Below are 144,179 nucleotides of genomic sequence, written 5' to 3'. Positions count from 1 at the left end.
AGTTTAGTTTTAGTTTTAGTTTTAATTTAGTTTTAGTTTTAGTTTAGTTTAGTTTAGTTTAGTTTTAGTTTAGTTTAGTTTAGTTTAGTTTTAGTTTTAGTTTTAGTTTAGTTTAGTTTTAGTTTTAGTTTTAATTTAGTTTTAGTTTTAGTTTAGTTTAGTTTAGTTTAGTTTAGTTTAGTTTTGTTTTAGTTTAGTTTAATTTAGTTTTAGTTTAGTTTAGTTTAGTGTTGTTTAGTTTTAGTTTAGTTTAGTTTAGTTTAGTTTAGTGTTGTTTAGTTTTAGTTTAGTTTAGTTTAGTTTAGTTTAGTTTAGTGTTGTTTAGTTTTAGTTTAGTTTAGTTTAGTTTAGTTTAGTTTAGTTTTGTTTTAGTTTAGTTTAATTTAGTTTTAGTTTAGTTTAGTTTAGTGTTGTTTAGTTTTAGTTTAGTTTAATTTAGTTTTAGTTTAGTTTAGTTTAGTGTTGTTTAGTTTTAGTTTAGTTTAGTTTAGTTTAGTTTAGTTTAGTTTAGTTTTGTTTTAGTTTAGTTTAGTTTAATTTAATTTAGTTTTAGTTTAGTTTAGTTTAGTGTTGTTTAGTTTTAGTGTAGTTTAGTTTAGTTTAGTTTAGTTTTAGTTTAGTTTAGTTTAATTTAGTTTTTATTTTAGTTTAGTATTATTATTATTATTATTATTATTATTATTATTATTGTTGTTGTTGTTGTTATTTATTTTGGTTTAGTTTTTACTTAAATTTAGTTTAGTTTTAGTTTAGTTTAGTTTAGTTTAGTTTAGTTTAGTTTAGTTTTAGTTTTAGTTTAGTTTAGTTTAATTTAGTTTAGTGTTGTTTAGTTTAGTTTAGTTTAGTTTTAGTTTTAGTTTTAATTTAGTTTTAGTTTTAGTTTTAGTTTTAGTTTTAGTTTAGTATTAGTTTAGTATTAGTTTAGTTTAGTTTAGTTTAGTGTTGTTTAGTTTAGTTTAGTTTTGTTTTATTTTTGTTATTTGTTTTGGTTTAGTTTTTACTTAAATTTATTTTATTTTAGTTTAGTTTTAGTTTTAGTTTTAATTTAGTTTCAGTTTTAGTTTTAGTTTTAGTTTTAATTTAGTTTTAGTTTTAGTTTAGTTTAGTTTTAGTTTAGTTTAGTTTAGTTTTAATTTAGTTTAGCGTAGATTTGTTTAGTTTAGTTGAGTTTTTATTTGTTTTTATTTTATTTTTTTTATTTATTTTTGTTTAGTTTTTACTTTCATTTATTTTAATTTAGTTTAGTTTAGTGTAGTTTAGTGTATTGTTGTTTATTTTAGTTTTTATTTAAGTTTTTATTTTATTTTTGTTATTTGTTTTGGTTTAGTTTTTATTTAAATGTATTTTATTTTAATTTAGTTTAGTTTAGTTTAGTTTTTATTTTATGTTTGATATTTATATTGGTTTAGTGTTTACTTAAATTTATTTTTAGTTTAGTTTAATATAATTTAATTTTGGAGTCATGAACAGATTCAATTTATTTATTTTTTATGTATTTTTTTATTTTATTTTAGTGTTTATTCTAGTGTTTAGTGCAGTATTGTTTAGTTTAGTTTTCATAGTTGCATAGTTTTTGTAGTTTACGAAGTTTAGTTTAGTTTAGTTTTCGTAGTTTACGTAGTTTAGTTTAGGAGTCATGAAAATGTATTTTAGTGTAGTTTTAGTTGTTTATTTTATTTTTGGTGTCATGTTTTTATCTTTAATTCAGTTTATGAAAAGGTTTAAAATTAGTTTTGGTTTTCGTTAACAATAATAATAATACTGTCGTCAGCGTGTTTGTAACAAGAGATGCAAATATACCTTGTTTGGTCTGGCGAAGGTTTGCGTCCAATCAGCATGGCCTCTGCTGCTTCAATGTGTCATCTAAATGAACCATGCCATCCAACTGGACAAACTAAGAGAAAAGAAAGATGACGCCCAACAGATGTATGTGTGTGTTGGACAAAAAAGTATGAGAGCACAGCGTGGTCACCCATCGGACAGGAAACAGACTGACAATGACCAGGTGACCTTGTGAGCATGAACCTGTATCATCTGCTTATATATCATTGGTGTTATCTGTATCTCTGTGATACAAACAGTCGTGATGCACCACTGCTTGTGTCACAAAAGCATTAGTTAGCTGCGAACTAAAGATCTCCATTTCATCACAGTTTCCTCTAGTCACAGGGGATTCGTTCTGTTGTTCATTGATTCTCCTTTGAAAGGAGATACTTTTCCTGTAAGGCCTTTAAAGTCTGATTCCTGGAGTATAGTCAACATCCCTTTTATGGGGTGTCCATATCGTCAAGGCTGCAATTTCCAGGCATGTTCCATTATTATTGTGTGTATAATTTGTACATTATATTATGTAATGTATATAGTTTGCTCATTGTACTGTTCCGTGCTTTAAATGTTTTATTACCTTTTTGCACTGCTTACCTGGTTTGCACTTTTTAAAGGCTTCACTGTTTGTATTATGCACTAATAAAGATGTTTTTATTTTACCACAAGGCTATACGTGACAATTTGTACGTTAGTCATGTGTTCATACTATCCCACGAATCACAGTTTCAAATGGCATTGTATATTGGAAGCACATAAATGAAAATTATAGCTCCTCTCTATCTGAATGATGAAAGACTGAAATCATCAAAACTGTTATTCGTCGAGATAGTTTGACTGTTTTTTTTTAAGAAACATGATATGACTCCCCCTGAAATCACAGTGAAAGGTCAGTGAGTGGAAGTGGTACAACATTTTAAATATTTAGGTATGATTATTGATAGTAACCTGACTTTTAAAAACATTTTTTGTAAAACAATCTTAATCAGTTTAAATTTATTAGGAATCAAATAAATACTGATGCAGCAAAACTATGCATGCATTCAGTGATACTGTCGCATTTCTCTTATTGTGTAACAACTTGGTCTCAGGCTAGCAATAATACTATGAAACTTCTGGATTACATTTATAAGCAGACACAAGATATAAAAAAAATCATAGATAAATTATTCCAAATGATTTCATGATGTTTTATGTGCTGTTCCGTCATTTATTTATTTATTATTATTATTTTTTAGGTATTCATGGTATATTAAATGTACTACATAACGTAGAGATGGGTATTTTTAATTTTGATTTTACCAGCAAATATACAGTATCATCAATATCAATAGTCCTCAGTAGTTTTAACTAATAGGTGAGACTTGCATTCCTATAGCTGATATATTGAGTGTTTGCAATTTTTTTCCATTTGTTTTTAATGTGTTTCACAAGACATGCAATTCATTGCATTTAGACACTGAGAATGTTGCTACAAAGTTGCCACCTGGACAAAATGTACAGTAGAACGCATATAAAAGAATGGACAAGGCCTGATTCATCATTGGAAAGTCCTCAGTTACTTCCTGAGATCTTGAAAGGTGTGTTTCTCTGTCTAACCATCCAGTCGGATGGTCTGAAGAAGACCACCAACTACATCAACACTTCAAACGCCAAGTCTCTTTCCACCTATTTCTCACTTGTTGGCAGTTGGCTTTTGTCTTCTTTTCAAGGTTTTAAACAAAGGCCTCAGGTTAAACAGTATCACAGATGTCCGGCAATGGTATAGTTTAACACACACACATGCTTTCATTTACTTCACTGCACTGTTTTAGTGTGAGTGAGAGGAAGACAGAGAGCTGGAGGTGTGTTTCATATGTGAATATTTCAGGATTAGTGATGATGCCTGGGATGACAAGAGTTGGTATGAATGTTCATCGTAATAATGAATGTATTTCTTTGATGGAGAAAGGAATGGCAATAAGGTTTTGGAACATTAAGCTTTAGTCCCTGTTCCTCAGCGGTACATGATAGGACAAATCGCACGAGAATAGGTCCAGGTCTCAAATTCATAAGAAAAATAATGTTTTCCATTCAGACATCATTACTCATATAGAATTAAGCACATTTAAAATATATCATTTATTCATTTTGCTTTACAGGGATAAGAATTGATAGGAAAAATACAGAACTCCTTAGAGGACAGTGAGGGAATTTATTTTCAGAAATACTTTTGTGTCCCTTGCAAAAGATTTGCGCTTCCTCACAATAAGTTATTAAATTTACTCTTCCTGTACGAAAATTAACCATGGTTTGACTACAGTAACTATGGGATTTGAAGTTAAACCATAACCTCTAAATTACTATGGTTTTACAATAGTACCCATATTTTAACCATGATATTCATAGTAAAACCAAATTATCACTGGAAAAACAAAACATTGGTAATAAAATAACATAATCATTATGCAAAAAATAAAATTAAAATAAAAATAAAATAAACTTTTACTAAAGCAACACCATGGTTATTTTTAAAATAACATGGAAAAGTGTTCAGCTATTGTTACTGTAGTAAAACCATGGATAATTTTCGTAAGTGATAAAGCTATTCTGAGGGAACCCTAATTGTTTTTTGCAAGGAAACAAATTATAAGGAAACACAAACTTGCTGCAAAGAATTGCAAAACGTATTACAAGGGAACACAAACGTATTGCGAGAGAATGCAAAACTTATTGTGAAAGTAAAACTTGTCGAAGAGAAAACAAAGCATGTTTCAAGGGAATGCAAAACTTATTGCGAAGGAACAAAAGACTGTGTGAGAACGCAAACTATTGTGAGAGAGCACAAACTTTGTCGGAAAGAACACAAAACTTGTTGAAGAGAACACAACACTTATTGCAAGGAAACACAACACTTATTGCGAGGGAACACAGAACTTTTTGGACAGAATGGCAAACTTGTTAAAGAGAACGCAAAAATATTTCAAGGAATGCAAAACTTTTTGTAACAGAATGGCAAACCTGTCGACGAGAACGCAAAACTTGTTGCGAGGAAATGCAAAATTTATTGCGAGGGAATGCAAAACTTGTTTCAAGGGAATGCAAAACTTGTTTCAAGGGAATGCAAAACTTTTTGTGACAGAACGGCAAACTTATTGTGAGGAAACAAAACTTATTGCGAGGGAACAAAACTTATTGTGAGGGAACACAAAACTTATTGCGAGGGAACTGAAAACTTATTGCGAGGGAACACAAAACTTATTGTGAGGGAACACAAAACTTATTGCGAGGGAACAAAACTTATTGTGAGGGAACACAAAACTTATTGTGAGGGAACACAAAACTTACTGCGAGGGAACTGAAAACTTATTGTGAGGGAACACAAAACTTATTGTGAGGGAACACAAAACTTACTGCGAGGGAACTGAAAACTTATTGTGAGGGAACACAAAACTTACTGCGAGGGAACTGAAAACTTATTGTGAGGGAACACAAAACTTATTGCGAGGGAACTGAAAACTTATTGCGAGGGAACACAAAACTTATTGAGAGGGAACACAAAACTTATTGCGAGAGAACTCAAAACTTATTGCGAGGGAACACAAAACTTATTGCGAGGGAACACAAAACGTATTGTGAGGGAACACAAAACTTATTGTTCTGCTTCGCTACTGTTTGGACACATCTGCTTACTGCTCTGTGCTTTGCTCCCTTGCTTTTGCATTTTAATCTCAAATTTTCATATCAGAAGTTCAGCACAGTGCTCAAAATGACATAATTTGGCACCAGAGTACAACCAGAGACTTTTGGGACTGATATTTTACTACAAAAAGGGAGTTTTTCTGTGAAAGTGGTCTACCAGCCTCCTACAACTGGAAGTTTACATTCCTGAAAAGGGACAACACAGCTGCCTTCACACAGACAGATGAGAAAGAAAGTGTCTCCTTTCAGATCAAACTCTACTTGCTGCACAAACTGCCATAAACTTAAAAAAAAAATAAAAATCACAGTTCTTTAAACAGAACTACATGCAGTATTACCAAACCTGACGGAACACACAGGAGAGTGTCACCGTGGACTCCCTCATCCTACAGCCGGTGAGTCCTGTGAATCAAACGTTCCTCGACAGGCTATGCTGAGCTTAGAAAACCCAGCAAAACAGATGGCAAAAGTGATTGATAAAAGTGAGAGCAAAAATCAATGGCATAAACAGGAAGCTAGACACAAAGGTACTCAAAATATCAGACAGTCACATTCATTCCATATTGAAGCATTGGCAGCTTCCACTCCAGCTGTGACTCAACTAACCAATATTGATATTCTTCCACCTCCGATACGTCTTGAAAATAGATTTGAACCATTAATGAATGGAGGCCCAAGAAACCCCAAACGTGATCAGGCTTAGATTACAACAGATAGCAGCTAACACTACAGCTGGCAGGCGCTCATGTTCGAGTAGGCAGCGGCATTCAGTTGAGACCACAGCTGAGCCCAACACTATGATAGTAGGGGACTCCATTATCAGAAACATTAGTGGCAGAACTACTACCACTTGTTGCATTCCTTAAGCAACGGTTTCTGAGGTAAATAAGGAACTTATGAACATTCTGATGAACCAAGACTGTGAATCGAGTTATTATACATGTGGGGAAAAATGATATTCAGAAAGAGCAGTCAGAACTCCTTAAGAGGGATTTCAATGAACTCTTTGAAACACTTGGGAGATTGAAAGTTCAGTTGTTCATCAGTGTACCACTCCCAGCCCGAGGAACAAATATGTTTTCTCTGTTAACCTGCAACATGAGAGGACTGAAATACATTGATAATTTCAATCTTTTCTGGAGTCAAAGAGAACTGTTTAAATCAGATGGTCTTCACCCAAACAAACTTGGTGCAAAAGTGCTAAAGGACAATATCTACTTCTCCCTCCTTCATCCATCTGCAATGTGCACAAATCCACTCAACCTGGATGGCACACAAACACCACCGCAGTGTGCACTGGATCGCACTTGAGCACCTGGAAAGACATTTGATCGACAAAACCCTCAATAACACAGTGAAGACACAACAACATGGGGCTGAGCCCCACACACAGAGCATACTACAGTCAGACTGTGATGATTTAAAACTGCTCCAAGATACAGGACCCAAGGACGATTTCCAGGAAAAAAGCCAAGGGAGCCAAGATAACAACAACATACTCTGGCGGCCAAAATTTGTAATAATGTACAGATTTTGCTCTTATGGAAAGAAATTGGTACTTTTATTCACCAAAGTGTATTTCAGCTGATCACAATGTATAGTCAGGACATTAATAATGTGGAAAATTACTATTACAATTTGAATTATTTTTTTTTTTCAGAACTTCTTAAACTTCTTCAAAGAGTTCTCATCAAAAAATCCTCCACGTGCAGCAGTGACAGCTTTACAGATCCTTGACATTCTAGCTGTCAGTTTGTCCAGATACTCATGTGACATTTCACCCCCACACTTCCTGTAGCACTTGCCATAGATGTGACTGTCTTGTCGGGCACTTCTCACGCACCTTACAGTCTAGCTGATCCCAAAAAAGCTCAATGGGGTTAAGAGCCATAACACTCTTTTCCAATTATCTATTGTCCATTGTCTGTATTTCTTTGCCCACTCTAACCTTTTCTTTTTGATTTTCTGTTTCAAAAGTTGCTTTTTCTTTGCAATTCATCCCATAAGTCTTTGAAGACTGTAGTGTACACCTTTGTATGAAATCTTCAGTTCCCTATCTGTCACTCACTCGACATTGTGTCGATGTAGTGATACTAGGGGTCACTCTTGGGAGCCCTAATCACCTCTGATCTTTGAAAAAATTCCAATGGGAATTGGCGAGTGGAATTTGCATGCCACTCCCCCGGACATTCGGGTATAAAAGGAGCTGGTCTGCAACCACTCATTCAGATTTTCTCTTCAGGGCCGAGGGGTTCTATTCATTGAAGCTGAATTCATCTGTGAGTTCATTCACCTCATCTGCTGGATTTTAAGGTGCATTTCAGCGGCTTCTCCCCCTCTGCACCCGTGGAGTGCAGAGAACACCCCTGGCCCTCTAAAAAGAGTATATTTTCATTCTAAAAGAGCGGCACACATGGAACGTCTTTTTAAAGATGCCTTTCCGTTTGTGTGTTATTCCTGGTTACGGTCGTTATCACTTCTGATGGCCACAATCGCTGTCTTACATGTCTGGGCTCTGCCCACATGGAGACATCGTTCTTGGATGGGTCTTGTCCTCATTGCGAGAACATGACCACGGCAACGTTGCAGTCATGGCTTGCATTCGTAAGAAAGCAAGCCACCCCAGCTGCTCCCCGCCTCAGTCCTTCTACCTATGGGTATGAGGCCGTGCCGGTTAGCACTGGGGGCGATTTGGGGACCTCAATGGGAGCACCTCCGCCAGGTAAACCCCCACGGACCTCCCATTCCTCAGCACGCTCGCTTGCCCTGGTCGGGCTCTCGGATGAGACTGCCGGCTCGTCTCATGGCGAGTTCAACCTTTTATTCAGAGCCCGGGAAGATGATGAGTAATCGAGCACAGCATTGGAGAGCAGGTTCGTCCACTCTGACATGGACACCTCGGTTGGGCTCCCTCCTTCGGGTGTGGTTGCCCAGTCTTAGGCCGACGCGGAGATGATGGACATGCTTTCACGGGCAGCCACGAGCGTCGGGCTAGAGTGGAACCCTCCACTCTCCCCTGAACACTCGTGGCTCAATGATTGGTTCCTGGGCCTAGAGCGCTGCTCACGGCTGTGCTCCGCCCCGGTCCCTTTCATCCCGGAAGCCCATGAGGAGCTGACAAGATCGTGGGGGGCACTTTTTACTGCCCGATCCCAATCTTTCAGCTCCCCCGCTCTCACTTCCCTCGATGTTGGGACGGCCAAGGGGTATTCGGTGATCCCCCAGGTGGATAAGGCGCTCGCAGTGCACTTGTGCCCGCAGAGCGCCGCCACCTGGCGCGGGCACCTGAAGCTCCCATCCAGGGCCTGTAGGTTTACGTCGTCCCTTATGGCTAAGGCCTACGGTGCCGCTGGACAAGCCGCCCCGTCCTGCACGCCATGGCTCTCCTGCAAGTTCACCAAGCCAAGGCGTTAAAAGAGCTGCACAAGGGTAGTTCTGACCCAGGATTGATGCAGGAACTGTGCTCGGCGACCGACCTTGCTATCCGGTCGACGAAGGTCACAGCACGGTCTCTCGGGTAGGTGATGTCCATCCTGGTGGTCCAGGAGTGCCACCTTTGGCTCAACCTGGTCGAGATGAGAGAGGCCGACAAGGCACGGTTCCTTGACGCCCCCATCTGCCAGGTTGGCCTATTCGGCGACACCATAGAGGACTTTGCCCAGCAGTTCTTGGTGGTGAAGCAGCAGAAGGAGGCCTTTCAACACATCCTGCCCCAGTGCAGCTCAAGACCCTGCACCTCATCTGCTCGTTGCCAAGGGCATCCTCCTGCAGCAAAAGCACTGGCCTGCCCCCACGGCCCGTCCCCGGCATGGAGCCCACCGCAGGAAGCAGACGCCACCTGTCTCACGGCTGGCCGCCAAGATCCCTAGGAGGGCTTCGAAGTGCCCCTGAGATGGGCAACCCAGGGACAAGGAGATCCACTTCTACGGAGCTGGTAGACAGACCACACCATCTCCTGGTGGTGGGCCGGGAGGAGAATCTTTCATTTCTCGCCGCATACCCAAGAGGGCTCCCTCTATGAGGCACCTGTATGCTTTAAAGTGGCGTCTGTTCGCTAAGTGGTGTTCTTCTTGACGCGAAGACCCCCAGAGATGCTCAGTCGGATCGGTGTTTTCCTTCCTGCAGGAGAGGCTGGACACTCTGAAGGCGTATGTAGCCACTATAGCGGCACACCACAACACAGTGGACGGTAAGTCCTTAGGGAAGCACAATCTGATCATCAGGTTCCTGAGAGGCGCTAGGAGGTTGAATCCCTCCAGACCGCGTCTCATCCCCTCATGGGACCTCTCTGTAGTCCTTCGGGGTCTATGGGGAGCCCCCTTCGAGCCCCTGGAGTCAGCTGAGCTTAAGGCACTCTCTTTGAAGACTGCCCTCCTGACTGCGCTCACTTCCATCAAGAGGGTAGGGGACCTGCAGGCATTCTCTGTCAGCGAAACGTGCCTGGAGTTCGGTTCGGGCTACTCTCACGTGATCCTGAGACCCCGACCGGGCTATGTGCCCAAGGTTCCCACGACCCCATTTAGGGATCAGGTGGTGAACCTGCAAGCGCTGCCCCAGGAGTAGGCAGACCCAGCTTTGGCATTGCTGTTTCCGGTGCATGCTTCACACATCTATTTGGATCGCACACACAGCTTTAGAAGCTCTGAGCAGCTCTTTGTCTGCTTTGGTGGACAGCAGAAAGGGAGCGCTGTCTGCAAACAGAGGATTGCAGAGTCATTGACGCCATCGTGATGGTATATCACGCTCAGGACGTGCCGCCCCCCGTGGCACTACAAGCCCACTCTACTAGGAGTGTAGTGGCCTCCTGTGCCCTGACCAGTGGCGACTCTTTGGTAGACATTTGCAGAGCAGCGGGCTGGGCGACACCCAACACCTTTGCGAGGTTCTACAATCTCCGGGTTGAGCTGGTTTCATCCCGTGTGTTGTCAGGTCTGAACAGGTAAGTTCCGGGACAGCTAGCCGGGTGTACCGCTTGCATATAATGCCTTTCCCCTCCCATGAGGTGAAGACGTGCGCCTTTGACTCCAAGTCGTGTTCACAAGTTGTGATCCCTGGATGATTTTCCTCCTAGCCCTGTGGCAGACGAGTTTGCGGAGAAACTCGCTGCCGGCCCAGTACATGTGCTAACTAAGCCCCTTATTGGGGTAGGTGCTCCACATGCGCTGGTTCCCCATAGGTGACCCCATGTGATATATCTTCAGTTAAATAGTTTCCCTGTCAGTAAACTGCATCTTCCTTGGGCAGAGGCCCCTCTGCCCCCGGTCACCATGCTTGTAGAAATTCCTCCCCCCTCTGGTAGGACCTACCAGGCGACTTCTCCACATGACATACTTCCGACAAGACTCGGTAAAACCATGTGATGCATTTCAACTCGAAATACCCCCCTCTTCTCTGGGTGGGGTGTGGTCTTCGCGGTGTCTTCCCCTTGGGAGTGACACCCCCCGATGTAGACATTTATGGCCCCCAGTCGGTTAACAAATTCCACTCTTTTTGGGGAGAAAAAGAGGAAAAGAAGCCACGGCTGGGCTAGCCTGTCCCTATTTGTTGGGCAGTCGACTTGTTCCCGAAGGACCGTTCGACGCTCATACCACACGCAATCATGGACACACTCTTGATCTGCTCATTAGTAAGGGTCTGAACATTTTGTCCACTATTATTAAGGACATCGAGCTATCTGACCTCTTCTGTATTTTCTTTGAAATATTGATTTCTCCAGCCACTGAAGTTAGATCTGTCTTTGTCAAAAAGAGGTACATAAATGAGAACACTAGTGTGCAATTTATCAAGGTTATATCTTTGAAACCCAGTATATCCACAGACTGTGTTGATGATTTCCTCGATAACTTTAACTCAAAAGTTAAAAATGCTATTGATGGCATTGCTCCTGTAAAGGTCAGGAAAATCACTGGCAGGCGTAAAGCACCTTGGAGAAACACAACAGCAGTGCAAAACATGAAAAGAAAATGCAGGAAAGCAGAACGAATGTGGTGGAAAACACAACTTGAAGTCCATTATAATATCTATAAAGACAGCCTTCATGCTTTCAATTTGGAATTAGGCACAGCTAGGCAGACCTTCTTCTCAAACATTATTAACAGCAATATAAACAACACCTGCACTCTTTTTGCTACTGCAGAGAGACTAACAGCCCGGTTGCCTGTGAAATGCTCTATGACAGTAGATGCAACGAGTTTGCATCTTTTTTCATGAAGAAGATCAATGATATTAGAATGGCAATCAGCTCGTCCTCATGTTGCACTGAGGTCAGACAGCACCCATCACAAAAACTTCAAAAACTTATTGCGAGGGAATGCAAAATTTGTTTCAAGGGAACGCAAAACTTATTGTGAGGGAACTCAAAACTTTTTGTGACAGAATGGCAAACTTGTCAAAGAGAAAGCAAACTTATTGCAACGAAACACAAAAATTATTGCAAGGCCCCGCAAAACTTGTTTCAAGGGAATGCAAAACTTTTTGTGACAGAATGGCAAACTTAACAAAAAGAATGCAAAATGTATTGCCAGCAAACACAAAACTTGTTTCAAGGAAATGCACAACTTATTGCGAGGGTACTCAAAAATTTTTGCCACAGAGCGGCAAACTTGTCAGAGAACGGCAAACTTATCGCGAGGAAAAAAAATGTATTGCGAGGGAACGCAAACTTTTTGTGACAGAACGGCAAACTTGTCGGAGAGAACGCAAAACTTATTGCGAGGAAACACAAAACTTACTGCGAGGTAACGCAAAGCTTTTTGTGACAGAACACAAACTATTGCTAGTGAACGCAAAACTTATTACTAAAACGTAGAACTTGTTTTAAAGGAACACAAAACATTTTGTGAAAATTTTAAACTTGTTTCAATGGAATGCAAAACTTTTTGCAAATGAACATAGAACTTGCTTCAAGGGAACACAAAATTATTTCAAGGAGATGCAAACTTTTGCAAGAGAACGCAAAACGTGTTGTGAGGAAATGCAAACCTTACTGTGAGGGAACTCAAAATGTATTGCAAAAGAACACAAAACTCATTGCGAGGAGACAAACTATTACAAGAAAGCAAAACTACTTTTTTGAAAATAAAGTCCTTTCCTGTGCTCTAAGGTGCTTAATCATGATGAAAACATATTACAAGAAGAAATTGTAATGGTGAATTTTTTCTGATTTTAAGGGTGAAATATGACCCCAAATGACATGTTCTTGACATGCATTTTGGATTCACACGTTTATCTGTACAACACACTGGTAACAATTGTAGTCCTGTATAGTCTTTAAAAAAGGGTTTTATAGAGGGTTATACCACAGACTGCTTTCATTTACTCATGAAAATACAAATCACATGCACATCCATCACATTTATTTTTTTTATCAAACCACTGAGTTGTCCTGCAGACAGGTGTGATGTATCACACTAAGCTCCTCTGCATATGCATAATTATTTTAATCAGTTCCAGAGAGCACTACAACACTCACAGGAAGCTAATCAGATGAAAAACGAAAGATCATCTGAATATGATTGATTATAGAACATTTATGGTCAGCAAAGCAGCTCTCTAGTGACACAAGGGGGAATTTAATTGGCCTACAGGATGTGGTAGAACTGGATACATTTGTCCTGTTAGGTCGTGACAGTAGATTTCGCTCTTATGTCTGATGGGATGGGAGCAGAAGGGTTTCCCTGAGGAAGATGGATGTTGGGGTGTCAGGTATCCATGCGGTCAAGTGAAATATGCTGGCCAGCCATTGCAAACAGAGGCACAGACATTAGGTCATACAGTCTGAGCGGTTCACTCTGAACCCTGCGGTGATGAACTGCTTGAGGAGACAAGTTTTGCCATATCTAACGCTCAGAGAACCTTTTATTGAACACATGTCCAATCCATAGGTACTGCAGACATGATGTGGACAGGAGTTCATCCAAAAAAGAAAATTCTGTTATCATTCACTCACCCTCATGTCGTTCCACCCGTATGACTTTCATACCTCCAAGAACACAAAAGGAGATGTTAAGCAGAATGTTAGCTTCAGTCACCATTCAGTTTCATTATATGGATAAAGAGCAGCATCAGCATTCTTCAAAACATGACATTTTACATCATTGACACAAAATCTGTTGCTACTTTACGTGTCTTACAGGGTTGTGTACCATTCAGAATTGAATTAACCTTGTGCGACCCCGCTTCCACATGCGTGGATGTTGTATTTTGGCTTCGGTACACAACATATAATTTTATTTCATTTAAACTGACTGATCTCAGTTCAGGAGACACTGTGCTGTCAGTAAAGGGTTAAACTATTGACGTATGTGACCAAACTACATGGTGTAGCTCACAGTGGAGTTTGTCTTTGTTTGAAACGCCAACAAAACTACATCTGGAAAGAAACCTAATTAAGTTCTTACACTGAAATCTGTTTGAGTCAAAAGATCAGAGTCTCTAGTTTCATCCGATATGCTATTTTTAAAATTTGAGCAATTTATCACGAAACAGCACGCTGTCAAACACAATGACCACATTCATGGACTATATGCTCAGCTTCAGTTTAAATATCCTATATTTACTTTATATTATCACATTGAGAATCAATAGATGCGTCCAAAAACTGGAAAAGGTTGCTTTCAGAGGCTTTATATGGAGTTAGGATGAAAATAAGATGCATTTCGAACTGCTCTGAGACCAGTGCAGACAGACAGCACACTGGAGGTTAAGTCATTCACTAAATAGGGAGCAAGGGAGCATCCTATAGCTCTCTATGCAGTTAAGTGCATTCACTCCTAAAATCTGATCAAAAGTTCAGTTTCAGGCTGCAGATGATGTTTGGATCACTCAACATGTTTGACAGACATGTGACAATGATAATCAGTACATAGATTCAGAATTTATAATGTATCATTTTATTTTAACATGGTTGACAGTGATTGGATGATGCTGGACATTACTTTGAATCAGAATTAATTATGCTAATTTATGATGTAATGTCTGTAACATCTCGAAAACATGAATAATCAACACTCCTGGAAACATAAACAATTTGATGAAAGAAATCTGACTTTCTATATCTCAGTGTTATTTAAAATTTCACAACTTAGTCCCGCTGTCCACATATGTGGACATACATTTTTAGGAAAACGATTTGTCTTTTGCATGTTTATTTGGTGCTACTAGTTACAAATCTAAAAGGGGAATGGAAAATGCACACAGCAGTCACGCTCGGGTCTCATGAGGTTAAGAATGCCAATTCAACTCTGAATGGAATTTTAGTTTTATGAAAGTTTATTTTTTAGTAATACATTTACATTTTTCAGTATAAAATTCAATATGATTTCAATCCCACAACATACAGTGTATTTCTAGAAGCATCATACGATATATTACACAATCAATATGTAGATTAATTCCACATCATATCCACATTTATCCTGAATGAGGAAGTGTTCCATGATTCATACGGAAGCCTGTTTTACTTTTCTAGTCTCCAGTGTTTTTACTCGCATCGGCGTAGTGGATAGGCCTGGGTGATATGACCAAAAGTCACGTGTCGCTTATTCTTTGTAATAGTGTGTTTTTGGATTATCGAAAATCAAGATATTGTTTTTATGTGTATAAATTAAGATACATTTCTAGTTTCAACATTATTTGTACTTCAGACCTTTGCTTTGTCAGACAAGAAAAGCTTGTTTTAAACCATGTGACCCACATTTGGTTTTTACAATTGATGGACAGAGCCACATTGAGAGCTCCATAACTCTTGGATTTAACCATATAGGGCCTTAAACATTAAAATGCAAAAAGGAAAGTTTGTTCTGAACCAGAATCCAAAAGGATGTTAAGATATCTTTAATACTTCTGGAGTTATAGACACTCAAACTTTGGAAAAACAACACAAAAATAGTGTTTTTTTCCCATTTTTGGACTCTCACCATTGACATATAATACTACAAGAGCTGTTGAAGTCAACTGCATTTAGTAATAGATCTACCAATCTCTGTGTAAAAAATAAAATAATGATGCTGACACCTTTCTAATGTTATTTTTTTGACCTGTAGTTTTGCTCCAAATTCATAGGTGAACATTTTCATTTTAACCCCCTCTACAAAATAATGGATTTCTCAGTAAATATTGATCAATGGCATTTAACAGTTTGTATTTCATCTTCATTTATGTTTATCTTTCATCAGAAAAATTATTAACAAAATAAAACATTTCAGCTGGGAATATTTCTTAAATTTGTTTGATTTGACATGGAATAACCCAACTGCTTTTTAATCCAATTAGGGAATAAACTTGAATGTTTAACCCTTTCTAAACAACTCAACTTTCTCTGTGCTACTTCAGGCAGCCGATGCCGGTTTTAACTCAGCATGGAAGAAATATTGACCAATTAGAATGTTGACCTGTCAGATCTTGCCTGGAAGGTAATTGGTGAATGCTCTCGGGTAACCCGCGGCAATGAGAGGTCAGTCCACAAAGAGGCTCTCTTAACGGATTACTGCATTAATGTCACTCTGGGCCACTGGATCTCATGTCCTGTCCTGATGGTTCATGAACGTCTGTTTGGTTGAACATACAGAGCAATTAAGACATGCACAACCAGTCAAAAGTTTTGACGTGCTTCACTGAACCGATATTTCTCATGGTCTTAAACGCTTTGATCTAAAAGCCTATGCTTAAATGCTTGAAATTAGTTTTGTAGAAAAACTTATATTGCGCTACCTACAGTATGAACTTCTTTGCAAATCTAATATTTTAATAAAAAATGCCGTTGACGAGTAGCCTTTGTGTTGCGTTTGAAGCCTGCTAGCCTTCTATGATTTAGTGTGATTCACCTCTGTGAATAAATGTTTACCGCTGTAATTCTTAATAACTCTTCAGATAGTGAAAGAAAAGCCAACAATTGGTGCCCAACATACAAGGATACTTCAATACTCTTTACAAAGCATCTCAGGATACACCTCATTGCATAATTCCCATACTTCCATATGTGTTATTTCGTAGTGTTGATGACTTTACTATTATTATAAAATGTTAAAATATAGTAATAATAAGGAATGAGACTGGAACTGTATGTAAAACACACTTTTTAATAAACGGTTCTTTAATATTTCTTTGTAGCATATCATGAACCATATTTTTGAGTTGGTTATTTCGTTATTTGAAGTTTAAAATGTTTTAAATATTAAATCATAGGTTCTTCAGATCAATGTATTAGTTTTTTGGTTCTTTAAATCACCAGCACATATGTGGTTTTCTAAAGAACCAAGAATATATATGTCATCACAGGAACTTAAACCATCATATGGATTTAGGCTGTTATCCTCTCAAACTTTCAAGGACTATTACATGTTCAATACAAGTTAAGCTCAATCGACTGCATTTGTGGCATAATGTTGATAACCACAAAAAATGAATTTCGACTCGTCCATCCTTTTCTATAAAAAAAACAACAAAAATCTGGGTTACAGTGAGGCACTTACAATGGAAGTGAATGGGGTAGATTTTTTGAGGGTTTAAAGGCAGAAATGTGAAGCTTATAATTTTATAAAAGCACTTACTTAAGCCGCGTTTCCACTGTCGGGCCAAATGAGGGCGTTCTGTGCCTGCCTTGGCCAGTTGCATTCCCACTTTCACTTCTGGGGCTTCATCGTGCCGCCTCTGGGCTTTCTTGGGGCCAGCAGCCAATGGCCTTTGGCCCGCCGATTACCCTTGGGCCAAACAAGGCCAACTGGTGAGTGAGGCAAGGTCAATGTCAAAGGCAGAGTTTCGCTGAACTTGCCATGTTGTGCCATGAAAATTCCAGGTAAATTCATTAAAATGCACAATGGCAAAGCGATGCTTATAGAAAGAACTTTCCGTGGTTTGAGGTCATGGACGGTGTACTTGGACATCGTCCCGCTGTTAGTGGAGAGACCACTCGAGACACCATGGCAGTTACAGTCCGTGACTTGTCAATGCTAACTTATCTTGCTAGCTAGCTAATGTTTACAAACGATATAAACTCGATATTCTAGATAACTAGATAACATGATACAGTACCTCAGCTTGAGCTTCCCTCTTGCTTGTGAAATGGGCAGGGTGTGTGACATTGGCACCAGGGCATGTTAAAGGCGGGTTTTAGGGCAACGCTGTGGGGCTATTTGCCTGATGGTGGGAACGCAGAACGATTTTGGTCTCGCGGCTCGAGGTTCGAGGCTATTGGCACCAGCTGGCCAGTTGATAACCCTGGCTCACACTAGCCCGATAGTGGAAAAGTGGCTATTGATTCTTCTGTTTAAACTAGTGTATTATTTGAGCTGTAAAGTTAAGTAAATCTTTGTTTTAGAGTTTACGGTGTTACATCGTCATTGCAAAGTAGTTGTAAAATTGAATATGACTTTACACGGAAAAGGTTAGTAAGTGATTTTATCATACTAAAATCATGTTAACAAGCATAGTGTCTTGTGTCTATACTTTTAAAACAGTAAGTATTTTAACGTTTACATATTGGCCCCATTCACTTCCATTGCAAGTGGCTCACTGGAACCTTGATTTTTGCTTTTTTTAAAGAAAAGGAGGGACAAGTCAAAATTATTTTGGGGGGTAATTATGCCACAAATGCTGTCAATTGAGCTTAATTTATGTTGAACCTGGAATATTCTTTAAGGTTCCAATAGCTTAGGAAGCATTTACTTCTTTTGACATGCAAACTGTTTGATGTGAAAATGGCATAGTGACTTCACATAGTAAAATCATGCATTAAACATATGCAGTACACATAAGTTATAATCAAAGCTGAGAGTTATATTGTCAGTGTAATTGCTTTCAAGGGAACTGCCTCGAGATTCTTGAGTGTGTGTTTGAGCGGTGTGTGAGCTCTCTTTCCTCTGGGTTCACTCTTCACAGGTGCATTGAGCCTAACCCACTCTGACCTCTCTTAATGAAGCACTCTGGGGCTTCCTGTGACTGCTGACCTCCCTCTTTAACCTCTCTCTCTCCACACACACATACACACACAGTGGACATTAGCATGAAGAGCCTTCGGGATACAATTGCTTAAAAGCAGCAGGATAGGAATTGTGCGTAGTCTGACCAAAGAGACGTTCCAGGAGTGGATGGAAATTCAAAGAACTGCTTGAACTTCTGGTTGCGATCCACCGACCTCATTTACATCAATTAAACAGCACATTTTCCATCAAATGCCTAAGTCACCTTTTCACAAGGTTGATGTAAAGAAAGTACGCTGACAATGGTGAATATTTGATGCATCACAGAACTGTTGCAAATACACTTTTGTAAGCTATCATTAATTCACTGCAGTGTTTTAGTGAGTCGGTTCTTTAGGACAGTTCCTGTAAATGAACTAGTTCGCATACATGATTCACTGATTCACTCAATCACCTGCGCAGCCTTAAAGGGACTTTATTTAGTTAATTATTTAGTTACTAAATTACTATCTTGTCCTAAAAACTTTTGATTGCAGAATGAAATAATAACATCTGATTGTCGTAGTATATTTGAAAATATATACAGTATTTCTTCAATGTAGTTAGCTACTTGTTTTTTGTAACTTGTAGTGTAGTAACTTGAAGTAACTACTTTTTTAAATACAGTATCTAGACCAGGGGTCGGCAACCTATGGCACGCATGCCAGCATCGGCACGTGGAGGGGTAATCACTGGCACGCCAGCAATGGCGAGAGAGGAGTAGACTATTTTATTTATATAAATTTCGCACCTGAATTACAATCTACATCTTGATGTAATCCTTCCACATGATCATGCAGAGTGTTTCCATGAGCTGACTGGGAGGCTAAACAAAAAGTCAAAATGTGACGATACTGCAGTATACCCAACAGACTTGTGCAGCGCGTGCAAGCCATTCGTGCATCATGAGCCGACAGCGCTTCACTTTTGGTTAAACGCGCCTGTTCGGCACAGCCATTGACCAGGAAAATAAACAATGGCACTCAGTGTCAAAAAGGTTGCGACCCCTGGTCTAGACTTTTGTTAACAGTGATATTTTGGGTAAATCCATGTAATTGTAGTGCCATATTATTTATAAGTGATTTATATAGCTTATGTTCCTACACTGAATACTGTATGTCCCAAAATAAAATGTACTCAATTCGACTCAACTTCATTTTCCATGTGATGATTTAAAGTAATTGCAGCTGTTATTTGGATAAAACACTTAATGTGATGAGGTCATTTTACAACAACTTAGCATATTATTATTGTTTTAATGTTTATATTTGCACAATACATGGTAATAATACTTAATTAGCTTATTTCCTAATTTAAGTGTTATGTGTGTCCCTGTTTAACCTTTAAATGCATGGTCATTTTCCCAAACACTCTTACATATTCCGGTCTTTAGAGACTCGGCACATACAGTATATCTATCAAAATAGATGTACAATATGCCCAGATAGTGTCATATTTTCAAGACAATTAGAAAATAATAGAATAAAATATATTTTTATATATTTTTGTTCACATATAAAAGACATAATTCAACAAATCAGGACAAATCTAGAAGAGGATTTATTACTTTCACACTGAAATTTCCTGAGACGCAACTGGCTGTCAAACAAATCTACACATAAGTATTTTCTCAGGCACTTTTTAAGCCTAAAAAGATGCACAACTTGCATAATTTCAGCAGTACACCCAAATGACAACAGTCAAATCATACTGTTTATGTGTTACACTTGCTATAGTTTACTTCCATGTTGTTTCTTTATCATAAATTAAGTCATATATCAAGCTCATATAGTTAAATTCAAGAATGAATCCTGAGTATTTCTTTCAACTCGATCTTAAAGGAATAGTTCACCCAAAATTGAAAAATCTGTCATTTCATTTCCATTCCAAACTCATTTGAAATTCTTGCTTTAGGCAGAATGTTAGCCTCAGCCTTTTTTTCATACAATAAATGTGATTAGTGGCTGAGAGTGAATATTCTGCCTAACATCTCCTTTTATGTTCTACGGAAGAAAGAAAGACAACTTGAGGTTTAGAGAATGATGACAGAGTTTTCATTTTTGGGTGAACTGTCCTATTAATGGCTTTTAATAAAACAAGAATCAGTGCAGTAATTCATCACATGACTGTTGCCACACACACACAGAGAGACATTGAATCTGGGTTAGTTAAAAGTACTGGTCTGATTGGTTTGTGTAGATTTACTCTGAGACTGCTGGTGCTGTTATTGGTGTCTATATGTCATTTGACTGGATGGCCCGTCTTCCCATGGTGCTTCTGTGTTTGCAGTGTTAATAATGTTCTGGGCTATTTTTGGATATCTCATATACATTCCTCCAGTGTGTGACACACACATACACATTCATTTAAACAATTTATATGTTTTCCTGCCAGCTATGGCATCAATAACAGTGGGTCAGAGAGGTCACAGCCCAGTGCAGAGGGTAGAAACTTGGATATGAAAGAGAGGAAAGTTAAAAGAGAAGAAAACAGGCCATAAATGATAATTGGCTATCAGGTTTCACAGATTTTATGCCATTATGAGCCACTCTTTTCAGTTCATGTCAGAACAATACTATGCAATATCATGAAACTTTTAATTTGGCAACTAAATTAACTGATTTCCGTCAATTAACGAGACTCTGTATATTTACAGTATGTTCTGCTTTTAATAAATTAACTTGAGGGAGCATATAACACCCTCTTTTGGCATCTTCAGTCTCGGTCACCATTCACTGTCATTGTATGGAAAAAGATGCAATGAAAGTGAATGGTGATTGAGGCTAACATTCTGCCGTAAGGGGTGGTTACACTAGATTTTGAGCATGCAGAATTATTTCGGACACTGCAATGGACATGATATGGTATCATACTCGGGGGTTTCTGGTTTTAATAAATAATAAATCACAAAATAAAAAAATTATATATTTAAAAATGTTAAAATATTCCATCCTCTCACTTTCCTGCAACAAAATGAAAACACGTAGCTTTGAAACCGTTTGTTTTAAACAATAGAAAGTCTTACTTGTATGTCATGCAAACAAAGTCATACGAACCAAGAACAATGTTATTACCATGCTATTACAATGTTATTACGATCTAGACCAAACCATTAAGTCTAACCCCTTACCTAAACCCTAAACCTAACCATGATTTAAATGGAAAAATAACTTATGCGTACATGGTTTGGAACGAGACGAGGGAAATGTATTGCAGGTTATTGACATACATCTGACATTTGTATCGCATAAATAAATATGAAATGAGTAACCAAATATGTTCACAGACGTTTCCTTTCTTAAATAAAGTGTTGGATATGAGGCTAGTGAAAATGTGATACCTGTATTGTGTTGATTTGAAATTCTGTTTGTTGATTAGTTGGTGCCTATGGGAATAAAAGTTGCACCTTTTCATATGAGCCAACTCTTACAATATCTTATGATTTTGTCATCTCGTACAAATTATTATGAGCTGTCATGAGGCTCTGTCAATCACTCACTCAGCAGAACACATGCAGTAAACTTAGAAGCGTAGCAAGAAATAAGTGAGCTGTAATGTTTTATTTGTGGTGATTAGAGCCGTGCACGTGTAGAGGAAACTTTAACAGTGGCAATATCTTTCTGTAATGAGGCTGATCACAAGGCGGCGTTTGTACCTGAGCACTGACAATACCTTCACTGTGACTTTAACGAGACAAACATGGCACCAATTTAAATCAGAGTATCTACACTGGTAAAACATTCCCAGTGATATTTCACATGACATTTCCAGGCATTGCATTTTTCAAGGATGTTGCTGTAAATGTGCTGCCCACATCACAGTACATCAATTATTCCCTTATCAAAGGTGAAAAGTGTTTTATGGATTCACTGTCCATACAGCAAACACACTTTCTGTGCCTTTAACAGCCGTAATCAGCCAGTTCTCAAACCTTACCACACCTGCCTTAATGACCTGCCTTAATGACCTCTTTGGAGACACACACACACACACACACACAAACTAAGCGTCTGCTCCCACGCTACAACTGACTTTAAATTGTTTCCTATTGTTTTTCCATTAAAGTTTAAATTTCAAATGATTGCAACCTGTGGATGGTTCCTTAGCTAAGTGTTAAATTAAATGATTAATGGAATCATTTTTATGGCACTGCTCAGATTATGGCAATTCATAAACTTTATGGAACAAAGTTTATAAAGGTCTGTATTTTGTTCTGAAAATGGTTACCACTATTTTGTATTTCTTCAGAAAAGCAGCTAAAAGCAGATCTGTCATTCGTTCTATCTATTGTTCGCTCTGATTTTTGATTTTTTTTATCATTCTATCTATTATATGTTCTGTCGTTCGTTCCATCATTCATTTTATGTATCATTCTATATATCTAAAGTTAGTTTTATCATTTGTTTATCTATCGTTCTTTCGTTCTATTGTTCATTCTATCATTCATTCAATCTATCGTATGTTCTATCATTCATTCTATCATTCGTTCTATCATTCATTCATTCATTCATTCTATCATTAGTGCTATCGGTCATTCAATCTATCATATGTTCAGCCATTCTATCGTTCATTCTGTCGTTCATTCAATCTATCATACGTTCTATCAATCATTCTGTTTTTCGTTCATTCATTTGTTTATTTAATCTATCATACGTTCTGTCATTCATTCTATCATTCGTTCATTCATTCTATCATTCGTTCTATCGTTCATTCAATCTATCATACGTTCTATCATTCATTCATTCATTATATCGCTCATTTAATTGAATATACATTTTATCATTCATTCATTTATTCATTCATTCATTATATCGCTCATTCAATCAAATGTACATTCTATCATTCATTCTGTCATTCGTTCATTCATTCTATCATTCGTTCTATCGTTCATTATATCGTTCATACCTTCTATCATTCATTATCATTCATTCATTCATTCATTCTATCGCTTGTTCTATCGTTCGTTCATTCTATCGTTCATTCAATCACTCATTCAATCTATCATGCATCTATCATTCATTCTATCATTCATTCATTCTATCGCTCATTCAATTGAATGCACGTTCTATCATTCATTCGTTCACTCATTCTATCATTCGTTCTATCGTACATTCAATTAATTATATGTTCTATCATTCATTCTATCATTCATTCATTCATTCTATCACTCATTCAATTGAATGTACGTTCTATCATTCATTCTATCATTCATTCAGCCATTCTATCGTTCATTCTATTGTTCATTCAATCTATCATACGTTCTATCATTCATTCTATCATTCATTCATTCATTCATTCATTCATTCTATCGCTCATTCAATTGAATGTACGTTCTATCATTCATTCTATCATTCATTCAGCCATTCTATCGTTCATTCTATTGTTCATTCAATCTATCATACGTTCTATCATTCATTCTATCATTCATTCATTCATTCATTCATTCTATCGCTCATTCGATTGAATATATGTTCTATCATTCATTCTATCATTCATTCAGCCATTCTATCTTTCATTCTATTGTTCATTCTATCATTCATTCATTCATTCATTCATTCTATCGCTCATTCAATCAAATGTACATTCTATCATTCATTCTATCATTCGTTCATTCATTCTATCGTTCATTCTATCGTTAATTCTATCATTCATTCAATCTATCATACCTTCTATCATTCATTATCATTCGTTCATTCATTCTATCGTTCATTCATTCAATCATTCATTCAATCTATAATACATTCTATCATTCATTCTATCATTCATTAATTTGTTCTATCATTCATTTTATCGTTCATTCAATCTATCATACATGCTTTCATTAATTTTTTTTTTGTTATATCGTTTGTTTGTTCCTTCAGTTTTCCGTTATATCGTTCATTCTATTGTTTGTTCTATCATTCATTCTATCGCTCATTCAATCTATCGTATGTTCTATCATTCATTCTATCATTCGTTCATTCATTCTATGGTTCATTCTATCGTTCATTCTATCATTCATTTGTTCATTTTATCGTACTTTCTATCTACAATATCTATGTATTGCTCATATTATCATTCTTTTGTTTGTTCTATTGTTCATTATATAGTTTGTTCTATCATTAATTCGTTTGGTCATTTGTTCTATCATTCGTTAATTCGTTCTGTCATTTGTTAGGTCTATCATTTATTAGTTCTATCATATGTTTAGTTCGTTCTATCCTTTGTTAGTTTTTTCTGTCATTCATTCGTCTGTTCTATTGATTGTTCTACTGTACCATTCACTAAATTGTTTGTTCATTCTATTGTTTGTTCTATCATTTGTTTGTTCTTTCTATGGTTTGTTCTATCCTTTGTTTATTTGTTCTGTGGTTCATTCGTCTGTTCTATGTAACGTTTGTTCTATCGTTCGTTCTATCATTCATTCAGTCGTTCGTATCATTTTGCCATGTTGCGGGGTGTTGTGCTTAAGTCATTTTGTAATTTGACATTTAAAAACAAAAAACAAAGTTCAAGTGTATAAGCTTAACCAGTGCATTTTTCTGAAAGACTGTTTTACCCCTGTATAGAAATAATTCCATAAATAACAATACAAGCTTAAAATTACTACAGTAAATATTGGAGGGGGCCCAATCATAAGAACGGGCCCCATGCATTTTATCAACGACCCTGCACCTCAATGACTAAGAGATTATACACTTTATTTACCATGCTGGATTTTGTTTGATCGTACCATAGCACACCAGAGCAGATTAGTTTTAGTCAGGATTGTGCAGGGTCAGTACCATTAGCAGTAATCAGATCAGTTACTGAAATCCCTACTGACAGAAACGTACTTCTAGGTTGTACTGTAAAGCAAAATTGTGCCAGTCGACTGTTGTACACCCCTGGACTGTGTAAACACAGCTGACGACATCTCTGAGAACATGGCCAAGCCTTCTCAAGAATCCTTGTGGGCACAAAAGCCTTACAAAGTAGGAGCATTGCATACTTTGAACATGTGCCTGGTACTACAATTTAAATTACCATCATTAAATGAAGTGTGAACAGGCTAAAATCACAAAAACAGAGGATTAGGTGAGATATAGTAGACACAGCATATTTAAGAGGTAATAATCAGTGTACGTAGTGTTAAACAACATAATTTTACTGTGCAATTTGGAGTTAATGTAGACAAATTTCATTAATGATTCTGCTAAATGACAACCTGAAGGTCTAAAGCTCAACACAAGTCACTTGGCAAACTGTCCGTCATTGTTTTGAATTTGGCTGAACTGGGGTTGTAAAAATACTATTTGGGAAATGAGTCAATGAAGCCACAGCTAAAGGATACATGTACTGTACACACACACACACACATTTATACAAGTTTTTGTTTTTACTTCGGGCACTTTAAGCACCGGATGGATTTCTAGAAAGTAAAGTCTCGTTAAAATATTATTGTTTCACACTCAATATATTTTGAAGACATCCTCACTCTGCAACATTTTTGCAACCTTTTTCACAAGTGCCTAAAACTTTTGCACAGTAATGTGTGTGTGTATATATATATATATATATATATATATATATATATATATATATATATATATACTGTATATATTTTTATATTTTTAAAAAAATTGTATATTAACAATGTCCAACAGAGTATGTACACCCTTTCAAAAATCAAGAGTTCATGGCAAATTTGCAACACCACTGATAATTTTCACATGCAAAAGAGTTTGTAGCAAAATTTGCAGTGAATTGTACATTGTTACCAAAGGTTTGCCAGAGGTTCACTACTACCGGACTGGCAAACATTTGCGGCAAATCACAAGCTCATTTGCATGTGAAAATAATGACTGGCAAATTTGTGGCTTGTTTGCCAGAACTCTAGTTTTTGTGTAAGTGCATGCATTACAGAAATTTTGTCTTTTTTTTTTTTCTGGAAAGTCGTATAAATTCCCACCATAGTGTCATTTCCTGCACATCTCAAATTCTGTATCGTGATTAATAGAATTCTGTGCTGGAAATGACACTGATGGAAATGAATTTGTATTTTTATTTTATTTTATTTATTTTTATAAAAATAAAATGGCAGAATCCTTTGTCTTGCTGCAGCCAATTTAATAGCTAATATTTTGTGTATCCTAAATACAAGCAATTAAATAATATTTTCACACATTTTGTAGAATTTGGCAAAATTACAGATTTATTGGAAATGACGGTCATCATAAAAAAAGATATATTTCCCTTGATTTTTCTTTGTTTTGTCACATATTTCATCTCAAGCATGCTCTTCTTCACTGACACTTTTGTCCAATTGGTTAACAAGTACAATAACTTTTGGAAAAACTGTATTAGGGGTAAAATTGTTTGGTGTGGTGGAAATGACGTCACAACTGTGGGACAGTCATAATTTTTGACAAATGTAGAGAAATCATTTTCACACAATAAATATTGAAACAGTTTGTTCATTTCACTTTTTGCTAAGATTATCATAGTTTTAATACAGTCACATGAATCCCCTAGGAGGAGTATTTAAAAGTTTAGAGCCTGCAATTTTCAGAAAATCCAAAATGATCAACTTCCTGTTGGGTGAAGCTAATGACTGTAATTTTGAAAGTTGTCCGGCTTTATGAGAACAATATATGTACAAAGTTTGGTGACTGTAGGTGAAAAATGGGTTACTACAGAGCCCCCGTTACACACCCATGTGTTTAAACATGCAATATTTGATTTTCATTAAAATTCTGGTTCCAAAGGCTAAAACAGTAAAAATCTAGACATAAAAGACATTTGAAAAGTACAGAAAATAAATGATAAAGGCCTGGTAAAAAGTTCTTAAAAAGTTTGTTTTAATGTGACCTTCATACAACAAAAAGACCATTTCTTATCTGTACGTTTTAATAAAAATTGTCCTGGGACATGAAAGTGAAGTTGAATAAGCGAGTAATTCCTGCACCACTAGTGCCACCAAACGGAATTGCTATAATGACTGTTTTCAGACAGGTTTTCCAAACCCTCGGTGTTCGATTGATTGTTCAGCATTGCTTAGCCATGATCCTCAAGCACCACAATGTTTGCACTTTTTGGAGAAATTAACCTGGCTTACTTCTGGTTGTCTTTGCATATTAAACTGAGATAGGAGAGAGTATTTTAACATTGAAAAAATAACACACTTCAGCTTTAAAAAATTTCTATTCAAAATTAAAATAACTGTATTTATTTCCAAGATGATAACAGTTATACCACTTGCTGAATTAATCATGCAATCTGATAAAGACATGACAACAATGGTGCATTATACTGTGAGAAATGTTCAGCCTGGAATAATAATGCCTACTGTTTCACTTGCTGTTATATCATGCAGTAATAAATAAGTAGTAAATTAGTATTCTTACCAAAACAGAGCCAGACACAAACATACTGAGATTTTCAAACTTTAATGGCATTTTCTGGTCAGACAGAATAGAAAGGGTCATCTTTAGAACAATTCCCCCTTGACCTGTTGAGTTTATTTAACCAGGGACAGACAGTTTATCGCTGAACAGTTCTCCCCACTCCACTGAGCACAATTACAAACTACCGCCATTAGAGCCTCTCTCAGGATATAGTTATGAGTCGAACTGATTCATGTGAGGAATGTGGAACACACACACACACACACACACACACACACACACACACACACACACACACACACAATGTGCAGAACCACACAATACATGCACAAACTCACATATGCAAGGCAAAGTAATTTGTGTTTATATCAAACATATGCATTATCAACAAGCATTAAAAGAAACGGAATATTGCGCGCAATGATGAAAAAAATTAGCTAAAACCAGGTTTTAAATTTGCTGGTCTTAGCTGGTTTAAGCTGGTTTAGCTGGTTTTCCAGCTTGGTCAAACTTTTGTTTAGCTGGTAAGCCAGTTTTTTCAGCCATTTACTGGTTAAAATCACTCAAAAACCAGCCAAACAGACCAGCTTAACCTAGAAAACACAGTGTCATGTCTTACATAAATAAACACTTAATATTTACCTGTGGGATCAATGACGTGTTCGATATTATTATTTCAAGAAGGTAAAACACACATAGTGGGTTATCAGACAATCTTCTTTCAGATTAATTTACAGTGTTGCGGCCTGATAGGTATTTGAATGCGTTTTACTGGCAGGCAGCAGTACGGATGGCCTGTGGGGCCCTGTGTTGAACAGTTTCCCTCTAGAGTACAGATGGCTGATAAGAGAGAAGCATGCAGCAGTTAGAATGGACCACAGGCATTGCGAACAAACCCTGAATATGCATTGCTCTCTCTGGCTCTTTTTCACATTGATGCCAATCTCTGTGGATGGAAGAATACAGTAATAAAGACACATATTCCAAGGAGAGAGAGAGACAGACAGCCTGAATGCTCTTATCTTGCTGAGTTATTAGTAAAGTTGACTCTTTAAATAAGTCTCAATGCAATATCCTGGCCAATGACAGACAAACAGCATTTGCAATGAAAAATATATATAATGTAATGTGTATTCCAAACCCTTGTCATTACAGAACCATTTGGCCTCGGTGTAGCCACGGTGTAGCTCTACTCCTGTAAATGATGGAGGATTATTAGGCAGGCAGCAGAACATGACCATAAAACCATTGTTTTCTTGATTCAAAGACATGCAACATGGTCTCATAGTAGCACGTTACTATTTTTGCAAAATGATTTTTACATGGATCTTTGTACATATCGCGGCAGTTTTCTGGTTTCTTGGCGCTACAACAACAATGACTTTTATTCACTTTCACACAAATCACAAGTAAAATGGCAGATTATCAATTCATAAACACTTTTTGCCTTGTTTCTCACATAATGTTATCTTATAACATCTAAACACTTTTACTATAGCGCATAACTTGTTTTAATGTTTGCATTACATAAAAACCTACATTTACAAGCTTGTTTGAGTATGATCAAATTGCGCAGTAGCTCAGCTGATAGAGTGTTGCACTTGTGATGTAAAGGAGCGGAATACGAGTCCTGAAGAGCACACGAGTCCACACGTGAACCCAAAGTGTCATAGAAGCAGCACAAAATGACATGATTATGTTTTTCATCTCACATTTGCTTTTTATAACACTATCGGTTAGGTTTAGGTTTAAGGTTTAGGGTAGGGAGGTCGGTGTTATTGATTGATAATGCATTAACCTTAAAAACCTCATATGTTTGAGAGAACGTTTAACTCGCTTTTAGTGCCACACAGTGGATATTTCACCCCAGAACTGCCGTGATATATGTAAGGAACCACAGAATATTTCACAAAAATGTCACCACAGCACAGTCACATAATTTGTATGGGTTTATGCTCCATTTTTGGCTTATTTGCAGAGAAAAATTGCATGGAGTTATCAAGGAATGTACAATGCATGTATTTTATGCATGTCAGCTAAAATAAGCCAAGGATACAGCAGCTGGATTCACAAAAATGTTCTTATGAAAAAAAAATTAAGCTTTTTTAGGCTATGTTATAGTTTGTTAGGTGGTATCTAGCTATACATTTTGTTTTTTTTAAAGGCAAAAGAAAAAGAGTTTTCTTAACCCTTATGTTGTGTGAGGAATTTGTATATATATATATATATATATATATATATATATATATATATATATATATATATATACATATATATTACTTAATCCAGTTGGAATAAAAATGTTGACTTTGTTCACATATGATATCTGAAAAGACAAAAAAATAAAATAAAATAAAAAAATTGACCATTTTCTGTACATGTTTTTGGTTTTATTTCACTTTGTTACACTTGTGTTCCCGGTCAAAAATGACCGGCCATTGGAAATGAATGGATTATCATTAAAATGAGCACATATGTGGACGTGTGTTTGCAAACACAAAGTCCTCAGACATGTGCAAACACACACCAACACAAACACAAACACACACACACATACACACACACACACACACACATTCACACACACACATACAGTAATGTGTGTTGAGCGCCTTTTTGTGCATCATCTTTCCACTGACACTCTTTGAGGAATATTTCAAAGTCTACTCATCATATTATGTTGTGTTTGGGCTCGTTTGAATCGGGATAGTCTGCTGTAAGTTATGATATGTCATTGTCTATGTTATATGTATGTTTCAGGAAATAATAAGGAAAAACGTGACAAAAAAGACACTCCTGTTTATTATATGTGTGTGCGTCTGTGGGAATTTCATACATTAAAACTCACTGCAGTTTGACCTAAAAAAAGTACAAAGTTGTTCATTGCATTCAACAAATTGAGTTTTACCAACTCTGATTATAATTATTGTGATAACAAATTTACAAATGATGAAATGAAACCGTTCTTATTTGTCAGTAATGTTTGTAAAAAGCATTATTTAAGAATTGGTAGGATCAGCTATTTGCATTGTAAAGCCCAGATTCCAGCTTTAAGATTACTCCTATTTTGTTCAGATCAAGCAAGTGGTTATTAATTTATTATGTAATTATTATTATTATTATTATTATTATTATTATTATTATTTACTTCTTTTTCTGCAGGGAGTGTCCCCTACTGGCCCGGTATGGGCTCAGTTCAATTAATCCTTTTATCAACAAAAAATATAGTTTAAAAAAAATATATGTTCAAAAAAGAAGTCATAATTAGTCATAATTACTAAAAAAAAGAAGTTGATAAAAATATCTATTCTTGTGTCAATATATGCAATATGAGTGATTTATGAACAGCCTTAGTGAGCCGGTCATTTTTGACCGGGAATGCAAAATGTGATAGTACAAAACAAACACAACACAAAAGTTAAATAACCTTTTCAGAATGACAAAATATTATTTTTTTCTTTAGAAAATAAGAATAAAATGGTAGTTAAGAAGAATTTTATTCTTAAGAATGTTTTATGAATCTGGCCTCAGATGTATCTCAAGGATTCAAATTCATTTTGAGCTTAAAGATAAAAACCCATCCCTGACCATTCCTCCTCAAAAAACAATCACTTTTCTTCCTCTACTGACTTGCCATGTGCCATCTTTTAATTCTAAACTTGATTTAACTCGTCTGAGCACTTGACTTCTTTATAGCACTGCAAAGGTACCAGAAATATGCTTGTACTGTAATTTTCCAGCATTTGTGCTTCAGTATTGTTCTTGGTAACAGTGGCCCTGAGTACTTGGCTTGTACCCTTTGCTTTGTTTTAGTAATTGCCATTTATTAGTAATTCACCATTCTTTTCTTGGGATTGGAATGAATATAAAAACATGAATGTATTTAGATTTGCCCATGCAAAAGTTGTCTCCTTGTTGCTAGGGTGTTCTATGTGGTTGTTTACTGGCCCAAGTCAAAAGAGTCCACCCTCAATTCTCTATGATATAGATGAAGTTACTGTTTACAAACAAAATCACAGCTCTGCCACTTTCGTTTTTTGTTGTTGTTTTGTTTTGTTTTTTGTTTTTTGTTTGGCAGTGTTCAGTCGGCGCTTCGCACAAATTCAGCTGAAAATGTCCAAAGGTTGTTTGTGGGTTTAAAACACTCCGTTTCCAACAGATTATTGGAGATTTGGGCTTCTTTTAAATTTCCATCAGGATTGTTGGATAAAAAATTACCCCTCCCAGCATTGGCACGCGTGCCATAGGTTGCCGACCTCTGCTATAGATACTATATAAAACTATTGATTTAAAGTTGTTGATTATAAGTATATAAACAATATTTAAAATTTTATTGCAAAATATTCACATGCATGTATACAAATATCTAAGTAGACTGAGATTGTAGGTTGAATGACTAGATTGCGTCATTGCGTCATATGGGAGTGTGCAGTCGCTGCAGAGCTCTTTTGCTGCACTTTGTTCTCTGTGATTCTCTTATTGGTGGATGAATGCTGCTATTAAATGCTATTTTATTTTCAAAATAAAGTTAGAAAGAAAGTGGACTCATGGCACTAACAGAAGCATATACCTTCAATGAACAACCTCAGAGCTCATGGTAAGTCTGTCTTTAAAGGTTAATAAGTAATAACGGTTAATATCATTAATAATCAGTTTCCTTATGGAAAAGAAAAAAAAAATCTATGGGATTTTTACTTCCAGAACTGCACTGTTACACTCTATTCTGGTCTCTAGATATGGCTCAGGTCCCTGCCTCAATTTACACCTATGAGATTTTTGCCTCTTTTAATATCTGCACAAGTCTGATTGGTTAGAAAAATAATAGCATACTTTTCCTCAGGCATCATCTATAGTATTTCAAAGCAATCCCAACATAGGACATTTACTGTCCAGGGACACAAAATGAAGTTTAAATTTAATCTGTCCATCATACCAACGCCCAGGCCACAGAAGGGACAGCAAACAGTAAGTACCAATGGGAGGAGGCCAAAACCCAGTGGTGTCTGTCAGTCACTAGAAAAGCAGGAAGTGCCATTCCCTTGTTTCTCACCCTTGTTTCCTCTCTGTCACAAGTTGTGGGACTTTGACCTATTGCATCTGCACAGTTGCCAGTATGGCAAGTGAACAGATGAGAGAGGAGAACAGAAAAGAGAAGTTGTCTTGTTCATCTGATTTTAAGAGGCTGGTGATATTCAAATTAATTAAAAGGTTTTAAAGACTTACAAGTATATTGAAAATATGGTGGATTTTATTTTTCAGTCCTTCATAACTGTCACTTGAACGGAGCCCCTTAGAGGATAGGGTGGGTATTTTTTTCCGAAATACTTTTGCGTGTCCTCGCAATAAATTAACCATGGTTTTACTAAAATAGCCATATTTTAACCTTGATATTCGTATAATAAATCCATAATACTAATACAGGAAAACAAAACTATGCTAATAAAAATGATAATTTTGTGGTTATTTAGATTTTTCTACAGATACCATGGTGTTTGTAATAAAACTATAATAACCGCAATAGTTAATATTTAGTAAAACCATGGTTACTATATTACTATACTATACTATATATATATATATATATATATATATATATATGGGAACTCAAATGTTATTGCGAGGCAACGCAAAACTTATTGCAAGGGAATTCAAAATATTGCGAGGGAACACAAAACATATTGAGAGGGAACGCAAAACTCATTGCAAGGGAACGCAAAACTTACAATGAGGGAACGCAACTTATTGTGAGGGAACACAAATTCACTACAAGGAAATGCAAAACTTACTATGAGGGAATGCAACTTATTGTGATGGAACGTAAACTATTGCAAGGGAATGCAAAACTTATTGAAGGGAACGCAAAACTTATTGCAAGGGAATTCAAAATATTGCGAGGGAACACAAAACATATTGAGAGGGAACGCAAAACTTACAATGAGGGAACGCAACTTATTGTGAGGGAACACAAACTCATTGCAAGGGAACTCAAAACTTACTATGAGGGAATGCAACTTATTGTGATGGAACGTAAACTATTGCAAGGGAATGCAAAACTTATTGAAGGGAACGCAAAACTTATTGCAAGGGAATTCAAAATATTGCGAGGGAACACAAAATATATTGAGAGGGAACGCAAAACTTACAATGAGGGAACGCAACTTATTGTGAGGGAACACAAAACTCATTGCAAGGGAACTCAAAACTTATTGAAGGGAACGCCAAACTTATTGCAAGGGAATGCAAACAACTGCGAGAGAATGCAAAACTTATTTTAAAGGAAAACATTCCCACCCTGTCCTCTAAGGGGCTCCATACTCTTGTTTATACGATGAAAGCATCCATTTACAGTTCACAAAATTTGTCTTAGATGCCAAAATTGTGGCCAAAATACAATGGGCAACGGGCTTCAACCAGTGAAAAACAGAGAATGTTAAGTGTTTTATTTTCAGTCAAATACCACTGCTGGCAGATCATCTCAGGCTACGCTGCACATATAATACTCTGAGTTGACTGGATAATCAAATCAGCGCACAGATGGCTTTTAATATGATTAACAGGCGAAACTGTCCTCTGGGTTTCATGGATAAACCAAAGATCAGTGCTCAATGCCCGAGGCATAGGTGGAATCAGGGATTCAGATGGAAGGAAGGATGGGAAGAAAAGGTGAACACCTTGACCTACTGCAGACTGACATCCAGAGAACATTAGGCCAAATAAAACTGCAACCTTTTTGGTTTATTCAAAGGGCTGGATGGTTTTGTGTAGAGTGACGTTGGCTTAGTTTAAAGACTTATCATATTGTGGTCCCCAAAAAGTTTTTATTTAAGTAACACTTTAAAATGTATGCATTACATTACAAAAAATAAAACCAAGCAGCTTTATTTTAAGGAAAGACAGCACAAGTACACTTTCCAAGCAAAGCATTTCACACAAAAATTATGTTTGTTCGGTTTTAAGTTAAAAGCAATAGATACTGTATACTGTTCAAAATTAAGATGATGTTTTTGGACACTGTCTGGTTGTCAAAAATGAGTGGAACATGCTGATAGTGAATTAATGTGCTGAACTCCACCTGTTGATGCCCTACTAGGGCACATGTGTGATCTTGAGGCGAGCTGACTTCATACATCCACTAAAAATAATCTCGGGAAGCTTAAGTAAGATTGCAGTGCAGATTCCACTTGGTTTGATATTGTGTTAAAAAATTTTAAGGTGTGGCTTAAAGGAATGTCCCGGTTTCAATACAAGTTAATTTCAGTTAACAGCATTTGGACTCATCCCTTGTTTATTTTATTATTATTATTATTTTATTTTTTTTCTCCCCTTTTTTCTCCCCAGTTTGGAATGCCCGATTCCCAATGCGCTCTAAGTCCTCGTGGTGGCATAGTGACACGCCTCAATCCGGGTGGCGGAGGACGAATCTCAGTTGCCTCCGTGTCTGTGACCGTCAACCCCTGCATCTTATCATGTGGCTTGTTGAGCGCGTTACCACGGAGACATAGCACGTGTGGAGGCTTCATGCTATTCTGCGGCATCCACGCACAACTCACTACGCACCCCACTGAGAGCGAGAACCACATTATAGCGACCACGAGGAGGTTACCCCATGTGACTCTACCCTCCCTAGCAACTGGGCCAATTTGGTTGCTTAGGAGATATGGCTGGAGTCACTCAGCATGCCCTGGATTCCAACTCGTGACTCCAGGTGTGATAGTCAGCGTCAATACTCGCTGAGATACCCAGGTCCCCTCGTCCCTTGTTTATTAAAAAAAACGAGGTTACAGTGAGGCACTTACAATACAAGTGAATGGGGCCATTCCACAAACGCTAAGATGTACAGTATATTATTTCTGTGTAAAGTTATATCAAATAAGAGGGTTATAGGGTTTCACTGTCACCACAACAAAGTTGTAATATTGCATATAACTTAAATAGCTCTTTGGACAGTGGTTCCACATGTTTGAAATACATTTTTTTAACTTAAAATTACTATGTAATCTTATCTTAATCTAAAAAAAACACAAGATGCTGGGAAATGGAAATCCCACGCCCAGTTCCATCAATGCTACATTAACACCAAAAAAAGTTTCCATGTAGTCCAAACTCAAATGAATTAAGTAAACTTCCATTTTATTTAATTCAGCTCGATTCAGCTCAACTGCATTTCAAAAGAGTGAAATTCCAGGACATTAAAACATGTTTGTATGTACTTCAGTGTGCTCATACTTTTGGGCACACATTCATTAGGGGTGTTTGTCTGGGTGAGAACTTCTGAAACAAAATAGACACTTTTAAATAAAGCAGGATTTTATACAAAAGAAGGATTTTAAGAAAGCTGCATGTATGAATGTGTGGAATGGTGTCTGTCAGCTCTTATTGTTGTCTTTCTAAACATCCAGAACACATCTTTAAAGTATCAAACCCAAAATCGTTCTTATATGCCTTAATACTTTCCATGTGCAATATCAAATAGTTTACATACTGTATAAAAAAATATGAAATGCAGCCTGCCTCCCTTAAAGCATGCATTCATGTGAACTTTGTTATAAATGTGAATGCATTCATTTTGTGCTTGTTACCACGAGTCTACTTCAAAGCTAAAGTACGCTTGTTTTTGATCTAAGGTATGGGGATATAGGTTATAGTGATGAGAAGCTAAACACATTTTTAACACCTGCACCAAACACCTTACAGCTTTCTCTCACATCTTTTAGTGTCTAACACACACACATGCACGCACATACACATGCTTTCTCCATCACTAAAGCACAAGTGAGAGTGTGTCCACCAGCTGGCTGACATTACACTTTAAGCACATTTCTCCTAAACTATTTCCCAAACATCCCCTGCAGGTCAGAGGCATATAATCTGCCTTCTGAAGGCTCTGCATTTTCCTTTCCGTCCTCCTCACTTCTCCCCTCACAGTCCATAATTTCCTCTACATTTTTCGCTCCTCAGGCATCCAAACATCTCACACAGGGGTATAAATAAACTCAACTGTAATGGATTGCTTTTCAGGAAAATTACTCCTGAAGTGTTGGATTCATTCAGTTGAAGTTACATTTGACATTTTTAAAGGATCCAGAAAAAACATTTTATTGCTCAGAGGTTTCTCTTTCATGGCTCAGGAGACTTAATTGAGCTCTCGGTCATGTTTCATTGAAATATCAACTTTGTCTTCAATGTTTCTTTTCTTGTAAATTCCTTACAAATAGGCACAAATGAGACTTTGTTGAAATATGGGTCAGTGGAGTGACGTTCATTTATTTATTTATTTATTTTCTGGATCTATTAAGTTATCAAAAAACATAAAAAGTGCAATTCACATAAAACACGGAAATACACCTCTACTATGATGAACATGTTTTGAACTTCTGAGTTTAAAGCAGGCCCGGTTCCAGATCAAAATCACTGAGGGTGCTTCTGAAAATAGTGGGGGTGCTCTGTATAAAGTGGAGATGTAATTACACATTTTTAAAATATATTAAATCATGTTTAAATGCTACAGTTCTTTATCTAAAAAACATGTATTGCTTCATTTTCTTCACATGATCTGTCGCTGAAAATGACAGCAAAATGCTGCACCTGCAGATTAGGACATACCGATTTGCAATCATACATGTTTATGTGTTCACAAAATGCAGGGATTTTTGTGTATTTGCTGGCAGTCCTACATAATCAATTGAGCAGAGGTGTGCAATTACTTTGGTACAGGGGCCACATCAGTTAAGTAGAACATGAAAGAGAGAAGATAAAAAGTTCTGCATAGTTTTATCTTTTAATCCCAGAAGTAGTAGAACCGGGCCTGTTCAAAGTCATTTTTCTGGGGCTTAAATTCAAATGTCAAAGTGTCGTATCTCATTGCTGGGTTGGAGAAATCACTGAGCTAATAAAAAGATCTCATTTGTGATTTGTTTATTCTTTCCTACGGGAAGATAAATCAGTTCAGCTTACAATCTACCAAGAACAAACAAACCACACACTGGCAAACACAGTAGTGTTTACATGAACAATGGCAGCCCAGTGCAAACACGTTTCCTGACAAATATCAACATGTCATCTGTCATTGCTGTGCTACTGTATGTGGATGCTAATGTATAAAACATGGTAAACAAATAAACATGGTCTGTATTTGGATTTCACATTTGCATTATAGCCAGACCCCTTTCAAAGCAGATATGCATTACATTTCTTTTGTCTGTCCTCATTAATACAAATATATTTAAGTTGTTTACCTCTTTAACATTGTGTCAACAACATTATGACACATGCCACTTCCACTTCACTCCTCATAGACAGTCTGTTTGTGTTCATGTTTGTTCATTTCTTATCTGATTCCACTCAGGACAGCAACAACCTTGGTCTGGTCTTGAAGAAAAATAATAAATAATTTAATGCATAGATTCTTGCCAATTGTGAAAAAGTGAGGGGCAAATAAACACTATAGAATGAGAGTAAACTTTGCTTGCCTGATTAGATGTTTTCAGTGCAATTGTGGCTAAATGGATTTTTCCCTGTAAGTGTTTACCTATGGCGGAATGAGACTATGTAGACAGCCACATTGTTTATTTGCAGTTCTTTCACTCAAGGCTTTTTGGAGAATGACCTGTGTTCTGTTGCAAATGTCCGAAAAACACAAAAACTTTGTTTGTTCAGTGGAAATCAAGTCATCTTTCTGCCTGCTTAATGCCAAAACATTGTTTTAAGTGCAACGCCACAGCTGAGGGGATGGCTTGTCAGGGATGTGAACCAGCAAAATTAAACAAAGTAACTTTAATGTCTTGATCAAGATTCTGATGGTTTTCAGTGAGAATTAGTGCAGGGCGTACATTTTGCTTTGAGGATGGATGGAGTGCTTTTAACGGTACAGTCATGAAGAATGCAGAAATGTGTAATTATTGTGTTTTTTTTTTTTCTTTCAGTCTCATGGGAAGTATGGCGAGGAGAGTGTACTAACATGTGGCAGCACATTTCATTGTATGTATGAAAAGAGAAGGAGTAACGCTGATGCTAAACTCAGTTTGAAATCTAAATGTCTTTGTGTACGCTTTGTGATGACCCTTTCCTCAGTCGACACATATACAGGTACATGTGCACACATGCACAAGCACGTAAACACAAAACTCGCTTGCTCACATATACATTGAGAATGATGGATGGTTGTTTTAGGAACAATTGAAGAAGAACTTTTAAACAGTCCACTTGTGAAGAAAGCAGAAATGTGAAATTATTATTATATATATATATATATATATATATATATATATATATATATATATATATATATATTTATTTATTTATTTATTTGGCAGTCTTTTAAAAATACTTTGTGTAATGTCCCCAACCTCAACCTAACCATTAGCTGCACTCTTCTCAACAATGGTAACCGACTGGGGGCCTGGGTTGCTCAGTGAGTATTGACGCTGACTATCACCCCTGGAGTCGCGAGTTTGAATCCAGAGCTTGCTGAGTGACTCCAGCCAGATCTCCTAAGCAACCAAATTGGCCCGGTTGCTAGGGAGGGTAGAGTCACATGGAGTAACCTCCTCGTGGTTGCGATTAGTGGTTCTCGCTCTCAATGGGGTGCACGGTAAGTTGTGCGTGGATCGTGGAGAGTAGCATGAGCCTCCACATGCTGTGAGTCTCTGCGGTGTCATGCACAACAAGTCACGTGATAAGATGCACAGATTGACGGTCTCAGAAGCGGAGGCAACTGAGACTTGTCCTCTGCCACCCGGATTGAGCTGAGTAAACACGCCACCATGAGTGGGAATTGGGCATTCCAAATTGGGGAGAAAATGGGATAAAAAAATAAAATAAAAAATGGTAACCTCCAGAAAAATTAAACATGACAGAAACTCCTCTAAATCCCAACATAACAAAACGTTAAACACTAACAAGTCTCCTAATTGATAATTTGCATAAAAATACATTAAAATAACACTTTATTTAAAAGTTGCAAGCAGTAAAAATCCCGTTGAGGGAACACCATCCTTTAGAAGCCTGAATCCATTTGAACATTTCAAAACAACATGATCATATCACTTTTTGATGACTGTGTTGAATATCACTTAGACTTTACACAATATAATGTACACATGTGAAACTGTTTTCACCAAATACATTCTTTGTGATTCCCCCAGATGCTTAGCTGGAAAGATTACAGATAGAAATATAGAATTTACATAAAAGAACTAGAAAAAAAAGACAATATGCAGTAGCATATATTATATAGCTAAAATATTCTATAACTACAATAAATAGGCAGATGAAACAGATGAAAATATATGGGCATCTTTATGTGCATATATGCAGATCATAAGGTAGTGTGGTAGTTAAAGCGATAAAATGATAATGCAGTCGCAGTTATGCAAAATGGAGTATGCATTCCAATCAGAGGTTGCGCTAAAAGTAAGTGGAATTGATCATATTATAATCATTATATTATTTTTATACGTTACTCTTCTATTATTTCTTCTCCTGAGTAAATTACGCATTACAAATTACAAATTATATCATTTTTTTGACACGTTGGTGCATTTAATAATTAACAAGGTCAGTTAAAAAATTAGATATTTATTTTTATAAAGCTCTTTCAATGCGATGGGTCTACCATTACTTTGGTTTAATATTTTTAAACTATAAAAATTTATTTTTTTCAAAAGTTTCTCTTTCTCTCTCTCTCGCTCTCTCTCTCTCTGTCTCTCTCTCTCTCTCTCTCTCTCTCCCTCTCTATATATATATATATATATATATACAAAACAAAAAATAAAATACTGTGAAATATATTGTTAACGACCAAAAATGTCAAAAAAATTGCAATACAGTTTTTTTTGCTTGTTTCGCCCACCCCTAGGAAGTGTATCTGTGTAGAGAATATCCATGTGTGGCATGTTTCGTCACCCATTCCCAAATCCCCAGTGGGCCTTCATGGTAGATAAAAACCTCACAATTCCATAAGTAGTTGACTGGGTGCGATTTCATTATTGATCCTTATCCTAATCATTGATAAGTCCCGGATAACATGGATAACAGTCATTGTGGTAGTGCTCAGTCAGAGGTCTGGCTCATAGACTGCACTAATAACATGATTGGCTAATCACTCGTCTCTCTTAACACTAATAAGTTGTTCTGTGTGGGGAATGGGATACTAAATGGTCTCTTGGTGTAGTGTGTTGGCTCAGGGCCCTTGGCGCTGTAGATCTCTACTACAGATTACAGCAGAAATTACTCACAGATTTCTCTCAGTATTCCGGTCTAGAGTTTAGACAGAACCAGACAGACAGAGATAAATGGAAGCTGGATTCGCTTTCTGTTGGTTAATGAAGTTTGTATTTTATCAGGATTGGGGACATTGGCGTATTTTTCAAAAAAAGAGTCACTACACTTCCTAAATTACACGTTCAAACTCACACACATAAATTTACACAGAAACAGGCACACACAAAAGGTTCTTTCCAGGGGAATGTTCCATTCCTAAATTCTTGGCAGCATGGTGGGACAGCCACTCACTTTTCACAGAAACACCCAGTTCGAGACACACTTGTTTACGCACAGACTGTCCTGCATGTTTTTATTCAAAGCATATCACAAAATCGGTCAGTGAGCATATGGTATTCCCTCTTTCTACAAGTGTTGAGGGCTGGGTATCGATACAGATTCCCTGATTTGATTCGATCCTGATTCAAAAGCTCTCGATTTGATTCTGATTCATTTTGGTATATTTCAGTTGCCCATTAATGTCCATGTAGTTTACATATGAAAGAAATTCTCTCTAAAGCTGTAAATTAGGGAACTTTCCTTTTAACTTGATTCATTATGAAAATAATCATTTTAAAAATTAACAACCAGGCCCAAATTAAGCCGTTCACTGTAAAAACTAAAACTTCAATTTTGTCAGATAAACTCAATTTTAAAAGTTGATTGAACTATATAATGTAGAAAAAGTTGAGGCTATTGAAAACAATCAATAAAGTCAGCTTTCATGCCATTTAAGTCAGAGCAACTTAACATTTTAAACAGTGAGCACATACAATGTCAAGTTTGGTGGTGAAGGTAGAATTCGTGTTTGCTTTGATGATATTTCATTAGTTATTTAGTTAACATATCTTCTAAAAGTTTTAAGTAATTGTTACCTACACAACTTTTTAAGTTGGGCCAACTACTTGGTATATTGGTGGGGCACATGATCTTATGTAGAAATGGTTAATAAAGAATATCTTTCTATATCAAGAATATTGAAAATTATGGTTAGCTGTACTCAAAAATGCAAGTTTATTGAACTTAGATCTACTTGTAAAAATCATTAATATTTCTGAGTTTGCTGAACTTATTGTATTGAGTTCATGGAACTTACAATCCAACTTGAATTGTTAAGTTGGCACAACTAATTTGCCTGAAGTTGAAAGAACTCAAAAATGCTTTGCAGCTAGTTGCTTTACTTTTTTATTTTTTTACTCAACTTTTCATTTTTTACAGTGTTGATATGTATTTAACAGATATGATAATCAACACATCCAGAACTGAAGTAAACCAGAGACTATTTGCAGAGATGTGCCACTTCTATTAAAACGAATGGGAGAATTTGTAATGCCCAACGGTCAACGGATGTAGAAAGGAAGTCCCGCCTTACAGTTATAGAGCCAATCACCTTTTAGATACAGACATCGCCTGTCAATCAACTCGAGAACGTGCATGCACATTAGCTATACAAGCCAAGAAAATTGCTCTTTTTTAATGTAAAATTAGGTAAAGAATCGCAATTTATGATACCAGTGTAGTCAGATTTTATTGCTGATTTGAAATATGTTCTTTGATCGTAATCTTGACCAATCGTTTTGGAGATTTTGGTCTTTCTCCATTCAAGTAGATAGGAGCTGCACTGGCATGACTGGAAAGTAAGCGCAGTGTAGTTCCAGCGGGAAGACTAGCAGCTGTACATCATCGCATCATTAGCTAGGTAACTCCGAGCCAATCACATGTAAGTCAGTGCTTTATAAGTCTACTCACAATCTACCACATTGCTGTTTCAGTGTGCTAACATGGCAACCTCCACCACCCCACCACCACCAGCTGAGTCCCGTCCTGCACGGGAGTAGGCTCCTCGCCCCTGCCTCCTATCTCCGGCAGGATATGACGGTTCCGAGTACAACTTCTTCGGACCGCCAGATGGGGCTTACGCCAAAGAGAGACATTACATTTCTGTTTTATATTCATCAAATAAATGTCATCTTAAATTTCACTCAAGTCTGCGAGTCTTCCCGACAGAAATAACCTCCCGAGAGCATTCCAAAGATGACCAACAGTGGACTAACTTGCTAGAAAGACTTTGAATAAACTTAAGAGAAATAAAGATCAATCATGGGATTTTAAGAATCGATACTTGTGTCTTTCAAATGAAGATTGCGATTAATTGGAAAATCAATATTTTTAAACAGCCCTGCCAGTGTTCAAGAGCTTTTATGAGTATTCCTCACCAAATTAATCAAAATATTTGTGTTGTTTGCTGGTTGTAAAATTTAAAGGAATATTTAAATCGCAAATGTAAATTCTGTCAAACATTTACTCTCCCCAAGGGTGCAGATTTGGCTTGAACATTTATACCATGATCATGTTTCCATTGATGGTATAAATAATGGGGGTGGGAGTTGTACTTGCTTGTTTTGATCCCCCCAGAATTTACACCCCTGACTCTCACTCGTATCATTCCAAATATATTAAACTATTTGTTTTGTGGAACATTAATTGGCATGTTGTAAACAATGTTCTGGCAGCTCTTTTCCATACACTGAAATTGAATAAAAAGTGAACAGGCTAAAAAAAAAAAAAAAAAACAGCAACAACAACCATAGAAGTACTAATAAAGTAACCCATATGACAAGTAAACTATATTCAGAGTCTTCTCAAGCAATGCAGTAGCTTAGAGGAGCAGACCTTAAATTCTCAAATTTCAGTCTTAATCACAGACATTCAAAAATGCAACATCAGGGTGTTTCACGCTAGAAGAAACGTCCCCATTCACTTTCATCGTACGCAAAAGAGCCGCTACGACATTCTTCAAAAAACATCTGCTTTTCTGTTCCAGGATGAAACAAAATCATATAGGTTTGAAATTAAGATGACATAATTTAGATTTTCTGGTGAAATATTCCTTGTATACAGCTAAATTTAGCCTGGCTATATAGATTATAATCCACAACAAAAAAGGCTTTAGAACCAAGACACTAATATGAAGGGTGGAACTGATTCTAAATAGTGTTTCCGTGGTTCTGTTGCCAAATGTTATGGTTAATATGTAATATATGGGAAAGTACAGCTGAGTGTGACACAACAACCCAACTTCAACCTCTTGGATATAATGGGCTCAGAATATAGAACAGAATAATCATATAAACTCTGCGAGCGATGTCATTCCTCTGTGCTCTCTCTCCCTCACTGGCAGTCCTGCATGCCAAAGCCTCACACAATGACTGAATTGTGCCCCACTTTCTGTACAGTAACGGGCTTCTGAATTTATTGTATGTGTCAGTCTTCATAAAAGACTGTGTAAATCACACTGTGCAGGCTAATGGCATTAGGGTGTAGTTAATGATGTTCACAGAATGGGAGAAATGACTTGTATTGAGACCTCGACCAAACCTTGAATATTAGATTACTCAAGAGCATTGACACTGATGACATCATCAGCAACATCTCCAACATCCTCATTATCATCAGCATCGTAACTGTAATCAGCATCACTGTTGTTTTAACTTAGGGTGGTTTCTTTGGAATCCCCTTACAAAATTGACGGTGGTGTAGTTTAGCCAAAAATAAAACACCCAAAGACAAGGAACAAATCCAAAGGAATTAAACAAACTGACAGAAAGATCCGAATAGCCTTTTCACGGAAAGTAATACATCTGAATTTATTATGATTGTACAGTAGTAGGCTAACAATAACAGTAGTAACTATGGTATTTTGGCGGAACCTGTGGTTACCATGGTGAAAATAAATAAAATGTACGAATATTAATAGCTAATTATCACGGTTAGTCAGCCTTACATTTAAATCTGATTATTATTATTATTATTATTATTATTATTTAATTTAACGCAGAATGGACACAAAAGTGTGTTCGGTGGGAACGGCCCCTCAAGCGTGCACACTATGGAGTTATATGTGTGCCACAATTATGCGTGCAAAATTATTTTGAGCACACTAAAATGTTCTGCGCGTGCAAGATGAAATTTTGAGCGCACAGAAAGTTATTTTGCACACGCAAGATGATATTCTGAGAGCAAAAAATATTTTCTGCACGTGCAAGATGATATTTTGAGCGCAAAAAACATTTTCTGCACGTGCAAGATGGTATTTTGAGCGCAAAAAACATTTTCTGCACGTGCAATATGATATTTTGAGAGCACAAACATTTATTTTGCACGTGCAAGATGATATTTTGAGCACACAAAAATGTTCTGCACATGCAATATGATATTTTGAGTGCACAAAAAAATGTTCTGCACGTGCAATATGATATTTTGAACACACAAACATTTATTTTGCATGCGCAAGATGCTATTTTGAGCACAAACATTTTTTTCTGCATGTGCAAAATTATATTTTGAGCACACAAAAAATGTTCTGCATGTGCAATATGATATTTTGAGCACACAAAAAAAAGTATGCGCTTGAACTCAGTTTTGTAAAGTAATGTATCTTCTTGCAAAGATAAAATCATTTTGAGCAAACGAAAATCAATTTTGCACAATTGTATTTGAATGTGAATTTTGCTTTCTCCTCCTAACACTCAGCATGCAAAATACCTTTTTGCTTGCTCAAAATATCATCTTGCGCACGCAGAACATTTTTTGCAGAATTGTGGCACAAATATAACCCCATACCCGCCCTCCCCTCCCTGCACGCGGCGTTAATTGTAGCTCTCAGCTCGAGCCAGCAGCAGACACGAGCGCTGGAGGGAGACGCAGATACCTCAGCCAATATCACAGTCCAGTCACACGCAAAGAGCAGTTAATTTCTCCTTTTATTGGTTTTAACCGGTTAAGTTAAAGAGAACGTATTTAGGGAACAGTGGACAGGTTTTTATTAAACTTCAAGCATGGCTTTGGATAATAACGATTCTTGAAGTGTCAAACTGCGCCTCAGACTTTCAGAAAATAACGACAGACAAGGTACTTTTTAATATTCTATTGTTTTATTTTATTGTATTGATAAACATGAGGTAGATACGTTTAACATTTAATCAAAATGTTAATTTTCAGCATTATCTCAAAAGTTTGATGACGTTATAAGGTGCATCACTGAAGATTAATAACATTTTGTGGCTCAATATTAATATTAATGAGCCCCAACGACTGTCATTGATACATATTATATTGTATTAATTATTTTATATAGCCTAGTTTCTGTCACATTCCCTCTATATATATCACATTTTGATTTTATTTTCATTACCGACTGCTTTACCGGTGCCTCATTATCATATAATCATGTTGGCCACGCCCCCAATCATTTGTTATGATGGCAAAGCTCATGAAAGGTGCTTTAATTTTTAAGATAAACATAACAAAGATGTCAAGTACAGTGAATCTGCAAACTGCTAACTCTCTGGAGGATAAATATATGCACTTATACCACAGAAAAATACTCGTACGTATTTCTTGTCCGTCTTTTTCTTTACAAATAGCGGAAATGGAGTGATTTACAGTGAGGCACTTGCAATGGAAGTCAATGGGGCCAATTTTTGGAGGTTTTAAACGCAGAAATGTGAAGCTTATAATTTTATAAATGCATGTTAATTGATTCTTCTGTTAAAACTTGTGTATTATTTGCACTGTAAACTTGTTTTAATCTTTACGGTCGTATTAGGGCATAACATCATCATGGCAACGAAGTTGTAAAATTGGCTATAATTTTACACAGAAAAGGTAAGTAACTGATTTAACACACATATTGTTTATGTCCTGTGTCTATACTTTTGAAACAGTGAGAATTTTAACGTTTACAGATTGGCCCCATTGACTTCCATTGTAAGTGTCTCACTGGAACCAAGTCGAAATTAATTTTTGTGGTAATCAATATTATGCCCTAAATGCTGTTGATACAGCTTAACTTGTATTGAACCCGGAATATTCCTTTCATTCTGCTCAAAAAGTCGTCTGTCACTCTGCAATCTTTGTGTCAACACTGATAACAGTGAACAATTCAATTAATGAAAGATTAACAAGGTTATAAAAGCAGATAAGGTTTCGTTTCAGAGGGGCTGAGGAATGTTTAACGGGAGTAAAGTGTCTCTGTGGTATCTGTCAAGGGAATGAAAGATGGGAGATCCTCCGTCTGTCCCTGGTACGCTTCACACTTCTGTGCCAAAAGCATAGAGCTGGGATTGGCATTGACTGTTGACTCTGTGGTTCACCAGAAGAGATGTAGAGCACAGACGAAGCACTTGAATGGCTGAAAGTGGGCTCTTTCCCCTTTCCCAGTGGCGTTTGCTCTGTGTTAACGGGCCGGATAATACCTTTCTGTGATGCACGCAGACTTTATGGAAACTCTCACTCACACACCCCGTGGTTTTATGGGGTGAGTCCAAAAGAAAGCTTCAGTCATAGGCCACATCTGTAGTGTACACACTCCACAGACTAGTCTGCTCTGTTTGTGTATGTGAGAGATTGTCCAACATTTCTTAATAAGTATTAAATGATTACAATAAATATTAGCAGTTCTTTAACACCACCCTTATTTTCTCTAACATACTAATATCCACTCGATTTGTACTGTTTTCATTTCATTTGCATGTACAGTCACAGCACACTCATATATGTCCAGAAAATAATGTTTTGCTTTGGTTAGTTTAGCAAGTTGGACGGCTGACATAAACTTGGAGGGAATAACATGATACCACATAGGGTGGGGTGCTGAATTTCCGAGCCTGAGCTCATAAAAAATTATGTGACTGTGGCAACATTTTTTCAAAATGATGTTATGTGGTTCATTACATGTATCGCGACAGTTCTGAAGAGAAATGTCCACTGTGTGGCGCTAAAAGCGAGTTAAATGTTCTCCCAAATAGATGAGGTTTTTAACCCTTTAAGCGCTAAAGGTGTTTTGACAGATTTCCTGTTTCAGTGGCATACCAAAATGAAAGGCTTATTACTCAACAAAACCAGGAGGGTCAAGTGTTTGGTATCATTGTAAAGAAAACTTTTCAACATTTTTAGATACATAGATTATGATGATACATTCTGAGACTCTCAGCCTAAGAAGCTGCTGAAAAAAAATTATAATAAAAAATAAATAAAAATAAAAATAAAATACAATTTAGCCATAAATGTACTTTTTTTCTTATTTTTTTCTTATTTGACATTAAATATCTCTGGGTGTAAAGGAGGTGGCTCTGGGGCTTTGTTCCCAGTCATGTCAACTGTATCTGAGAAAAATGTTGTGTTGATACGACAAAGCAATCACAAGTTATAGCATTACAAAAATAGTTTAGCATAGTGTCCAAAAGCCTCTCCAAACAAGTAAAACATAATAATTGTACATAAGAACAAATTACACATGCAAACACAACGACTAAAGGTTTGTATAGCATGCAGACATGATTTTTGTAATGAGATTTCACAGAATGAGTTTCATTCTGTGTCATTTGAGTCATCACTGAGTCTGTGTCATGTATTTGGCGCCATCTCCTGGTGGCCATATGTAACATTGTGCTTCATGTGGATTATCTAATGATCTATGCATCTGATTACCTTGTGTATGGGCTCGATTGAAAGATAATTGTCTCCTCGTATGTAATGGTATGTGATATTATATGTTTTGTTTATTTTTCTTGAAGTGATAAGTAACACCAACATAATTGTCAAAGACAAATACTTAGCTATTACTCACTATATTTTTGTCTGTGAGTAAAACACATATGACACATGGCTATTTGATCAGTTTGAGGTTTTTACTGATTGCAATAATATGTACAGTGCAAATATTTTTATAAATTATGAAAACGGAACATTTCTGATTTGTCTGCAAATTTCAAAGCACTTGTTCAGTTCTGGTCATAATGTCAACATGCATTGGAAAGTAGAAGCTTTAAAGCTTTCAAACGATACCTGTTTTGTGTTGATCAAGACTGTAGTTATTCATATTTTGACAATTATTATTTTTTCCATCTGAGTTTAAAGGGGTTTTTAAGGTTAATGCTCTATCAAATTTTAAATTAAACAAACCGACCTCCCTACCCTAAACCTAAACCAAACCGATAGTGTCATAAAAAGCAAATGTGAGATGAAAAACACAACCACGTCATTTTGTGGTGCTTCTATGACACTTTGGGTTCACGTGTCTGGACTCGTACCCCACTCCTTTACATCACAAGTGCAATGCTTTATCAGTTAAGCTACCACACAATTTGATCACACTTGAACAAGCTTGTAAATGTTGTTGATTTATGTAATGCAGACATTCAAATAAGTCTTGCGCTATAGTACAATTATTTAGATGCCATAAGATAGCATTGTGTGAGGAAAACGGTAGGGTTGCGCTCTATACCGGTACTAGCGAGATATTGCAATACCCAAAAATTGTAAACGTTCGATATCATCTTGTTGCTAATTTGGGTACCATACTACAGTGTGGTGCTATTAGCGACATTTTACGGGATGTGACATTTTTGAGATGAAATCAATGACAATTTGACAAGTAATCAAATTAAAATCTTGATATGGCCAAGTGTAATCATTAAACAGCAGAAGGATGTCATGTAATTAAATAATATGCAGTCTGCATGCGCTGCACGCTTCAATATGAATTAGAGGTGCCGCTCTGCTATCCGTCATACTTTGCACATGATGCACTTTATGCGATTGTGTTTAGTGTATGAGCAGCTGTGAATACTCACACAAACTTGTCCGGTGCTGCTGGTTTTATTATTATTTATATTAATAACAATGATTATTATTTTTACAGTTATTATTACATGTAAGCTCAATCACAAAAATAAGCACACTATGATTTAGCCGTAGCAGCCTATTGCCACAGTAATCAGATTTTTTCATTTATACTTTAAAGCTATTTTGTGCAAGATTTTATTTGTCAAAAAAATAGCTATTTAAAAAAAAAAAAATAGCATAAATAATATAGAATAATATAGAATAATAGTAATAGAAAACAAATAATTATCACATTTTAATTTGTATAATTTAAGCTTTATGTATTCATTTTATTAACCTTTTAAGTTTGGATGAAATAATCGTCAAAAAATGTATAACTACGGTCTTGACCAACACGCTTAGAAGCTCTACTTTACAAAGCATGTAGGCATTATGACCAAAACTTAAATCAAATCAAATAAAAATAATTGTATATATATATATATTTATTTATTTATTTTTTGATTTTCCGTCAGTTTCTTAGGCTGAGAGTCTCAGAATGTATCATACTCTATATAATTAAAAACATGTTAATAATTTTATTTACAATGATACCAAACATTTGACCCTCCTTGTTATTTTGTTTTTGTTTTTTGTCGAGTTATAAACCTTTAATTTTGGGTATGCCACTGAAACGGGAAATCTTTAAAACACCTTCAGAGCATGTTGGGGGGCCTGGGTAGCTCAGCGAGTAAAGACGCTGACTACCACCCCTGGAGTTCGTGAGTTTGAATCCAGGGCGTGCTGAGTGACTCCAGCCAGGTCTCCTAAGCAACCAAATTGGCCTGGTTGCTAGGGTGGGTATAGTCACATGGGGTAACCTCCTCGTGGTCGCCATAATGTGGTTCTCGCTCTCGGTGGGGCATGTGGTGAGTTGTGCATGGATGCCGCAGAGAATAGAGTGAAGCCTCCACACATGTTATGTCTCAGCGATAACGCGCTCAACAAGCCATGTGAAAAAATGCGCGGATTTACGGTCTCAGATGAGGAGGCAATTGAGATTCATCCTCCGCCACCCGGATTGAGGCGAGTCACTACGCCACCACGAGGACTTAGAGCGCATTGGGAATTGGGCATTCCAAATTGGGGAGAAAAATTAAAATTAAAAATAATTAATAAATTAAAAAAAACACCTTCAGAGCTTAAAGGGTTAAACAATGCTCTGATGATATAATTTAATTAAAACATAAAGCATGGAATCCAGAAAGATTAAAAAGGAAAATGCAGAATTTGCAACTGCAAGACTTGCAATTCTTTTAATAAAGTCCTTTTCTGTGTTATTTAATTAGTAATCTGAGGCTATTTATTTGCTGCCGAAGTATCGATTTAGTATCGATACCCAGGTACCAGGGCTGGTATCGTACCGAAGCTCAAATTTTGGTATCAGAGCAATCCTTGAACAGGACAAAAATTACATCTTACTCGTGATTTGCGTGAAAGTGAATAAAAGCCATTGTTATTGTAGCGCCTCTAGTGTTCATTTTACCAGAACACGAAACGTACAATGAGCCACGTAAAGATCATTTTGCAGAAAAGTAGGTATAGAAACATGATTCTTTGAGAACAGATTGGGATTTCCTCTGTGTATATTGGGGAAGAGTTAAGTAGGGCAGTAAGTGGCAGAGTGATGGATTCTGCTCAGTGTGTGCGATTAAGTATGTTTACTGTATGATTTTAGAGCAAAGTGCCACCTGGGAGTTAAGAGGTTCTAGCACAGAAGTGACACTAGTCTCTTAGACTTCTGTCTCTCTCCTATACATTTTCTCTCTGTCTGTCTCCCCCCACCGTCTCTCTTCACTACATCAACATTACATGAGCCAGAAGATGGATTACCCTCAATTCCTTCAGCCCCAGATTTCTTGATTCATTACACACCTGAACACCCATGATAAAACACAGAACAGTGTCAAACACCTCTTTGTCCTTCACACGCCCTAAACCAGGGCTATTCAACTTCATCGACGAATGGGCCTGATGGAAAAAAGTCTTCGGGGCACATGGGCCAAGCCAGGATATTTTGTTATCGAAAAGCTTCTATCTAAAGATATTGTGTTATAGCAGGCCTATAATTTTTGTTTACTATATAAATAAAACATCTGTTTTATAGCTTTATTTATTTCTGATCATTTTATCAAATATTTACACCTAGCAGAGAATTCTGGGGAACAAAATTCAGGTAACTTGAGACCAAAAAAAAGAAAAAGAAAAGTGCTTTCAAAATTGGTCCATTACAGAAAGAGTAAATCAGACTGATGCTAAAAACTTACATTTCTTGATCAAATGAATGAATAGAACTTTTCTGTTGCTCCGAACTCACGTTTGTCAGTCGTCCATGATTTTACGTCTTTAAACTTCCCCTTCCGTTAAAAATTATACATAATGATTATTTGTAGTGCAACTTCTAAAAGAGTTTAAAACACAGCTCACATGCATGAGACACTGTAAAAACATCAAAACAGGGCGCGATGTCTGTTTAGCACAAGTTAGCGTATGAAAACTATTGAAAAACGTGTTTAATGTAAACAGCCCCTTAGACCAGTGTTTCCCAACCTTTTTTCTACCACGGCACACTTTTTATGACTAAAAAATCTACGGCACACCACTATCCCACATAGGCTAACCATCATCAATATTTTTCCTTTTCAAGAACTTGTCCATGTTTTCTGTCCATCTTAGTAGCCTGTTTGCTTGTAATGTTTGAAATTCGGCTATGCAAAAAAAAGAAAAAAAAAAAAAAAAAAAATTAAAGCTGCAAGCAGCAATGCGGATTCCTCCTCAAAACTGCAAATTATGTAAAAATTGACATGGTAGATACATGTACTTCACACATGTACACAACATTTCATTAATTTGTTATTAAACATTGCAAGAGTCTTCATATAAACTGGTGATTGAAACAAAGTATCGGTTTTATGACTAGTGGATTTGTAAGGCATTATTTTAGTGTTAGCGATAAATAATAGTAAACTGTAATTCTGTCATCTTTTGACATATCAAGGTGAAATTTTGCACAGTACTTCAGAGTGATGTCATCTTGAAGCCTGTTCAACATTAGTCAAAATGGCATTAGATTTTTTGAACATATGGATATTGAGACAATGTGGACATTTACATAAATGCGCACCTTTCAGCCATTTTGTATTGTATTCATTTTTGCTAAATATCAAATGTATCCTACACATACATACCGAATTTCAAGTCAATTGGAGCTATGGTTTAGGAAGAGCAGATTTTTGTAGTTTTGGACAAATTTGTATTGTACAGGAAAATCCATTATGGCGGACTTTATGGGTTCTAGAGGCTTTTTTGTTCTTCATGAGAAATGAGGCATATATACCAGGTTTCAGAAATTTTGGACTTATGGGGTGGAAATGGTATCACTTTGAAAATGGACAAATTGGGACATGGCCTGTAGCACCAACTATAGGCTCACATGAGCCATTTTTGGTGTGGGAATTACTCGCGGCCTGTAGTATCACTGTGCCAAATTTCAAAACATTTTACCAAGGAGATCTTGAGTTATTGGGCAATTTAGAGCTTTAGGAATAATAATAATAATAAGAATACCAACAAAAACGTCCTGGTTACTTTAGTAACCTCCGTTCCCTGATGGAGGGAACGACACATTGTGTCAATGTAGTGACACTAGGGGTCACACTTGGTAGCCCCAAACACCTCTGCTTTTTTGAAAAAAGGCCAATGAGAATTGGCGAGTGGAATTTGCATGCCACTCCCCCGGACATACGGGTATAAAAGGAGCTGGTATGCAACCACTCATTCAGGTTTTGTGCTGAGGAGCCGAGACCAGGTCCTGGCCATTTCAGCGGGTAGTTCAGCGTCGTGGCAAGAGGGACACAATGTCTTGTTCCCTCCATCAGGGAACGGAGGTTACGAAAAAACCAGGACGTTCCCGATCTGTCACTCACGCGACGTTGTGTCGATCTAGTGACACTAGGGGTCCCTATACAAAATGCCACAACTATCTGAACTGTGTTACATGAACTGGTTGTGTGTGATGGGCAGACCGCTGTGTGCCTCGTAGCCAGCACACCAGGCCGTCACATAACCTACCCCAATGCTCTTATGAGAGTCGAACGGTCCATCAGGAACAAGTCAACTGCCCAACTATAGGGACAGGCTAGCCCAGCCGAGGCCTCTTTCCCTCTCTTTTCTCCCTAAAAAGAGTGGAATTTGTTAACTAACTGGGAGCCATAAGTGTCTGCATCGGGGGGTGTCCCTCCCAAGGGTAAGACACCACGGAGACCACACCCCGCCCAAAAAGAGGGGGGTGTATTTTGAGTGGAATATGTCACATGGTCTTACCGAGTCTTGTCGGAAATATATTATGTGGAGAGATGCCATGGTAGGTCCTACACGAAGGGGGAGGAGTTTCTATAGAGCATTGCGACCGGGGGCAGAGGGGCCTCTGCCCAAGGAAGACGCTGTTTGCTGACAGGGAAACGATTTTGCGGAAAATATCACATGGGGTCACCTTCGGGGAACCAGCACATGTGGAGCACCTACTTCAGTACAGGGGCTCATTAGTGCTCGTACTGGGCCGGTCAGTGAGTTTCTCTGCAAACTCAACTGCCAGAGGGCTAAGGAGGAAAGTCATCCAGGGATCACAGTCTGTGAACACGACTGGGAGTCAAGAGCGCACGTCTTCACCTCAAGGGAGGGGAAAGGTACTATGCACAAGCGGTACACCTGGCCAGATGTCCCGGGACTTACCTGCTTGTGCCTGCCAATACACAGGATGAGACCGGCTCAACTCGGAGATTGTAGAACCTCGCAAAGGTGTTGGGTGTTGCCCAGCCCACTGCTCTGCAGATGTCTGCCAAAGAGGCACCACTGGCCAGGGCCCAGGAGGCAGCCACACTCCTGTTAGAGTGGGCTCTTAACCCCGCAGGGGGTGGCATGTCCTGAGCCTGATATGCCATCGCGATGGCGTCAATGACCCAGTGGGCGATCCTCTGTTTGGAGACAGCGCTTCCTTTCTGCTGTCCACCAAAGCAGACAAAGAGCTGCTCGGAGCTTCTAAGGCTCTGCGTGTGATCCAAATAGATGCGTAAAGCTCGCACCGGACACAGCAACGCCAAGGCTGGGTCTGCCTCCTCCTGAGGCAGCGCTTGCAGGTTCACTACCTGATCCCTAAAAGGGGGCGTTGGAACCTTGGGCACATAGCCCGGTCATGGTCTCAGGATCACACGAGAGTAACCCGGACCGAACTCCAGGCACGATTCGCTGACAGAGAACACCTGCAGGTCCCCTACCCTTTTGATGGAAGTGAGCGCAGTCAGGAGGGCAGTCTTCAAAGAGAGTGCCTTAAGCTCAGCTGACTCCAAGGGCTCATAGGGAGCTCCCTGTAGACCACAAAGGACTACAGAGAGGTCCCACGAGGGGACGAGGCGCGGTCTGGAGGGATTCAACCTCCTAGCGCCTCTCAGGAACCTGATGATCAAGTCATGCTTCCCCAAGTACTTACCATCTACTGTATCGTGATGAGCCGAAATAGCGGCTACATACACCTTCAAGGTGGAGGGGGACAGCCGCTATCCAGGAACCAATCGTCGAGCCACGAGGGTTCAGGGGAGAGTGGAGGGTTCCACTCTAGCCCGATGCTCGCGGCCACCCGGGAAAGCATGTCCATCGTTTCCGCGTCGGCGTGAGACTGGGTGACCGTTCCTGAAGGAGGAAGCCCAGCCGAAGCCTCTGCGTCAGACTGGATGAGCCCGCTCTCTGATGCTGCGCTCTAACTCATCGTCTTCCGGAGCTCCGAACGAGAAGTCGAACTCGCGCTGAGACGAGCCGGCGGTCTCGTGCTAGAGCCCGATCGGGGCAAGCGAGTGTGCTGGGGAAAGGGAGGTCCGTGGGGGATACCTGGTGGAGGTGGTCCCATTGATGTCCCCAAATCGCCCCCAGTGCTAACCGACGTGGCCTCAAACCCGTAGATAGAAGGACTGGTGCGGGGAGCCGCTGGGGTGGCTTGCTTTCTTATGAAAGCAAGCCGCGACCGCAACGTTGCCATGGTCATGTTCTCGCAATGAGGACATGACTCATCCAAGAACGATGTCTCCACGTGGGCAGTGCCCAGACACGTAAGACAGCGATTGTGGCTATCAGAAGCAGAGAGATAACGACCGCAACCAGGAATAACTCACAAACTTTAAGGCATCTTTTAAAAAGACCTTCCGTGTGTGCCGCTCTTTTTGTGAATGAAAATATACTCTTTTAGAATATACTCTCTTATTTTCGCTCTGCCGAATCGCCCAGGGGGGTTCTCTGCACTCCACGGGTGCAGAGGGGGAGAAGCCGCTGAAATGCGGCGTAAATCCAGCAGTTTTGAGGTGCGTCTTTGGAGGGAATTGAATTCAGTGCACTGAATACAACCGCTCGGCTCCGAAGAGAAAATCTGAATGAGTGGTTGCATACCAGCTCCTTTTATACCTGTATGTCCGGGGGAGTGGAATGCAAATTCCACACTCCAATTCTCATTGGCCTTTTTTCAAAAAAGCAGAGGTGTTTGGGGCCCCCAAGAGTGACCCCTAGTGTCACTACATTGACACAACGTCGAGTGAGTGACAAAAATAAGTCACATAGGTAGGCTATGCTGTGTGAGGTCACAGGTGGCAAGAGCGCTAAATGGGTAATGCAAAAACAACAAATTTGCTTCTTTTCTAATTTGTAGATTTGTTCTTGCAATGCCACAACAAATTACAGGGATGCAAACTCATGAGGGGCGAAAAAGTTAAGACAATCACTGGTCCACGAACATTTTTTCTGGGCATATTTTTTTAAAGAATATACTAAAAGCACCAATTCCAATTCCAAGTTTACAATTGTGCAGAATTAGCTGCAAAATAAAGAGTATTTTGGTGAGGCTTGCTTCTGTTTCACAAATATGTTCAATTTTATTAACTGATTAGTTCAGTGACCCCTTCTGGAAATGTCACTAGGTGGCGACAAATGAGCGTCTTATGTGCTATGAGTGAGTCAGTGAATCATTTTGAGTCGTTCATGACCGAAATCTACCAAGAGACTTTATAGTGTTTAAGCATTAAAAGAACAAAGCAGATCTATAGTCTTCCTTCAGTCTGAGCATTCTTTTTCATCCAAAAAGACAACGATAATAGTCTAATAATAGTGAGTTTCAATAACGTTCTTACCTTCTCCTTTATTAAAACTTGCATGACTACAGATCTACTGACTTCAGTATAAGAATTATAAACACATAATTTTCCTACAGTAGCCTATTTAAACTGCTGAACATTGCTTTTATCAGAAAAGACCACAATAACAGACAAATAATAATCATTTTGAGTTTCAATAATGTGCTTTCGTCATTGTAAAGCGCATTTCACATGAGTTGAGTCGAGGCGTCAACACTCCGTTCAGTGCCAGCGTCAAGTGCCGCATTGCCCTCCACATGACAAGAGTTGCAGAAAGCGTCACAGAGGGGCGATTTTACGAGTTTGCCACATACAAAAGCAGGAGGTATGCACAATAAACATTGAAAACATGTATTTGGAAGAGAGAAAAAAGCTTGCAGTTGCTTTCATAGCAGAAAGTATTTTTCTGCAAGAAAAGTGTTTTCTTGGTGAATTTAAATTAATTCAATAACTGGGGTCTCTGATATTCATAAACGATAAGGTAATATTTAAGTAAAAGAAATTATGAGACATTCAATGTCTCCACAAATTTGGACAGTTTTTAAATATTTGTTGTTGCTTAGTAATCTCAAAGACATTATTGGTGAAGCAAAAAACAACACGTGTGAAAAACACTTTGGTGTTAAGTGGCGTCACTTCATAGACTTCAATGTATTCTACAGTGCTGACACGAGTCATGTGACCCATAACGCGTATAAATATCAGTCACTTTTGCACATTAATCATTGCTCTTCACAAAAGTGACCGATTATGGTTTCAAAACAGTGAATTTCTCCGAAAGGTGAGGATCCCTGTAATTATTTTTATCTATTTTTCATGCATTTATTTATTTTGTGGAATTTGATAATTTTCCACGGCACACCTGACAATCTTTCATGGCACAGTGGTTGGGAAACACTGCCTTAGACAACTGACAACCTCACGCAGGGCCACTGAAAATTTCACACGGACCGGATTTGGCCCGCGGGCTGCCAGTTAAAGAGGCCTGCCCTAAACCTTGCACTATATGCCCCTTTTTCACCTGTGTGTGTGTAACAGTACAGTTTTCAATCCGCTCTCTCCAAACACAGCTAATCGAGAAGAGACATTATAAGAGCACTTTGTCCGCTCTCCATTATGGCTATGGAGGTTCCTCTCAGCATGTATTAAATTACCTATAATTCCCTAAACCTGTCACTCACAGACAGACAGACTGAGTGTCAGGTAATCCGGGCACGTAATGAGGTTTGGGAATGTTGGCTGGGAGGAATTTCTTCTCCACCTCTGCACTGTGTCATTAGATATGCACCTGGCTCTCTCCGAGCTAAGTGCAGGTATGAGAGCTGAAACTTTTCCTCCTTTAAACATGAGAGGGGGGATTAAAAATGTATGATTAAACACAGACTTGGCTCAAACAAACACGACCAAAGTTTCCCCCTCGTTAATGTTTGCAGAATACATTGGAAAGCTTTTCTCAAAAATTTTGGCTTTACTTGATATGTTTTTTGTTGCCTTTTTAATAACAAGCAGAATGCAATGATCCATGGATGATGATGACCCTCATGAACAAATGTGGAAGTAGAAGAATTGCCTAAAGTCAGTTTTACAGACAGAAGGAAACCATTACTGTATGACATTGTCTATGCGTGCACTTTCATGGCATGTGATTGGGTGGAATGGACTTTCCAAAATCTCATATTAATACTATTCAATCAGTTCAAGTAAAGGTCTTCTTTCACTACATGTGTAAGCTTTCATTCAGCAATGTCCTGAGGCAAATATAGGCCTAATGTCATTTGTACTCAAAACAAATAAGGGAAATATGATTTTACATGTTTGCATTATTGATATTAAGTTAGGTTGTATACACATTACTGGGTCACAGAAGATCATTTACACACATTTTGGTAGCACAAGTGGAGACTGGAATAAGTTGTGTTGTAGGAAACAAACCAGTTTTATGTCAGTCTGAGTCAGTGATTACTGGAACTTTTGAATCTACAGCTTGAAACATAGTGCGACGAGTGCAGTCCAATTCCTGAACGAATGACTATTATGAACCAGTTGTTTTAAATATACAGTGCAAAACATATAGAGTGACCAGTGTAGTATGGTTCCCGAACAATTTACTTTTATGAGTCGGTTCTTTTAAATCTACAGTGTGACCAGTGTAGTTCAACTGTAGAGAGAATGACTCTTATCATGGGCGACATTTCATTCTTAAGCCAGGGGGGCAACACAACCTTCCCTCAATGGTCACGAGCAGCTAACCTGCAGCTTCTTTGAACCTGCATCAGCAAATAATTCACAGTGCATCCGGAAAGTATTCACAGCGCTTCACATTTCCACATTTTGTTATGTTACAGCCTTATTCCAAAATGGATTAAATTCATTATTTTTCTCAAAATTCTACAAACAATACCCCATAATGACAATGTGAAAGAAATTTGTTTGAAATCTTTGCAAATTTATTAAAAATAAAAAATGAAAAAAATCACATGTACATAAGTCTTCACAGCCTTTGCCATGACACTCAAAATTGAGCTCAGGTGCATCCTGTTTCCACTGATCATCCTTGAGTGTTTCTGATTGGAGTCCACCTGTGGTAAATTCAGTTGATTGGACATGATTTGGAAAGGCACACACCTGTCATATAAGGTCCCACAGTTAACAGTGAATGTCAGAGCACAAACCAAGCCATGAAGTCCAAGGACTTGTCTGTAGACCTCCGAGACAGGATTGTATCGAGGCACAGATCTGGGGAAGGGTACAGAAAAATTTCTGCAGCATTGAAGGTCCCAATGAGCACAGTGGCCTCCATCATCCGTAAATGGAAGAAGTTTGGAACCACCAGGACTCTTCCTAGAGCTGGCCACCTGGCCAAACTGAGCGATCAGGGGAGAAAGGCCTTAGTCAGGGAGGTGATCAAGAACCCGATGGTCACTCTGACAGAGCTCCAGCATTTCTCTGTGGAGAGAGGAGAACCTTCCAGAAGAATAACCATCTCTGCAGCACTCCACCAATCAGGCCTGTATGGTAGAGTGGCCAGACGGAAGTCTCTCCTCAGTAAAAGGCACATGACAGCCCACCTGGAGTTTGCCAAAAGGCACCTGAAGGACTCTCAGACCATGAGAAACAAAGATTGAACTCTTTGGCCTGAATGGCAAGTGTCATGTCTGGAGGAAACCAGGCACCGCTCATCACCTGGCCAATACCATCCCTACAGTGAAGCATGGTGGTGGCAGCATCATGCTGTGGGGATGTTTTTCAGCGGCAGGAACTGGGAGACTAATCAGGATCGAGGGAAAGATGAATGCAGGAATGTACAGAGACATCCTTGATGAAAACCTGCTCCAGAGCACTCTGGACCTCAGACTGGGGCGAAGGTTCATCTTCCAACAGGACAACGACCCTAAGCGCACAGCCAAGATAACAAAGGAGTGGCTCCGGGACAACTCTGTGAATGTCCTTGAGTGGCCCAGCCAGAGCCCAGACTTGAACCCGATTGAACATCTCTGGAGAGTTTCAACACATCTGAGCATAGCCAAGTCTAAGAACAATGTTCTACCTTAGTGAAGAGCTAAACGGTGTCCACTGGGTACGGCATCAAAGCGATTAACGGTTTTATCCAAATCAACTTGAATGGCCCGTTCAATGATCAGCACAACGTCTGAGAGTCTTTCCTGCTTTATGGTGTTTATCATATAGGTTTTTTATCGACACAAGCACGAAAATATCCTTTCCGATGATGCGCTGTTCATTGCCACGCTCAAGAATAACTTAGAGGTTGCCAGCGTTTACTAGACTGTGGTCTAGGTTGGACTCTTTGAGCAGTGCCAGTCGTTGATCGAAACTTGATTCTCCTGATGCCATAGTGTTGAAAAGTGACAGTTCTTCATTCGTCTCCTCTTCTAGAAATCCATAGTGATGACAAATAAACACAATTATTAGGCCTGTTGCAATTATTTTATCTAATTATTTGAGACAACCGTGATTATTAGCCATTCCAATCACATTTGAATGCCTAAATAAGAGAATTGTAAGCGAATATAGTGTATAAATGCCATGAACGGCACATTTGTGTGTCATTCAGTTGAACTCCGAGTCCGAGCTTCACTGGGCCACACCGCAGACGTCAACCAGCTCCTGTCCTGAAAGAGTGGGTGAAGTGCTCTGATGCGTGTGCTGAGGTCCGCGCCAAACTCCCACGAAAATATAAAGGAACAAGTATAAACTGTGAAAGTGAACGCAAAGCACTCCGGTTACACTTTAAATGATCGTGTAATGGCAAATGTTCCTGGTTCATATAAGCTGCCTTAATGACATGCAGTGACAATGAGGAGGAGACGCACACTAACTCTATTTTTGTGGAGTGATAAAATGATGAACAAAATCTGAAAGGTTTTGCTTCATGAGAAACAAGGGCTCGTGGGTTTAATCAAAGAGCATTAAAATAACGTGTGAAAGTGAAGAAATTAGGACAGAAGTATTTTACTATTGTATGATATAATAAAATATTATACAAATATAATAATATATTGTATATTTAAAAGATATATATTTTTATAAAAATATATAATGTAAATTGTTCAAAAAACAACAACGTAAATGTAAAATTGACCAAAACTAGGGACATATTTTAAAGAGCCCATATTATGCTCATTTACAGGTTCATAATTTTATTTTGGGGGTCTACTAGAAAAGGTTTACATGCTTTAATGTTCAAAAAACAAAATTTTTAGTGTGCTGAGTGACTCCAGCCAGGTCTCCTAAGCAACCAAATTGGCCCGGTTACTAGGGCGGGTAGAGTCACATGGGGTAACCTCCTTGTGATCGCGATTAGGGGTTCTCGCTCCTAAGTTGTGCGTGGATCGTGGAGAGTAGCATGAACCTCCACATGCTGTGAGTCTCCGCGGTGTCATGCACAACGAGCCACGTGATAAAACTGAGACATGTCCTCCGCCACCCGGATTGAGGTGAGTAACTGTAGTGAGGAAGTAGTGGGAATTGGGCATTCCAAATTGGGAGAAAAGGGGATATAAAAAAAATAAAAATAAAAAAACACTATTTTTCTCATACTGTACATTGCTGCAGCACCTCTTTTCACCCTCTGTCTGCAACGCTCTGTTGTAGCTCCTGTCTCTTTAAAGCCCTCCTTTCCGAAAAGCCCAGTCTGCTCTTATTGGTCAGCTGGCCCAGTCTGTTGTGATTGGTCAACCTCTTAGAGCGTGTGTCGGAAATGTAACGCCCCTTACCATAACCGAAGTAGCCCTTAGGTGGGCATTATGCAAATGTATTACATAGTGACAGCTAAGTCATGGAAGTAATGGCTGGACTGCAAACCAGGCATTTCAGGCAGTTCAGGAGCAGTGTTTTCTGTGCTGTGGGAAACTCCCTTTGGCATAGACTTTGTGCTTTGTAACTTTGCAGACCTTATACGTGCACAAACAGCTATATTACACACTAAAGGAAAGGTAAAATCCCAAAAAGCATAAGTATTTAGAAATATTTTGATATTTAAAACATAATTTTTTACGTTTTTAAAGCCTTAAAAGGAAATCACAAATCCCTATTTAATTATTTGTTTTTTTATGTTTCAGGTTAAATATGTAAAAAATATCTTAAGGTGTATGAAGCACACCTTAAAGAAATATGACAATTATATGACAATTAATCGTGAAAGCCCTTAAAGAGACAATTAATCGTCAAAGCACTAAAACAGGCAATTAATTGTCATAATCGCAATTATTTGTTTGACAATTAATCGCCATAATCGCAATTAATTGTTTGACAATAAATCGTCAGCCAAATTTCATAATCATGACAGCCCTACGTACGATCATCTTTGGTGTGTGTACTAGAGCTGAGAATGTTGTTAAGTGCAATCAGGGTTTCCATGTCATTTTCCTGAAACCGCTCGCGTATTTCTTGAACAGTTTTGTCCAGCAACACCAAAATGCAATTCCTTATAGTAGTCCTGGGCCAAGGCTGTTTCCAGTCCAGCTGTTACTTTGGTTGTTCTCCTCCATAGACGTTGAGGGCCGCGGTAGTTGTTTATATTGCACAACTCAGCTGTGAACTTCAAAAGTTGCTGAAAGTGGTCATCAGTTCTCATTTTTGAAAGAACAGAGATTGTGCTCGATGCTAGGCTCTTGACAGTAGCATAATGTAAACTGAATGACTGTAGCACTTTGGACAGTAACTGAAAATCAGTAACTGATGTCAGCAGACTATTTGCCTGTCCCCCAGCGCGCACATCATTTTACGATATTTCACTTAGAGTGTCAATGATAGCCTCAAAGTTGTCAAGGATGGCCCTTAGAGCCTGCGCGCGGCAGCTACGTCTCTTAGTGTCGCTAAGAGATTTCAATGTGATAGATTTATCGGCAAAGTTGCTGCCCTGTTCTCGCAAAGACTCAAAAACAGCATGTAATTTTGCTGACCCCTTGATAAAGTTAGAGGGCTTGAACGTTGGCCAGCATGTGTCTCCCAGCTATAGTGCTGCGACAGACATCCACAATGCAGAGGTTGAGGATATGTGAGTGACAACGAGCATACATCGGCAGTGGATTTTTGCTTAAAATGCGCGTAGCTACACCACTGTAGGTTCTTCGCATGTTCACGCACCATCATAACATTGTGCTCCCATGTCGCCATTATAAAAATCAAGGCTCGTCAGGAAATTCTTTAAGAGCAGGGCCATCTGTTTTGTCAGTCTGATAAAATCCAATGAATGATTCATGCTCTGCAAGGTCTCCGCCAACATATCTTAAAACAACTGCAACTTGCTCATGTCTACTTATGTCTTTTGCGTTTGATCTGCAATAAGGGCAAAAATGCCGGGTTTACACACTCCCTGAGTGATGTCACCTTTAACCTGACTGGCCATTATGATCAACTCATTCTGGTGCTTGGTGTGAACGTAACTAAATGAGCTCTCATCTTTTGGATAGTTGATCAGTGAGTTGACTATCAGTGGCCCTTAACTCCATCAGTGGTAGAACATTTCTCTGATTTAAGTTTCAACGTGACCACAGAGAGCTGATTTATATTTTTTCTCCCCTTTTCTCCCCAATTTGGAATGCCCAATTCCCAATGCGCTCTAAGACCTCGTGGTGGCATAGTGACTCGCCTCAATCTGGGTGGCGGAGAACAAATCTCAGTTGCCTCCGCGTCTGAGACGTCAATCCGTGCATCTTATCACGTGGCTTGTTTAGCGTGTTACCGCGGAGATGTAGCACGTGTGGAGGCTTCACGCTATTCTCCACGGCATCCACGCACAACTCATCACGTGCTCCACCAAGAGTGAACCACATTAAAGCGACCACAAGGAGGTTACCCCATGTGACTCTACCCTCCCTAGCAACCGGGCCAATTTGGTTGCTTAGGAGACCTGGCTGGAGTCACTCAGTACACTGCTTTTTTGATGTTCACTGAATTTTTCATTGGATTTTATCCAGTTCATCTGTCAATCCTGTCACCTGGAATGTGTTCTTTTGTGTAATGTGGACTTGTGACCACCAAATGTGTGACAGGTGAAACAAAAAGCCCGATCAATGGTGGGACTATATTCAAGCCAGTCGTAAACAGCATACCATTATTTTGTAAACTTTCTACCATCCGTTACAGGAAAATAAATTATTGGTTGATATGGCCCAATCTCAATAAAGTTTGCTGATGTTTTTTGGGCTGTGAACTGGATCTCGCTTCAGTGCCGATTTGTCTCTGGTGGTGTAACGGTAGGTAGCTGTGCTGTATTTGTAAACCTCACTCCCCTGGCCTCAAGAGGCGCACTAGCGACTGACGCTAGGCGCTATAGTCTTTAGCCTCCTCATGAGCACGCCCGCCTCCCATGCCGGAGATGCCGGTTCGAATCCCGCTCAGAGTGGGTTGAATAAGATCGATTACAGAGGCATGTTTACCTCTCGTAATTGCTAAAACTGAAATTGTAGCTGGGGTGGGATTTTCTGCTTCCAAAATGAGCAACGCTTGTCTGCTCTTGGTAAAAGTAATGTATCTGTATAAAAAACATTATTGCCAGAAAAATACATATATCCATATACAGCAATATATCAAAGGTAATTGTGTAAATCATTTGAGAGTGGGAAAATAATAGGATATTATACATCTACAGAGTCCAACCACCACCTTGAGCATGATATCTATTTCTGGTGATGTAACAAAGACAAATGTTCTTATATGTTGTCATAAGCATGTTATGAAAACATAACATGGCCTTGGTGCTTGCGTGTGCTTATGTTGATATGAACATTATTTTCTCAGCACAGTGGGTTACCCTTACACCCGACTGCAACCACAGCAATGTGATTGACCCCTGCCAAGAATAACACTAATATGTAACCCAAGCTCCTAATAATGAACTTGGGCTGACCTTTTGTGAAGCTGAACAGAAAAATAATGTAAGGACTATGTTTGTGGTAGGTGAAGGAAGCTGGTGGGGAGATGTTTGCATGACACAATAGCCCTAATGTCAAAAGAGGGTAAAACATTTTAAGAGGAGGATATGGAATAGAAATGTGGAAAAGAAGCTGCTTTTGTTTGATGTTTACACTTAGGAGACTCAGGCTTTACCCAAAGGCCCCTGTTGATGATATTCTTGTGGCACTTGCTCTTTGAGATTTCCCTCAGCCCCTTTAAATCCAGTATACATGTCTTGAATGCAGTATGATCCATCATAATTAAAGCTATCAATGATACCACCTTAAATAAACAAACAAATCTGACTTATCTTTATTTTAGAGTTAGAGATAAGTCTGTCTGGTGTCTGTGTGTAAATGTGCAGCAATAGAAACATTCTTTGCAGCAGAATTCCTCAAACGATAACCAATGACAACACATTTATCAGCCATGTCTCTACAATAGATTTATGTGTCTCTTTAATGTCAAGCAGTTACCTTGGTTGTGTTTTGGTAGCAGTAAGTCTTTTCATGTTGGAGGTTAGAAAAGCAGATCAAATGGATGGTGGGTTGTGTAAATGACTAGTGTATCGATTTGAAATTCTATTTGTTGATTGGTTGGTTGCTTTGAAAATAAAAGTCGTAGCCAAAAATTCAAGCCAAAAGTTGAGCCAAATCCTACGATATCTTACGATTTCACCATATAGTACAAATTATTACGATTTGTCATAAGACCATGTCGAATAAATAGCTAAATAACAAGGAGACATAAGTATTATACGGAATATTAGGCTACACATAATAACTGGAATATTGCACACAGCAGGCGAGATCCGACCATGGCTTAAAAATGCATTGAATCTGTTACAAAAGCATTTGATTTTTTGATGGCTGTAGAGGCGTTTCTTCAAAGGTAATTGATTTAGAGACTAGGTTGGTTACTTAGTTGCTTTTGGGAGAGGGTTTTACTGTGCTGGCAGTTACTTTTAGACTGTTAGTCTCTAAATACATTCTCACTAGTTGAATTCACTAACCAACTAGTCAGTTGTTTGAAGAACCATTCTGAACCATCCTTCATAAGCAGTGTTGGGTAAGTTTCTTTCAAAAAGTAATCCACTGCTGATTACTAATTACTTACAATTAGATTGACTAATTACTTAATATGGAAAGTAATTAGATTACCAATTACTTTACTTTGAAGTTACTTTCTAAAACCAATCAAACCTGTGAAAAAACAAATGTGACACTAATAGCTCTTTTAGTACTTTAATATTGTCTGAAATATTAACCAAATTACAGCAATATGACAAAGACAGCAACCTGGCTAAAGAGACCCAATGCATTTCTAAAAATGCAACTTAACTTTCTTATCTCAAATATGCTGTAGTAGTATCTTCAGGTATGTGTGTGTGTGTGTGTGTGTGTGTGTGTGTGTGTGTGTGTGTCCCCGCTATCTACAACCTTCTAAGCTGTGTGTGGCATGTACAGTACTGTGCAAAAGTCTTGTTTCACAAAAGCATTTGTCTTAAGATGGTTATTTATATCTTCAGCTTTAGTGTGTCAGTATGAATATAAATGTTAGACTCCCAAACATTACTTTTGTAAATAGAAAAGATTAGAATAGAAGAACAGGGAGCCCTGCAACAGATGTCATGGCCCCCACAGAGCCCCCCACTGAACATTGTGTCAGTCTGGGACTACATAAAGAGACAGAAGCAATTGAGACAATATAAATAGATAGAAGAACTGTGGTGAAGATGCTTGGAACATCCTATCTGCCAACAACCAAGAAAAACTGTGTCCAGGTGTATCTAGGAGAATTGGGGCTGTTTTAAAGGCAAAGGTGGTCACACCAAATATTGATTTAACTTTTTTATGTTTACTGGACTTTGTATGATGCTAATTGATAAGTGAAAACTAATTATAATGGCATTATTTCTGAAGACATCCTCACTATGCAACATTTTTCACAAGTGCCTAACACTTTTGCACAGTATTGTATGTGTACAGTAAGCTGGTTTACCTGTGTTTGTGTTGGTGTGAAAGACACAGAAAAATTTCTGAAAACCCATTTGCAGACTGCTTTGATAGTAAAACCATTGTGTATTTGAATGCTTGTTGTTTCTTTTCGGTGTGCATATACATGTGTGTCTTTACACCACTTTACAGCGAGTGGATTATGTCCCTGCTTGTGCTCCGACGAATTGAGTATCCTTTATCACTTGGACATCTGTAATGCTGTTGCATTGTGTTTGTGTTTTATTGTGTACAGTACATAAAGAACATAAAAAGCCGTTTGCTTAGCGACGTCTTTTTCAAGACGCCGTTCTACAAATGTTCCCACCTTGTGATTGATATATCCCTCTGTCAGAGACGAACGAGTGCTGAATTTGGTCATTGTTTAATTACTGTTAATGAAGTACTGTTAGTAGTAACTTCTATCTTAAGATACTTAAGATATATTATTTGTATACATATTTGAGTTCATTAAAATGTCGCGTTGTGGATCGTGGGATATTTCAGACCTTTGGGCTTATTTTTTAATTAGAAATTAAGTCAAATTACACAGTCTACTGCTTCTGTGGTGATGGTGAGATGTCAGATGAATGTACCTTCGTGCTTTCCCGGCGATCGCTGACGTAATTGTAGGTTGGGATGAAACAAGGAGATCAACAGTGCTTGTTGTCATGTTGTACTTTAACACACCATCACGATGTGTGCAGAAAACATTAATGTTCATTTAAAGAGAAATGCTCCAACACTGTTAACATTGAGCCTGCGTCATCTCGCATCTGTGCATCTTCTTCTGTGAACCGGATAATGACATGCGGTGGGTGACTGTATAGACAGCCTTATCAACCTCTGCTGTCATGATTACTGAATGCATTTGTTCTGAAATTAATTAATCGACGATCGATAAGCTTAATCGATCAAATTGTTAACGACAATTAATCGATTTTCAATTAATCATTAACGTCCCTAAAAACAGGGAAATATAATTTTCTTTTAAGGCTTTAAAAACTTATGAATTACACAAAAAATTATGTTTTAAATATCAAAATATTTCTAAATAATTAAAATATGTCTTTCTCTTTGGTCAACTTTATTTTTGGTCATTTAAACGGTTGTTTTTGGAACTCATATATTTTATATAATTTTTATTTTTTATTTTTTATAAAAAATAAAATAAATATATTTATTTTATATTTTTTATTATATTGATGTTATATAATATTATATTAAGCTATAATAAAATATTTCTGTCCTGATTTCTTAACTTTAACACATTATTTAATGCTCTGATATAAACCCATGAGCCCTTACTTCTCATGAAGCAAAATCTTTGAGATTTCGTTTCATCATTTTATAACTGCACAGAAATAGAGTAAGCGTGAATCTCCTTTGTGTCACTGCGTGTCATTAACACTGCATGGCCAGGGACATTTGTCATTACACGATCATTTAAAGTGAAGCTGGAGCACTTTGCATTCACTATCGAAGTTTATATTTGTTTGTTTATATTTTCGCGGGAGTTTGACACAAGCCTCTGCTGATGTTGCACGCATCAGAGCGCTAGAAAAGCGCTTCACACGTTCTTCCGGACAGGAGCGTCTCTGGTCGACATCCATGTTGCGGCTCAGTGACGCTTGGAGTTCAACTGAATGACACAGAAACACGCCGTTCATACATTTTGTATATTTGCTTAAAATTCCCTTATTTAGGCATTAACATGTGAATAGAATTTGAAATGCACAATAATCACGGTTATCTCAAAAATACGCGGTTAGATCAAATAACCGCGATCAGACATTTATTTAAAAGTCGCAACAGGCCTATAAACAAAATTAAACTAAACTAAAGACTCACTAGTTGACCTCACTAACCAACTTGTCAGTTGTTCTTCGAATGGTCATCTATCAACTATCAGTTAGAAACAGGCTCTGATTGGTCTTTGAGTGTATAAAATGTTCATGCTTTTCCTCAATCCCCCTTTCATTCATTAATTTATTCATTCATTCATTCGTTGGTTCGTTCCTTTATCCAAAATAATGGGACTGTTTTGGGAGCCCGTGCTCTGGAGGATGGGTAGGTATTTAAGTGTTTGAATCCTCGTTCTTAATGATTCTCTGCTGAAGGAAATCTACTAATGACGACCGACTACCACCGTTTCCTCGCTTTCTCCCACAATTTCATGCCACTTTGAGGACTAACGAAGCAGAGATTCAGACATGATCGCCGCCTCAACCGTTCAGTATGTAGAATTACTGTTTGTTGTAAAAGAGAGAAAGGGAGACGGGGACAGAGCAGATGAGAGATGGGTGTGAGCAAATAAAAGAAAGGCATTTGAAAGAAGGCTGAAAGTGGCTGTCCTCATCAAGCTGACCTTTTGTTTAGAGACAAACAGATTTATATAGGGAGAAAGAGAGAGAGAGAGAGAGGGAAAGTATGCGTGTTGGTGGACAAAAGGAAGGATTTGAATAGGGCAGCAGCTGATGCAGGGCTGCTCAAACGCAGCGAGATGCCTGAAAGAGACCGAAGTAAAGCAGCTGAGCATTCGCTTGGGATTTAACAAGTTCTCAAATGCACACACACACACACACACACACACACACACACACACACACACACACAATCTCCCACAAAGATGCCTAGACACTCCCTTAGATGTCTCCTAACTGTTCATTCCATCACAGATCCACAGCAGCAGAGCTCTCATCTCCCATCATGAAGACTGCAGAAGAACCAGACAACCAGAGGAGCAGGCGCCAGAATCTTCCCCAGGACGGCATGCCGTGCTGGGCCGAGAGGGTCACGATGAAGCGGTTCTTCTGTGTGCTTGTGATGCTCTTCGTCTCTCTGCCGAAGGTGAACTGCAGGAAGGAGAGTATGCCAAGAGTTAAACTCAACTACAAAGGTAAAGTCTGTCCCTCTGTGACTTTTATACTTTATTTAACCTTCTGTTTATTCCATAAAGATTTTAAAAGATTTATTTGCTCAGTGTAAACATTTGCTATATTCAATCTCTGTATTAAAACTTTAGTTTAAGATGTGAATGATTTAGGGTTATTAGTGCTAAATTTACATGTATTTATTTCAAACATCTGCTTGAATGTTTGTCTTCAAGGTACATTTTAAAGTACATTTAGCAGTGCGATGGGAGGTTTGTAACTCACTTGTATTTGTGTAAGGTCAATATTTAGACTGCACATACGACTGATTGAGTGTACATAAGGGATGTGCTACTTATCACAATGGCAGACAAGCTGTGTATGCTTTATTTACTGGGAGCACACACACACACACAAACATTCACTCACACATAGTCTTATCTAGTTTTTATGAATTCCAGTTTGTTTCTGCAGAGGCGGGTTTACGATTTCCCCAAGCAACCGATCAACCCGGGGCCCCATTTCAAAAAGTTTTGCTTAAAAATAACATAACATTGATTTTAAATCGTAATTTTACATTCATCCTATCAGCTGTTTACATTCAAAATGTTTACTGAAACATAAAAATTTACATAGAAAAACAATGGAAAAACAGAGCAGACGTGGGCAAAAAACACATTCGGTATGAACGGCCCCTAACTCATCCATTCGCACGTGTCTGTGAGTGAGCGCGCATGGGCGAAACAAGTTTGGAAGGCCTGTATATTTTCTTCATTAATTACAAACCCGAACTAAAAGTCCTACTTGAAAAACTGACCCAATCCGGTGGACCTCTAACATGAAAAGCTCTGAGAGTGGTGACAACAGCGTATTCGCGCGTGACAACAGAACAACATGTGACATGCCACCCCTCAAGCGGTTTTTGTGGTGCTTTCTTACTGGGGCGGGGGCCCCCCAATGTCTGGGGCCCCACTCAGTTGCGTGGTTTGCGTGGTGGTTAAAACCGCTAGTGGTGTGCTAAGGCAAACATCAGTATTATAATTGCTCATACTTAGGGTGTTTTCAGACCTGTTGCTTATTTGATTTGTTCCGAAACAAGCTAAAATTGTTACATTGTTGTATTTCCTTCTCAGTTCGGCAACATTTTAAAACAAACCAATAAATGTCACATGTAAGCAAACTGTCCCCTGATAGGTCACAATGTTTGTGCACTGTTCTGGGATTTAGCACATCCATTGATATACCGGTTAAAATTGTGGCTGGGAAATTTAACGTGTTGATTTCTGCAATTAATATTTTTCATTTAACATGTTTAAAAATATAAATGCAATTAGTGCAGTATCCGTTATTTATTTATTTTATTTTTTTTACCTCCTGAGGCTTCGCAAGATGGGAGAAAGGTGTCTCAAATTGTTCCTGGCAGGCTTTTAGCCTTACAGGGTCCATATAGTTAGGAATAGGGTGGGGGCGGGATTAGGGCATCTGCTGCCTGCCAGGAACCCAGGCATCTTTGTACAATGGGCTAAACTTCACTAATGTCTGTGGCTAATTGGCATATATACATTTTCAGGAGGTACACGCTCGACACGACTGCACATCCTAGCACAGAAACTAATTGTGTGGAGCAGTGCATGTTTCGTTACACGCAACGCATGTCCCGGGCATTATAAACACAGGAGCTGATTTACTGTACGGAGAATGGAGACTTCGCGTGAACCAAGGCAAGCTGCTGTATCTCTTAGCATCACCTGTAAATACGCAACTGCTGATGCCTTAACCAGTGTCAAAAGCGAAACCGCCCGAGACCCCGCGTGTGCGCGATAGAGACTGAAAAGGACCTGCAGCCAGGTAAACTCTAGACTGAACGGCAGTCGGAGAAAATAATAGTTTTGAGATTTTAAACTTCAGCAATTTAAACATCAGCATTCAATGTTTTATATCTGTATATGTAGTGTCTAATAATGCACTGGCAATGTACACTTAAGTTTATCTTACCAATAAACCTTGATATAATTTGAATCTGCCAATTTGATCCTATTAATTTTTTTTAAAATCCAGTGGAAAAACCAGAGGATTTTGACCAACTTTTAATTAAAGCATATCCACTGATTTTATGGCATGTATACTTATACTTGTATCAAAGATTAATACCTGTAAAATTGTCTAATTAACTCTATCCACAAAACCTGAACATTTTAACATGTACATATTTATTTTAATTAAAATAAATGATGACTAACCAATTTCTTGAGAGTTCGAGACAAAGTAAATATTTTTATGTTTGTTTTTTTTATGTTTGTTGAATGTATCATGTACCATAATTGTACTCACTCTCTCTCTCTCATTCTCATTCTCACACACACACACACACACACACACACACACACACACAAACAGCAGAGTGAAGCCACTTAAAAATATAGTGTGTCAAACATGTCAAAATGTTGCTGCCGCCATCCTACCTGTGTTCTGCCGCTATCCGAAGAGAGAAGAGATTGTACGGAATAAAACAGCTCTTCTATTAAATGTGCAATGATGTCTAATATAGTTGCCAAAAGGTTATATCCATGTTCTGATGATGAATTACAGTGACGTGCTGACCCACAGATGTCTTCTCCATAGATCCATCAGGTATGATCATGGTTTTTATAGGGATATTGTTTGGTTCGTTGGTCTGTTGGGTCCAGGGTTCGTTTGCAAAAGGTGGTCTCGGACCAATTGTTTTGGAGCATATCCGAGTGTGATTGCCGTGTTCATATGCCTAAATGAATCAAACTAAGAGACAAAATGCACTAGGTTCTACAACAAATGCTACAAACGACCCAGCAGTGAAAACGCCTCTAGTTTTAGGGATTTGTACAAATCCCTCGTCCCATACAGTTTGTGTTACAGGCACAAATGATGTTTCAAATTGTTTTACTTGTTGAGGAGAGGTGTGCTATTACTTTGCTAAGTGATTTTTATCTTGGCAGACAATACAACAGGTGATCCAGGATATCTTCTTGGGTTGAGCTTTTTTTGGGAAACCACTTAACAACCACACAGAACTTCCTAGCAACTTGTGATTGACACACAAACAATGTTTCTTCATATCCTCTTGTACATTTCTGTATATTGCATGTTCATACATTTTGTGCAGAGAAAATACTTAAAAGTGTGTTTTTATGTTTCACAAAACCCAACTCCACATTATACTTGTTGGCTGTCACCATCTTGGAAATTACATAAAAATGACGCTTCTCGCTGGGGTTGAGGCTGATCGATCTACCCCGACTTCACAAGTCGGATATCTGACTTCGAGCGGTGAAACAGTCTTTATTTTCAAGTAGGAGGTTTGAAAATTCCAAGTTCTAAGTTATGACAATAAATGACCATAGACCTGATTCACAGTAGCGCCATATTTGATTTTTGACGGGATTGAAAATGTGGCTGTGAGGAATAAACTTAGTGATATGCCTTAAGCTCAGTGCTATGCGATACATCACACGCGCAAAGTCAGTGAGCATGACCATAAAGTTTTGATATTTTCATGCAAGCATGCACTAAGTCTAGGTGCAAGTGGGTTGGCAAAACCGTGATAAAGTGATGGATAGCTCTTTAATAATATTTGCTGGTGCAGTCCCCAAATTGCAAATGCAGGAACTGATTTTAGACTTTGTGCCGAGATTAGACACGATTATGCAATGACCTAATTCTCAGGAAAATAGCAAATTGTGCTTTGCACCACTTCATTAACATACTCACACCCATGGCCACTTGTGCAGGCACAAAAATTGCACTTAGAATTAGCACTCTCACGAAAATGTGATAAGACAACAATGGCATACACTGTATAAAGTTGTAAAAAGCTTCCATATCACATCTAATTTACCACAACTCATGTATCCCTCTCAGCCTCATTGTCATTCCTGTCAAAAAATTAAAGATGGGGGGTCTGGGTAGCTCAGCAAGTAAAGACGCTGACTACCACACCTGGAGTCATGAGTTCGAATCCAGGGCATGCTTAGTGACTCCAGCCAGGTCTCCTTAGCAACAAAATTGTCCCGGTTGCTAGGGAGGGTAGAGTCACATGGGGTAACCTCCTCGTGGTCGCCATAATGTGGTTCTCGCTCTTGGTGGGGCGTGTGGTGAGTTGTGCGTGGATGCCGCAGAGAATAGCATGAAGCCTCCACACGCGCTACATCTCTGCGGTAACGCGCTCAACAAGCCACGTGATAAGATGCGCGGATTGACGATCTCAGACGAGGAGGCGACTGAGATTCGTCCTCCGCCACCCGGATTGAGGCGAGTCACTACGCCACCACGAGGACTTAGAGCGCATTGTGAATTGGGCATTCCAAATTGGGATTAAAGATGGTGCTAACGTGAATAAGGTCCATTTCAGAATAAGCAGTTAACTAAGGCCACAGTATATCACTTTAACTGGCTACATATCCTGTGGTAATTGCTAACCACTGTTAAATGCTGTGATGCTGTCTCTCCTTGTACCTGTTGTTGTGTTTAATCGCTCATCTGCGGCTTCAAAGGTTTTGATTAGTCAATAAGCCGTTAATGCTCTGATCTCGACAGTGATCCAACAACCACTCCGCGTTTCAGCTTATCACTTAAATTGTGCTGACAAAACCAGAGCAGTGCCACACACTCAAACACATACTTGCACAGTGTATTATGGGTGAGAGTTAAGGGGCAGATAAATATGTGTGATGCTATAAAACTAGTGAGGCGTAAAAGAAATAACTGTGAAAATTAACAACGTGTCCTTAATCATTTAAGTGCACTGACACATGTTGGCTATGAGTTGTTAAATGTCATGTGCACATTTCCCAAAATCATAGACACATTTTAAATCAGCACTAAACACCAGTAGCACCATTAATTAGATACTATGTATCTCTATAACCTTTAATTTTTTTTTCTAACCAACAAGAAGCAACAAAAGTATTTTCTCGATTTGTTGCTTCTCTCTCTCTCTCTTTCTCTCTCTCTTTCTCTCTCTCCCTCTGTCTGTCTTTCATTCTCTCCTGAGTTCGTTTCTAGGCTTTGCTTTGCGTTACAATGTCAAATATTCGGTCTTGGTGGGTGTGAATAGGCCTTAATCCATTTAGCCACAGTGAGTGGGTCAGTTTCATGTACATATTTACCCTTGCCGTTCCACTCCATGTTTGGTCCTTTTGGAGAGGATGCAGAGTGCTTGGAGAAGTCATGGACAATCCATCATCTTAGCAGATGCTTTCATATAAAAAAGACACCTTTTCTATTTCAGTGCAGTACTTAAAAACAGCCTGAAGAATGCAGGACTCACTGTGAACATCCGAATCACTGATGTGTACACCTTGTACGCCAAGGTTGCTCTCATCCAAACATTAAAATTGCCATATTTTTCCTCCCAAAAGAAAGCTAAAAGTGGACCATGTGATTTGCACTAGAAACAATTTTCTTTCTGTCGCCAACATCACATTCTGTCTCCTAGCTGACAATGAGCAGCAAAGTCAGTGAAACACATCAAAATATTATCTTCAGGTTGTGTAAATATTTCTATAAAAGACAGACTAACTCAGCACAAAAGTCTTGAGAGAGTGTTATTCATTGTTTTATGAGTGGTATATTTTCTTGTGTTTGACGTAAAGTATACATGTATGATGGTTATAGACATATACGTCAGTCATGAACAAAAAGTGTATTGCAAATAGGATACACACACACACACACACACCTATAAACACAAGGACTAATTTTGCAATAAGAAAGCAGCCATTTAAAGAGCTCACAGAACAGTACACAATTAATTTATTACTATATGGCTCCCAGTTGGCTGCAGTTCTCTAAACAGATGTAAAAAAAGCAGGTCATAAATATGGTCATGTGTCTTCTTAATGTACTGCTCACAGAGTTATAAAAGTTTTCCACTAGTTTGGCACTCTGCCCAAACCTTAGCAAGGATATTGATTACACCTAAGTGTATGATCTTTTACTGTTTGAGAAATGTTAAAAGAAGTCTCACGATGTGACATTAGCTGCAATATGTGGCTCTGTTTCTGGTGAATAGCTGGGAGGAACTTTAATTTGTCAACCCCTCAAGTTATGCATTACTTCATAGTACATCACTTCGTATTTCAGAGTCACCAACTTCTAAGCTTTGCTGTTGCTGTAAGATAAATTATGTACCTACAGGGCTGAAATGGCTTTCAATGTGAAAGGTTGAACTGTACAGCACCAAGTAAAGATTGAACTGAATGGACAATTGCTTCTTTCTTTGTCTACAGGGAGTCTGTAGTTCTTATAAGAATAAGTATTAAGTCGCTACAGTCAGCAAACTCCAAAAGTGTCGCGTTACACAAGGTTATAAGGTTAGAGATAACAAAGTCCATATGGAATCTTTTTGGACATTTTTTCACATTTTCTGAACTAATTTTGAAGGTGAATCTCTGGAAGGGATGTAACCCTCCTATCAGTGTTTCCTCTAGGATTTTTTACAGCAGCAGTGCTGTTGTGCAAGCATCCACAAGCCTGCAACGCCGGACCCGTATTAACGTGTGTCAGTTGAGGAATAGCTTTAAAAAGGTGTGTCTAACTCAATTTCAGCCTGGGCCACATCAGGGTGTATTTGTACCCTCAAAGGTCCCGTTGAAAATGTGGCACCAGCACCTGCTTTGGTAGCACCCATGCAATTATCAATAATATTACATGTTATGTGCATTGAAATGCACATTTGACAGTACAGCATTGATATTAAGGTTGGGATGCAGATGAAAATTATGATATTAACAACAGTAACATCTGTGGGGAAACAAATAACACATAATTTTATATTGCTAAATTGAACTATTCTGACAGTGTGACTAAGTTGGGTCTCCTTTACAGATTCCTTTCATCAGGCTCCTACTCATTAAACTACAGTCATCTCTTGGAATTTCTGAAGGAAAACAAAACCACTTACGTTTTCCTACAATCAGGAGCAGATTTTATACAGATAGAAAACTGATGGCTTGGTCCAAAATAATTATGAAAATGTATCATAGTCCTTCTATAATATCCATAGTTTTAACAATGATATTTGTAATAAGTCCATGATAACCATTGTTAAAACCATGCATGGCTTCTCACTACCATGCATTTGTAACTATGGTTTCTATATAAAGAACTATGGCATTTTTGTAAAGAAAAAAACAACAGTCTCAATACATTTAGAGACTTTTTCTGCAACAAATACCACGGTTAATAAAGTACAGTGTTACTACAGTAAATCCATGGTACATTTTTGTAAGTGTTGTGATTTGAGAATTGAAAAGCCTTCTAATTTACGTTTTCTCCTGTTTTCTTTTTTAGTGCCATTTAGATTGTGGGGGCTGTTTGTTTTAAACTAGTTTCATTACCGAGACGTTTTGCATCAGACAATACTGTACTTCATTTTAATGGGTTTCGCAATCCCCGCCAAGCATCTCACTGGTTCACAAGTGCATTTAAAATAGTCTGTTCGGTTGAGACCAGTCCGCGAAATACCGCACCTGCGCTGAGCTCACGCTGTTCTGTCCATTCTGCTGTGTTGATAATTGATCCGGATAGCGCTGTTTGATAGTGATTTGCATGGCCCGTGAGTCCTAATGCACCTATTCTGCGCTCTTGTGGAAAGTGAAACTTTACAATCCCCTGCCATCCTAGGTTTCAGAAATGAGCATAGCGCCACTGCAAAAATGCATATAGGGGAACACTGCTCCTATGGTATTCAGAAATACATTTTTAAGGTTGAATAAAAATGGTTTCCTTTATCTGAGCAGTACAAGACTTGGTGACTTTTCCTCCATTTGCCATCTGAAAATAAAAATACAAAAAAATAAATAAATAAATTTGGCTTGATGCAACAAGTCTAAGTGGTCATAAAAAAAAAAAAAAAAAAAAAAAAAAAGACACATTTGGTATTCACGGTCAAAATTGACCAACCATTAAAAATGAATGGGAGACCAAAAAAAAGAGCAATTTTTTTTTTTTTTTTTTGAGCTGTCAAATACAATCAATAAATCAGCCACAATGCAGAAAACCAACAAACAAACAAAAACAAAAACAAACAAAAAAAAAAAAAACAGACAGACATAAATTATAGGATGAGACTCTAAAACATCCTCAGTGCAAAACATGCACACCCACTCGCACACAAAAATGAACTCGTGAGACTTTAATACAACCTTTGTCAAATTAAAACCAGTAAATCAGTCACAATGCTAAACACACCCTCAGAAATGAAGGGGTGAGACGATAACACACTCACAATGCAGAACACACACACACACACACACACACACACACACAGAGAGAGAGACCAAGGCATCAATAAGTGGAGATCTACAGCCTTCTTTTGGTCATTGTTGACATCACAAGTCATCTGTTGTTTTCCAGCTGATGACAGCAATCTGACACACACACACACACATATGTTGGTGCAGCTATCCTTATGAGGACTCTCCATAGACATAATGATTTTTATACAGTACAAACTATAGATTCTATCCCCTAACCCTAACCCTACCCCTAAACCTAACCCTCACAAAAAACTTTCTGCATTTTTACATTTTCAATAAAACATCGTTTAGTGTGTTTTTTAAGCGATTTGTATTATGGGGACACTAGAAATGTCCTCATAAACCACATTTATAGCATAATACCCTTGTAATTACCAGTTTGTAACCTAAAAAAAAGTCCTCGTAAACCACTTAAACCTGCCCCCACACACACACACACCATTTGGAAAATAATTTTTTACTGTAGAAAGTTTGAAATTGCAAAATGTTTACTCTGATTCTGTTTTATACTCTAATTGACTTTTCAGAATTGTGCAGTTAATTTCTGTTTCTTGATGTTCATTTTCTTGACATTATTATCCATTTACTTTGAGTTTTTACATTTTTATGTTTGAAATAAATTGTTGGTGTAGAACTTTTCTAAATGACAGAGGTTGGAATTCTGCAAACATCTGCAACGAGTTCTGCACACGCATATTCCGTCTGGACCTGGATATGATCAAAGTCATATCAAAGTCAGTTCACTTGGTGGCTATTTTGGCCATTTACGCGGGCAACTAGTTTCTCGTCATACAAGTACAGCTCCTCTCAGCTTAAATTGAGATTAACCAAAATCTCTAAATCTATCCAGCAGTTTTAGGTTTCAATAACTTATTTTAAATCACCAATAAAATCTGACAACAATGATATTATACATTTTGCACCATTAGCTCAAATAAAAGCAACACTGGCTGACCAGACAGTGTTTTTGCCAATAGAGTGCAACAGTGCCTGTCCACTTTTCCAGCTGTCTTGGTTTCCCAAAAGTATTTTTCCCATTAATTTTTTCCATAGGGATTTTATAAAAGCGTTCGAAGCCATGAACCAAAGCAACCAGCTCCGAAGTGAATCACAACATTTACAAACTCTGATCTGAAGCAAAAATGTATTTGAAAATCATAAAAAAAGACAGAAGTACTAGACTGTGTACTTAATGTCTGTAATGAGGGAATATACTACAATTCCAAGAATCATTGACGTGCTGTAATTTAGGCTAATAAAAAATTATGGAAAATATAAATCTGTTGATTTAAACATGACGATTATAAGTAAAGAATCAATATATATGTTACATTTATTGCAATATATATATACTGTATATATGCAAACACACTGTATAAATAGCTGGAGTTGGAGACCTGCTCGATTTTGTCATTCACAGTGTGAATGGAAGTTAAAACTGCTATTAAACACACTAGGTTTATAATTTATCATTAATATCAACTGAAGGAAATGAACATAAATGGGATATTTGCTTCCAGAAACTGACAAAATTAATTTAAAGGCAGGCATTCTTTTACTACATCAACCATATTAAGGGTTGCGGTTTCTCCCATTTATTTTATCTACAAGGGGCCCATCTCCTCCTCATTTTCTGTATACAGAGTCATACAGGGTGGCCCTGAAGGAAATGATTTGTTGTTTACATAAAGTCATAGAAGTATGCCAAAAATCGTGCAAACGCCTTTATGCATTTTTTAAGATATGAGCAATCAAGCATAGCGGCCCCTTTTTTTGGCTACACTGTATGACTCTGATATGACTCAACAGAGTGCAACAGTCTAGTGTCGGGAGAAAAAAATCCCATTCATTTATCCTATAGTCGAATTGATTTTCAACGATAACTTAAAAACATTTAAAGGCAGATCTACCATGAGCTACGAGGTTGTTCATCGATGTTATATGCTTCCGTTGAAGCCAAGCGTCTGCATTATTTCAACTTTATTGTTTAAATATCATGTTTGATAGTGGAATTCATGGTAAACAACTACATTACCCAGGGTACATCAGAGAAAGATTGACTAATCAGAGAACCACGTCCAACTAAACCTGCGAAACGTGCCTCGGCATGACCGCCCACTCCCATGATGCACTGTGAATGTCGTAATCGAGTCCCTTCACCCTTAAACTACTTATATATTTGTATCAATATCAGGATATTTTGCATTGTTTCTATACTTATAAACAACAACCTAAAATCAATAGTTTTACATATTCCCATAGTTTTTTATTCAATGACATCATTGGCAATGCTTCATGGGATTGTAGTTTGTGCCCTCATGAAACACGGTAAGTACACAGTGTTGCACCTTTGTCTTTATGTCCAATTTTCAAATACTTTTTTGCCTCAAAACAAAGTTTGTAATGTTGTGATTCTCCTCAGAGCTGGTTGGTTTGGTTCATGGCTCACAACTCTTTTATGAAGGATTTTATAAAAAGTCTATGGAAGAAATCAGTAAGGGAAAATACTTCCGGAACCCAGACGGCTGAAAAAGTGGGCGGGCACTGTTGTGCTCTATGAAGAACCTTGGTCCTTTGTAAAAGAAAGATTTTTCAAATCACACTTTCAGTAGTTTCAAAGAAGTTTAAAAATAAAATAAAAACATTGCCTAGGTATTTTACATTGACAGCAGAATGCAATACTATCTCCTTTAAGAGAGTAGCTCCTGCACTAGTGCTCATAATCATCTGTTGAGTGGAAGTGAGGGGTCAATTCCCCTGAGGGATCCAGATCACAGCTCTGTAGGCCTCAGTGCCAAGCAGGGCTATTTCAACAGGGCTCTGACTCAAAACTTTTTGCAGAGTAGATTTGCGTCAACTAGTCAGAATTTAGAACAAATAGGGTTTTATTTTGGGTAGGATTTTTTTCTTCAAAATATTGATCAGAGGTGCCCCTTCCCTGACCATGCATCACGGAGAACAACACTTTTGCCTTAAGATTTATTCAGCCTTTTGATGCTGTAGGCTCATAAAGACCCGAATATAGTACTTACGTTGAAGTTTTTCTTTAGCCACTTTTCCACCATCGGGCCGAATGGTTCTGAGCACAGAAAGGAATGGTTACAGTAGCATTTCTACTTGAGTACGGTTTGGCATGGCACAATTATAAACCGTTTTCAGCCCAGAATTCTTGGCACAGTTAGCTAACTGTACTCGATTATGGATGCGTTTGATCGTTCTCAACGTGCTGGTGGAATGGCTTTAGTATGTGGCGACACGTTTATTGTATCGTCATGGTTTTATTATAATGGTTTAACAAGTATTATAGCCTAAATATATTTTTCTAAATGCCTTTTCCATGAGGGAAGTAGATTACTAGCTCATTTAAACTCAAAATACAGAAGTGTGAACTTTAAAAAGAAGTTCGAAACAGCCCAGCAACGGTATACTTTTGGTGAACATTCAGACACCCTCCACACCGCTGTGGGAGGCGTTTAGAGGAACATTTAAATCTGGGGACACTACATGTAAAACCTAAACTAATACGACATTAAACCTAAACTAATGTGACATTAAACCTATCAATGACTTTATGCCTCATTTTATGAGTGGAATTCACATGATGTCAGTAAAAGAAGCTGTTTTAACCACTCGATGATGATTTAAAGTAATATGGTATATATGCATTAGCCTAGAATATGTTTAATTTGTCTTGTTTTCATTATGAATTCATGATGCTAATGCACTAACACGCTATACACATCCATAATATGCACTGATTACACTGTTATTTTAATTTATGATGACACTGATACTACTGCAAAGATGAGCGTATAAAAGTGTTAATGTGCATGTGTGAAGTGATGTGTGAATGGCTTTTTCTGCAGATGGCACATGCGTGAAGAGCATATAAATATATATATATAAAGAGTAACTGGGCACTTGAGAGTATTTAAGTAGATTTGATTCCTTTTGAAGAATAATACTTCCAAACAAAAATCGCAAGAAAATGTCTCTTTGCGAACGATCGTATAGATGTACAATGCAATGTATTCACAGCGCTTCAATTTTTCCACATATTGTTATGTTACAGCCTTAATCCAAAATGGATTAAATTAATTATTTTCCTCAAAATTCTACAAACAATACCCCATAATGACAACGTGAAAGAAGTTTGTTTTTAAATCTTTGCAAATTTATTAAAAATAAAAAATGAAAAAAATCACATGTACATAAGTATTCACAGCCTTTGCCATGACACTCAAAATTGAGCTCAGGTGCATCCTGTTTCCACTGATCATCCTTGAGATGTTTCTACAACTTGATTGGAGTCCACCTGTGGTAAATTCAGTTGATTGGACATGATTTGGAAAGGCACACACCTGTCTATATAAGGTCCCACAGTTAACAGTGCATGTCAGAGCACAAACCAAGCCATGAAGTCCAAGGAATTGTCTGTAGACCTCTGAGACAGGATTGTATCGAGGCACAGATCTGGGGAAGGATACAGAAAAATTTCTTCAGCATTGAAGGTCCCAATGAGCACAGTGGCCTCCATCATCCGTAAATGGAAGAAGTTTGGAACCACCAGGACTCTTCCTAGAGCTGGCCGCCCGGCCAAACTGAGTGATCGGGAGAGAAGGGCCTTAGTCAGGGAGGTGACCTAGAACCCGATGGTCACTCTGACAGAGCTCCAGCATTTCTCTGTGGAGAGAGGAGAAAATTCCACAAGAACAACCATCTCTGCAGCACTCCACCAATCAGGCCTGTATGGTAGAGTGGCCAGACGGAAGCCACTCCTCAGTAAAAGGCACATGACAGCCCGCCTGGAGTTTGCCAAAAGGCACCTGAAGGACTCTCAGACCATGAGAAACAAAGATTGAACTCTTTGGCCTGAATGGCAAGCATCATGTCTGGAGGAAACCAGGCACCGCTCATCACCTGGCCAATACCATCCCTACAGTGAAGCATGGTGGTGGCAGCATCATGCTGTGGGGATGTTGTTCAGCGGCAGGAACTGGGAGACTAGTCAGGATCGAGGGAAAGATGAATGCAGCAATGTACAGAGACATCCTTGATGAAAACCTGCTCCAGAGCGCTCTGGACCTCAGACTGGGGTGAAGGTTCATCTTCCAACAGGACAACGACCCTAAGCACACAGCCAAGATAACAAAGGAGTGGCTCAGGGACAACTCTGTGAATGTCCTTGAGTGGCCCAGCCAGAGCCCAGACTTGAACCCGATTGAACATCTCTGGAGAGATCTGAAAATGGCTGTGCACCGATGCTCCCCATCCAACCTGATGGAGCTTTCACGTTGTCATTATGGGGTATTGTTTGTAGAATTTTGAGGAAAATAATGAATTTAATCCATTTTGGAATAAGGCTGTATCATAACAAAATGTGGAAAAATTGAAGCGCTGTGAATACTTTCCGGATGCACTGTAGGTGAAGTTACTCGCTAATAACTCTACACCCCGGTGTGGTTACATTGACTGATTTTGACTGAATAAAAGTATTTAAAAAATCAGCTGTCAGCCTCTAGGTAGGTGGAGCTCAAGTAAGAATGTGTTTAGAAGCCGGTAATAATTTTCCTGAAAGTTTGCCCCAGCGAGCTGTTACGAACCACCCAAACAAATGAAAAAACACCTTCGTTTTGACCAGATTTAGTTCTAAATGATGTCATACCAATTCATTCTTCATTTTTATAGGACTTATATCTGGGCCCTAACCCTGACGCCCCATGACCCAACCATAAAACGGATGTTCAAAATAAGATGTGTGCCTACGGCAGACAGCAGATGAAGAGAAGTAGCTGAAAATCTAAACAGGGAAATAATGACTAATTCAAGAAAGAAGAATGGTGGGTGTAGAAAGAACAGAACGAATGAAAGCATAAATGAGTCTGCCAACCTTCTTTCAAGGGTGTTTTGGGTGCACACTGCCAGATTTTTTTGCTCCAAGGCTGCTGGCAGATGGTTATGTGCATGGAAATCATGGGGTGGAAAACTGTCTGGACTTGGTCCAAGTCTACAAAGTCTGTATGCTTTAGTCAAACGTCATGACGTGTTTCGAAAATATGATGAGAATTATGTATCCAGAGAGTTCAGTTTGTATGGACCGAAGAAAACATGAAGAAGGCCTTTTAGATTTTCCACCCATTTTCAACCAAGTCATTGTTGATAGTTTGCAACTTTTAAGTGTATTCAAGTTATCATGAAAACATTATGGCTTTAATTCATTGAATGCACAAACGCAAATCTGAACTGCATCTCCGCTGTCTAAGCTGCTATCCAGCATTCTTCAGAAAGAATAACAGAATGTGTCATTACTCCCTTAGAGAGCAGAAGAGTTGAAACATGAAACGTGTACTGTAAATGAACCGTCCGACTTATCTGTGACTGTGCTGAAGTGTGAGAATCGATAGGTGAACAGATTAGATCCAGTTGAATTCTCAGAGCCTCTTGGTTTAGGTCCATAAAGAGATGTGAGGGCCAGAGGAAGGAGGTTTCGTGGATGGTTTTGTTGACGTTGAAGAGGGGATGAAATTTAATCAGGTTGGAATCTGAACACACAGATGATAAATAGCCCAGATGTTATGGTAGATCATATAGAATAAAGAGATAATGGTGGCTCTCAGTACATTAGAGGAGTGAGACAAAAAGAGCAGTGAGAGACTGGACGGAGATGGCAATAGGGGTGAAATGATAAAATTGTAGGTAATTGCCACACTGCAATACACAAATACACATACTCATACTGTACAGACATGCGTGCTCTTTTAAGTTATTTTTTAAGTTAATTTAAAGTTAATATGCATTCTTATGCACTTGTTACCAAGATGAAAATGTCAGAAGATGCTCAAAAAGCTTAATGGAGTTCTCAGTTATGTTCCATTTAAGTATTAACTTCGTCTCAAATGTTTCTTTTAACATTCCTTAAGGGAAATAAAAATAGAATCAACTAGCAAAATAGAGCACAACAGTGCCCTCCCACTTTTTCAGCTGTCTTGGTTCTGGAATTGTTTTTCCCATATTTTTTTTTTTCCATTGGGAAGTCTCCATAAAAGAGTTTCGAGTTGAATCACAACATTGCAAACTTTGATTTAAAGCAAAAAATCTGACAAAAAGACAAAGTTACAAGAACTTGTACTTCTTTAATGAGGGCATGAACTACAATACCATGAAGCATTGTGAATGACCCAATCAAATTAAAAACAATGGCAAAAGGTAAAACAATTGATTTAAAGTTGTTGATTATACGTGTATAAACAATATATTTTAATTGTATTGTAAAATATTCACATATATACAAATATATATGTAGTTTGAGAGTCTAGGGCGACTCGATTGCATCATTCACAGTACTTCATGGGATTGTGCGGTCACTGCAGAGCTTTTTGGTGCACTTTGTTCACTGCAGTTCTGTGATTGGTGGATAATAGGATCATGGGTAGTGGAGTTCTTCATCAAAATCTCTACTATTGAACACAGTTTTTTCTTTAAATGAAGTTGAAGTAACATTGACTGATGGCTTCAATAGAAGCAAACACCATTGATTAAGAACGTTGGATCTCACGGTAGGCCTGTGTTTAAAGGTTTATAAGCTATCATTAATAACCAATTCCCCTATGGGGAAAATTGATGGGATTCTTACTTCCAGAACCAGACTGTTGTGCTCTATTGTTGATGTATAGTAAGGATATAAAGCTATACAATAACATGGGTAGCATGGGTCAGATAATTTTGTCTTAAAATAATATTATGAGAAATGTTTTCTCCCCAATTTGGAATGCCCAATTCCCAATTCACTCTCATGGTGGCGTAGTGACTCGCCTCAATCTGGGTGGCGGAGGACGAATCTCAGTTGCCTCTGTGTCTGAGGCCATCAACCCACACATCTTATCACGTGGCTTGTTGAGCGTGTTACCACGGAGACATAGCGCATGCAGAGGCTTCACGCCATCCACCGCGGCATCCACGCACAACTCACCACGCGCCCCACCGAGAGTGAACCATATTATAGCGACCACGAGGAGGTTACCCATGTGACTCTACCCTCCCTAGCAGCCGGGCCAATTTGGTTGCTTAGGAGACCTGGCTGGAGTCACTCAGCACGCCCTGGGATTTGAACTCGCGAATTCCAGGAGTGGTAGTCAGCGACTTTACTCACTGAGCTACCTAGCCCCCCCCCCCCATGAAAAATGTTTAAGCTTACATCGACATTTCTGACTTTCTATTGCAGATTTTGGTATGTTTACAAATCTGGGCACAGTTTGAGACATTGTTGAGAACTTTTCTAAAACTAGAGGAAACATGTCAGATTACTGGAGTCTTTTTCTCAGGAGAAACATCTGAGAATCTGGAGACTTGAAGGAATAGTTCACTCAAAAATTAAAATTCACTCATCATTTACTCACCCTGTGTGACTGTCTTTCTTCAGCAGAACACAAACAAAGATGTTTGGAAGAACATTTCAGCTTTGTGGATCCATAAAATTCAAGTGAATGGGTGCCACATTTTTGATGTTCCAAAATGCACATATAGTCATCATAAAAGTAATCTATACAACTCCAGTGGATTAATTAATGTCTTATGAAGCAAAACGTCCTGGTTACTTTTGTAACCTCCATTCCCTGATGGAGGGAATGAGACGTTGTGTCGATGTAGTGACACTAGGTGTCACTCTTGGGAGCCCCAAACACCTCTGCTTTTTGAAAAAAGGCCAATGGGAATTTGCGAGTGGAATTTGCATGCCACTCCCCCGGACATACGGGTATAAAAGGAGCTGTTATGCAACCACTCATTCAGGTTTTGTGCTGAGGAGCCGAGACAAGGTCCCTGCCATTTCAGCGGGTAGTTCAGTGTTGTGGCAAGAGGGACACAATGTCTCGTTCCCTCCATCAGGGAACGGAGGTTACGAAAGTAACCAGGACGTTCCCTATCTGTCACTCACTTGACGTCGTGTCGATGTAGTGACACAAGGGGTCCCTATACAAAACGCCACAACTAGCTGAACTGTGTTACGTAGACTGGTGGTGCGAGATGGGCAGACCACTGTGTGCCACGTACCCAGTGCACCAGGCCGTCACGTAACCTCCCCCAACACTCTTATGAGCGTTGAACGGTCCTTTGGGAACAAGTCGACTTCCCAAAAAATAGGGACAGGCTAGCCCAGCCATGGCCTCTTTTCCTCTTTTTTTTCTCCCCAAAAAGAGTGGAATTTGTTAACCGACTGGGGGCCATAAATGTCTACGTCGGAGGGGGGTGTCATTCCCAAGGGGAAGACACCGCGGAGACCACACCCCGCCCAGAGAATAATTGACCACACCCCGCCCATAATTGGGTATTTTGAGTGGAAATACATCACATGGTCTTACCGAGTCTTGTCGGAATTATGTCATATGGAGAAGTCCCATGGTAGGTCCTACCCGAGGGGGGAGGAGTTTCTACAAACAAGGAAGACGCAGTTTACCGACAGGAAAACAATTTAGCGGAAGATATCACATGGGGTCACCTACAGGGAACCAGCACATGTGGAGCACCTACCTCAGTAGAGGGCCTAATTAGGACACAGGCGAGTTTCTCCGCAAACTCGTCTGCCACAGGGCTAAGGAGGAAATTCATCCAGGGATCACAGCTTGTGAACACAACTGGGAGTCAAAAGTGCACATCTTCACCTCAAGGGAGGGGAAAGGTGCTATACGCAAGCAGTACACCCGGCCAGCTGTCCTGAAAGTTACTTGCTCGTACCTGACAATACACGGGACGAAACCGGCTCAACCCAGAGATTGTAGAACCTTGCACAGGTGTTGGGCTTGTAACCCCACGGGGGCGGCACGTCCTAAGCGTGATATGCCATCATGATGGCGTCAAAGACCCAGTGGGCGATCCTCTGATTGGAGATTGGGCATGCGGTGACAAAATATTTTCCTTCCGGCCCTCCACAGGGGGATGGAGTGGTCTGTCTACCAGCTCCATAGAAGCGGGGCTCCTCGTCCCTGGGTTGCCCATCTCAGGGGCGCTTCGAAGCCTTCCTAGGGTTCTTGGCGGCCGGCCGCGAGATGGGTGGTGTCTGCTTCCTGCGGTGGGCTCCACGCCGGGGCCGGGCTGCGGCGGAGCCGGTGCTGTTGCTGCAGGAGGACGCCCTTGGCGATGTGCAGATTGGGTGCAGGGTCTTGAGCTGTGCCGGGGCAGGATATGTTGAATAGCCTCCATCTGCTACTTCACCGCCGAGAACTGCTGGGCAAAGCCCTCTACGGTGTCACCGAACAGGTCAACCTGGGAGATGGGGGCGTCAAGGAACCGTGCCTTGTCAGCCTCTCTCATGTCGACCAGGTTGAGCCAAAGGTGGCGTTCCTGGACCACCAGGGTGGACATCGCCTGCCCGAGAGACTGTGCCGTGACCTCTGTCGCCCGGAGAGTGAGGTCGGTCGCCGAGCGCAGTTCCTGCATCAATCCCGGGTCAGAACTACCCTCGTGCAGCTCTTTTAGCACCCTGGCTTGGTGTACCTGCAGGAGAGCCATGGCGTGCAGGGCAGAGGTGGCCTGTCCAGTGGCACCGCAGGCCTTAGTCGCCAGAGATGACATAACCCTATAGGCGCTGGACAGGAGTCTCAGGCAGCCCCACCAGGTGGCAGCGTTTTGTGGGCACAGGTGCAACGCAACCGCCTTATCCACCTGGGGAATCTCCGAGTACCCCCTGGCAGCCCCACCATCGAGGGTAGTGAGAGCGGAGAAGCTCAGAGACCGGGTCCGGGCAGTGAAAGGTGCCCTCATGGGCTCCTCATGCAGATCCGGGAAGAAAGGGAGGGATTTTTTTCAAAAAGCAGAGGTATTTGGGGCTCCCAAGAGTGACTCCTAGTGTCACTACATCGACACAATGTCAAGTGAGTGACAGATAGGGAACGCAAGGTGTGTGTAAGGAATATTAAATCAATATTTTAAACTTTTTTACTAGAAATTCACAAGGGTTGAGGTCATGCAGCAGACCATAGGAATTCATAAATAGATTCCTCATTTGGCTGGTTTGTATTCATCAACTGCAGCGCCATCTTGGAGCGGTCAACAAGGAGAGCTGTTTGAATCGGTTTAAATGCAAGTGAATGGAGGAGATGCCTCAAACCGAGCTCCTTGCTCAGACTGCTGCATAAACTGCTTTTGTGTGGAAACAATATTGCGGCCCATAGGAACAGCTGCTAATGAGGTATCTACGAATGCATATCTATGCAGAGGAGGCTTATGCGCTTACTGCAAGGGGCAGTTTGAAATCCACCCTCGACAACGAGCTGGCTGGAAGCGAACATTTTTAGTAAGATGTTTTAATATTGATCTATTCCTTACATAAACCTAGTATTTCACTCCAGAAGACATTCATTAATCCACTGGAGTGGTATGGATTACTTTTATGATGGCTGTATGTGCTTTTTGGAGCTGAAAAATGTTTGGCACCCATTCCATTTTATGGACCTATTGAGCTGAGATATTAATCTGTATATATATATCTTAATCTGTGTTCTGCAGAAGAAAGACAGTCATACACATCTGGGATGGCATGAGGGCGAATAAATGATGAAAGAATTGTCATTTTTGGGTGAACTACTCCTTTAAACCCAAAGCATACTTTGGTTTTGACCCTGTGGACCCACTTATTAATGCAAATAATTCCAGGGGCATGCACATTCTGCGCATTCAAAGTACAAGTCCTGTATGCAGACGCCTAGCGTTCACGTCTGACCGAAGTACTCCATTTGCTCTCCAATTAATTTAATTTCTGTATAGAGGAAACAATTAAAATATTAAAGAGTGATAAAGTTTTTATTCCTACAGTAACATGCATTAGAGAGTTTTCAATCATCATTTTAAACCCGTCATGTTGAGTGAAAGAGATATACAGTGTGCATGCATAATTGAAGTGTGTATTTACTTGTTGTTGACCATTGAATGCTGACTGCCGTTTAACTTCTCCAGAGCTGATCCAGTCTCGAAGTGTGGTGCCGTTTGTGGGTTCCAGTGAAGGACAGCAGTTTCTCACAGTTCTGTTGGATCAGGAAAGAAGCAGATTACTACTTGGAGCCAAAGACCACATCTACTTACTGGACCCTGACAACATCAATAAACTTCCCAAAAAGGTAAACACACTTACTCACACACCTTAAACAGACCTTAAACACACACCTGCAGACATGCAGAATCAGGTCTGCATGAAAGACACGTAAGAAACTGATATGTGGTATGTGTGGTCCGGGGCAAAAATGGGCACACAGTCTGAGAGCATTCATTCGCTCTCAGACTGGTTGACAGATAGCCTGCTGTGCAATAGTCTTTTTTTTTAAGATGATAGAGCAGTTTTACATTGGATAATGTTTTCACTAGATGTTAGAATTCGAATGCAGTCTAATGCACCTAAGTGTTGTTTTTTTAGTTAGGCATGTTCGCATGTCTTGTATTTTGATTATCCATGTTGATTGCCCACCTTTGTGCTTTTATTTTGACATCTGTGTTTCTACTGTGTTTATTTACACATGGTATCTGGTAAAAGACTTTATGGAGTATTTAAGATTTAACAGTGTTTCAATCACATTTGGACTGTGATTGTTTTTAAATGGGCTCCTTGTTCACTTCCAGTCACCGTAGACTGGTTTAATTGAATCATATCAAATGTGTGTGTGTGAGCCTAGGTGTGAGATTTGTATATGTTAATACATTTCAAGTTTTACATTTATTTTCTCTTTCCCTCTTATGAAATGATCTTCCAACTCATGTGTTTGTTCTGTGGAAACTGGTATCACTCCTGTAGTTTGTTCTTGGACAGCATAATCTGGGTTAAACTAAGTACAAATATTACAAATCAAAACTGTTTATACATTTCTAATCTCAAAAAAAAAAAAAAAGAAAAAAAGAAAAAAAAAAGAAATTGTCCAAAAGCATGGAATGTGTCTCTGGATCTGTTTAGCCTATGAATGCATTTTATGGTGGTAAGTTTTAAGAGTGTCTTTATGTGTGTGCTCTTTAACACTCAGACCCCTTTCAGTGGACCAAAAAGTGAACTGAGTGAAAAAGGACCCAGTTCTCTTTGCATTCACACTATTTGTGACCTTGAAAGTGGGCTCGGATCTCTTTATGGTCCACTTGACCTGTTACAGGGTCTCAGTCCCTTTTGCATTCACACTGTTGTTTTTGTGGAACCCAGATCACTTTTAAAAGACAAAATGTATGATAATGATTATTATTTTGACTATATTAAATGTTGAGAGTACAATTAGCTCTACATATTAATTTATGAGATTTTGAAACATGTATATTTAATACACTTAAAATGAATAATTAGCATTAGTACAGGTGTCTTTGTTCAAGAAAACATATTTATTGATCTTCTGCATCAAAAAATAACTGTATTACATAGTGTAAATATATAACATCTTGGGGGTTTTTTTGTGTACAAATTAAGAGGGAAAAGTAATGCATTAAACTGAATGCATTACATTTTTTAATTAATAATATTGTATTTAGAGGCAAAGTTCAAGATATTCAATCATGCATTATGGTAGATTAGTCGTATTACCAACACAAAATACAATTGATAACGGTTTTATCTATTGACAGCCTCCAGTCATTGAAAACAATAGTAATATATTTGTATCATAATCTCTTAACTGTCACGCACCATTCCAGTGCGTTCCGGCTAAACCCTCGAGTCTTCATTTGAGGAGTTTACATAGTTTTCATCAGTAACTTACACTGTCATCTCCATAGAAACAGAATAAGTGGCTCATCACATCTCTTCCTTTTGCATCATCATTGCTGGTGTATGGTAACTTGTCAGGGTCAAACATGTTTGGCATCATGCGAAAGGGGAATCAAGTGAGCCCAGAGCGCTTTGTGTTCACAATGCACATTATTAGCATTTACATTTATGCATTTGGCAGATGCTTTTATCCAAAGTTACATTTATTACAGGGACAATCCCCCCAGAGCAACCTGGAGTTAAGTGCCTTGCTCAAGGACACAATGGTAGTGGCTGTGGGGATTGAACCAGCAACCTTCTGCTTACCAGTGCTGTGCTTTAGCCCACACCACCACCACATATTAGCAAACTGAACCGCAGGCTGCAAGCGAACCATACTCAGACCATCTCCCGAGATGGTCTCGGTTCGGTTCACTTTAAAGGGGTCTGAGATCATTTGGATTGTTCACATATGGGCCAAAAATCCCGCGAACTGCGCTCAGACCCTTGAAACGGACCAAGAGCAAACACTAAGTACACGCAGACATACACACACACAAATAGATTCTATATATACTTGTGCACTAATCATACATTTAACAATTATTTTTCAATATTATTTAATGTTTAAGGGTTTCTCTTCAATGTCGAAGAGCAAGGGGTTAATTTTTAGTCACAGAACAAATTTAAACTTTTTTTTTCTTTTTGTTATACGAAGGTCATATTAAAACTGAATTGTAACTTTTTACCAGTAGTTTTGGTACTTTCCAAATGCCTTTTATGCAGATTTTACTGTTTTAGTCATGTTCCAGACCCAGACTTTCAATATTAAACTATGAAAATTCATTATTACATGTTTAAAACTATGATCATGTAAACAAAGAGTGAAATTAACATAACCCACTTCAGTATTCAATGTGCGAAAATAAATATTGTTTTTCAAACAGTATGCCATTTCCACCACACCAAACAATTTTGCTCCTAATTAAGTTTTTCAAAAGTTAGTGTACTTGTTAACAAGTGGACAAAAGTGTTAGTGAAGAGCATGAAATATGAGACAAAACAAAGAAAAATCAAGGCAAATATAACTTTTACTGGCTGTCATTTCCAATCAAGCTATAATTTTGCCAAAGTATGCAAAAATATTATTTCATTTTATGTTAATGAAATGGATTTAGGATGCACAAAATGTTTGTTATGAAATTAGCCTCAGCTAGACAAAGGAGTTGGTCATTTTATTTGAAAAATTATTATAAATGTAATTTCTCTCAGCGTCATTTCCAGCACAGAAAGGCTGGAAATTACGCTGTGGTGGGAATTTTCATGACAAAAGTGACATAAATCTCCTATGATGCATATACACACACTGTTGGACATTGTGAGTAGGCTAATTAAATCAACTAGTGAGAGTGTGAAAACTGTTTTAACGAGACTTTACTGAAGTCCACAGTGATAAAAGTGCCCAAAGTTGAAGAAACACCATAAAACAGTAATATGATTGCTTACATGATCACATTAATAATTGCTTGTTTCACCAGTAGTACTCATAATGTTAAGATGTTTTCATCTGTATGGTGTAGGGGTCTGTATAGTACCCCCCTTTTCAAAATGTGGCAGGTACGCCAATCTTCAAAGGGCCATTGTGTAAAGTCGTCTCACGAGCATGTGTAATCGTATGTAATCAGGGGGCATTGCTGGATTGTGTGTTACATGTAGAGACGGCTCATGGATGTCAAGGTCAAGGGTCAGCCCTGTGCATTCTAAGCACTTAAGGTTTTTACAACACATGTGTGCACAGACAGGGCCAGCGCCCCCTTCATCACTCTTTATCTCAACGTCATCCTCCCCCTCCTGAGCTTAACGCAGAACCCATGTTTGTACAGTATTTTATGTGTACAGCTTTTCTTCTGTTAAACACACAATGGATTACACTTTGTTTAAAGTGCTACATTGAGTCTCGGGATGATCTCAGTCTAAATCCAAAAGGTTTTTGTAAGATTTACACTTTATGGATCGTGAGATAACCACTGGCTGATCTCTTTAACAGGACAAAAGGAAAAGAAGGAAAAGAGAGAAACTACACAAATAACAAGAATCATAATTTGGGTATTCCCACACTCTGTTTGACTGACTGACAGTCGGCTTCTCTCTGTGTGCTTGCTTATAATGTATGTGTGTGTGTTTCTCTCTTTCAGCTAAACTGGCCAGCTCCGAGAGACAGGGTGGATATGTGTATACTGGCTGGCAAAAACCCTCTTGTAAGTATCCGTCAAAATATATGTCTGTTATCCGAACATTTCAACATCTTGACTGTCCACACTAACTCAACCCTGTCTTGTTTAAAAGAGAGATATTTATATATGTGAAGTTACAAAGTTGTAAACTATTTTGTGTAAGGCTTGTATAATATATTGGAACTCTCTATCCTCTTCTACACACTCACATTCATTCTCTTTTTCTCTCTACCTCAGACTGAGTGTGCCAATTTCATTCGAGTTTTACACAACTATAATCGGACCCATGTCTATGCCTGTGGCACTGGAGCCTTCCATCCCATCTGTGCTTTTTTGGAGGTCAAAGGTCACAAAGAGGCAAGGGGTTATGTTATCAACTATGTGTTCGTACAATACATTTTGAGTGTTTGAAGGTATTCAGTTGGAGTTTAGTTGACTTGTATCCTTATTTAAGAGGCCTTAGTTCCTCATGTATGATAAATATATTAATGATGAGTGTTTTGTGTACTATATGATTGCAGGACAGCTGGCTGCACCTCCACAGCAACAGTGTTGAATCTGGCAGACTGAAATGTCCTTTTGATCCACGGCAACCTTTTGCCTCGGTACTGACAGGTGAGACTGAATCAAATATATCTTGCTTCTTTAACCCTTAAATGCATGGTCATTTTCCCAAACACACTTACATATTTGGGTCTTTAGAGACCCGGCACTTATATCTATCAAAAATGGATGTACAATATGCCCAGATAGTGTCAACTTTTCAAAATATTTTCAAGACAATTAGAAAATAATCAAATAAAATATATTTTGATGTTTTATTTTTCATAAATCAAAGAGATAATGCAACAAATCAGGACAAATCTAGAACAAGATTTATTATTTTCACACTGAAATTTCATGAACGCAACTGGCTGTCAAACACATATTGAGCTACACATAATCTACACATAAGACACACATCAGCTACACATATGTATTTTCTCAGGCATTTATTGAGTCTAAATAGATGAACCACTTACATAATTTCAGTAGTACACCCAAATGACAATAGTCATATCATAATGTTCATGTGTTACGCTTGCTATAGTTTACTTCCACATTGTTTCTACATCAGCTAGCAATGTCAAATGTAAGTCAAATAAATCACTGAAACATCAGCGCCACCTTGAGTAAGAAATAACGTGTATAACATGTATATTTTTATGTATATACATTTAAGGGTTAAAAGCAACCTCTGTAAAGCATTTTACTCTTCACACGTGATGGCCGCTCTCCCATGAAAATTCGGGTTGCTCTCTTCTGTCTGAGACATTTGTTTTAGCTTCAAGTTAAACTGACCCTGATGTTTCCAGTGACGCCTTTACAGAAATGTCACACCCTGTCAAGAGTACCAGCTGTAAACTTTCCAAAGTTTTCCATTTTTCATTGTGTTCTTTTTTTTTTTTTTTTTTTTTTGTGGCATGTATTAAGGCATTTGGCCCACATTTCTCCAGCTAAGCAGTTTGATTAATTATAGCTATTAGTCATTAGACTTCCTTCCAGAAGATGGATTGCTGGATTGCTACAATGTAATCTCCATATAAAGACCTGAATTAGGAAGGTTTTAATGAAAAGAAGAAAAATCTGTCATCATTTACTCACCCTCATGTCATTCCATATTACTTTTTTTTTTGTTTCACATGAAACACAGAAGTACACTGCAAAAACATGAGTACTTTTGTCTTGTTTTCCAGCAAACATATCTAAACATTCTTAACACAAGGTAAATTTACTTGTGAAACAACATGACATAAGACATTTAAGGGTCCAAGCATTATTCTGCCCTAAAAGCGTATGGGCAGCAAAAACCGTAAGTCCTAGACACACCAAACTTGGCAGGATGGTCCCAAATCCTCCCCACTACTCAGGCGCATACAGACACCCCCATCCGACTCTAGGTGGCGCTATAATAAGCATGTTTACGTTTTGGCTCATATCTTTGGGGCTGTAAGGGCTAGACATTTTTTTTTCCTCTGATTCCTTGAGTCAAGACGAGCAAAACATATATCTCCGATTTTATTTCTGTCTAGAACAATTTTCCGCCATCTTGAAAACCTACTTTTCCAAACTCCTCTTAGGCAGTTTTAACAGTTTGTATCTAGGGACTGTCCTTTTTGTTAAATTGTTTTGATGATATTAGCTATTTAATTCTTTGGGCGTGGCCCTAATTTACTCAATGGCCTATGTCTTCTGAACGCAAAGTCCAAACTTTACAAAAATTGGAATACTTTGATATCACAATATTTTGAGGATGCAAAGTTTCGTCCAATTTTGCCAATAGGGGGCACTACAGCTAAAAATGCATTATAACTCCGCAACCGTTTGAGTGAAAAAGTTTAAATTTGGCATGCATCATCTTTGGGTAATGTGCTAACATATCCTTACAAAAAATATTCAACAAATCAACAAAAAATGGCCGCAAGCAGCCCATAAAATTTCAGCGGCTAATAACTTGTGTTGCGAATGGCCGATCGTTATGAAATTTACGGTGCACCTACTGGTCGCCAAAATAAGGCTGTATACCAAACTTGGTGAGAATCAGCCACAATATGGCGCTATAATGAGCTAATCTGCATTTTTGCTTATAACTTCTGAACCGCTAGGGCTAGAATAAAAAATTCTGTTTCTTCTGAATCCACCAGTATCCCCAAATCATTTGATCATGTGGAATTGAATTTGGTCATATGCCCTTCTTCTTCTTCTTTTCCTCTTCATCTTCTATTGTCATTCAGTTGTAATTCCAATGAAATTCAAATTTTGCAACAGTAATAAAAAAAAAATACATTTTACACAAAAACAGGTGTGTCTACAGCATCCACAGGATCTGTTATGTCCAATTTTATCCATGTCCTGGCCATGTGTGCTTGGACTCTGATGATTGCCGCTTGCGGCTATATTTGGTCTTTGTTATTAGTAGAGATGCACCGATGCATCGGTCGCCGATATTTATTGGCTAATCATTGACCAAATTATGCATAATTATCACCACACTTTGTAAAAACTCCGTAAAATCCAAAAATAATTATAGCCACAGAATGTAGAAGGGTTGGCAATCCTAATAACATGTAATATTAAATGTATTATCATTCTCGTTCTCATATTAATGAGGAAAAAACGTTGTTACAGACGAGACAGTTGTGAAAGCGGCACTTACCTATCCAAAACGCTTTGAAACCAGCAAACTTTGACTTCTTAGACATTAGTATGTATCCATTAATGCTACACGTTTGATTGAGCTATTACTAAACCTTTAAAGCTTAAAAATAGACTGCATAGACCTGATTCACAGCAGCGCCATCTTTGATTTTTGACGAGAATGAAAACGAGGCCGTGAGGGATAGACGTACAGTCTCTTGAATGGACGGTACTGCAGTTTAAAGTGTTTTCGGAACGTTCTGCGGTCAAAACATAAAAAATAAAAAAAACATCTTTCCAAGAACATTCAACAGACAAAAAAACTCCATACATTACGAGTTGTGGAATATCAGATGTGATATAGGAGCTTTTTACAGCTTTATACCATTCCACTGAAGATATGGTAAGTCTATCCCTCACAGCCTCATTGTCATTCCCATTGTCAAAAAAAGATGGCGCTACCATGAATAAGGTTTATTTAGCTATTCAGTCAGCGCTGTGTAAGCAAGCGGCTCCCTCTAGCGGTGTGTAGGGCATTATCCATTATCCACATTAGAGGCCGTTTTGTTCCTTCAGTAACTTTTTTATTTTTCCATGATGTGGTTGATATTTCCATGGAATTGCCCAACATATGCACGATATGAATTTGTGACGTTTTATTATATACAGTATTATATACAGTACAAATGTGTGAAATGTGAGTTCTGTTGTTTTGAACTGAAAAACAGTTGTGCAAAAATGTTTTAGAAGTACAAAATAACCTTTTTTTCACATCATTGCGCTTTGATATTTAGTTAAAATATGTTTATTTAATCTTTTTATCTTCTATTTATCTTTCATTGTGGCTCTCTTCAGCATTTTGGCCTGTCATGTGTTCAACAGATCCAATCCATGTTCAATGGAAATTATTTGTTTTTCGAACAATAAAAAGCTTGTGTACCTCTTTGCACATTTGTAAACATAATATCAAAACTTATCTGATGACAAAATAAGGTAAGTAGCATAATATCGGTATTATTCTGGTTAAAATCAGTATCGTATCGGCCAAAAATGTTCATATTGGTCCTTCCGTAGTTTTCATCTAACAAAATGTAGTCACGTTTATGCTTATAACAAGAAGAAATATATATAATAATTGCCAATGGGGTAAGAGAGAGAGGAAAAAAAAACACTTTTATTTTTCTTACTTGACTGGCAAATAGTTTGTCTTGTTTTAGCAAACCCTACTACATTTTATTATGTTATTCTGGAAACAAGACTTGATATATTATTTCATTCTGCTTTTCAAATAATCTGAGATATGTTTAACAGAAAACAAGACATAAATTTCACACCACTTTTATCCATACAACAAAAGTGTATTGTGGACAGGGGCTATCAAGCTTACAAAATGGAGCGTATAGCAACATAATGGTAGCACACAAATCATCCGTACAACTTAATGCACTATACTCCAAATTATCTAAAGCCATATGATTGCATTGTTTGAGGAGCTGACTAATATTTAAGTCATTATTCACTTAAAATCTTGCCTTCTGCTGTAGCACTCAAATCTAAAGTATCTCGTATCGATGTCAGGAAGTGAAGTCGGCACGCACAATGGAACAGAGACTGCCGAATTACACAGCATTATGTTTACATGAAGGATTTTCAATCCGATTGAGCAATCAGTCGGATTCTAAATGGATTACTGTATTTGGTTGCATGTAAATGTGGCCAAGAGAGTTTCTCCAAAGCTAAGACACAGAGAGGTGGGTGGGTTGGAGGTCCAAACAGAAAATGAAAACTAAGATTGAAATTACTGAGTTATTCCAAAAGCATGATCTATTAGCCCCTCCTGGTTGTCATGGATACTGCAAAGACAGGGTCTTGTTTGTTTATGGAGCATCAGATCCCGGTAGGGCTTGCGTATCCAACATGTGGAGGATAGTGAACAAGAGAGAAGAGAGATTATTGTTTATTTGTGTCTGTTACCACTGCTGATCATCTGTAGTAAACGTGCCTGTGTGCAGCCCAGCATGTTTATTGCATTCTGACTTGCCGCATCTCTGTGTTTACGTTAAGATGCTCCCTTTCTCTGTTTTCAGATCAGTATCTGTACGCTGGCACGGCGTCTGATTTCCTGGGGAAGGACAGCATTTTTAGCCGCTCTCTCGGCCCGCCCCCTGACCAGCAGTACATCCGAACGGACATCTCTGAGGACTACTGGATCAACAGTCAGTCTTTTCTACCATTTCAGTCCAATAGACTCATGCCAAACACATGCTAACACAAAAGGACTGTAGCACAACAATGAAGAACATCCTACCTGTACTACACTGTTTAAAGTAGTTAGATTATCTCTCTTATCTTGTTGAACAGGGCATATTTTACACCAGGGCTTTTCAACCTTAACAACTGGGCTAAATGGAAATTATTTGGGACATGTGGGCCGAGCCAGAATATTTTTTATCATTTTATTAGTATCACCTTTTTAGCCATTTTTCAAAAACAAAAATATAGTTAATGTGTTAATGGGCAGCCTGGATGCAGTGTTTTTTTCAGCTTTTCAATATTTTATTACATAACAATTTTATATTAACAGCCACTCTTTCAATACAAAAATCTTCTTTATTCTATTTGTACACGGTTTATCACGGTTCATCCACTTCTGTTGGTTTTGTCTGTACCTTTTGTGGCAGAATTCTGACACTCATGTTTTGTGACATGTTGTGTGAACACATGGCTTTGTCTGGTTTTCATATCCATGTGTTCTTGTGTCTTGTCATTTGTTGTACGAGTGCACTTGGCTTTGTGTTTTCTCATGGTCATGTGCACTCCTGACAGTTCAGTCTTGAGTGATACTCGCCCCCTGCCTTCCCTCATTACCCTCCTCATTTCCTTCCCTATTTAACCTCCTTGTGTTCTCTGTCCTGTGCCAGTTCGTTGTGGATGTTATCCCTGCATAGGTGTTCGGTCTGTCTGTGCTGCTGGTATCTGGAGATTCCTGTGCTGAGACCAGTCTGTGAGGCCCTCCATCTTCAGCCTGGCCATCCTTGTTCCCTTCTGTTTTTGGGACATTGTTTCTCCCCTTCGGGGTATTTTTATTTTTTTATTTTTTGCCCATCACTGAAATTCTATGCTTAAGTCCTCGCCTCTCTACTCCCTCACCTGACAGATCAAACTGGCCAACAGAGGACTCAGCAGAAAATGGGCATTTTCCATCTTCCCCCACCACTTACTCCATCCCTCAGCTTATGGTCCAGCTCATCCACCTCTGCAATGTCTGTCATAGGGAGGCTGACGTGAGGGACTATAATGAGGTAGACTTGAAAGAGGTTTTAACACCTGCCTCAATCTACCTCTCAGTCAGCGGGAGATGGAAATCTAGGGAATCTGGGCTTTTGGGATTTCGTGTACCACATTTTCCATCATGGGGAGCCCGACCTTTCGTTCCAAGAAGAGCTCCCCCATGTGGACTATCCCACCCTCCCACCCTTGGTTAGTCAGACCCCCAGCTCTCCGATGTCCCGTACGCAGAAACGGAGGAGGAGGAGGAAGAACGGTCCTGCCTCATTCCTGCAGCTGACCACCTGGAGGCCATCTAGCGAGCCTGTCGCCGCTGACCACCTGGAGGCCATCCGCCGAACCTGTCGCCGCTGACCGCCTGGAGGCCGTGTTAGCCCTGTGTAGGTGTTCGGTCTGTCTGTCTGTCTGTGCTGCTGGTATCTGGAGATTCCTGTGCTGAGACCGGTCTGTGAGGCTCCCCTTCAGCCCCGGCCATCCTTGTCCCTTTCTGTTTGTGGTACATTGTTTCTCCCCATGGGGTAGTTTTTTTTGTATTTTTTTTTTATTTTATTTTGTTTAAATATATAATAATGCCCATCACTGAAATTCTGCGCTTGAGTCCTTGCCTCTCTACTCCCTCATCTGACACGGTTCTGTGATTCCAACTTTCACTGCCAATTGAAACAAAGATTTTTGGCCACACACAACTCATACTGACACACAAACATAAGCATGAACTGTTGCCACAGAATGGGGAAAACCACAGAAAAGGTTTCCATGGTAAAGACACGGTCATTAGTATAATGATGCCACACACGTGTGTTGGAAAGTTATTACAGCACTAAAGGGTGCCACCTTTGAGGAATGTTGCCCATGTGTCTGTGTTATATAAACCAAAAGATTAGCAGAAATGATCCCTGAGACATATTTTTGATGACTCGTTTTTATTTCTCTCTACTGAGAGACAAATCACATGGTCAGACCTGTGTGAGCTGCCAGTGTGTACAGAAGTGCATTTGCTGTCATTAACTCAACTCAAGGCTTTGAGACATAGCCATAAAAAGTGTCAACTAGTCAGAATACAGTATACAGGTGCTGGTCATATAATTAGAATATCATCAAAAAGTTGATTTATTTCACTAATTCCATTCAAAAAGTGAAACTTGTATATTATATTCATTCATTACACACAGACTGATATATTTCAAATGTTTATTTCTTTTAATTTTGATGATTATAACTGACAACTAAGGAAAATCCCAAATTCAGTATCTCAGAAAATTAGAATATTACTTAAGACCAATACAAAGAAAGGATTTTTAGAAATCTTGGCCAACTGAAAAGTATGAACATGAAAAGTATGAGCATGTACAGCACTCAATACTTAGTTGGGGCTCCTTTTGCCTGAATTACTGCAGCAATGCGGCGTGGCATGGAGTCGATCAGTCTGTGGCACTGCTCAGGTGTTATGAGAGCCCAGGTTGCTCTGATAGTAGCCTTCAGCTCTTCTGCATTGTTGGGTCTGGCATATCGCATCTTCCTCTTCACAATACCCCATAGATTTTCTATGGGGTTAAGGTCAGGCGAGTTTGCTGGCCAATTAAGAACAGGGATACCATGGTCCTTAAACCAGATACTGGTTGCTTTGGCACTGTGTGCAGGTGCCAAGTCCTGTTGGAAAATGAAATCTGCATCTCCATAAAGTTGGTCAGCAGCAGGAAGCATGAAGTGCTCTAAAACTTCCTGGTATACGGCTGCGTTGACCTTGGACCTCAGAAAACACAGTGGACCAACACCAGCAGATGACATGGCACCCCAAACCATCACTGACTGTGGAAACTTTACACTGGACCTCAAGCAACGTGGATTGTGTGCCTCTCCTCTCTTCCTCCAGACTCTGGGACCCTGATTTCCAAAGGAAATGCAAAATTTACTTTCATCAGAGAACATAACTTTGGACCACTCAGCAGCAGTCCAGTCCTTTTTGTCTTTAGCCCAGGCGAGACGCTTCAGACGCTGTCTGTTGTTCAAGAGTGGCTTGACACAAGGAATGCGACAGCCGAAACCCATGTCTTGCATACGTCTGTGCGTAGTGGTTCTCCCCCACAATTTTGAATGGGTTTTGTTTCACAATCCTCTCCAGGGTGCGGTTATCCCTATTGCTTGTACACTTTTTTCTACCACATCTTTTCCTTCCCTTTGCCTCTCTATTAATGTGCTTGGACACAGAGCTCTGTGAACAGCCAGCCTCTTTTGCAATGACCTTTTGTGTCTTGCCCTCCTTGTGCAACATGTCAGTGGTCGTCTTTTGGACAACTGTCAAGTTAGCAGTCTTCCCCATGATTGTGTAGCGTACAGAACTAGACTGAGAGACCATTTAAAGGCCTTTGCAGGTGTTTTGAGTTAATTAGCTGATTAGAGTGTGGCACCAGGTGTCTTCAATATTGAACCTTTTCACAATATTCTAATTTTCTGAGATACTGAATTTGGGATTTTCCTTAGTTGTCAGTTATAATCATCAAAATTAAAAGAAATAAACGTTTGAAATATATCAGTCTGTGTGTAATGAATGAATATAATATACAAGTTTCACTTTTTGAATGGAATTAGTGAAATAAATCAACTTTTTGATGATATTCTAATTATATGACCAGCACCTGTATATTATTTTTGGACGTTCACCTCTTAACCATCCTAGACTGTTCAATAAAGGTCGACACCTTGGCTGTTCGCTATAATTTTTGACCAGAAGCAGAGCAAGTGTAATTATTATTATTATTATTATTATTATTATTATTATTTTATGTTTTAAGGAATGATAACATTGTAACATATAAAATATAGTAAAAACAATAAAATGATGTACTTACTTTTATGTTATTTAGATATTATTTACCTGCACATTTCTAAATTATACCATTCATTTGCATATGCAAAAAAGCGTATTTTTGTTACATTTTGTTCAGTTAAAACCTGCACTTCTATAAGATGAAACATGAAGAAAATATAAGAATGTGTCATGCATTTACATGACTTGAAAATAATGTTATAACAATAATAACCAGTTGGTGGCTGCAGAGACTGTGTGGCCTGATTGCCTGTAAATTTATTTTTGATTTTCTAATTTTAGATTTAGATTAGATTATCACAAATGATGCATTTTGAGATATATATTTAGACAAATTTTTTTATTTTTAGAATTTTTACAATTTGAAATGTCAGTTTTTGCAATAATGTGATATTACTGTATGTTTACTGTCAAACCTGACCATGGTGTTGCAAGTAGGAGACTTTTTGTTTTTACATTTTTACCAATAATTTATTATTGTGTGTGTGTGTGTTTGTGTGTATGTGTGTGTGTGTGTGTGTGTGTGTGTGTGTGTGTGTGTGTGTATGTTTTGCACTCTGGATGTTTTATAGCCCCACCTCTTAATTTCTGTGTGTTTATCAAGTGAAGTCATTTTTATTTGTATAGCACTTTTCACAACACACATTGTTTCAAAGCAGCTTTACAGAAGATCATGCATTAACAGAAAATGAAACTGTAATGTCTATAAAGTCTTAGAGTCATCATTGTGTAATTGTAAATTGTTTATAAAAATAAATAATTAAATAGTTAAATAATAATTGTATGTAGAAACTCAGTGAGCAAGCTGAAGGTGTCTGTGGGGAGGAACACAAAACACCATAAGATGTTGGTTAATGGAGAAAAATAAGCTTGTGAGAAACCAGACTCACTGTGGGGGCCAGTCCTCCTCTGACTAACATCATGAATATAATGGCAATATTACTTATGTATAGTGCAAGTCATGGTTTAAAATGAGTAAACTAAGTAAGTGTTAAGGGTCAGTGTTTAAACAAATATTTTGTATAAACTGTAAGATTAATGACTAATGTCTTTGAAGTTTATCCTGGATTAACTGCAGAAGTTCACATACAGTAGATGCATTGTCCTTTGTTAGTTGTCTGATGAAGGCTTTTTGTTGGCAATTAATTGATAGTCTATGTATTCCATTTCAAGAGTGTAGTCCATCATTAGACCGAGGTGATGCAGACAGAGATCAGTGAGGTGCAATGCAGTTCAACATGCAGGTCATTTCAGTGAGGTTCGGTGAGGTCTATCGTAAGTCCAAGGTTCAGGCAGTGGCATATGAAATATCCCATGTCTTATTGGAGTTGGCATCAGTTCATCCTCTGAAGTCCATCGCAATAGATTGAAGTGATGTCTGGCTGGCACCGGCTGCATTTAGTCGTCATCACTCAGAGACATGTAGCAGTTGAGTCTGACACCAAGCAGGAACGGAGCTGGATCTGGCCGGCTCTGGTAACCTCGGGATATGAATCAAATAGAATAATATTAGTGTGGATGCCATTCAGTTTTATGCAGAGTTATAGATCATGATAGATGTTTCTGGTTCCAGCAGACCTAACTAAAACAGCCTGATTGTGAGTTGATGGATAAATGAGGTGTATGCCTGTTTATGTTTGGCATTATGGCTGATTTATTGATTTTACTCGACAAAAAATAAAAATAAAAAATGATGTCACTTTTTTTAAGACCACTTAGACTTATCAAGTTTTTTGTATGTGCAGATCGCAAGTGTAGGAAAAGCCAGAAAGTCTTGTACTGCTCAGATTGAGGAAACCATTTTTATTAAAAAAAACTAAACTGAAATCGGTCAAAAATGACCAAACAGTGCAGGAGGGTTAAACTGAAAAATTACTCCATATTCTACATATTCCAACATCCTTTATAGACATACTTTATATCACTTGAGTTACAACACAGCTGCTGGCACTCCTCTTTTCTCCTCTCCTCCGTCATGTACAGAGAGCCCAATATAATGCACTCTGTATCTTCTCATTGAGTCATTGAACGTGTTTGAGCCATGATTGGTTTCCTCTTTAGTTCTAGAGCTCTTCCAGTGGCTGATGCAATTTAATGGAGTTTAAACCCATAAAGTCTGTTTTCCTACATTAAACATCCATTGAATATGTGCTGTGAGCCAAAAGGAAATGCCTACGATTTCCCCTAAACACAGTCTCACACAGTGGTTAGAAATAAAGAGTTTTAGCTGCCTTTAATATGCTTCTAAAATTATTTGTAAATCGTGTAAAGGTACAAGTGTATTAGTAGATGTTATACATTAAAGCTGACCAGCTTTTCTCTCTTTTGTCCCCACAGAGGCCAAGTTTATTTCCGCCCATCCCATCGCGGACACCTACAACCCTGACGATGACAAGATTTACTTCTTCTTCCACGAGGCATCCCGTGATGGGAGCACTACGGATAAGAGCGTGCTGTCTCGTGTTGCCCGGATCTGCAGGGTAAGGCCTGTCCTCACACCGCTTGATCAGAGAGGAACTCAACTCATCTCTCTGATCTGTATCTTCCCCGGCGAATAAGAGTAAATGTGCTCCCCCTGGGAGGGGAGGCTTCCTGGTACATTCCTCTTGATGTGATCTGCTGAAAGCAGACGAAATGACTCTTGTCAGGCAGGGTAAATCATAGCAGAGATCTGGCTATGTAGTTGCTGCCCAAGTCATTGTTCATGTTGACGGTGGAAATCCCTTGTGCGGGAATATAACTGTGCTAAGTGATTCCATTGTGTTAACACATTGTGTTCCTCCTATTCCATAACAGGACATCACTAGAAAGGCTGGAGGTATTACAATAATGCTCTCCATAAATAAGGATGGATGGATGGATAGATAGATCCATCTGTCTGTCTGTCTGTCTATGTATCTATCTATCTATCTTTATTTAATTCGCTTCTATCTGTGTGTCTGTATGTATGTGTGTCTGTTTATCTTTCATTCTTTCATTCTTTTCTATCCATCCATCTATCCATCCATCTTCCTTATGTCTGTTTGTCTGTCTGTCTATCTATCTATCTATCTATCTACCTGTCTGTCTGTCTGTCATTCTTCCTAATGTTAAATCTATCTATCTATCTATCTATCTAACATTTTCCATCTGTCTGTCTGTTTGTCTATCTATCATTGTCTGTCTCTCTGTCTGTCTGTCTGTCTGTACAGTAAATCTGTCTGTCTGTCTGTCTGTCATCATCTGTTTGTCTGTCTGTCTGTCTGTCTGTATGTTTATCTATCTGTCTGTCTGTCTGTATGTTTATCTATCTATCTATCTATCTGTCTGTCTGTCTGTCTGTCTATCATTCTGTCATTCTTCCTAATGTTAAATCTATCTATCTGTCTGTCTGTCTGTCTGTCTGTACAATAAATCTATCTATCTATCTATCTATCTATCTATCTATCTATCTATCTATCTATCTATCTATCTAACATTTTCCATCTGTCTGTCTATCTATCATTGTCTGTCTCTCTGTCTGTCTGTCTGTACAGTAAATCTGTCTGTCTGTCTGTCATCATCTGTTTGTCTGTCTGTCTGTCTGTCTATCTATCTGTCTGTCTGTCTGTCTATCTGCACAATAAATCTATCTATCTATCTATCTATCTATCTAACATTTTCCATCTGTCTGTCTGTCTGTCTGTCTATCTATCATTGTCTGTCTGTCTGTCTGTCTGTACAGTAAATCTGTCTGTCTGTCTGTCTGTCTGTCATCATCTGTTTGTCTGTCTGACTATCTATCTATCTATCTATCTATCTATCTATCTATCTATCAATCATCTGTCTGTCTGTCTGTCTGTCTGTCTATCATCATCTGTCTGTCTGTCTATCTATATATCATTGCCTGTCTGTCTGTCTATCTATATGTCTATCTGTCTGTCTGTCTATCATTCTTCCTAATGTTAAATCTCTCTCTTTCTATCTATCTATCTATTGTCTGTCTGTCTGTCTATCTATCATCGTCTGTCTGTCTGTCTGTCTTTAACTTTTAATGCAATTCTTTAACCTGTCTGCCTGCAATTATTAAAACTTGTAAGTCATTCAGAGCAGTTTTATTGATGTTGTAGACTCATCCCCGCCATGCTGAATGCTATAAAAATTCCAAGCTCTATTGCAAAATTCTTGGTCTGAAGAAGGCATATTTTATAGCTTTAGGAGTGAGCTGTAAAGCTAGTCGAGGCCAGATTCCTCACTGGATGACTGGCCAAACACAGGAGAGGGCATCTTTGAAGATTAAAGCATTTAGAAAACATCACTCCTAAACCTCTTTTCAGGCTTTTTTTTTCTTCTTCTCAAGTGTGTGTGTTATTCAACAGGGATAATGGCAGAGGCTGAATATGTTTGCTGCTTTAAGTGGGTGTAGGTAAAAACAGGGGAGTCCTTTCATTAAACCCTTCTGGAAAATAATTTAAGTGTTCTCAGAATGTCTCCATGTTCTAAGACCTCTCATTGCTCTACTATGCATCAAAAGATATGTTAACCTGGTCTTGGAGAATAAACAGAGAGGGTCGTTGTAATCTCATTATAATCCCAGCAACCCAAACAACCTCCCTCTTTCCTCTCTGTTTCTGTCTTTTATTTCTCTGTTCTTCTGTGTGTATCTCTGTTTGTGTACCTCTTAGGTCAGTGTGGAACTGAGGAGTTTGCCGTAGTCACACTCTTAATTAAATAAGTTGCGCTAATCAAGGGCAGATGTGCCCACCTCACTTCAATGTGTTTTTTTATTTTTTATAAAATCTATAAAATAAATGATATATTAAATTAAAAAATGATACACTTGCTTCTGGATTCATTAGAAGACCGCGTGTGCATTTGTGTGCAGAATGATGTAGGGGGTTTGAGAAGTCTTACCAACAAGTGGACGACGTTCCTCAAAGCAAGACTTGTGTGTTCCATTCCTGGACCGGACGGAGTAGACACGCACTTTGATGAGCTACGTGAGTGATATGTGATGCATTCTCACATCATAACTCATCATCCCCTGCTGTTCTTCTCACAAGCACATTTTTATAGTTTTATCATGTTTCTTGGCATTCTAAAACGATGTTCATATTGTGTATTTGTGTATGTGTGTGTTACAGAGGACATCTTTCTGCTTCCTAGTAGAGATGAGAGAAATCCAGCAGTGTATGGAGTGTTCACCACCACAAGGTAAATCCAGGCTCCTGAAGATTGATTATCAATATTTAAGTGTTTTGTGTCTGGGTACTGTTGCTTGAAATCCATTCTGAGCCTTTTGCCAACTGCTGACAATATGTCATTTGAGAAAGCATGTGATTTGTTGTTTTTGATAGAATTTGCCAATTAGTCATGCAAAATGCTCGTTCTCTTCCTGTAGAATTCAGGTTGTTTAGTTCTGTTGTCTCACTGTGTGTGTGTGTGTGTTTGGACTCAGCTCTATCTTTAAAGGATCAGCCGTGTGTGTCTACGACATGGAAGACATCCGTGCAGTGTTTAATGGGCCGTATGCTCACAAAGAAGGACCAGATCATCGCTGGGTGGAATATGAAGACAGAATCCCCTACCCACGACCGGGCACTGTTAGTAACACTCTGCCTCTCTCTTTCATGCTCTTTCTTTCTCTATTTTACTTCCTATTATGCCTCTGTCCCATGAAAAGCATGCAGTGTCACCTAAAGGCCCCATTGACTCTATGAATAGTTTAAAACACAGCCACTAGAGGGAGACTTAACACAATATATATACACTTAAAAAATAAAGTTCACGCCAAAATAACATTCATGATACTGTCAAAGGCAGTTACATCACTTCAGTATGAGTGTTTATTTGCAATAACGATCACATATGCTGTTATATATATTCTAAATATATAACCGTTAATCTTTTTCTTTTGCAGTGCCCAAGTCGGACGTATGATCCTCATATTAAAACGACTAAAGACTTTCCAGACGAAGTCATCAGTTTTATACGAGTGCATCCGCTTATGTACCGCTCCGTGTACCCAACGACGGGCCGACCCATTTTTACTCGTATCAACACAGAGTACCGGCTCACTCAGATTGTAGTGGACCGTGTGGCAGCTGAGGACGGACAGTATGCTGTTATGTTTTTGGGCACAGGTAAGAAAGACAACTCACCACACTTGATGGTGTGCTCAGGGAAAAAAAAAAAAAAAAAGAAAATAAGCGTTCTGCCAAGCAAGGAAGTATGCTGGATTATCTATGCTGATCACGTGAATTTTGGATGTGTCTCAAAATGTATTCATCATTTTGGTTCCACTTGCCTATGATGCCCAGAAATGCAGGCAAGCTTGGCAGCTCACTAGGTTTGAGACACATCCTTAAAATTACTGTGATAACCAAGAAAGCATCTGGAGTCCATCTGCAAAGTGTCATGTACATAATAAGCTAACAAGTAGGTTTAATCAGCCAGCAGATGTCAGTAGAGCTTACTTATTTAAAAGAGACACAAATGTATGCATGTGTCTGTACAGATACGGGTTACGTTTTGAAGGTTGTCAGCATTACTCAGGAAAACTGGTCCACAGAGGAGATCATCTTAGAGGAGCTTCAGGTGTTCAAGGTAAAGGTCACAAATATGCACTTACAATGTATCCTCAGATGAGTGAAAAAAACAGCATTAAACAAAATCTGTTAATGTCATGCATTCATTTCTCCTTTTCAGAACCCCTCACCCATTCTTAACATGAAAATCTCCTCAAAGCAGGTAAGAGCAGAAGAAGCTTGACTTTAAGTCATCAGCATGGAAACACAGAGTAACACTTTTACATAAGAACACAAAGCTGTTTTTGCTGTTTTTGATTCAGAGGTTTTCACAAGGCCATTCGTCATGTTTTAGCAAGTGTAAATCTGGGAGTTTTCAAAGTTCTGTCTCATAATTGATGTGTTAGAGGTTCCATTGTTTTGTTTTATATTATCAGAGTCTTTCTGATAAGTCTGTTTCTTCGGTTCTTGTGCCATTTCTTTCATTTTTCCTTTACACTCCCATTTGTCTGATTATCTCTTGGAGTTCTGGCTAGGTTTGCAACTAACCCAAAAACTTCTCTCTTTTCACTCTATGCGTCCATGGGCCATTTGGGCAGTTCTTTCTGCAGTTCCTGGTCAATTTAATGGATCATTTCGTTTGGATATTTTTCACCCTCTGTCTTGTATAGACAAGTGTTTATTTATTTATTTAATTAGTTTGCTAGCTAGTTAGTTTGCACTTTATGGGATCGAATCAGGGATGCAAACTGCTCACCTTTCAGCAAAATTCGCCATTTTGAAACCAAAATGGGGTGGGGGGGTCTCCTGGTCTCCCGTGTTATTGATTACAGCAGTGGCCAATCGTATGCCTGGCAACCGCAGTCCTACCGAGGCAGATCGCTTCATCGATTACAGCTACAGCCAATTGCGTGCTTGACTACAGCAGCGCTTGTACAGTGATTCTGGTCTGACAGGAATGGAGCGTGAAGGGCTCGGAAGCGTTACTCGTGAAACCTCTCATTTTAAAAACAAACTGAAGGGGCAAGTTGTTCGTTCATTTCGGTGTCGGCATGTGAGTCTACCTTGTTCATCAAGGAGAAAAAGCGGCGGAAGAGCTATTAATGTGTAGAAGTGACTGTCTATACACATTAAGGGGCTTTCACATGATTCGCGTAAGCACTGCCAAATACGCTTGTCATTTAGAGGGCAAAGCGGCACGTGACGCTGGCGTTGACGGGAGCGTTGACGCCCCGACGCAAGTCATGTGAAATGCGCTTTACAATAACAAAAGAAAATTATTGAAACTCATAATAATTATTATTAGGCAATTATTATTGCCTTTTTTGAAAAAGTCATGCTCAGCAATTTAAATATTGTAGGAAAATGATAGATTTGCTTTGTTCTTATAAAGCTTGAACATTCTTATGAAGTCCAACATGCAAAATTTAATAAAGAAGGACGTTATTGAAACTCATTGTTATTATTAGGGGTCAAGCCCCGAAGGGGCGAAAGACCCCTATTGTTTTCGTTAGTTTTCTTATTATTCTTCTTATTCTTCCGCTCTGGAGTCTATGGCAGCCCATAGAACCGCTTGCGGGAAAGTTATGAAATTTGGCACACAGATAGAGGACAGTCTTATCTGTTACAACAGCAAATTTGGCACCTCTACCTCACACCGTCTAGCGCCACCAACTACCCAAATTTGCACTCACGTTTATGTTAATAACTTTTGAACTGTGAGTCCTAGAAACGGAATTCTTTTTTCCTCTGATTCCTTGGCTCAAGTCAATTCGATTCGGATGCACCATATGATGTCATTTTCCATCATGAAACTTTTTCAGCCATTTTTAATTTTCTGAAAAACCTACTTTTTCGAACTCCTCCTAGGCTGTTTGTCCGATTTGCACAAAAATTGATATTCACAGAATTTTGATAAACCATACCATTTTCGAATGGTGCTTCAATGAATTTGATGAAGAACACACAAAATTGAACTTGAGGCTTTATCTCCGCAACGCTTTGAGGGATTGGGACGAAACTTGGTACGTGTCATCACCATTAGGCCCTTAGGTTACGTTTTGACGCACTGCCCACTACTTGTCAGGAGATAGAAACATTTTGGCTTATAACTCTTGAACGCTTTCCTGCATGATAACCATCATGCCCAGATACTACCTGAGCAGTTACAGAACAGCGCCACATACTGGACAAAAATTCTAAGAACGAGCTATTTTTAGTTCATTTTAAAATAAATCGTTTTCTTTTTTTTTTTTTTTTTTATGATTGAAAGTCTACTTTTTCTAACTCCTCATACACTGTTCATCAGACTCTAACCAAAAACATGTCACAAAGCTTCTTTTGCTGCTCATGGTGCCGATAATTGGCTTGACCCCGGTATCGCTGCTTGCAGCTATATTTAGTCTATTATTGTTGTCTTTTTTGTATGAAAAGTCTGATCAGTCAAACTGAAGGAAAATAATAGATCTGCTTTGTTCTTATAATACACTTTTAAGTCTCTTGGTAGATTTCAGAATTATTCAATGACTCACTCATAGCACATAAGACGCTCATTTGTTGGCATCTCTATAAATGGTCACTGAAATAATCAGTAAATTAAAAAATAAAACTAAATATGTTTCGCCCCTCATGAGTTTCCATCTCGATAGAATAGTAGACAAAGGAAACGCTATGGAAATAACCTAGGCTGAATGTTGATTTTACCACTGTAAAGTGGCTGTTTATAATGAAAGAGGGAAAATTGCTGCATTAATATAGAATTAATTCAAATTTAATGTCGTCACAGGTGTCTGTATATCGGCTGTTGTACAACAACTATGAACAAAGCTCATCCAATCAAATAACAAACCAAAGTTATTCATTTCTACCTTTTTGCTGCTGCTTTCTGTTGCCAATTCTCTGAGGAGAAATCTGCCACATTTAAACATTAAATGGTTTTAAATCAGCAATTTTTGCATTTACGAGTTTGTTTACGCGAAGTTTTGCTGTGACGTCCTGTTTATTATCTCAGACTCACACTGAGAGAAAGGCAGGTGTTCCCCAACTCTTTTGGTGTTTATTGTTATTTTGTTTTTGTTTTGTTTATTTATCTGTGAATTCTATAGTCTCACATGCTCTTGCTTTTGTAAATAGAGGAGACTGGGGCTAGTTGTCACACTTTTACTCCAGTGAATATTTCTCAAGGTAGATTTATTTTTGAAAGTCAATTTCTTCATAGCCACACATATTATTTTAATTTAAGAGGGTTTTTAACGAAGTGTTTGAAACCAACATGCAAAACCTCTGCCAGAGAAACCACACATTTGTTTTATTGGACTTTTGACTCCAAATAGTGTTGTTACTAAGATATAACTCTTGTGACAACTTTCCCGTGTGACAACTAGCCCCGCTCTCCCCTCTATATGTATGTTTTTTTTGTTTTTTTGTTGACAAAAATGACTTACAAAGAAACTGCAAACCAATGACATTTACTGATAACTCTATTAGAGAGATTGCTCCAGTAAGCACTTTGTTTGTCACTGGTTTAGTACTTTGTGTGTGTGTTTGTGCAGCAGCAGCTGTTTGTTGGAGGAAGCGACGGGTTGGTGCAGGTGGCCCTGCACAGGTGCCATATTTATGGGCAGGGCTGTGCAGAATGCTGTCTGGCGAGAGACCCGTACTGCGCCTGGGACGGCACCCAGTGTTCCAGATACATACCAGCCTCCAAGAGGTAACAAACACACACACACACACACACACACACACACACACACATGAACCGATAAAGCCATTGTCCCAAAGACGAATCGATACAAAGCCATGACATCAGTTCACAGAGTCAGCACTTCTGTTTAGCATTGTTTTTCTCGATTATTTTCTTTCACACACAAACACAAACCTACACATGCCCTGTGATGTGTCTGGGATGTGCACAGCATGCAGTTTGATGCTCCGAGGTGTTTGAGGTGGGAGAAAGTTAAAAGAGAAAGAGAGAGAGGGGGCTTTGTGGTGCCCTCTTTCTGACCTACTTTTCCAGGGTGAGTTGTTTCCTGGAGTTCAGCACACTGAAGAAAATAATAAATATTTGATTTTGCTGTGCCATAGGGCGTAGTGGGAATGGACTGGACAGGCAAATTGATTAAAGTTGCTTTGTTGTTGAGATGATGTATGTGAGCTGCCAGAGAAGTTTTCTTGCCCTTTCTCTCTGCGGCTCTCCGGTCCGCCACTGACACAAAGAGGCCAGGTCAGTCCAGTGGAGAGAGAGAGAGAGAGATAGAGAGACACAGAGAAAGAGGGAGAGAGAGAATAGTTGGAGAATGTCTTTGACTGTCAGATGGCTCAGAGAGCTCTGTTTGAAATGCACTTCATAACTTCATTAAAGTGAAATTTCACCTGAAAAATGACAATACTGTCAATATTTTGCTCACTCTCATGTTGTTCCAAACCCAAATGATTATCTTTCTTATGTGAGAAAATCTGAAGAATCTTCATGCTCCAAAAAGGACACAGAAAACTCTAAAAATAGTTCATTTGACTCGTGCACTATATTCCAAGTTTCCCGAAGGCATATGAAACTTAAATTGTTATTCACTGAAAATCTTCACAACACATTGCATCATGCCAGGTTTGACATCAATATTACTATTTAAATGGGATAGGACGGAAATGATTAATCGACGTTATTGACAACGTCGAAAATAAAAAAAAATGACAACAAAAATTTTCGTTGACAAATAGTCGTTTGATCTCATTTAACGTAACATGAAACTCTAATGATGGTGCACTGCTTACAGTCCAGACGCACGCCTAACTTTCCAAACAGCCTAAAAGGTGATGTAGAGGGAATTATAATGCAAAAAATACAAAATAAGTAAATACAGAAGCATTGTCATCGTGAAATAAAGCAGAGCTGGATCTGACATTCTGCTTAAGCAAAACTTGCAAGTCAGAGCGTCTAAAAAGGAAACCCCAGCGTGATATCTTTAATGCATACTTTATTAAAGTTCAAATAATAAGGAAGCATGTCATGTAAATAAACTCCGAAACTGGCTTTTCTCTGTGCAGTCAGCACCGCTTCTATAAGTCGCGTGAAGTGATGCACACTCTGGCACAAAAACGCTCGTCTCTCGTGTGCATTTGCAGCAGCTAGACTATAACATGATGCCCGTGACGTATTGAATCATAATATACTGTATAGTGTATCTTATATTGAAGAAAATCGGTGATGCACAGATCTATTAGGAAGAGAGTTTGTTTTTTATGCGTTAAAGATGGATCGAAGTGAACATAAAGGTGAGAGAGGGTAGTCTTAGCACATCATACACTGCAACAAAATACATTTTTGATTAGTCTATTTTTGGCTTGTTTTCCTAAATAATATCTAAAACTCCTTTAAAACAACGTACATTTACTTTAGCAGCTATAGTGCAGAAGAAAAACAAATTATCGGAGAATGTTGAAAACAGTATTATATATTTACATATTTTTTTTAAATATCTAAAAATCTTTAAAACAAGCAACATGTAAGATATTAAGACTTGATTTCAGAGAATATCTTGAATATAAGTGCATTTTATCTTTACTGCACTGGCTGAAGTATGAACAAGTGAAAAAAAAAATACTTACAGTATATTCAAGATACATTCTCTGAAAGCAAGTCTAAATATCTTATATGTTGCTTTTCAAGTAAATGTATCTTGTTTTAAGGATTTTTAGATTATTTAAAATGGACCATTGATAACAATAGGATTTTTTATTTATTTTTTGCAGTGAATTAAACTTGTTCTCCCCCTTTAATTCAGTGAATGTCATTTAGAGGTATTTTTAAAAGATGATTTTGTCCTCTTTATTGTTAGTGAGCATGTTTAAAACAACCTTTAAGTCGAGAGTTGAGGTACAAGCTGAATAATCGGTTAAAATAGAATTATTAATCGTTGCAGTAAATGAATAATCGTTCTAATACTCATTCGATTAGTCGATTATCAAAATAATTGTTAGATGCAGCCCTAAAATGGGATACATTTTCCAAACGATGTTTGAGTAATTGGACATGGGACATCTTTGATTTTATTTACTGATTTTGAAGGGATTGGGATCTCTGATTGGGATTGGGAGTGGATTTTGTGTAGGTGCTGGTAGGGAAGGTCATATCCTCTGGATTCTTGCATCACGAAACCCAATGAAACAAAATGACTTATATTACTTATTACTGTTATATTTAGTGCTGTCAGAATTAACAGAGCCCTTCTACCAAGATGAGCCTACACGTTTAGCATAAAATAGCATAACACGGCGGTCCCATAGACATTCAATGGGCGGTAACAGTTGACCGTTACACTCTCTCCTATGATAGAGGAGGTTGTTATATCAGTAAATACAATAATCTCTGCAAACACACACAACACTGCTTCTGTGATAAAACGATGGTGAAAGGATGTCTTAATGCTATTTTATGTACAAAACAAGTTCATTTTTCAGCCTATGTAAGGCGCATTTGAATTACCACAGAATCACCTCAAGTTTCTCAAAAACGCAGAATGAGATGTTTTTGTCTGCAAGAGCTTTTCGTGTGGAGTTCAAAGTGCCAATTGATGCTGGCGTTGACGCTCTGACGCGAATCATGAACGCAGCTTCACGATTGCTGTAGGAAAGCGGATAGCCACGGTCTACTGGCAGATTGTGGAGGATTTGAGTTTAAGAGATGTAATGACCATTGCAATGAATATGCAACCTATGTGGGGAAACTAGTTCTTTCAATTAGTCAAACTCCTACTTAGACTTTGGGAAACGTTTAATGTTACTTGAATTGGTGCTATTTTAGTGCATTTCTATCTTTATACTGTGGAAGGCTTTGTTTGAAAAATTTTAATAAAACATTATATTGTTACATATTGTTTTCTTTTCTATGATGGAAATAAATGCATTTTGACAAGAAAAGAAGTACTGTATAGTGTCAAATTTCAGTACTTTCAAAATCTGCGATTAAATCGTGATTAACCATGAAAAAGCATGCGATTAATCGCGATTAAAAAATGTATCGACTGACAGCACTAGTAATATTATAACATGCATATAATAAAAGCAATGGACTGCTGCTAGAGTGGTCATTCTTAGTAGTCTGTGATCTTTCTTTATTGATTTAAAGGTGCTGTAAGCGATTTTAGTGTTCTGAAACTTTCACGTGACTGAGCCGTTGAATTAGCCACGTCCCCTCATTCCAAAACCCCGCCCTCCAAAGATAATTTTGAGACCAAAACAGAGTAAAAGAGCAGCATTGTTTGTTCCTGGTGCTGTCAAATTCAACAGTGGCACAATAGCGCCCTCAACTGACAAACATTATGAATCATTGCCTCAATGATCCGCTTCAAATATGACACTTTGAGAACAAGCAAAATGATTGACAGGTGAAAAGCATCAACATTTTTGTTTGCTGTTTACAAAGTCTACAGCTTTCACAGACCGGTGAAATATCTCAGGACACTTATTTTATAAATATCTTTAAGGGAGTTGGAACAATTTTTTCCGTGAAAACAATCGCTTACAGCACCTTTAACTTTGTTTTTAAATCGGATGGGTTGCCCGTGTTCTTAAATGCAGGCAGTACTGGAACCACCAACTGTTACGTTGTCCAAAAGTTAGCAAAAATGTCTAAATCCATAATGAATTTGCACCAGGAAGAACAAGGCAGTTCTTTTTAGTTAAAGGGATAGTTCACCCAAAAATGAAAATTCTCTCATCATTTACTCACCCTCATTCCATCCCAGATGTGTATGATTGTCTTTCTTCTGCAGAACACAAATTAAGATTTTTAGAAGAATATCTCAGTTCTGTAGGTCCATACAGTGCAAGTGAATGGTGACCAGAAATTTTCCGCTTTGTAGAGCGACCGGAAGTAAACAATTATTGTGAGAATGACTTAAATATTGATTTGCATTTACCCAAAGCGATCGTTTTGCTTAAGAAGACATTAATTTAACCACCGGAGTCGTATGGATTACTTATATGCTGACTTTCTGTGCTTTTTGGAGCTTTAAAGTGCTGGTCACCATTCACTTGCATTGTATGGACCTACAGAGCTGAGATATTCTTCTAAAAATCTTCATTTGTGTTCTGCAGAAGAAAGACAGTCATATACATCTGGGATGGAATGAGGGTGAGTAAATGATGAGAGAGTTTTCATTGTTGGGTGAACTATCCCTTTAAGGTCCCTATTCATCATTGAAGTTCTAACATCAGAGGGTTTCTACCAATTGTGAAGATACAGATGATGCTGTTAATGTGTGTCCATCTGTCCATTGTATGTGCACACAGGAGGGCCAGAAGGCAGGACATCAAACATGGAGACCCGTCCAACCATTGTTGGGACACAGAGGATGGTGAGGAAGCGTGTGAGTGTGTGTGTGTGTGTGTGTGTGTGTGTGTGCGTGTGTGTATGAATCATACAGTAAAAGCACTTAAAGCTCTGTTTGGTTCTAAGATGTTACATTGTCCTGTGGGGTTCACCTAATGGACTAAAACACAAACCCAAAAAATACCTTTACTCTCTTTTAGAAACACTGATTGATGCCTCTCTCTGTCTCTCTCTCTCTCTCTCTCTCTCTCTCGCTCTCAGTGTTAGGGAGGAATATCGAGGAGAAGGTGTTGTACGGAGTGGAGAGTAACTCATCTTTTCTTGAGTGTGTCTCTAAATCCCAGCAGGCCCAGATCCGATGGTTCATCCTTAAGCCAGGAGCTGACCACCGGCAAGAGGTACCAATAACACATATCCGCATCCATATTCATATACCATGATATTAAAGTTATACTTTCAATGGTGGCCTCCTGGTACTTTGCACTCATTTGTGTCCAGTGTTGTATACATCAACCATCATTCAGTATAATTGTTATGTACTGAATGTGTGTATTCCAGTCATATTTTCTCTTTCATAACAATGTATTTTGGCATCAAAGGTTTTTCCCTCCAAAAACAGATGTACAATAACTCAACCCTCATAGTGCTTAGAGAATGTAGATTCTGAATATAATATTTTTAAACAATTTGTGTTGGAACAAAGAGAGAACTCCAGCTGTTCTCTGCATAATCGAGAAAATGACCTGCAGATTTGGGGTAACAAACATGCTGATACAGAACATAGATACTTAGATACACTTTTTTACTGTTTTACACCTTCAGTTTCTATCTCTGTTCATCCTCAGTGCAGCTTATGTCACCTCAGTCTCATGCATGGTAACTTTAACCCTCTCACAACCTACAAACACACTGTATGTTTACTTAATATAGGTATCTAAATGCATACCATAGACATCTATTGTTTTTAGATGAAGCTTATAATTACTACAGGTTAAAGGAATAGTTCACCCAAAAATGAAAATTCTCTCATTATGTACTTACCTTCATGCCATCCCAGATGTGTATGATTTGCTTTCTTCTGCAGAACAATTTTGCTGTAGTTTCCAGTTGATATGTCCGCTGATTGGCACTAAAATCACAAACCCATTCATATACTGTAAATAAAGATTAGAGAGAAAGGTTAATAATGAATAATCATTTAATTTTGGTCTTTTTCTCACACAATCACTTCAGAACTCTTTGAATAAGGTGATTTTTTTATGAAAGAGTGCAGTTTGAGGGAGAGTACATAACACATTTTTAATTTTGCACACACACACAGACACACACATGTTGGTGTGGTGTGGCTCTCCTTATGAGGACTCTCCATAAACATAATGATTTTTGTTCAGTATATAATAGTATACTGTACTATAGTATAGTAATAGATTCTATCCCTTAACCCTAACCCTACACCTAAACCTAACCCTCACAAAAAACTTTCTGCATTTTTACATTTTCAATAAAACATCATTTAGTATGTTTTTTAAGTGATTTGAATTATGAGGACACTAGAAATGTCCTCATAAACCACACACACAAAACACACTCACACACACACACACACACACACACACACACAAAACACACACACAAACACACACGCACACACAAACACACACACACAAAACACACAAACACACACACACACACACACACAAACACACACACAAAACACAAACACACACACAACACACACACAAACACGCACATACACTCAACACACATGCACACACAAACACGCACACACACACAAAACACACAAACACACACACAAACATACAAACACACACACTATGTGCACTCTTTGAGGAATATTTGATAATATCTACTCATATTATGTTGTGTTTGGGCTCGTTTGAATCGGGATAGTCTGCTGTAAGTTACGATATGTCATTGTCTATGTTATACGTTTGTTTCAGGAAATAATAAGGAAAAACATAACAAAAAGACACTCCTGATTATTATATTTGTGTGCGTCTGTGGGAATTTTATACACTAAAACTCACTGCAGTTTGACCTCTGAGTGAAACAAATTTACTCATTGCATTCTACAAATTGAGACCTTTCCAATGATATATAACACACTGCTATCTCATATTTTTATGGTTTTATCAACTCTGAATGTAATTGTTGTGATAACAAATTTGCAAATGACGAGAACAAAACAGTTTTTATTTGTCAGCAAATTAAAAAGCATTATTTAAGAATTGGTAGGATCAGCTATATGCATTGTAAAGCCCAGATTCCAGCTTTAAGATTACTCCTATTTTGTTCAGATCAAGCAAGTGGTTATTAATTTATTATGTGATTATTATAGATTTTTTGTGTCCCCCATTAGCCCAGTATGAGCTCCGTTCAATGAATCCTTATATCAATAAAGAATATGTTCAAAAAAGGAGTACAAACCTGTCATAATTACTAAAAAAAGAAGTTGATAAAAATGTCTAATGCAATATCTTGTGACAATATATGCAATATGAGAGATTTATAAACAGTCTAAGTGGGCCAGTCATTTTTGACCCGGGAACACAAAATGTGTTAGCACAAAAGGAACACAGCACAAGGGTTAAAATGAACAGATTTCAACTTAAAATTAATGTCACATTAACACTGACTTTTTACAAGTTCTTTATGATTTATTTTTACTACTTTTCAAATGCTTTTTATGTGTATATTTTACTGTTTTAGTCTTGTCCCAGACTTTCAATATGAAACTATGAAAATATTCAATTAAATACAATACAGAATTTGAGATGTTCATGAATTACATGATGTGATGCATGTACATACAGTGTTGGACATTGTTAGTAGACAAATAAAAAAATCAAGTGAGAGTGTGAAAAATGTTTATAGATCTAGAGAGAGATAGTGTGTGTGTGTGTGTGTGTGTAAAAATGGAGTTCACAGTGCAGATACAGAGGTCATTCTAACCTTGTGGCATAGGTCTGCGTGTGTATGTGTGTGTGTGTGTCCTGCCTTGTTGGCTGTGATGAATAGACAGAGGCCAAGACCTGACTCTGGAGTGGTAGATCAGCATATCCTTGTATTGATCCGTCTTCCCAACAATTAATCCCAACAGGAGTCTGTGTACTGTATGTGCGTGTGATGGAGTTTTGAGAAACGTTTCTGTAGGCATGACAGAAAAATGCTGCAGAAGGTCAAATCAGAGCACAAACGTCATTAGTGGTGCAATTACGAAGAAATGTGCAGTTTCCTGCTTGTAGAAATATCCTGCAGTCCCACATCTCATGTAAACATCAGTCCTGCTATGCATTTGTTTTATTTTAGCTTCCCTTCCTGCTTTTCTTCTGTCTGTCCTTCCCACAGAAAACAGACACAAACGAAAGACTCCCTACAGCACAGCTGCTTAAAGCACCTGCAATACACACACAAACACACAATCTCACACCTGTGGTGCAATCTGACAATACCACCCCATACTTCACCTCTTAAAAAACAACAATACATGATAGAAGAGAAAACAATGCTTTCTTTGTGCCTGTTTGTGGGAATGTTTATCAAAACAAGGTGAGCACTGATATCAGTTTGCGAAGACAGAAACAGACGCTGTGTATCTTACAGTACTAAAAACACAGCAGTTGGATTAGGGATGAGAATTGTAAGGAATTGAATGATTTTGATTAAAATTAAGACTCCACATAGCAGTTCTGGTTCCTTGATGTTGTTTTATTATTTTATTTTATTTTTTACATTTTGAGGAAGAAAAAATGGACAATAGCTGGGTGTTTCTTCAACTTCAGGCACTGTTAAAACTGTGGACTGATAGAGAGTAATGTTACATAAGTAGCAATGTGACTACTAACAATGTGCAACAGTGTCAATGTGTCATTCATGTCATGAAAATTCTTAACTTTTGTCCAATTGGTTAACAAGTACTGTAACTTAAAATAATAATAATAATGTTAATAATAATAATAATTTTTTAGGGGCAAAAGTGTTTGGGTTTGTGGAAATGATGTCACAACTGTAGGACAGTCATAATTTTGGAAAATTGAGGTTGGGCAGAACCATTAACAGAACTTAACGTCATGAAAGTCATTCAGTTCTAGTGTTATCTTCAAAAAGTTTGTGAAAAAGAATCAGTTCTCGATTTCTAACCCTAAATATGACTACACTCACTCATCCTCATGCCTTCTGTCTCTCTCTTTCCCCTCATCCCTTTCCCCTTATTTTCCACTCTCTACACTCCCTTCATTTTACAACCAAATATAATTTCCCAGAGGCTTCTGGGTCACTGGCAGGCCAGCTTGAATTTGAGATGGTGAGATAGTTCCTGGGCTGACGGTTCCAGCCTTTCTACCAGAAAGACTCGAAATAAATGAGAATAATCACGATATGGGGTAGAATATTTTCCTTTGGTGTAAACCCCGTCCTACGGTTCAGAGTTCTGAATTTTTGCTCGAATTGTCTGATTCTGCCGGAAGACAATGAGAGCAGAGGAGAGGAACTTACCCTTACAACAGGACGGGACCTAAACTGGTGGTGAAGGGGTGGATGGGGGGTGAAACCAGTGCGCATGACAAATGATGAATGACACCTGCGGAACTTATAAAGCAGATGCTGAATTATGATTGGATGAGACGCCTTAATTGAATGAATGGTGTAATACTACAGAGTCTTCCTAATAGAATTACCGCTGCGCTTCCATTTCTACCAGAAAGACTCAGAATAAATGAGAATAACCATGATATGGGGTAGAATATTTTCCTTTGACGTAAGTTATTATTTTCCTGGTCAAAGGCTGAAACCGAAAGTGAAGCGCTGTCGGCTCATGATGCGCGAATGGCTTGCATGCGCTGCACGAGTCTGTTGGGTATATTTCAGTCTCGTCACGTTTTAACTTTTTGTTTAGCCTCCCATTTAGCTCATGAAAACATGCTGCGTGATCATGAGGAAGGATTACATCAAGATGTAGATTGAAATGCATGTGCAGAATTTATATAAATAAAATAGTCTACTCCTCTCTCGCCATTGCTGGCCTGACAGTGATTACCCCATCCTTGTGCCAATGCTGGCACACGTGCCATAGGTTGCTGATCCCTGGACTAGCTTGTGTGAATTGCTGGCCCTAGCGAAAGGATGAGCATTGATGTTAAGAAATGTGCAAAGGATGCCTTATAATTGTGTGCACTCCTTGATAAAGTGAGAGTCCTGCACACATTGATCGTGCAATACCCTTGAAAAGGATAAACAATGCTTAGGATGTCCCTGAGCCAGAGGACTGTGTTGGGGTTGGGATTGGGATCCCGCGGGACCCAACACAAATCTCATGGGAGCGGGCAGTTTTAACTTTACTGCAGGTGGGAGTGGGCGGTCAAAATATATACCACGGGTCCCGGGATTTAGCTAGCGCTAACAAGAAGGATGGAGTCAACAAATGAAGTTGAAAAGAAGATTAAAGCAGGTTTTTACTATACAAAACCAAAGCAAGTCAAGTCTGACATTTGGACAAATTTCTCAGTTGTTACTGACAAAAATGGAAAAGAATTGGACTTTGTAAGTTGCAACAAATGTGCAAAAGTATTAATCCTCTGGGGTCTGAGGGTGTTTTGGGCCCTGGAGAAGTTTTGACATGCCTTGACATTTGTGCTTTTTTCAGTTGCTTAAAAACATATTAATGGCTAAAGTCTGATAACACTGTATTCAGCACAAACTGGGCTACAATAATATGTGAACAACATGTATGTACATGTTTGTATTTTTGAGAAAACATTTATGCATGGTTTTTGAAAAAACTAAAATTTTAAGTCACTGAAATAAGGCCATATATCACATACTAAACATTTGTTCACAAGACTTTTGAGAACTGGATCTTGTAGCCTAGAGTTTTTGCTACAAAAATGATGTGAAAACCATCTTGATCACTCATTCATACAAAACAATATAGTCAATTAACTTTTGTAAGACACTTTTAGTGTTAGAAAGGCGATATGTGAGGAGGCGTGGATGATCATGAATATTGATGTGATTCACACCTGAAGAGACAAAGAACCCTCCCCTGAGAGAGAATGAATGAAAGGCGACTTAATGATTGAATGTATTGTTTGTAGCTTATTCACAAAAGCAAGTTTAAGTTAAAAGAAGTAATCTGACTATACATTTTCTTTACAGAAAGACTTAAAAACTTTAGACCTACACTACCATTTAAAAGTTTATAGATTTGTAAGATTTTTTAATGTTTTTAAAAGAAGTCTCATATTTACAGCACATTTTACACCTTTACACCCGAACAGATATTTGCAAGCACAAGCTTTGTTGATGATAATGAGGCAGCATAAACACTAGTTAAAATATAATCTAAACATTTTTATATCATATTACATATCATATTTATATCATACAGCATACAATTTAAATACCAGCTTTAGCCGAAACAACATTTAAATGTAACTAAAACTTGCCTATTAGGACATATTTCAAATTTCAATACTCTGAATCCTGGCTGGCAAGTCTGGAAATAGTCCAACTAGTAAAATATGTACATGTTAATATAAAATAGCATGTCAACTAATAAGTAAAACTAAATGACTCATCCGAAATTGTATCCTCGGCTGGATCAAGTCGCTCTTCAAACGTTCCTCGTCGGATTCCTGCTCTTCTTCTGAGGAAAATGTGAACTCTTCGTCACTATCCAGGAGCTTCCTCACCTGTGTAGTGTGCCATCTTCCAAACGTGCAGAAAAGTGAATGAACTTCATGTTTATTAAGGCACTGTTGGGGGCGTTTACCATTTGCATTGATCGCCTCAGCACATTACCGTATGAGTAGCGTGCTCTGCTGGTGGGTGTGATCACATTAGGGATAATTAGCTGAGCCAGGAGAAACTGTACATCACTTTGTTTCATACAGATTACATTGCAGGAGAATATTTGTTTTAAATTTGAATTGTTTTATTTAAAAGTAGACATTTTAAGCTTTCTTTAGACATATGTTTCATGTTTGTGTGATAAGTATTCGCAGAGTTTCAGTTCATTTTTGTGACGTGTTACAGAAAGATGCTCGCGGAGACAGAGACAGCTGAAAGCGCACCCTGTTTATTTGCTTTATTTTACAAAAACACAAGGTTTTGTTGTTATTGTGAGTGTACACATATAAAAGTAGACCCTTTATAGTCTCTAATGATGTCTTACACTTATCTGTATGCCCAAAAATGATGGAGTATTTTAAGTTGTTTCCGCTGTTATGAGGAAAAAATCCAGCAGGATGCGCTGGCGCGTCCGTCGACCCCAGAGGGTTAATATACAATGGGCACAAATCTGGCACCTCTGGGTTGAGGCTAGGGATGGGCGATACCACTTATTTTCTTTTCAATCCGATACCAAGTACTTTTAGGCCAATATCGCAGATATCAATACCAATACCGATACCTCTATTCAATTTTATTTTTACGAATTCTTTTGATAAAATTAGTAACTTTAGTATTACTTTATTTATTTATATATATATATATATATATATATATATATATATATATATATATATATATATATATATATATATTTATGGGTCTAAACAGAAAATTATTAGGCTGCTTTGTTTACCTTTTAAAAATGAGTTAGTGTAAGCCACATATAAAACCTCAAAATTAACCATAGATATTAGTATATGGTTACTATGAATAAAATTAAGGTACCATGGATACTACAGTAATGCTGTAGTAAAGCCATGGTCAATTGTATCAAAACCTTGGTTACTGCCAAAAAAAAAAAAAAAAACATTGTTACTACAGTCATGGTTACTACTCATGGTTAATACAATATTACTACAGTAAATCCATGGTAAGTTTTTATAAGGGTGTCATTTATTAGACAGGATTAAAGATCATTATCAGTGTTTTAACAACTCTGAATTTAATTAAACCTGTAAAAATTGATAAACAATCCCATTATAATTCATGTCTAGGTGTGTTTTTTTCTGTCATTATCCCAGGAAAGCACTGCTCCCTCTTTGAACGAGCACTATGAATGAAAGAGTGAGCGCTGTCTGCTGGTGTATTTTAGCATTTATGTGCATCAAGATAAGCAGAAGAAAAAATAGTTCCGGTGCCATGCAACAATTCGCTAATATAATTCTTTTTTCCACTACGAAGCTTATGAAATGCATTGATATTCATGCAATCTAAATAATAAGATGACTTGTTAAAAAACAAAAAAACAGCCCATCCCTAGTTGAGGTGACATACCTGCTCCATTCTCCCGGGTCAAAGTAAGCTCTCCTTCAAAGATTAAACACTTCTTCCTGCACATATTTTGAATGTAATGTTTCTGTAGGCTCCGCTGCAGCCTAACAGTTGTGATGTTTTGTAGCCTATCAAAAGATAAGAGAGTTTTATTAGGCTAATAAAAATATAGCGCAAGTTATTTGTCATGTGTGGTGCTTTACTTTAGCTTGACATGAATGAACAAGTTTATCTTATGGTCCGTTTAATTTAACGCAATGTTTTATGTCTGTTATTCTGAACGTTTAGCATAGCCCTAATATTTGTGTAAATTCTTCATTATCTCTACAAGCTGTGACAGAATGTTTGCAGGTGCGGACGGGAGTGGATACACATGTTGTGGGTGCGGGCGGGAGTGGAATACACGTTGCAGGAGCAGGCGGTAATGGTCAGAAATTCAGTGGGAGAGGGCGGGAGCGGGATTAAGAAAACAGTCCAGCTCAGATCTCTACCCTAGGGCAAGCTTTGATCGTGCAATACCCTTGAAAAGGATAACCAAAGAATTTAACTTGACTGAGCCCTGAACTGGGCGAGCATTGGTTGTGCAATACCCTTGAAAAGGATAACCAAAGCATTTGACTTGTTTGAGCCCTGAATTGGGTGAGCATTGGTTATGCAATACCCTTGGAAAGGATAACCGATGCTTAGCTATGCGTCCAAGCCCTGATAGGGTGAGCATTGTTAGGGCAATACCCTTGAAAAGGATAACAATGCCAATAATGCATCTGAGCCCTGAATAGGACAGGCATTGGTTGTGCAATACCCTTGAAAATACCATTGGAGTTTGGATTTCTAAGTTTGCTAAGCTTGGATTGCTAAGGATTGCTAAGCTTCTAAACCTGCGGATGGGTTAGCATTGCTTTTGCAAGACAACTGTGCTTTACCATTATTTATTTATTTATGTATATATGAACACAAATAACCAGCAACACAAATACGTTTCACTTTCCTGCTACTAAAATGTCACTGCCCGATGGGGACCACAGCAGTAACTGCATAGATGAATATAATGAAGACAGATTAGGCAGAAAAAAACACCACAATTTCGGTGTCTTGGGACACTAGTCTCACGGCCAGAAAGACATGCTGCAGTTGCTGCATTGGGCGGCACATTGCGCTGTTTAGGAGAAGCTGTGGAATAGTTTACCACTGTCTGTTAGGTCCTCCACTTCTATCAGTATGTTTAAAACCCACCTCAAGGATCACCTGTTCGCTTTGACCTTTGAATTGTGATGGCCATTTTATGTTTTGATATTTGGTTTTAACGTTTGGAAATGTTTATTTTTATTGTGTTTTAATAACACTGTGTTGTTTTGTTCGATCTTAAATGTACAGCACTTTGGTTTGTACTGTAGGTTTTAAAATGCTTTATAAATAATTTGAACTTGAAAACATATACGACTGAAAGGTCGAAGAACTAATGAATGCCACAAGAAGCAGATCAAGAGGGCAAATATGTAAATGCGAGTAATGATGAGATGTAGATACCTAAGCTTTGTCGAAGTCTGTGTCAAAAACCAACACACATTGATTCATGACATGAGAAGCTTAATCGACTAAATATTAGGTATCTGCTTCAAAAGAGCACTATCCCAGAACAGTGAAATCCTACACAGAATGAAAATACCATCAATTACCTAATTGTAAGATGTTGACAAAGTATGCGTTGAGAACCATTTAATAGAAACATTTATCGCGCTGTCAGAATAGAAGAACAGAAGATTAGAGAACAATTCCAGTATCAATAATGAAATACAACCCTGAAAAATGTTATTAGATGTACTAAGCCAAATTAGCCAGGTACACTCAAAATAGATGACTGCCCAACTTAAGAATATTACAATTACAATTCAGTGTATAGAAGCTGAGGGTAAAGCTTTGGCATTTAAGATTAATTACATGATGATGTCAAAAGCATTACAACCACTCCACAGTCAAAATAATGAATATACCATTAAATAATTTGCTAAATATCACACATAATAACAAACCATGCGATAGTTAAATGCAGTTATTAGGTTAGCACATTTGAAAGGACTAGCACTACCAGCACATATTTGAGAAAATAAACACAAATCTGTAAATGTCATGAATTGCTGTACTAGATGAAAAGGGGAAAGGGATATCAGGAATTAAACATTTAAATATTATCTAAAATGAACAGACAATACAATTAAAACATATAAATGATTTAATAAGGAAGAAGCATAGAAAAATGCCTTGGAAGGGAGTTTCGTGACTGTTTGAATATTTATCATGACTTAAAGTCAGGGACATATTTGTCACCATATTTGAAATGACCCTGGCATACTGCTCTGTTATTTGAGTGTAATTCAGTAAATCCTACCACTAGGTGTCAGAAGGCACACAGCAGCATATGAGCATTTTCCTTTAAGAGAACAGCTGAACTTGCCGCTTGAAAAGCCATACTGATATGAATATATGATGAAGAGGGAATTGAGATCATTGATAGCAAAACCTAAACCCCAACAACCACGAGTTAGATGTATTTGACAAATTGTTCCCCTAAGAGAAGAGAAAACCATTGGACTTGGGTGTCTTGCTGTTGAGACCAGCTGCATAGATGAATGTGAACATATAGGTGAGTAAACCAGCGATGTATAATCCAAATATGAAGCGATTGTTTGCTTGAAAAGCAAAGCACCATGAATGAAGATTGTGTTTCGCTCACATGCGAGTGAGTGAAACCAGCGCGCATGACAAAAGATGAACGACACCTGCGGAACTTATAAAGCAGATGCTGAATTATGATTGGATGAGACGCCTTAATTGAATGAATGCTATAATACTACCGAGTCTTCCTGACAGAATTACCGCTGCGCTTCCATTTCTCTCTCAGAAACCAAAGACAGACCCTGCACTATGCAGAGTGGCCGCAGACAGACAGAGGTCTCATATCACAGTTTTAATGCCTTTGACCCAGCACTGCTTTAAGAGACAGATGCTTTGCTTAAACCTGTGTCTATGATCAGAGGCCAGTTTCCTCTTACCCTCCAGTAAAACCTTGAGCAGGAGTCACACGCCGCGATATACTGCTGAAATACAAAGCACAGACTCGAACACACCCACACACCATAACATCTCCATGACATACACACACGTTTCATCTTGACCCTAATGTGCCCTTGGCCTTTATGTTTTAGTTCCAGCTGTCACAGGTGCTTTAGACAGTGTTAAACTGACCCATTTCCTCACACACTTCTTTTCCTGACACACTACTATGGCGAAAAAACTTGCATTCTTATTTAGAATAAAAAAAAATATGTCTCCCCTTTTCTCCCCAATTTGGAATGCCCAATTCCCAATGCACTCTAAGTCCTCATGGTGGCGTAGTGACTCGCCTCAATCCGGGTGGCGGAGGATGAATCTCGCTTGCCTCCAAGTCTGAGACCGTCAATCCACGCATCTTATCACGTGGCTCGTTGAGTGCGTTACCGAGGAGACATAGCGCGTGTGGAGGCTTCACGCTATTCTCTGCAGCATCCACACACAACTCACCCCACCGAGAGCGAGAACCACATTATAGCGACCACAAGGAGGTTACCCCATGTGACCCCACCCTCCCTAGCAACTGGGGCAATTTGGTTGCTTAGGAGACCTAGCTGGAGTCACTCAGCACGCCCTGGATTCAGACTCGCAACTCCAGAGGTGGTAGTCAGCATCTTTACTCGCTGAGCTACCCAGGGCCCCCTTAGAATTTAAAATTTAAATAGCTGTTTTCTGCTATCATGACTTTTGCATTTCCTTTAAGCACCCTTTAGATGGCAAATGGATGACTGTAAGTCAATGCAGCGGTAATTCTCCATGCATGTGTGTGTTTTAGAGGGGTTAGGCATGCTTTGAAGCATCTTCTCCTATCGACTCTGAACAGCTGTATTGATTTAGTCCACGACAACAGCATGACTAGCAGGAGAAATCAGCAGGCACAAAAACACAGAAAGCAGAAAAAAAAATATATAAGGAGAGAAACAAGAGACGGACGGAAGGAGGGAAGACAAAGAGATAGAGAAGCTGATATTTGGGAATAATTGGATGCAAGAGTCAGAGTGAGGCATAAGCCTCAAACCAGTAGAGATGTCCAATTTACGAACAAATTGTTCTTTAGAACCGGTTCTTTTTTATGATTCGGTCAAACCAATTTGCAAAGAATTTGTGAGTCACACAACATTTACACTTTTTTTCAATGCAGTAGGAAAATGTATCTGGCAAAAAACACACACTCATTGTACCATTTAGTGACAGCATCTCACTGGAATACAAATGTACAGTAAATATGACCAATACAACTAAAAACAGCTTACATTTTCTGCAAGCACTATTGAGCAGTGTTGGAAAAAGTACTCGAGTAAAAGTACAGATACTGCAACAATATATCACTTAAGTAAAAGTAAAAAGTACATGGTTTTAAAGGTACTTAAGTATCAAAAGTAGGGAGGCACCGAAGTATCAGCGGCCAATTATTGACCAACTTAAATCCATCGACGTATCTGTAATAAGCATGAAAACAGCGGTATGAAAAACCGATGGTTTATTTCAAATTAGTAACACACTTTGTAAAAACTCTGTGAATTCAAATGCACAATCCAGAAATAGTAATAGCCACAATATGTGGAAGGGTTGGCACTCCAAAGAACATGTAATATAATTTTTTATTCTTGCTCGTTTTCACGTTAATGCGGAAAAAACATAATTTATGGACATGACCGGTGTGAAAGCGGCACTTGACTTCTGAGGTACTGAAACTTATTTATATTGAAAATAATTTATTGTTAGAACAGTAAAAAAGCTTTTGTACCTTTTCATAAATGTTTTAAGCATTCCTAAGCAAAATATCGTTTTTTGTTAAAATCGGCATCGTATCTGCCACAAAATTTCAAAAAGGTGCATCCCTAATCTATGGAGCCCCTTAGAGGTTAGTGCAGGATTTCTTTTATTTTTTTCTGAAATAGTTTTGCGTGCCCTCACAATAAGTTTTGCATGCCCGCTGCCCTCACAATAAATTTACCATGCTTTTACTATAGAAAACATATTTTAACCATGATATTCATTGTGAAACCATAGTTTAATTATGGTTACTGTAGGGGGGCCTGGGTAGCTCAGCGAGTAAAGATGCTGACTATCACCCCTGGAGTTGCAAGTTCAAATCCAGGGCATGCTGAGTGACTCCAGCTAGGTCTCCTAAGCAACCAAATTGGCCCGGTTGCTAGGAAGGGTAGAGTCACATGGGGTAACCTCCTCATGGTCGCTATAATGTGGTTCGCTCTCAGTGGGGCGCGTTGTGCATTGAAAATTAACTTTTTGATTATGGGGCATTTCCCCTCCAGATTTGATTTTTATTGGTATTTTCTAACTTTATGAAGGCATAATATAAAAATAAATAAGGTTATTACTTATCTTAAGAGTGAATTCATAATGGGTGCATTTTGAATTTTGAGGGCATTTTTGTCATTTTCAATAGCATTTTTGCTCCGAATACCCCATTTATTTCTATCCATGCCTTTTACCCTCCGTTATGATATTTTATGATGAATGTTGTAAATGTTAAGATTATGAAAATGGTTTTCGCTCACAGTCGCACACACATGTTTTTTACTCCAATAACCAGTGGAAGTTTGGGCTGTTTCTAAAAAGCATTTTAGTGACTAAAACCTGAAAATTTGTTAAGTAAAAAACGTGTACATGTTGTAACCATTGAACTATAGCAATATCTTCTGTTCTCTACTTTTTTTTAAGAAAGTAAAAAGATTTACTTGAACTGCTCTCTTGGCCATTTTTGAAAGTGCACCTGTTTGCCTGTGTTTTCAGAAAACCGTCGCCTTTTCACAGTGGAGAGAGAGCTTGCACATCTGATTGGGGGATTTCACTGCTTGATTTCTGGCAACCCCAAACATGTCGAAATCTAATTCTGATCGGCTGATCGCCGTTATTTAAAGTTCTCAAACGTAGATAATTAAAATATTATACTTGCATGATTGCAGAATTGGTCTAAGGGGGATGGTGGTTTTACAAGAAGGATGCTTTTTGCAGTTTCTTTCAACAAGGGAGATGACATCCCATCGCATCCCCCCTCAGCTCGAGCCCTGGATATAGATCAGGCCTGATCATTACACACCTTGTTGAAATTAGGCCCTGTAATCACTCAGGACCAAGAGCTTGTCACCTCCACCTTCTTCTGCCTCTCTCGTTAGCATTAACATGTGGTCAGCTTGTCTAATTGCTCTAATAAGACTCTAATGACCAATCAAATGGTATAATGTGAGGTCAGCAGAAAGTGGAGCGCAGAGGTTAAAGACTGATCTCTTGACCTTGAGGGAGCCTCGCTGTGGCCTCCTGGGCTCTGCAGCGCTATTGCGCATAATGATTTATGAGGATAAACCCAACAAGTGACATATGAATTCTCCTTTTGGTGATTAAGTTAATTTGGTGTGTGTTTCACATAAAACATTTGTAGAAATAGTTGTTATGGAGATGAAATCATAATTGTATGTGTGGCTGGTTGTTACAGATCAAACCAGATGACCGTGTGGTCGTAACAGAGCGGGGTTTGCTGATTCGTTGGCTCCAGCGTAGCGACGCCGGTTCGTATTTCTGCACCTCTCAGGAACACAGCTTCACCCGTACCCTTCTCCACCTCTCTCTTCACATCCTGGAACGAGGACAAATCCACGGACACCCAACTGTTTCACAGGTATCGTCAGAAAACCCCATCGTGACGGAGATTACGGCAGCCGAACCTCGCCAACGCTATAAGGACTACTTTCGCTTGCTGAGCGGTCCTGCACGCTCTCTGGACGAGTACTGTGAAACGCTCTGGCACAGAGAGAAGAAGCAAAAACAGAAGGGCAAATGGAAACACGTCCAAGAGTTTCGCAAAAGTAGGAATCGACGTCACCATTAGGGGCGCCAATGATGACTGTTGGATTTGGTTGTGAAGTTAAAAAATTAGCAGTGCCCTCATTAGCACTGGCAGAGTATTAGCTCAATTGTAAACCAAATGTAAGGAGAGACATTAAGCTTCTCCTGACCAATTTATGAATGGAAAGCAAGGATACCTTTAGTAGAAGTGCAATTGAAATGAAATTGCATTAAGTTTGTTTTTGTTTTGATCAATGCACCTAAAGAGATCCAATGATTCTTTACAGTTCAGATATTAAAGGAATATTCCGGGTTCAAGTTAAGCTCAATCAACAGCTTTTGTGGCACGATGTTGATTACCACAAAAAATATTTAGACTTGTTGCTCTATTATCATTTTACAAAAGCATGTACATTAATTGTTCAGTTAAATCTCGTGTGTTATTTGAGCTTTAAAGTTGTTTAAATCATCATTTTTTAAGTCGTTTTAGGGTTAACAAAATGCCCTCATCATGTTGTTAAATTGGATATAACTTTACACCGGAAAGGTTAGTAAGTGATATTATTACACTAAAATCATGTTTACATGCATATTGTTTACGTCTTGTGGCTATACCTTTGAAAGTGTACGGATTGTCCCCATTGACTTCTATTATAAGTGCCTCACTGTAACCCAGATTTGTGCTTTTTTAAAGAAAAGGAGGGACTAGTCGATATAATTTTTTGTGGTAATCAACATTATGCCACAATTGTAGCCTAAAATAACCCTTGTGACCACCAGTCATCTTGACTGCTCTTTAAAATAAGCCTATGGTATAGGGAAGACCGGGGCTAGTTGACACACTTTTTATTCCAGTGAATATTTCTCATTGTATGTTTATAATTGAAAGTCAGTTTCTGTATAGACACATAACATGATGTCTTGGCTACAAAAAAGCCACTGAACATTTTCACCGTTATTGCCCAGTAATACAGTTGAACACAAATTGGCCTTTTGTGACAACTTTCCCCAATGTGACAAAAACCAGTGGCGTAGGTTTCACGTGAATATTACGGGGGGTACACATCCACTCGTCACCATCACCCACTTTCTTTAAATCTACACATGCATTAAACTTTTTCAGCTTTTCAGCTAAATTTAAATAGTTAAACAATTATGAAGCACAAAACAATTCATGACACAACAAAAAAAGAAAAAGGTAATATGCAAAAATATAAAATTATTGTTTTGGCCAACAAATATTTTAAATAATACATTTGGGACATTTAAAACATATGTGTCAACATGCCCCGATCTGACTTTCATAAAAAAATACCTTTGTCCTAATAACACACTTTAACCTTTCATTAAAAATCTGCCTCTTACCTGAATGTATGCAAGTGTGGTTTAATGGTGTTCACATTTACAAAAAGTGTTCAAATTTAAGAGGGTTTTGAACAAGGTGTTTGAAGTCAACATCCCAAACCTCTTCTAGAAAAAACACACATTTGTGTAATTGTACTGTTAACTCCAAATTGTATCGTTAATGAGATGTAGCCCTTATCGCAACTTCCCTATGTGACAACTTGCCCCGGTCTCCCCTATTAAAAGCACATACCTCTTTAAACTCTATAACACATAATAAGGCCGAATGATTAATCAAAATAAAATAGAATTTGCATTATGACGTAGAGCGATTATCAAACCGTAAAGGCTGCGATTGAATTAATTAAATAAATAGTGTGCACGCTCTGCTCTCTGCGCTTATTTGTGCAGCACGGTTCTCTGTAATGTTACACATAATCAAAGCAGTTATTTACAGCGCTCTAGATTATTCCCAAATATGTTTGACTGCTAAAAGTTACTATCCAGTTCTAAAGTAACCTCTAAACACCCGGTGTTTGTGGACAGAAGAGTGGATGCATTAAACGGTCATTGTCAACTCAAACAAACAGAAATGTCTTCCTTCAATGTTCGCCAAAATAAAAGCTTCTGCCAAAATAAAGGCCCGCATAGCTATGCCGCATGCAGGTTAAGAGAATATTACATAAATATTGTACTGTTTGATAACAACAATAATAATAATAATAGTTGTTGTTGTTGTTAATATACAAAAATATATTTTCATAAGAATTTCTGGGTAACGCTTTCTATGAAGCCCATATTTATAATGCATCAGTAATGTCTCATAAAACACCTTATAATATGTTATAACTTCCCATGAATAATTGTAACCACAATTATAAGACATTATAATATTTACCTATTCATAGTTATACTTAGAGTATAATGCGTTATAACACAAGCAACATTTAATTTTATCTGCAGAAGTTCTAATGTATTATATATATTTGTAATATATATATATATATATATATATATATATATATATATATATAATATGTATGCTTTAAGTAAAGTGACAAAAGCAATGTCTTATTATAAACATACATAAGATATTTTTAAGAGGTTATAAGACATTATAAGTCATGCTAGAAGTTATAAACATTACACATGCACAGATACACTATACAGCACTTATAACATTAACTTTATTAACTTCTGCTGTGTTATAACTGGATGTTGCTTGTGTTATAATGCATTATACTCTAAAGTATAACTATGAATAGGGGATGTCTTATAATGTGTTATAACTGTAGTTATAATTATTATGATAAGTTATAACTTATTATAAGGTGTTTTATGAGACATTGTAAAATTGTATTTATAATGCCTTTACAATGCATTAAATATATGGGCTTCGTAGAAAGTGTTCCTGGATTTCTTGGCTTAATAATAACTTTATTGGGTAGAAACAGAGAAACATTAATGGGTTCCGAAAAATAATGATGAAAAGTGGGCTGAGACCCTTTCACAAAGTCAACAAAAACAGGTACAGAGTGAATAGATAAAGGAGATGTGAATCTTTTATTCTTTCTTCCCTTCTGTGTTTCATTGTATATTTTTATTTGATTTTATTTAGTCTGATTCTTTTTAAGAGGATGAAAGTGTGAACACCCTTTCTTGAACAGTATTTCTATTGGCAGTAGAGCATGTTTGCCCATGATTTAATTTTGGGAAACACTTACTAGTTTTTTGTTTGTTTGTTTGTTTTTATGTAATAATCGCATTGCAGTTCAAATAACAATTGTACTTTTTTTTTTTTTTTTATTGTCACCATTTTTTTGTCCAAATTGTTTAGCCCTAAAATATAATCTAATACACAAGTTCGGAAAAAAATGATTTTAACCAAGAATGAAAATGCATTCATGTTGAATGTATGTAAATATTTACATTATTTGTACATTAGATTGTGCTTTAGCATTATTTACATAGAATGCTGTTTTGTTCTTTTGTTTGTTTGAGACTATGATTATAGCCAAGCATTCCAGTTCACTGAGTAAAGTACATTATTTTTTTATGTTTGCAATGTGTCATACTGTAGGTAGTTTCTTTATGGTATATGACATTATTTAAAATGAAAATGGTGTCAAAATAAACTATTTTTTATTTCTACTTAACTGTGCGGTGAAGAGATGTGCAACAGATTAACTTGATTATTTTAGTAAACGTTGTTCTGTAGCTCAAATTGAAGAATTCAATTGAATCAAAAGCCCCGTTACCTGGTATTAAGATGCGTTTTGGGCGATCGATCACCTGTGAACAGGCAAGCCACATCACTGTTTACACCTGGTCATAATATGTGTCTCTTTTGACCACTTGTTTTCGGATTTTGAGGGGAAGGTCTCTGATGTAAGGACAACATGCATTAATCAAAACAAACCACGTCCGAAGTGGACACATTTACATATTTGTTAGTGTGGCTGAGTTTTGAACGGATCAGTCAAAACGCGTCTTAATACTAGGTGTAAACGAGGCCAAGCCCTTTTGAAAACAGTCTAACACAGACAAAAAAAAAATAAAAAATCTCATATGACACGGACAACAAGATATATTATCTTTTATATTATTAGGGGTCCAAGCAAGGAAGGTCTGGAACTAGTTCGAAATGGTGGACAGAATACCTACAAAGTAACTAAAGTTTGTAAACAAACTTTATGTTGGCTTGAAAAAGCCTTATCTGAAAGTTTAAAAAAGTTTAAAAGCTTGGAAATTTATAGACAGACAGACAGACAGACAGACAGACAGACAGACAGACAGACAGACAGATAGATAGATAGATAGATAGATAGATAGACGATGATGCCAGACAGACAGACAGATAGATAGACAGACAGACAGATAGATAGATAGATAGATAGACAGACAGACTATAGATAGATAGATAGATTGATAGATGATGATGACAGACAGATAGATAGATAGACAGACAGACAGATAGATAGACAGACTATAGATAGATAGATAGATAGACGATGATGACAGACAGACAGACAGATAGATGGATTGATTTAACATTAGGAAGAATGACAGACAGACAGACAGATAGATAGATAGATAGACGATGATGACAGATAGACAGACAGATAGACTATAGATAGATAGATAGACAGATAGATAGACGATGATGACAGACAGACAGATAGATTGATTTAACATTAGGAAGAATGACAGACAGACAGACAGATAGATAGATAGACAGATAGATAGATAGATAGATAGACAGAAAGATGATAGATAGACAGACAGAGACAGATGATAGATAGACAGACAGACTATAGATAGATACACAGACAGACAGACAGACGGAAAGATGATAGATAGACAGACAGAGACAGAGAGATGATAGATAGACAGACAGACAGAGAGACAGACAATTATAGATAGACAGACAGATGATTGATAGACAGATGATAGACAGACAGATAGATAGATAGATAGACAGACAGACAGACAATGATCATGAAGCTGGGTGTTGCTAACATGCTAATAGGCATTGTTAGCATGTTTTATCATGTTGCTAGGCATTGCTAAGGTTTGTGCAAAGTTTGGTGGTTGTAGCTTGAAAGCTCTTGGATGAGTTAGTGTCTACAATTTTGGTACTTCTAGTAGAACAGTAAGTTGGCTTTTTCAATTTTGATAATTTTCTGCCCTTTTCCAAACTGCTTGGACCCCGATAATTGCAGTTTATGGCTAAAAATGTTTTAATGTAATAATGCGAGTCAGTTATTGTGTTTAATATACAATAGTTCGGTATTTTTTATTTAATAAAGATTAAACAACAAACGATCTGTCCCCCATATCTCATAAGCAGTCACAGTCGTATCACATATCCCATGACTCCTTATTGTCTCCACGGAGTGCCACTGTTATGATTGATCTGAGAAATGACATTGCTAGGCAGCCATTTCTCAGAGGTCAACCGGCCTCAGATCAGATTAGAAAGGGTGTGAACTCCTCACGCATACATTATAATAGAGCACGACCTCAGATAACCTCATAGCCTGAAGCAGTATGTGTGTGTGCACATGTGTTTTCAAGGTCAGTTTGCCTCTCCCATCAGGATTTCTCATCTCCTCACATTTGGTAAATAATGCATGTGGTGCCCTGCTGAGGATGTCGAGGTCAATAGGTCAGACATGCACATACACACAAATGCAAACAAATTTTGGTAATTTCTAAAAGGATAAATAAACGACAATTTAATCTTTTATAAACCCTAATTAATAATCACTTTTAGCATCGGTGCCGAAAATATAACTCCGGATCCGTCTAAGTTTAAAGTTCAATAACAAGGCTTTTCTGTCTGATTCGGGGCACGTCCAGGAATGACAGTGACAACCACATGTGGGGTGCAATGAAGGGGAAATGACTCTTTCTGGGCTGATGGGAAAACTCATTTATCAGTGCTAAAGTCTTGAGTAATAACGCTTTCTCTTCCTGTACCTCCCGCTATGGCCAAGACAAGCAGAAAGTGATCTTTTCTCTTCAGAATGCCCTCCTGTAGCGGTGATCGCTAAAGCTCTTTAACTATACAAGAGCTTCTATTTAAAACATGTTCAACTTTGAGCTGACACAGGTCAAAGGTGGTGTGGGCTGAAGACGGACAGAGAGAGAGAGAGAGAGAGAGACAGACAGAAAAAGCACGAGAGAGAGATTTAAATTGGATTGATTAGGCTCAGCTGGGTGTTGTCCATGCCAATGAATGTCTTTGAAGATAGTTGTGTGTTTAAAGAGACTCGTGCATTGATACTGATGAAAAAAAAAAAAGTACCACTCCTTGAAAGTGTTTTAGGATTTCACTGGTTATAAATATTATGATTTTTGTGCATATTTTGCTTTTCAGTTTCAAAATTGAAACGCTGGCCATTTATGATTGCATAAGTTTCTCTATTGTTTTTTTTTAAGACAATAAGTTTATGAACAACTAATGTATTACAAGCAGTAAGGGCAAATTCAAGAAAATAAATTTGCCTGTTTAAAACATAATATCGATTAAATATTTGCTGGGATAATCCAATAATAATAATAATAATAATAATAAATCCATCTCTATTGTATTATACCATGAATACCATAAAAATTTTTTATTATTATTATTATTATTATTATGGAACAGCACAGAAAACAGCAGAAAATAATTTCTAATAGTTTATCTATGATTTACTTAATAGGCTCCATTGTGTGAATATAGAAAATGTTTGATCCCCAGCGTTGCATTTTGCTATGCTTAGAATTTTTTTATATATATTTTGGGCATATTTCATTATTTTTCAATCAGTAAATATGTTGGGAATTTAGGGGGGAAAAAGTACAGTTCATATACTTATTTGGATAATTCCTAAATTTGTTAGAAAATTGTCCTGTGACATTTTCATGCAAATTTAGCAAGCTGTGACAAATATGCCATTTTTTCCCCCTCCAAATCTGTGGGTTTGATGCAGTTCAGTTTCAGCTATTGCTATGTTTCATTTTACCCATATTTCTTAAATATTAGATATTATTTTATTGCTTTAAACAGATGTTACAATTCTGCAGTTCACATTCTTTGTGCATATCGCCACCTACCTGACAGGTAGGGGAATTTATAGTAAAAAAAAGGACTTAAATATTGATCCGTTTCTCACCCACACATATCATATGACTTCTGAAGACATGGATTAAACCACTGGAGTCATATCATTTACTTTTATGCTGCCTTTGTGTGCTTTTTGGAGCTTCAAAGGACTGATCACCATTCACTTGCATTGTAAGGACCTACAGAGCTGAGATATCTTTCTAAAAATCTTCATTTGTGTTCTGCTGAAGAAAGAAAGTCATACACATCTGGGATGGCATGAGGGTGAGTAAATGATGAGAACATTTTCATTTTTGGGTGAACTATCCCTTTAAGATGTTATTACAATCTGCGTAGCGTTATGACTTTCTGTCTAATATGGAACACAAATAGAAATGTTGGGCAGTATGTTTGCCTCAGTCCCCATTCACTTTCAATGAATGCAAAAGAGATGCAATGAAAATGAATAGTGACTTAGACTAACATTTTTTCAAACATTTCATGTTGTGTTCCATGGAAGAAAGAAATATATGGGTTTGGAACAACATGAGGGTGAGTAAATGATAACAGAATCTTAATGCTTGGGTGAACAATTCTTTTAAAGCCTGCTATCAAGCACTCCTTAGTAAGTTCCTGCTTACGAGTTTGGAAATCATAATTTCAATGTGCATTGAAGGGAATTGACACATTGGTCAAAATCATTTTCACTTTCCAGCAAAGACAAGCTCTTTCAGTGCTAGTGCAACAAAATTAAGAGCAAAGCATGCATATTTGATCATTTTCATGCTGTCATAGAGCATGATGAGAAATGTTTTGTAATGCAAGCCTGTTGCCTCATAAACTGACTAAATGAGCTGTATATTCTGTTTGACAGTTTTACAGCTATTCTTCATCAACAGTACACTAAATGTGTACAAACATGTTCAGCCAAAATTCACAATTACAACCTAACTATAACCAAAACCAGTTTGCATCTGCCATGATTCCTTAATTGAAAAATATTAAATGAATTGACAAATACAATCATGAGTTTCCCACTGGTAAATACAACATTGTGGTGGCGTTTATCTTGTTAATTGGTGTTTCTTCAACTTCAGGTTCTTTTTTGCTCTGTGGATTTCTCGAAAGTCTTGTTAAAACAGTTTTCACACTCTCACTAGTTTATTTAATGTATCTACTAACAATGTCCAACAGTGTATGAACATGCATCACAGGAGATTTATTTCATTTTTGTCATGAACATTTCCACCACAGTGTCATTTCAAGTGCATCACAAATTCTGTATTGTGTTTAATAGAATTCTGTGCTGGAAATGACGCTGATGACATTTTTGACACGTTTACGAAATAAAATGACCAATAGCTAGCATGTTATGTATCCTGAATACAAAATATTAAATAATGTTTTCAGGGGACTGTGTAGCTCAGGGAGTAAAGACGCTGACTCCCACACCTGGAGCCGTGAGTTCAAATCCAGGGCATGCTGAGTGATTCCAGCCAGGTCTCCTAAGCAACCAAATTGGCCCGGTTGCTAGGGTGGGTAGAGTCACGTTGGGTTAACCTCCTCGTGGTTGCTATAATGTGCTTCTCGCTCTCGGTGGGGCGCGTGGTGAGTTGTGTGTGGATGCCACGGAGAATAGCGTGAAACCTCCACACACACTATGTCTCCAAGGTAACGCACTCAACAAGCAATGTGATAAGATGTGCGGATTGACGGTCTCGGACGCAGAAGCAACTGAGATTCGTCCTCCGCCACCCGGATTTGAGTCACTACGCCACTACAAGGACTTAGAGCGCATTGGGAATTGGGCATTCCAAATTGGGGAGAAATAAATATATATAAACTCAGCAAAAAAAGAAACGTCCCTTTTTCAGGACACTGTATTTTACAGATCTTTATTGTAAAGGTTTAAACAATGTTTTCCATTCTTGTTCAATGAACCATAAACAATTAATGAACATGCACCTGTGGAACGGTCATTAAGACACTAACAGCTTACAGACGGTAGGCAATTAAGGTCACAGTTATAAAAACGTAGGACACTAAAGAGACCTTTCTACTGACTCTGAAAAACACCAAAAGAAAGATGCCCAGGGTCTCTGCTCATCTGCGTGAACGTGCCTTAGGCATGCTGCATGGAGGCATGAGGACTGCAGATGGGCAATAAACTGCAATATCCGTTCTGTAAGACGCCTAAGACAGCGCTACAGGGAGACAGGAAGGACAACTGATCGTCCTTGCAGTGGCAGACCACATGTAACAACACCTGCACAGGATCGGTACATCTGAATATCACACCTGTGGGACAGGTACAGGATGGCAACAACTGCCCGAGTTACACCAGGAATGCACAATCCCTCCATCAGTGCTCAGACTTTCTGCAATAGGCTGAGAGAGGCTGGACTGAGGGCTTGTAGGCCTGTTGTAAGGCAGGTGCTTACCAGACATCACCGGCAACAACATCACCTATGGGCACAAACCCACCTTCACTGGACCAGACAGGACTGGCAAAAAGTGCTCTTCACTGACGAGTCATGGTTTTGTCTCACCGGGGGTGATGGTCGGACTCGTGTTTATCGTCGAAGGAATGAGCGTTAAACCGAGGCCTGTACTCTGGAGCGGGATCGATTTAGAGGTGGAGGGTCCATCATGGTCTGGGGTGGTGTGTCACAGCATCATCGGACTGAGCTTGTTGTCATTGCAGGCAATCTCAACGCTGTGCGTTACAGGGAAGACATCCTCCTCCCTCATGTGGTACCCTTCCTGCAGGCTCATCCTGACATGATCCTCCAGCATGACAATGCCACCAGCCATACTGCTCATTCTATGCGTGATTTCCTGCAAGACAGGATGCCAGTGTTCTGCCATGGCCAGCAAAGAGCCCAGATCTCAATCCCATTGAGCATGTCTGGGACCTGTTGGATCGGAGGGTGAGGGCTAGGGCCATTCCCCCCAGAAATGTCCAGGAACTTGCAAGTGCCTTGGTGGAAGAGTGGGGTAACATCTCACAGCAAGAACTGGCAAATCTGGTGCGGTCCATGAGGAGGAGATGCACTGCAGTACTTAATGCAGCTGGTGGTCACACCAGATACTAACTGTTACTTTTGATTTTGACCCCCCCCTTTGTTCATGGACACATTATTCCATTTCTGTTAGTCACATGTCTGTGAAACTTGTTCAGTTTATGTCTTAGTTGTTGAATCTTTTTATGTTCATACAAATATTTACACATGTTATGTTTGCTGAAAATAAAAGCAGTTGAAAGTGAGAGGACGTTTCTATTTTTGCTGAGTTTACTGTATATATATATATATATATATTCAGACTTTTTGCAGAAGTTTATTATTGAAAGTCTATGTCTGGAGCAAGGCTAAAACAGTAAAATCTATACATAAAAGACATTTGAAAAGTACCAAAAACAAATGATGAAAGCCTGTTAAAAATTGTACAATTCAGTTTTAATGATTCCTTCATATAAAAAAAGAAACAAGTTAAAAAAAGTCTGTTAGTTTTAATAAAAATCAACCCTCAAGACATGAAATT

At 38.3% G+C, this 144,179-nt stretch overlaps 1 protein-coding gene across 2 annotated transcripts; it reads left to right on the top strand.

Annotated features, from left to right (window-relative positions):
* Positions 1-45,789: 45,789 nt before the first annotated feature.
* Positions 45,790-137,685, top strand: sema3d (sema domain, immunoglobulin domain (Ig), short basic domain, secreted, (semaphorin) 3D). 2 transcript variants are annotated; one of them, XM_051724590.1, is made up of 18 exons: positions 45,790-45,997; positions 70,013-70,233; positions 90,448-90,608; positions 94,399-94,461; positions 94,675-94,794; positions 94,959-95,052; positions 99,702-99,830; positions 106,067-106,209; positions 108,573-108,687; positions 108,832-108,901; positions 109,146-109,290; positions 109,608-109,830; positions 110,205-110,293; positions 110,396-110,437; positions 113,769-113,923; positions 118,504-118,568; positions 118,805-118,941; positions 133,350-137,685. In XM_051724590.1, exons 2-18 carry the CDS (start codon positions 70,044-70,046, stop codon positions 133,740-133,742), a joined length of 2,334 nt encoding a protein of 777 aa, XP_051580550.1. In that variant the 5' UTR covers positions 45,790-45,997; positions 70,013-70,043; the 3' UTR covers positions 133,743-137,685. The 2 variants fall into 2 exon arrangements, with proteins under 2 accessions (XP_051580550.1, XP_051580548.1); XM_051724588.1 differs by having other exon boundaries at positions 113,766-113,923.
* Positions 137,686-144,179: the final 6,494 nt, after the last annotated feature.

Source organism: Myxocyprinus asiaticus, chromosome 18, assembly GCF_019703515.2.
Source record: "Myxocyprinus asiaticus isolate MX2 ecotype Aquarium Trade chromosome 18, UBuf_Myxa_2, whole genome shotgun sequence".
NCBI classification, from domain to species: Eukaryota; Metazoa; Chordata; class Actinopteri; order Cypriniformes; family Catostomidae; genus Myxocyprinus; species Myxocyprinus asiaticus.
Note: the sequence above shows the minus strand (reverse complement) of the source record. Positions and strands in the feature narration are given on the sequence as shown.

Coding starts and splice junctions, on each gene's coding strand:
- sema3d (XM_051724588.1), top strand. CDS start 70,044: ATGAAGACTGCAGAAGAACCAGACAACCAGAGGAGCAGGCGCCAGAAT. Junction 94,795..94,958: donor AGGTCAAAGGTCACAAAGAG/GCAAGGGGTTAT, acceptor ATATGATTGCAG/GACAGCTGGCTGCACCTCCA. Junction 109,291..109,607: donor CCTACCCACGACCGGGCACT/GTTAGTAACACT, acceptor TTTCTTTTGCAG/TGCCCAAGTCGGACGTATGA.